Below are 144,179 nucleotides of genomic sequence, written 5' to 3'. Positions count from 1 at the left end.
ACTGCTGAATACCCAAGACATGTTCTCACATTGAATACTTAGTACATAAACCAAACCACACAAGCACATGCAAGGCCTCTGCCCTCAGACGCATTCTAAGCCTCTACATACCAAAGCAGGGCGGGACGGTCAAGGCAAATATCAATGGGTAGTCCACCCACTCTGGGAGAGCATTGCAAAGGGATTATGCATTGAGTTAAAAAACATAACATTGCTGATATTGACCATTTTTTATGAAACACAAAGTGAAATGAAGAATTAGAATAAGATGATTTGCTGTAGATATCAAGTAACTTTTGATTAGTACATTGTCTTTCATGATTGACACATTTACTCATTAAGTAAGTTAAAACCTCCATATCTGCAAGTGGGTTATAGTATAGGCACTACATGATATATTGATAAATATCCCCAGAACCAGTGTTTAATAACCAAATCTCAGCTGGGACTTTTAATAGGGACAATGTTAAATCTAATGATTACTTTGGGGAACGCCATTCTCTGAACATGGTGTCTTCAGATGTACTAGCATGGCTGCACCTCTGTGTAGCTGCATCTTACTGCAATTTCAGGAGCCGGACCTGTTCTAGCCTTGTTAGCTGTAATCCAACCTGTTTTATACTTTATTATAAATGGGAGCGTCTTCTGAAATCAGTTTGGGGTTGCTCCTTATTACTGTGGAAAAACTAACATTTTTCTCCACATTGATCCTGCACCTTGCTGAACTCTTTCTTGGCACCACAATTCTGTGTGTATACCTGAGGGCTGGATACCTACAAGACTGTACTGGATACATACAAGACCGTACTGCATACATATAAGGGAGTACTGGATACATACAAGACTGTACTGGATACATACAAGACCGTACTGCATACATACAAGACCGTACTGCATACATACAAGACTGTATTGGATACATACAAGACCGTACTGCATACCTACAAGACCGTACTGCATACATACAAGACCGTACTGCATACATACAAGGCAGTACTGCAAACATACAAGGCAGTACTGGATACATACAAAACAATATTGGATACATACAAGACCGTACTGCATACATACAAGGCAGTACTGGATACATACAAGACTGTATTGGATACATACAAGACAATATTGGATACATACAAGACCGTACTGCATACATACAAGGCAGTACTGGATACATACAAGACTGTACTGGATACATACAAGACAATATTGGATACATACAAGACCGTACTGCATACATACAAGGCAGTACTGGATACATACAAGACTGTACTGGATACATACAAGACAATATTGGATACATACAAGACCGTACTGCATACATACAAGGCAGTACTGGATACATACAAGACTGTACTGGATACATACAAGACAATATTGAATACATACAAGACCTTACTGGATACATTTGACTAATTGCCCCCACTAAGACTTCCAGAACAATGACGACAAAGAAGCAGCGAGAGTAGATACATTTGTTTTGCTTTGTGTTTTAAATCAAACACAAGGTTAGATTTGAGAAAGATAGTTTTTTATCAGGTTAGAGAAGGGCCCATCTACTTGTACGGGAAGAGGACTTTAATCATGGAGGGGTAGGGATGACCTCTTAAAGGTTACAGTACACATCTCTGCTGTGATGTACAAGGGGCTGGTGAGGAAGAGAATTACTCCCACTTTCATCTCGACTTGGGGGAGCTTCATGCCCCTGTGTGGCTTTCATATCCACCGTGGCTAGTAGTTACCTTTCTGAAGTAAGGTCATAACCTTGTTTTTTCAATCTGGAGAAAATGCTTAGGTGAAAAAGAACACGCAAAGACTGAAAATCTCAACTATTGCCAAGCTAGCCTGTTCTTGGCAAGCTCCGTCAACTGCTCTTCCCACCAGAAGTCCTTGACCTGAAACACTGGCTACTCTGTAATTGTCCAGGCTAATTAATTTTCTTCAAATCTAATAGCAACTGGAGACTCTTATAACGAGTTGATCCATCCAAATACATCTTTTCTTTCGTACAAATGAAGCAAGAAAAAAAATTGGGAAAAAAATTTAGAAAGGTAATTACAGAAAACAGCAAAAAATCCATATATTGTACATTTCATCTTTTTCCTGGGTCTGAACTGCAATTACAAGCTAACAACAACAACAACAGAAACTCCCATAAAAAAAGACTCCCAAAATCTTCTGTCTTTCACCCTTTGCTTTTTGTCTTCTAACTCAGCATTTGTTTTCTAGTGTCCTGGCATTTTGTTGTTGGTGGTGATGATGTTTCAATGTGTATGTGTGTGTGTGTGTCTTTCTGTTTGACTGTCTTTTCTAGGTCCAAAGAAGTATCTATTTCATGGACAGAATTTGTCTTCCAACCCCTAAACCCTCTAACAGAAAATATACCCTCTGTAATTGCAAAGCACACATAAAGTATTTAGAAACAAATACCATAAGGATACAGTGTTTTAGCTTTATGGGCTGTAAATATCTTTTTAAACTCCAGTGATTGCTATGCATTTACTCCCTAGATCCACATGTAAACGCATAGGTAAACAGCCGGGCAGTTGTGATGCATGCCTTTAATCCCAGCACTCAGGGAGGCAGAGGCAGGCGGATCTCTGTGAGTTAGAGGCCAGCCTGGTCTACAAAGCGAGTTCCAGGACAGCCAGAGATACACAGAGAAACCCTGCCTTGAAAAACCAAAAGAATAAACAAAAAATAAAATGTAAACACCGAGAATATTTAAAGCAGATGCATTAGAAAAATTGCAAACATGTAGGAACTAACAGAGCCTTTTCATGTTTCCCTGTCGTCTTTTTGTTGGGTTTAGTTTCCTGAGGCCCAGATTATCACATTAGACAAACCCATGCTTGAGAAACTTCAGCTTTGACAGGCAAATCCTAAGAGCGCTGTCTCCTGGCACAGCAGACAAGCAGTTAAGACTCTGGCAGACTGGAGAGGAAAAGAGCAAGGCAGAAAGAGAACCGCTGTTTCATTTGCTCAGGATCTCTCTTTTATTGAATTCCCTGTCCCCTTTGTTCCTGCCCCCCCCTCCCCAGCTTTTACTATTGTCTCACACAAGTTGGGGGAAGGAAGAGGCTCATTTTTCAGCAAGGCTCTTCAATGCCAATGACGTGACAGATGGATTTGGAGGTTCAGAAATCACCGTTTTCTTAATCTTGCTGGCTACCACACGGGGCATGGACACAATTGGAAATGAAGCTTCATCCAGGAGAAATGTTTGCACGGAGCCTTATCTAGTCACCAGCTATGGAAAGTACAGCTGCTTTACTGAACTGTAGAGCCCTGCTTGGAAATGCTATTGCTCTCTCTCTCTCTTTCCTCTCCCTCCCCTTCTCCCTCTCTGTGACTCTGTCTCTCCTCTCCCTTCTTCTTCTTTTCTTCTCCCTTCCCCCCCCCCACACAGAGACACACACTCACTCACACACACGCGCACGCACACGCTTCTAGTCGAGCAATTGTCTCATAAAGATTCTCTCTAAAGGAAAACGCATCTTTATCTGAAATAAGAAAAGAACCCTTGTACCACCCACCAATCTCCGGCGCTGGCGTTCAGCTCACAGATAGACTCCTCTCTTTTAATTTTTAAATCACCTTATCAATCAACGTCCTGCACTATTCTCAGTCTCCTTTTAGCTATTCTGAGTCGATCCTATCTCCTGGCTTTTGGCTTGCTTCTTGGGCTTTCTCCTATTGTCTGCGTCTTACAGAAATCCTCCGGAGGCTTCAGAGACATCGGCTTAAAATAAGGCATTCATTTTTCTTTAATAAACACGCCCACTGACTTCCTCGGCAAACTGTCAGCGTTGGCTCGGTGAAGTTCAGACCATCAATCTCTAACTTTGGGTCACGGAGGCACCAAGGCCAGGTGCTGGCCATGAACATTAGCAGAGGAAGAGAACTCAAGTTGAAGCTGTGAGAAACAGATCTGGGAGGCATTTCCCTTAGCCCTGAGCTCTAACGCATTTCAGCGAGCACCTAGGGAAATAAACTTCACGGTGGCTCCGCCTTCGTCTTTCCTGGAAGGAAGGAAATGGATGAGCATCTAACTTTTAGTTAAACATCTCAGGCCTTCTTTGAGTCCCAGGAGGTCCACTCCCTCTGCTCTTCATTTCAGTTATCCAGGGTGGAGCGACATAGCTCAGTTACCCATTTATACTGAAAGAAAGCAGGGCAGTAAAGCACAATTATTCTCCTTGGTGACATTAGAGAGAAAACGACGCCCTTCCCACAGGTTAGAACATGTGTGAGCTGAAACGTGTTAGAGCAACTGCCTTTCTTTTCAACATTTTGAGGGCAGCCAAAGCGAAGGTGGGCGGTGCTTCCCTTCTTTGTTTGAAACTGGAGAAATTTGAGGTCATATTTTGAACATAGTTTATGAACGTCATTGTCCTTTTTCTGAGAGAAAGTAGACATCTTCACACTAGTAAGGCCCTTGTCATGTTCAGGATGCTAAGAAGAAGGCGGGGCGAGCAGGTGGAGCCAGGATGTGGTGTGAGAGATTCTGTGGTCTCCTACCGCGCACAGGGCAGAGCTACAGTGGTTCTCCTGGGTCACCTGCCTGTGTGACATTCACTCTCAAGAAGCAGCTGCACAGGAAGGGTAGCACTTTTTATTCCAATGCGGCACTCAGAAAGGAGCTAAAGTGTTCCTAGTGCCATGTGCATTGCTGCACCACGTCTTCTCTCATAGCGTGCAGAAGCGTCGGGAAGATTATTTGGCATCTGCCACACTTCCAAGCCCTTCTCAATTAATTGACAGGAATCAACCAGGCATTAATATCCTACTAGATCATTATTGAAAGATGCTGAGAAGAATTCAACAGTTAAGAATATGTAACTTCTGCTCTCAAGGTTCTTAAAATGTTGTATTGTGTATGTGTGTGCACGCACACATGTGTAGAGACCAGAGGTGACAAAGAGTGTCTTTCTCATTCACTCTTCATCTTACTTTTTGAGACAGGGTCTCCCACTAAACCTGGAGCTTGCTGATTAGGGTCAGACTGGCTAACCAGCACGCCCTAAGGATCTCCTATCCCCACTGTCCCAGCACTGGGATTCTGTGTGTGTGTGTGTGTGTGTGTGTGTGTGTGTGTGTGTATTATCATGCCTGGCTTCTTTTTATTTAGATACTGGGGATCTAACTTGTGTCCTCATCCTGACATGGAAAACACTACTGATGGAGCCAACTCCTTGGGCTTCTGGTGTGCAATTTTAAGATTTGCGATGAAGCAGTTTCAAGTGTAAGTGTCCCATATTTCAATATTCATATTAGGAACTGGAGCATTCAAATGTGGATTTGAAGTTGGGGAATCAATGCATACACATCTTTCTGGGAATACATTCTTGCATACATCATGTTCAAATGTACCTCAAAATAATAGGCATGCTAGGTTGTTAAAGAATTGAGCCTTGGTCATTCTCTCTAGCTCTTTTCTCTGCCTTCTGCCCCACAATTCCAACAGTAGAAAGATAAATTGTGAGTAACTGCACACAGGAACCGTGTGGGCAGCTGGTGGCTGTGCCTTTAGATTTTCTTCTCTCCTCCACTCTTCCTGTCCCTGAGACCTGAGTGCTCCAGGTTGGTCTTGGCATAGTTGAAGGTGCATGAGAAATTACTAAATTAAAATGCTGGGAAGCCTCCTGAAGATGCTCAGAATGAAATGAATGGCTTCTCGGGTTTTGTTACTGTTTGCTAAGTGCATAAGCACCAGAGGCAAGCCCCAAGTCCCCGCCCTTCACCAACCCCCAAGCCCTCCGTGTCTTCTTCTTACTAACAGTCCAGACCTCACACCCTCCACACAGGGTGTTGGAGAAGGCCGCTCAGACCCCAAATAGCCACACAGAAACTGTATTAATTAAATCACTGTTTGGCCCATTAGCTCTGGCTTCTTATCGGCTAAATCTTATATTAATTTACATAATCATGTAGTTGTGGCTTATGGGGTAAAGTTTCCAGCATCTATCTCCTGCGGCTCCATGGCTTCTCTCTAACTCCACCTTCCTCCTCCCATGCTATAGGCCAAGCCAGTTTCTTTATTCATTAGCCAATAAAAGCAACACATAGACAGAAGGAATTCTCACACCAACAGGGTCCAAGAAAACCTTTAAAAGTCTCATTCTTTCCCTCTTACTTTTTTACAAAGTTCACTTTTGGCATTTCTTATTTTTAAACAGTTATTTATGCATTCATCAATGCTTTAATTATTTATTTATGTTCACGCATGTAGGGCTTTGTGCGTGGATGCGTATCACACACGGGCTTTGGTTTACTCTGTAGAGTATGTTGGTTCTAGTGATAAGACTCAGGTCATCAGGTTTGGCTGGTAGCAGGTGCCTTTGCCCACTGAATCAACTTGGCGGCCTCAATCTTAGTGATTCTGCAACTATTAGTAACCTCATTTTGTTCACAGAAGCCACAGACTCATCTAGGACAACTCATGCATCATGAAATCAGACTTTCCTACCGTCCCCCGGCTCTAGGGTCTGCTGTCATTATGATCATCCTGGAGGGACCTGCCGGCTACGTGAAGAAATCACTTCCCGAGCTCCTTGTTAAAGACGCCTATGGACCGTGTTCCGTTTATTTCAATCCCAAGATGTAAGTACTGGAGTAAGTTTGTGAGAAAAAGCCCTTGAAAAGATTGATGAGACATCACAGCATAAGAGGATGGCGGAGATGCTTCCTGGGGTGAGAGGCCATGTGGGGGGAGGGGAAGAGAGGAAGTAGAGGATGGAGAGGAGGCTGTGCCCCTGCCCATGCTGCACGGCCAAGGTTAAGATGTATCCTCCCAGGAGCCGGAAAGATGGCTTAGGATATAAAATTGCACACTGTTTTCACAGAGAATCAGAGCTTGGCTTCTGGCACCCAGGATCAGTGGCTTTTAACCTCCTCTCATTTCATCTACAGGGGATTCAATTAATTCTCTTCTGGACTCTGTAGACAACTGCTCTCATGGGCGCATAGCAACACAGAAACACACACATATAAATATACATAAGATAATAAGAATAAATCTTTTTTTTTAAAAAAAAGGTGTGCTCTTCCATTACAAGCCTATGGCTTTGACCAGAGGAACACCTTCTCTCCATCTCTCCTCCTGCTCATTAATGCCCCCAAAATCTGTAACGACCAGTGGATGATTCCATCGATTAGGGTAGACTCTTTGTGATCAGTGACTCCTGAAAAATTGCACAGAAAAATATACTCAGGGCCAAGCCCTAAGCGGGTGGAGCTTTCTGGCAGATGCTTGTCAAAAGATAATGGAACTGTAGAATTCCGTTTTACATATGGCACAGGGGATGGGGAGCCAGGGAGAAAGCTGTCATGGCCACGCTGATGCTGAGTCCCAGACTTCAGAACCATCATCTTTTACATCGTCTCCTTTCCCCCTCCTGTTTATAGCTAAGAGGGAAGTTGAATATGAAGTTGGAAAAACAAGTCAACGTAGGCTATATTTTCCGGGAAAATAGGAAGCGAAACAGGGCTGCATTTTTCCCCAAGTTTCCCAAACAATGCTTTTTAAAACCTCATTTATTCTTGCCTGGGCATTATAATATAACATTTTAGCATTTTCCATTAAAATAAGAAATTGCCAGGTAGCCAAGTAAACTATAGAACACTGTAATTGCTCATGTTTCAGAAATGTCATTGGATCTGAACACAAAGAGGCTTGGTAACCATTACTGCGTGAGTGCATACACATATTCTTAAAAGTCCCGATCAATGTTTTCCAGCACTCGGGTCCTGAGCAACCGTGGCAGCTTCTCTAAGTATTTTGGTTGCTCCCTCTAAGGACTGAAGCAACACATATGCTTCATTCTGGACATACCACAGGTATCTGACAAGCATGTTCCTTTGTGCCGAGTCTGAAGCAGAACACTGTCATTGCATATAATTTAGCGTATTAGACATGAAAGAGTTACCTTAATTACATACCATAGATTATATTTTGTTCTTAGTAGAATTTGAAAAAAAAACACCCCTAAACAGGCTTATCAATGATTTTGTAACAAGATGTTTGACCAAGTGGAAAACCCACAGAAAACCAATAGCCTTGAGTAAGGTAAAATCAAATCTTGGTAATTTCAGGGAGTTTTGGATTTTAAATTGTAAACAAAACATTACGAACCTACATTTTGAGCTAATGTACCCACTTAGGGGTGAGAGCTCTGTTGTCTTGTGTGTAAAACTAGGGTTGGTTTGGGTTCTCTGGGAAGCACACATTAAAACAGGGTTGAAAGTGTAAATAATTTGGGGCAGGGGATGCCTGTCCAAGATGTGGGGAAGCATGGAGTGGGGGGAAAGCCCCCAGGCTAGGAGGTAGACCTAGATACTCATGAAAGGGAATGAGAAAGCGAGGGTGTGTTTGACATAGTCTCAGACCAGGGATTACAGCGTCATCCACTGGGGGCTGGTCTTCCCTGCCTAATGAAGACAGTGTCCATGAGCACGCTGAGAGATCAGTCTCCCAGGGGAGTCTAGATTCCATCATGCTGACAACTAAGATTAGCCACCGTTGCTATCAAAAACTCATTGGTCACTACATGTTCTACAAGCGCCAAACACTAAGTCTGTAAGATTAAGTATATATAATAAATATATATATAATTAAATATATAATATATTAATATATATATATGATTAAATATATAATATATTAATATATATAATTAAATAGTCTTTTCTTTATGTGTTGCAGGAGCTGGGCACTATGAAGGGTACAGAAAAGATGCCTGCAATAACCGTCACCAAATGCCAGGCAGCCTTTCCAGGGTGTGAGCCTACAGCTGTCCTCTGAGGAGGGTCAGCCACGCGGAATGGACAGGCTCACCGAAGACTGAGTGTGCTCTTGCCAAGGTCAGCTAATATACCCGTGGTAATTAACCATCAATGAATACAATTCCCATCAAGGCTCATGATTAGATAGGAAATTCCTCTAGGAGTGGCCAAAAAAAAAAAAAAAAAAAAAAAAAAAAAAAAAAAAAGGACAGGGAGTCTAGAAAATGCTTAATATATTAATCTTTTCTCAAAAAAGAAAATTCTCTCAGGAAACTGCAACCAAAGTCCACTATGTGCCACAATTCTGTGTAAATCAGTGTGGAATAATACTTTTTCTTCTAGCTGCTTCTGTGGGGCTATAGTGAGGAGACGGAAAGGGAGAAACACTTTGCAAGGCTCCTTGGCAGCTGAGGAAGAAATTCTACCACCACAATAGAAAGGGAGAGATACTCGGAATATGGGAAAAAGTGACTAAAATGAGCATTTTCTTTCAATAGGTTAAGCCTCATATCTACCCGCTATCTTTCCTAATCCTCCAGCTGAGGCCTATCTACGTCAGCGCTGATTCGTCCTTGATAGTATGAGCCCCTAGGGAGCTGGCTTTGGCTCGTAGCACGTAGTTCGTCACGGTGGACGGAATGTGAGGCAGCGGTCATTTCTGCTGCCAGGAAACAGACGGATGCTCGCACTCAGAACCGCTTAACTCTTCTCAGTCCAGGGACTCATCCCATAGGATGAGGCTGTCCACGCTCGGGATATATCTTCCTTGTTCCGTTAAACCTTTCTGGAGATGCCCTCACAGACCTGCCAAGTTGACGATAGAGTTTCTCTCAAGCTTGCAAAGAAGATAACCATTACATCTTGCTCGCGGAGATCAAAATCCACTTGGCAGGCATTCAGTGATCCCCTGACTGTCATGTGGTGGTCAGGCTGGGGCTGAAGATAAGAACAGGATTCTTGTTCTCAAGCAGCTCCCTAGGGTTAGAGAAAGCCACAAAGGTGCATGGTAGAGACTACACGACCCATACGCGGGAGGCGAGCCTGATTCTTCCCGGCCAGTTAGCATCTTCAAAATGGAAAGGCGATGATAAGGCTTCTGTGCTGATGGAAGCATTGAGGGTGTGATAACTGCTCCAGAGCAAAATCAAAACTGGTGTGGGGAGGAGTGGGAGACGAAGCCCGGCAGCAGCCGTTCTGGCAAAGCTCAGGGGGTCTGGGGTGCTTTTGTGGTCCACCGGTAACCCGGGACTGTGTACCAACCTGGTCACTTAGGGCTGGCTGCTCTGGCTTGGGCTCCGGTGCCCAAATCTCAAAGGAGCCTTTTCTGTGAGCTCCTTACACAGAGCCAGCTGTTGGCTTTCCCTCCTCTTTCTACTTGCTTTACACCCTGACTGCTGCAGCCGCTGCAGCCAGCTGGAGGAGGAGGAGTCAACGCAAACAACCCCGGGTGCCAGCAGTCTGCTTTCCAGCCCACCAGTTCCCAGGCAAGGGCTTCCAGCAGCTGCTACTGCTTGCCCAGGGAGCCAGGCAGTTGTCTGTTTTGGCATGGGGTGAGGGAGTTAGTGGAGCTCCACCATGCCAACCCACCGGGCTTAACCAACGCAGAGACTTCCTAGAGGCAATCAAATTGAACTGGAGAACTAATTGAGAGGACTCGGGGCTGAGAATCAAGACCTATGTCTGAGTTTAGTGAGAAAACCCTGCTCTACACTTCTATCCACACACTCGGGATCCTTTTGGGTCATTCAAACCTTCCACTCTCAGAGATAAAAGGCTGAATGTGCAGGAGCCTGGAGCAACCAACCTGGAAAAGAACGAGCGTCCGCATTGCTGAATAATGCCCTTTTCTTTAACGTGAAGTCAGTGGGAAAGGCAACTTGCAGATATATGGCAGACATTGTGCTAAGGGAGTTGAAGATGATGTAAACCAATTCTGGTCACAAAGCCTTTGGGTTGGTGTGGATGCCCCTGTCTTTTCAAAGAAAGACTTGGAGAAGCTGAGTCCACTGTGGAGAGTGAGGCATAAGATCCCAGGGCTGTCTACCTGGATGGCCCTGGGGGTCATAAAGAAGCAACGCTTCAGCTGATGTGAATACTGCCAACTTGATAAGGTCTAGAGTCGCCTAGGGGCACACATCTGGACCTGCTTCTTAGGGGTTATCTGGTGAACTTCTGGGAATATCCAGAGAGGGTAATCTTGAGGTGGGAAGACCTTTTTTAAATGTGGGACACAGCATCCTATGGGCTGGGACTCTGAACAAAATAAAAAGGAGAAAGATAGCCAAGCAGGAGTAATTCCTGTGCTTCCTGAGTGTGGATTAGACAGGACCAGTGCTTCAAACTCCTGTTACTTTGGCTCCCCTGTGGTGGTCTGCACCCTGGAATTGCTAAGCAAAATAAATTCTTGTTTCCTGAGTCTTGTTTCTCTTTTTCCATTCCCAGCATTTTTAATTGTTTTTAATTTAATTTAATTGAGCGTTTTCTCTGTTCCCCTCCTTCCCTCCCCTCTCCCCTTCTTCCCTCTCCTGTGATCCCCACATTCCCAATTTACTCAGGAGATCTTGTCTTTTTCTCCTTCCTATGGAGATCCATGTGTGTCTCTCTTAGGGCCCTCTTTGTGGTCTAGGTTCTCTGGGGATGAGACTGTGGGCTGATTTGTCTTTGCTTTATGTTGAAAAGCCGCTTATGAGTAAGTACATATTATATTTGTCTTTCTGGGTCTGGGTTACCTCACTCAATATGATGTTTTCTAGCTCCATCCATTTGGCTGCAAATTTCAAGATTTTATTATTTTTTTCTGCTGTGTAGTACTCCATTGTGTAAATGTACAGTGTGGTTGGTTTTGTGTTGAGGTCTTTGATCCGTTTGGATTTGAGTTTTGTGCATGGTGATAGATATGGATCTATCATCTCTGTCTCTGTCTCTGTCTCTCTCTCTCTCTCTCTCTCTCTCTCTCTCTGTGTGTGTGTGTGTGTGTGTGTGTGTTAAGGAGCAGACACAGATGCTTAGCACTGGAGAATCTGCCTCTCAAATGAACTGATCCACTCCTCATCTTGCCAACGAGGAGACAGGCTGGATAAAGGAAGCTTTTTATCAGCAAGTCTCCCTTCTCCTCCCTGCCTCTTCCGTTGATGTTCTGCCTCTCGGTGCCGGGTAATTTTCATTCCGTGTCTTCCCTTGAAGCAAACCTATTGACAGACTCAGGGCCCGTCAGAAAGATGGATGGATCTCAAATGAGTGGCAAGGTGAAGAGAATCCACGAAATTAGGACCAAGAACGATTTGCCATGCCCAAACAGCATTAACTATCTATTGAAAATTGTTCAAACCACCCTCCTCACCCAAAATTCTAATCTCCAAAGAAGGTCAGCTGAGGATTTTTGCCTCCGTCTGCACTGTCTCAGAAGCTGGAGCACTCAGTGGGAAACGAGGAGAGAGTTACAGAATATATACTGAGGGAACGCTTCTGCCTGCGCTTAGATCTACTGATCACGTAAGCTACGCACGGTGGTGGCGCTGATCACGTAAGCCACGCATGGTGGTGGCGCTAATCATGTAAGCACCCACGATAGAGGCAGGTAAGGTTATCCTCCTCGTTGCCAATAGTCTCATGTTGTTTCCTCCACGTCTGGGGAAATTTCTCAGAAGAAGACATAAAACTCACACATTCTAATGTGTAAACAGCTAACGATGCTGAAAGCGATATTTCTCTTAGGAGTATATTCACATTAAAATTTTAAGCAAGATAAATGAAGCTTTATCAGAGAAACAGCAGGCTTTGTTTCAAGGTAGAACACCTTTAAGGATAGACAGAACATTAAAAGTGTTCCTTAAGTCACACTATACAAGTAATCCTTTAGTTCCTCAAATAGATAAGTCCTTTATTGTTTTTAAAAATAATGAGCCCATCGATTGGGAGGCAGAGGCAGGTGGAACTCAGTGAGTTTGAGCCCAGCCTGGTCTACAGAGAGAGAGTTCCGGGACAGCTAGGGATACACAGAGAAACCCTGGCTCTAAACACCAAACCAACCAAACAAACAACCAAACAATAACAAAAAGCCCAACCCCTTCTAATGGTTTATTAGTTCATTAAGTTATATAGACTTTGGGTCTGGCTAGTTTTAGTGTGTGGTGTTTTATTTGAAAAGCTTCTGTTTTAAATAATAAAGTTTATTTAAAAAAAAAAAACAGAAACCAACCAAGAGGCCCTTTAATAGAACTATACAGAAAATGGAATCGTTTTCAGCACTGGGAAGAGATAGGAGAAGAGGAGACTTGAATAAATAGTATGACATTGGAAAAATAGGCTTCATATTACTTGCTGAAATGGTAAAAAAAATATGGAGAAAGTAAACATTTTAAAAAATCAGTGGTTTCCAGGCTTTGGGGGACAGTAAGAATAGATGGAGCAAAGGAGATTGTTGTTTTTGTTTGTTCGTTTGGTTGGTTTTTTTACTTCAGCGAAACTGCCCTATACAGAACTAGAGTGGAGGCTACATCGTTTTAAGTTTGTCCAAAGTAAAAAGCATACAAGGTACCATTCTGATAAAGGATATTGACAATATCAAGGCTGGCCTGTGCAGGGAAAAGGGTATATGCAAAATATTTGAAAATTCAATTCAGTCATGCTATGAGTCTATAACGTCTCTAAAATATTGGCTTTTCTTTTCTTTTTTTTTTTCAAAAAAGCTGCAATTAGTTAAAGTAAATCGAATTTTCTGTGTGGATGACAATAATGAGTTAAAATGTATCAAATGTTCGCTAAACACTAGGCACTCACATCTGAAAGCAATTTCATACTCCGTCTCCTTTATGAGCTGGGTATTATTATCATGTCAAGCACTTGTACGAGATTTCAGGTTTATAGATTCCCAGCTAGTTGCCAAGGAAGCTCAGTTTTACAGCTAAGAAAACCGAGGTGTAGAGACAGACGTGGCAGGCCTTAAGTTCTCATTGTCCGTCCCCCTGGTACGGTTCTCCTTGTAGTTCACACACACACACACACACACACACACACACACACACACACACACAGAGAGAGAGAGAGAGAGAGAGAGAGAGAGATTCTCTTATTTAAAACTCATTTTGCTATGGGCTTCTGCGTTCTGTATGATGTCTAGCAACACGCTAAGCCGTTACATCTGAAACCAGTATAAACAACTCCAATCTGGCTCACATCACAGAACAAGGCTGATAAGGGCAGTCCTCTGAGAGACTCATTTATGGACACGCATGATTCTATCATTTCTTGAGTGGACATGGGAACCCCAGTGATTAGGATCTTTTGAAAAATTCAGGATTGAAACAGACCCAACTCAATTATGGGATTGCCCCATGAGGTTGTGTGCACGGTTTGTCAAGGGAGGAAGGAACAGGGGTCATGGGATTCACATTCATGCATGGTAAGGATCAGCGTGTCTCTCACAGGCATGGCCTCACATCTGGCTTGATTCAGTATCAGGGGATTCAAAGTTAGCATGCAAACCAGTTTTATGTGTGTAGACCATTGTGGGAGCAGCCAAGGGACGCTCAGTAAAGAGCTAAATGATGACTTGCCTGAGCCTCGTGTGCAATCAAGATCCCACATCTTCCTTTTTTCTATGGGACAAGGACCTTCGGTGGAGAGATCACAGAGGGCTGGGCCGCAAGCTCTCTCTGAGTAATGCCTAAAAGGAAATGAAAAACTATTGTTTTAACATGATTATGAGACATACCTTTTTTTTTTAGATTAACCACATATATAGCTTGTGTGTGTTTGTTGTGTTGTGTGTGCACATACAGGGAACACTGTGCACACACCTATGCATGTAGAAAGCAAGGGAGGACATTGGGTGTCCTCGGCAGTCACCCAATATCAGTCCTCTGATACAGGTTTCTTGATGAAGCCTGTCACATACCTGGTGTGATGGTTTGAATAAGAATGCATCCCCCCCCCCCATAGACTCATACATTTGAATGCTTGGCTCCCAGTTTAGTGGAACTGTTTGGAAAGGATTAGGAGGTGTGGCCTTGCTAGAGGAGGTGTGCTACTGAGGTTGGTTGTGAGGCTTTAAAAGCCCACCCCAGGCCCAGTCTCTCTCTCTGTCTCTCTCTGTCTCTCTCTCTCTCTCTCTCTCTCTCTCTCTCTCTCTCTCTCTGCCTGCAACTCGAGGCTCAGATGTGAGCTCTCAGCAGCTGCTCTGGTGACATATCTGTCAGGACCTGCCACCGTGCTCCCCACCATGATGGTCATGGGCCCACTCTTTGAAACTCTCAGCAGGCCCACAATGAAATACTTTCTTCGATAAGTTGCCTTGGTCATGGTGTTTGTGATGCCAATAGAAAAACAGCTAAGATACTTGGCCCCGATGGCTTTCCTTCACTGCAGAGGAGGAGTCCAAAGATCCTTCACTAACCTCACAGTCCACAGTTCCTCTCAGGACTGCTACCTTCCCAGTTCCTGCTAGGATGGTCCATTGAGTCATATTTGACGATGCTCAACTACTTTTCTAGTTCAAATACCAAAGTCTTCTAAATTCTAATGTGGAAGTCCCCTCTGTGTGCTGTGATTACCATTAATGAACAAAGAGACTGCTTTGGACCTATAGCAAGGCAGAACTTAGGTAGACAGGGAAAGCGAGGCTGAATCCTGGGAGAAAGAAGGGCAGAGTCAGAGAGACACCATGGATCCACTGCTGGAGATAAATGCTGAAACTTTGTTGGTAGGCCACGACCTCGTGGTGATATACAGATGAATAGAAATGGGTTAAATTAATATGTAAGAGTTAGCCAATAAGAAGCTAGAGCTAATGGGCCAAGCAGTGACTTAATTAATACAGTTTCTGTGTGATTATTTCGGGGCTAAGCAGCTGGGAACAACTAGAGGCTTCCTCGCCACAAAATCCCTCCATAAACAAGTGTGGTCAGGCCTGCAATATCCCACTCCCTGGTACCAGCTTCCGCCTCAGTTACTTTTCTATTGCTGCTAAGAGACACCCTGTCTCATGGAAGAGTTTATTAGGTGTCAGGGCTCCAGAGATTTAGAGTCCATGACTGTCATGTCTGGGAGCATGTCGGAAGACAAGCAGGCAAGGTGCTGGAGCAGCAGCTGAGGATTTGCATCCATGAGGAGGAGACAGAGAGAGCTAAGTGAGAATGGCAGGGGTTTTGGAAACTCATGGAGAGCAAGGCCTCTGGGCTCCAGGACACCCAGCAATTAGGATGCCCCACAAGGTCTATCTTTCAGATATGCTTGATTTAATCACATGAGCATTCTTTTAATATCATACTAATATAAAGGTTAAACGGACATCTCACAAAGTAGGGATTTTCCTGAACAAACACTGTGTACAAGAGACAGAGGAGACGCTTGTCAGTCAGACATGGGAGAACAGGCTGAGTAGGGAGTACAGGTCGAAGCCCAAGACTGTCCAGTTAAGAGTGCTCAGCCTCAGGATTGGCTGGCATTAGCCAAGGAGAGAACTGAAGAAATGAAGAGAGAGACTTCCAGCCAGGTTAAGTCAGAGAGGGTCAAGGAACCAGCCTTAGGGTAGGGCAAAGAGCAGTGAGCTGTGATTTCTCACAGGTGATTAAAAAGAGTATTTCAAGACAGAGGAAGGGACGGACAGTTGAGGGGGTCGAACAAGAGGCACGCTGAGAAAGGTCATTAGCATTGGCAAAGAGAGGGTCTTAGCTAAGTTTGCACAAGCCCCTGTGTGGCGTGGTAGAAGCGGGCAGTGTGCAGGAACAAATGAAAGAATGCTCCAATTTCCTGTGTGTATCTCTTAAAGAATCTGGAGTATTTCCCTCTCACAATATAAAACAAATGGCCTGGAAATCACCCCCATACAGCCGTGGCATGGGCTGAGGCGTGTGCGGAGAGAGATTCAAGTTCTGATTTTTCACAGAGAGGAGATTCAAAGAGTTCAGCTTCTCCAGGGCTGGACTGTGGAGACCATCATAAAGTCCCATTAAGGCACTACCTTTGTTTATTACAGGTAATATATCTTACTTATGGTTAGAGACAGCCTCCGCAGTCAGTTTGCTGGCATGAGAAATCTTGATTCCACCACTTATACCTACATGTAGCATAGAAATTGGGTTATACTGAATATTTTTTCCCATCCTTACATACCCCCAGATCACTCTCAGATCCTATTTTGTTTCTTCTTCCCGGGTCCATGCATCCTTTCCAGAACCTTCCTTGATACTCAGCCTTTCTGGGTCTGTGGATTGATGCTTGATTATTGTTTACTTTAATAGCTAATATCCACATAACAAACCACATTTGTCTTTCTGGATCTCGGCTACCTCTCTTAGGGTGATTGTTTCTAGTTTCATTTATTCTTGCCAATTTTATAATATTACCGTTTTTTATTGTTTTTATTGAGCTATACATTTCCCCATTCCCTTCCTTCCTCCCCTCTCCCCTTTAACACTCCCTCTGCCCCCATTAAGCTCACAATTTGCTTAGGAGATTGTATATTGAATATTAATGTATATAATCATGGTAAATTTTCACTGTTAATGTGTGTGTGTGTGTGTGTGTGTGTGTGTGTGTTTTGCAGGATATTGAACCTTGGCCCTTGCAGATGCTATACAAATACTCTGCCACTGAGCTATAACTACAGATCAAATATTAGCTCTTATTACTATTAATTATTGTCTGGGGAGGAGAGAGGCTTCCCGTGCTGGCCCAGGGTAAATCAGTATGGAATCATCATGTATGGTCTTACTAGAGGGAATTCTCTGTGTTCTCTTGGATGCTGTGTTATACAGGTTGCCTAGGTGTGTAGGATTTCACCATTCTCCCATGACTCTAAACATGAATTGTTAACGCTTCAACTAAACACAGTGCAGCTGTGTTTAGCTGTTATGCTTCCCTCTTTTGGCTCAACGCACACAAAGAACTTTTCAAACAGTAAAGAATGGTGCCGTTAAATTCTTCACAGACTTTGAAAGAACTGTACTCAAACTCCATATGGAAAAGCAAAAACCCCAGGATAGCTGAAACAATCCCGTACGATAAAGGAACTTCTGGAGGCAATACCATCCCTGACTTCAAACTCTACTACCAAGTTACAGTACTGAAAACAGCCTGGTATTGGCATAAAAACAAACAGGAGGACCAATGGAACCGAATCGAAGACCCAGATATTAATCCACACACCTATGAACACCTGAGTTTTGACAAAGAAGCAAAAAATATAAAATGGAAAAAAGAAAGCATATTTAACAAATGGTGCTGGCATAACTGGATATTAACATGTCGAAGAATGAAAAAAGACCAATATCTATCCCCATGCACAAAACTCAAGTCCAAATGGATCAAAGACCTCAACATAAAGCCAGCCACACTGAACCTCATAGAAGAGAAAGTGGTAAGTACACTTGAACGTATTGGCACAGGAGACCACTTCCTAAATATAACCCCAGCAGCACAGACACTGAAGAAACAATTAATACATGGGGGCTCCTGAAACCGAAAAGCTTCTGTACAGAATGCTTCACCAACCCAGTGTAGGACAGAGATCTGATCTCCAAAATTGACAAAGAACTCAAGAAATTGGACATCAAAAGAACAAATAATTCAATAAAAAAATGGAGTACAGACCTAAACAGAGAATTCTCAACAGAGGAATCTAAAATAGCTGAAAGACACTTTAGGAAATGCTCAACATCCTTAGCCATCAGAGAAATGCAAATCAAAACAACTCTGAGATTCCATCTTACACCTGTAAGAATGACCAAGATCAAAAACACTGATGACAACTTATGCTGGAGAGGTTGTGGGGAAAAGGGAACACTCCTGCATTTCTGGTTGTAGTGCAAGCTGGTATTATAGCTCCTTTGGATATCAGTGGGGTGAGTTCTCAGAAAATTAGGAAATAACCTTCCTCAAGACCCAGTAATACCACTTTTGGTTATATATCCAAAGGATGCTCAATCGTGCCAAAAGGACATGTGCTCAACTATGTTCATAGCAGCTTTGTGTGTCATAGCCAGAACCTGGAAACAACCTAAAAGCCCTTTGACTGAAGAATGGATAAGGAAAACGTGGTACATTCACACAATGGAGTACTACACAGAAAAAAAAAATGACATCTTGAAATTTGTAGCCAAATAGCTGGAGCTAGAAAACATCACATTGAGTGAGGTAACCCAGACCCAGAAAGATAAATATCACATGTACTCACTCATAGGTGGCTTTTAGATATAAAGCAAAGAAAAACCAACCTACAGTTACACTCCCAGAGAACCTAGACAACAAAGAGGACTGACCCTAAGAGATACATACATGGATCTAATCTACATGGGAAGAAGAAAAAGACAAGATCTCCTGTGTCAATTGGGAGCATGAGTTCAATGGGAGAGGGTTGAAGTGGAGGGGGGAGAAAGGGAGGGGAGCAGAGAAAAATGTATAACTCAGTCAAATCAATTTTTTTTTTAAAAAAGAGTTGACCGAAAGGAAAAATGGTGTAATTCTAAGTCAGTTTGAGTTTACCAATTTGATCTTACAACTTTAATGTTGATTCTTTAGAGCCCCATTGTCCTAGGCTTTGACCACAGCTGTCCTTCCCCCAATCCATCATTACAATCTATCATTAATATGCGTGCACACACATAGTATGAGCTGTTCGGCTGGTAGAAGCTCACGTAGTACCAGACTTCAAATGGAGCTGACGGAAAATGCTCAAAATGTCTAGGAAGGACCACCTAGAAAGCACAAAAATGTCCCACAAAGATTACAGATGTGGGAGCTTTTCAAATTTAGTATCTCCAACAAATCCATGTGGTAAAATCCTGGCCTACATGAAAGCATGCATCACCCTATTGAAATAATGACTGTGATAAATTAAAAAGAGAAAGACCTCACTTAGCTTGCACACAGGGAAAAAAACTGTTCAAATTCAGACAAATCCAGTGATTCCACATCAGCCTTGTCATTCACTGGAGAACAAAAAACATAGAACACAAGGCTCTGGTGTGTTCAGGCTGCAGATGTATTGGCATGTTGCTTCCTGGCATGTGCAGACGTCCTGGGTTTTTTTCCTAAGTTCTAGGTAAATAGGATGTAGTGGACCTTGTATTCAGTCCCAGCACTCACAAGGTGGACTCTGGAGGATCAGAATTTCTAATTGCTCTTAATAATAAAAGTCCAGATTCAGATATCGGGGCAAATGCTGAAAGATCAGAGAAGTCAAGGCGCCAGCCACTAAATTTTTTGCCTCTACCAAATCCTCAGAGCAAGTGGGTGATCCTGTCTCTAGGAACCCGGAGAATGAATACCTAGGATACCTCAGACTGAAAGCTGAGCTCCTGTCTCCTCCAGCCTTATCTCTCTCTCCACCCAGCCATTCCCTTCCCGTCTCCGCCTCCCTAGTACTGGGATTAAAGATGAGAGCCACAGCTGCTTGGCTCTGTTTCTCTTTGACTCCTGCTTGCATAGCCCAGGGTGGCCTTGAACTCACAGAGATCCCTCTGCCGCTATCTCTTGAGTGCTGGGAATAAGGGGGTGTGCCCCCACTGCCTGGCCTCTATAGCTAACTAGTGTGGCTAACTCCACGCTCTGATCTTCTGTCAAGCTTTATTTGTTAAAGCACAAACAAAATATCACCACACAGAAGTTCAACGTCATCAACGGAGCCAGAGCAGCTGGACTCATCTCAACCCGAGCAACAGAGAGAAAACCTCTGAAAGACGTCTCCACGGCTGACATGTTTGGATTGAAAGGATGGTGCGGTGTGCAAAGATCCTTGCCACCAAATCTGACTGGGTGGAGTGTAGAACTGACCCTATATGCTGTCCTCCGATTCCCACGTGCATTCGCATGCTGTGGCACATACTCACCCCCCAATACATTAATAAAATGTAATGAAAATAGAATCCGTACCTTATCCACTGGCTTCCAAATCAAGCTTCTAAAACTAAAGTCAACTGTGAGACCATGTCAGAAATTTAAATGCATTCTTTGAATTCCTGCCTCTGCTTCCTCACGGTTTCTGGGTATCCGGCTGTGCCAGGAAACCAAGGGCAAACATGGATGATGAGGCTGACCAGTATCAGCACCCACATGGCAGGTGCATTGCGTACACTTGATGTCCTAGCCCTTATTCCTATGTAAGAGCCTGGAAACCCTGTCCTCTGAGTACTTGCTACTCTAGATATTGGGCCTCAAGCATTACAATTGGAAACCAGCGAGAAACAACAGACCTTCCCGTCTTCCCACATCTGGTCAGCCAGAATCTTCAGCCTCCCCAGCCGAGCTGCACACGTCTGAAAGTTGGAAAAATGGTCTCTTCAGTTCAGACTTAAGGGAACTCCCGAACTGCTGGCTCAGCGTGGGGATTGTGAGCCTGCGTTTGCAGCCATGTAAGTGACAGACAGCTCTGGGGACAGCTAGCTGTACAAGGAGCCTGCGTACATGTTCCTCCTGATTCATTGAAAGGGTTCAAAAGATGCAGGGCCGGAGAGAGTCCATGTGACGACCCTCCGGATTCCTCTCGGCATCAATTGTCTTCTCGGAGACTTCCATATTAAGTTGAAGCCTCCTTCTGCAGCTTGTCGGTTCTTTGCTGCTGAGTTTTAAGCGGCACCCCAGACATGAGGTTATTAGAGAAAAATCTACCAGGTACGCTGTGAACAAAACGCAGGCGGGTACTTAATGAAGCAAGCTGAAAGTGCCTTCGAGAAACTGGCGCAATGTCAACGGGGGTGCGGCTTCTGAGTCCCTGAAATTCTGTGTTTTCTATGTCCTGACAGGGGAGGGAAGGGACAGGGCTGGGCATCTCTGAGACTGTGTTCGCAAGCACACAGCTGCTGCCTTAATGGGGAGGTCACACGTCCTGGAGCTCGGCTTGTTTTGTCTTCCAGGTGTTTCTGAAGAGGCATTAAGGAGAATTTCAATGAGCCGGAGCTCCGTCCGGTGTATAAATTAGGCTTAGAGCTTTCCCAAGCAAGCTCAAGCCAAATGGCTCCGCCCCGCTTATTAGAGGTGGCGTCTAGGAAGGAAGGTGATGGAAATGACATTCTTCAAGCCAGGCGCCCATAAATCAGGTGTTTTCACACTTTTTGGAAGTGACAATAGAAAGCCAGTTGGAAAACGTAACAGCCGAAGACACTGCTTCCAAACTGTTGGCAGGCTTTAGGGCGAGTCGAATGCTTGACAGGAGAGATTGTGTGTGAACAGCATTCATTTTACCAGGAGCTATTCAAAGGCGCCTTCGGAGCAGAGGCTAATGAAAGCGAACCCTCAGGAAGAAACACAATGCCCCGGTTTCCTTTCCTTCCCCTGCCTCGCCTTCGGGGACGTCCAGATTTAGCTTGGGACGAGATTTATGATTCTGAAGGTGTAATGAATGGTCCACCGAGCTGCTGCGGCGTGAGGGTGTCACCGCAGACATCAGCTTGACGCTTCTTTATCCGACTCCGAGACGTCTTTGGTGTTTAGGAGGCCAGGTAGACAGCAGCGAAGAAGGAAAAGACGGGATGTCCGGTGTCGGGCTGCATGAGAAACTCACAACGGCTGCTTGAAGGATCCCTGACTTTGCTGGAGTCTGAGGCTCTCCTGGTGCCACTCCCAATTCGTCAACAGTTCGAGGTCTGAGCCCACCTTCCTGACACTCTTGCTAATAGTCTTTGCCCTTCGGGATTGATCACGTGACGAGCAATCATTCTACAAAGAGCCAGCGTGGCCTTATTGTTCAAGAAGAAAACATGTCAGACTGACTTCTTTTGTCAATCTATACTTACATGCAACTGAGATTTAAAAAAAAAAAAGAGATTTTTCTTCGAAATGGAAAACTTTTATTTTTTTTTTTTTCTGGAGTCTGTGGCTGAGACCACATATCTCTAGGCATTCCAGGGACATACCCCCTTGATCTAAGAAGGAAAAGCTTCAATTTTCAGTAACTGAGTGCTACCCAATTGCTAGCTAACGTGAGCCGGATTTTATTTTAATCAACAGTGACCATTATCAGCATCCACTGGATTAGTGTATTAAACTAATCACATTTTTTAGCGTGTAGTTTTCAACCCTCTTAAACATTAGTGTTCTATTGTTAAATAAAATTTTTGCTTTCATTTATTTATTTGTGCATGTTTACTTATTTCTTTGTTTTGTGGGGGGAGAAGGAGGGGTGTGCATTGTGACATCACATGTGTAAAGGGCAGAGAACAGCTTGTAGGAGTTGCTTATCTTCTTCCACCAATGGAGGTTCGGGTCGAAGGGGGGTCCCTTTCTGTAACGCAATTCTTATTTCTCGGGTAAGACCTAGACTAGGCTAAGCTGTTGCATTTGCTTGTCACATCTCTCAATTTAGAACGCTTTACCAACTATTTTTTTGAATTTTGTGACATTCCCATATTGGAAGAATGCATTGCCTGCTGCCATCTTTAATGGAATGTTTCTTATTTTTGGTTTGTCGGAGTAGATTCAAGTTGGGCAGCCATGCCTGGACTGAAGCGCAGCACAGAGGGGGTCCTGTTAGGATTGCTTTTAAAATCAAAGGCAATCGCCAACTCTGACCTCATCTGAGTTTTTTTCCCCCCCTTTATTCCACAGGTACTGCTGTGGATAAGCTTACCCAACAGTTAAACCCCAAGGGGCCATGCTGAACACTTTACTCACAATACCTAGCGCTATACCAATCTGACCACTTCCAAGAGTCCAGGGAGGCAGAGTTTTTTGCACTAAAGTTAAGCAAAGTGACGTCATTGCAGACAAGCAGTGAGGGACAGTGGAAGCCCAGGATTGATGGCAAGGCAGTTCCTGGAGCCTGAGGAAGACTGTACACGGGACAGGGAGTGTTTTCTATGCACGCCTCACTTATGTCTCAGCTGAGGGGTACGGCTAAGAGGCCATGAGACTCCCCTGTGAGGAAGCCTGTAGGTTCTCTGGGCTGAGAAGAGCAAGCACAGGGTCCTGCCTTTCCAACCAACCCCTCTGGGTCTCTAGATGCTGTGTTCCTAGCACAGTCTGCAGCTGTTCTTGAGAAATACCAGTAGACAGGGAAAAGGCTTGACTGGGTCCCCAGCTCCTCAGACAACTACCCTGAACGAGTTTAACGTGTATTTGAGAATACATTGAAAGTCCCACGTCAGTGGCCCCTTGACCGTTGATTTTCCTTATTTTGGACTCCACTCTCTTCTGTCTGGATCCTGCTGTCTTTGCTCCTCACAAGGGCCTTTTCAGCGTGTGGATGTGGAATGTTCATTTGAAGAACGCCTTCGTACATTTTCCATACCTGTGACAGACGACGCTGCACACCGTGTTCCCTCGGGGCCTCCCTTAAGAGGAGCCAGGAGCATTTATTTCTAGTGCAAAGCTTGCTTATGTGGACTGACTTCGAGGCTCCTTTTTGTTGAATAATTAGGAGGTTAATGGTTCAATGAAAATTCTCTTTTCTCCTTGGATATGTAGAACGTTCGGAGCTATGTTTAATTATTCTAATTCAAATGGATGGAATACAAGCAATCTTTCTAAAGTGGTTCTAAATTTTTAAAGTTTTTCTATCACATTGCCTCGTTGTGAATGCATTTGAACATCACAGGACTCGTGGCTTGGAACGCAGAATGTGGGCTTCACACAGGAACTTGGTGTGGGCGTGACCTGAGCTGGAGACCTAGCCAGTCCACCTCTTCATCTCTGGCTCCTTTCCCATCTTTGGCAGGTCCTGGTCCTCCTTGCCAGTCCCTTTCCTACCATAGGCTCGGCGATGTGAATATAGGTTTCCCTTTCCGGGCGGCTGAGAAGCCTCGTCCCCTCATTTTCTGTCACTCTTACATGGTCTTCACACGGGGGCTCTTAGGTCGTCTGTTCTGACATTTTCCCCTCTGACTGCCTCTCAGTGCCTCTGTTAATTCAAACACAAGCACCTGCTTCTAGATTTGCACAGCACTTTTAACAAATTTTCTCCCTACCACAAACATTTGTTGATCCCAGTAATTGAAACAGTGGTTCTACACCCTACGCCAAACTTTCTTCTTGTTACTTGTGCAGTGGGATAACTTACAGAGACATTTACCTGGTGTTTGTTTTGGCTCCTAAAGCAAACACACCGAGAACAAGTACCATCTTGGTGTCCTCCCCCACCTTTCCTAGAAGGCTCTAGCACTGCTTGAATTAGGTATTTGGGTGAGACAGGGTCTCAGCATGTCACTCTGATTGGCCTAGGACTCTCTATGGAGACCAGGCTAGACTCGAACTCACAGAGATCCCCTTGTCTCTGTCTCCAAAATGCTAGGATTAAAGTTTTCACCACCACCACCTGGCTTTGCATCAGGTATTTGAAGAGCTGAAAGAAGAACAATCCCTTCCTGCCTCAAAGTTTTGAGAATTCCAAGCAAGCATGTTCTCTGGCAGGGAAGAGCCTGGAGAGGAGGGGTTAGAAGAGTGTAGTTCACAAACTCAGCTGGGTCCAGTATTGTGTGTGTGTGAGGGGTGGTCTCAGGTTCTTTAGGAGGAGGCCCTCTTGGCCTAGAAAGCTTGGATCCCAGCACTGGAGTTCTAGAATGTGCAGGACTTTGAACACAAGCATGTCATCCAAAGAGTGAGCACTTTGAATGATTTTTAACTTTAACTGTGTGTGTTCTTGTGGGTAAATATATGTATGCAGGTGTGCATGCATGTGTATATATGTGTATATGTGTGTGTGTGTATGTGTGTGTGTGAGTGTATGTGTGTGTATGTGTGTGTGTATGTGTGTGTGTATGTGTGTGTGTATGTGTGTGTATGTGTGTGTATGTGTGTGTGTGTATGTGTGTGTATGTGTGATGTGTGTGTGTATGTGTGTATGTGTGTGTATGTGTGTGTGTATGTGTGTATATGTGTGTGTGTATGTGTGTGTATGAGTGTGTATGTGTGTGTGTGTATGTGTGTGTGTATGAGTGTGTATGTGTGTGTGTATGTGTATGTGTGTGTATGTGTGTGTATGTATGTGTGTGTATGTGTGTGTGTATGTGTGTGTGTATGTGTGTGTGTGTATGTGTGTGTGTGTGTGTGTGTGTGTGTGTGCATGTGGAAGCCAGAGTCAACCTCAGGTGTTGTTCCTCAGAAGCTGCCTGACTTGTTTTCTGAGTCAGGCCCTCTCATTGGTTAGCCTGGAGCCCCCTGGTTAGATGAGGCCAGCTGGCCAGCAAGCTCCAGAGATCCAACTGTCTTGGCCTCCCAGGGCTGAAGCCCAAGCCCACATCACCACCACTGGTGTCTTATGTGGGCACTGGGGAATCATACCCCGGGTTTCACACTTAACATGTTTTACCACCTTGAGCTATCTCCCCAGTGCCTTAATTCTAATATATTAATTATGTATTAATAATATTATCGTTAATTAATTAATAATATTATTAATGTTAATGTATTATATTAATACACTAATATGTTTTTATAGACTTTCCAGAAAGGAACTCACACCTATCCATGTTATCACGATGTAGAGAGAGATTCCATCACCCTCCAGAGTTCCCCCATTTTCCCATCAACTGTTACAGATATTTGCATTGGTATGGATCTTGGTTTATTGATACAAATTTAAGGTCAATTTTGTTAGATGCATATTTCTGCTTTTGATTAAGGTATTGTGTTTGTGCAGCTCATTTAAAAATATAATGTATAATTAAGAAATATAGGTTAGTAGATAATCATCTATGATAGTCAAGCTTGTAGTCATGTTTGTTAAGTTTTCCAGATATATAGAGGTATATTTCAGTTAATTAGGTATTCTTCAAATCTTTCAGAGACCTTCAGAATATGGTATTTAAATGTTTTAAGAACTTAGAACTTTTAATGACAATGAGACACGTCTGCTCCTGGCAGCATCAATCTACTTCAAGAGGAAGATGGGCATCAAAGAGGCTCCTCATGGAGTTGGTTAGCCATTGGGCAGGAAACTGCTCTTGCCCCAGACTGCTTGATGTTGTGCTGTGTGGACTGAGCATGCAGGACCCACAGAAAAATGGCTGCTGAAGTTTTCTAGAGAAGGTGAGATGATCCTTCTGGGTTCAGGCTTCATGGAAGAATCTTGCCAGACATTTTGCAGGACACAGAAGAAAGTGACTGTCAAATTGCCAATATCCGTGGAACTGTCTTTGAAATTTCCTGCTTCATGGAAAAGTCTGCTGAATACTATGGGCCTGTAGGCTGAAGACTGGATGCCCCAACAGCACAAAATAACTTTGGGCAACTGTCCAGGCAGCAAGGTGTCTCTGTCAATTCTAGAGTTTTGGAAGTTGCTTACAATGTACTTCCTGTTTACTTAGGTAGTATTATATCTTTCTGGAGTCTTTGATGGAGTTGAAGAATAAATAGCTATAGTTTTCCTTAGATATGATAAAAGATAAAGTAGATATCTTTGTGTGTGGGTGGGTGGGTGTATGTATGTATTACATTTAATTTCTGTAGAATTATGTAAGGTTTCTTATCCAGACATGAGATTTCTGGGTCATATGGTAAAAACATGCTCAACTCTGCACAAAAAAAAAAAAATGTCACACACTTTTGAGAATACCTGCACAGCCGCCAGTCACGCGTGAGAAGTCTGGCCACTCTGAATTTCTCCAGCGTTTGTTATCATCGGTATTTGTTTTATTGCAGTCTTTATGCTAGCATAAAGCGCTATCTCCTAGAGGTTTTCATTGTAGAGCCTCAATAAAGCCCTGAGATATAACGTCTATCGATGCCTCTTCTGGTGACTTTGTCATTGGAAGCTAGTGTCTAACAGCAGAAACAGGTCACATGTTTGTTTTCTCAGATGTTTTGTTGTCATGACTACTGCGATGGAGAGTGTAAAGAAAAGGCCTGTGATGACAAGGAATGAAATTCTTTTATAACGGAATAATACATTAGCATACAAGATGTCTGAGTTCGATTTCTTTTTTTTTTTTTTTCGTTTTTTTCGAGACAGGGTTTCTCTGTAGCTTTGGAGCCTGTCGTGGAAGTAGCTCTTGTAGACCAGGCTGGCCTCAAACTCACAGAGATCCGCCTGCCTCTGCCTCCCGAGTGCTGGGATTAAAGGCGTGCGCCACCACTGCCTGGCTGTGAGTCCAATTTCAAAAGAAGCAACTCGGCAATTCTTACAGTTTCCAAGTGTAGAAGGCCACGCCCCTTCCTTTTCCGGTACAGAGGCTTCAAGTCCATGCTATCTGGTACCCTTCCGTAATGCTCCTCACAGAGCGCTTCTGTCTTCTACAGTGAAACAGAATCATAACTGTTGTTCTTTCCTGAGTTCGAGTCGTCACTGTATTAAGTGGCTGAACTAAAGGCCGTCATGAGGAGCCCCTGGAAGGGCAGTGTGTCCGTCAGGTGGGAACTCTGCTTGTCTGGGAGGGGACGAAGTCGGTTACTTGTGGAGATGTACAGGAAGTTACTGTGGGTGTTCAGCACTGGCACTGAATCGCCGTCTACCTGGGGTTGGTACAGGCGACACTACGGACCCCTGGCTGTGGTGCCAGGATACAGGTTGCAGTTCCTCTTCTGCCATGCCTTCTCCGCTGCTACACTACTCCGAGTTATCAGTGCAGAGTCTTGTGACTGTACAAGAACCTGTCTGGATGTGTTTGTGTGACGTCCGAGGAAGGGGGAACCCTGGCTGGCTTGCTGGGGGACACAGGTGATAAGGCTTTACCCCTTGGTTCCGTTTGCTTTGCCTTGTCTTTCTCGGTAGCACCCAGGCCTAGGCAAGCTTCCTCCTCCACTGAACAGAGGCGCTGACATTTCTTCCTGCTCTTTCATCCTTCGGGAAACAAAGAGGGCTGCGTTTTACAGTAGCTCGGTTGTGGAACCAACCTAGGTGTCTCTGATGAGTGTGGCCTGCTTGTTAGATGTGTAAAAACAGTGTCTTCAGGATCCTTATTACACAGAGGCTGTAACTGATAATCAGAACCCAGTGACACCACTTACTCAGGACCACCAGACACAGGTCTAGACTCCCGTGACATCGCTGGGCAGTCTATACAGAGACCAAGAGCAGTGCTCTGCTCTGCACATCTGCAGAGACGCCCCCTTGATCTGCTCCACGGCTGGAGAGGTCCTCCCCCACCCCCCATCCTGACCCTCAAATCGGAGGCTTGGACCTGACCTTCAGCTAAGATTCGTGCTGTCTCTGATTGAGGCTGGACCTGACCTTCAGCTAAGATTCGTCGCACAGGTGAGCAGCCTTGGGGAGATAGGCTTAGGGCCATAGTTAGGAATTTAGAGTATGAACCTTATGTGATGACTATCAGCATAACAAAATATAACTTCTGTTATATCAAGTGACATATCTGCCTTCTCGCTAGCAACAGCATCCAGCAACAGAGGAACAGGCAGTGAAAATGTGATTAATACATTAAAAAAAATGAATGTATCCATTGTCAAGGAAAGAAAACTGGACTGAACAAGAGATAGTATTAAGAAAGACCGATGTCACACTTATGACTCATTGGTGGGTCCCCAGTTTCATAAGAAACAGGAAGGATGTAGGTTGTAGAAAAAGTACTGTATTTATCAAAGCAGATCCTATACATAGGGACGATGTTAAAATCACAATGAAACTGTTAGATTTGGGGAAAAGCTTGGCCCAAGCCACCTTAGTTTTTGAGGGCAGAGACTGTAGATAGTTTCGGGCCTTCATGTTGATGATACAATTAAGGTCCTCCTGGGATGGGGAGCCCAAGATACCTAGAATGTGGTTGAGCTGGTCCAGGTAATGCTTGCCAGGGAAGATGGGCTGGAGAGCATCTCAGCCAGAATGCAGCCCACAGACCAGATGTCAATGGATTTGTTGAAGCCCTTGGAGTTAAGCAAAGGGGACTCATGGAAGGGAGAGGTAAAAAGGAGGAGAGGAGTGTGGTGTGGGGGATGGTACTCAGAGTATGCTTGTATACACACTTGAAATGATGCTACAGAACCTGGTATGATGGTGTTGGGGATGTACTCAGAGTACACTGGTATACACGCTTGAAATGATGCTACAGAACCTGGTGCAATACCACAATCATTCTTAAAAGAAAGAACAGTCCCTGGGGCCAGTGTCTTCATGTGGATCCTGTTTTGCTTTGCAGAGAAAGCCTGATCGGGCTGCTGGACCTCCACTTCAGGTCGCCTCTGGCCATGGGAAGCCCCTCACTGCGGACTTTTTGAGGGTGAGTTCACTGCCTGCTTGCTCCCCTCTGCTTCTCCTCTTTGCCCTTGGCCTGTTGTTCCAGGTAGGGTGACCACAACACTAGGTTCCTTTAGGAAAACGGGTGGGTGATCAAGGAGTGCTCCCTAATATGCCGCGTGCATCCCGGGTGAGGCTGTCAGTGTTAAAGGTTCCATATTTCTGAGCCGTGAAGACTAAGGTGCCCAGCAGAAGCCTTATGCATAGGCAAAGCTTCTCCAGGCACTGAAAAGCCATTTAAATGTCTGGGAACTTATCTCTGCGGTGAAGGCTGCACCTTCTTATGTCTGTTGAACCTAAGGAAAGTACTCCAAATCCTCCCTGGCATTTGCCTTGCAGGCTCTTGGGGGGGGGGGGGGGTGATGGGCCATGGCGTGCTCAGAGCTCCTTGGAGCCGAGGGTAACACTTGTGTAAATCTATTATTATTGCCATTAGGAGTGTGTGTGTGGCGGGGGGGGGGGGGGGGAGAGAATTAAATGCTAAACACCAAAATCACTGGAATCCGTAAGGAGAACGTAAAAGTGGGCCCAGGAAGTCCCCCACTTCAATTAAATTAAATGACCACATAACGCTGCGTTCTAATCCTGTGTGCATAAATTAACATAAAAACAAAATGACATAAAACTGCCGGCGTCAGCAGGAAATTGAGGGGCCATTAGTCACTACCCTGTGGAAGCCCCTCTCATTGTGATTCAGTGCCCAAGATCTTGACAACCGCAGAATGCTTAGCGGTTTGTGGGTAAAACTGTGGCTCCCACGCTGCCTTTTAGACTCTCTATCCAACTCCAGGCTCAGTTTTCCCTCTACTGGGATGCTGGTGCCTGGGACCTGTCCTCTCCGTGGTCTCTCTACTTAGGAGGTTCCCAGGATGCTGCAAAGCTCTAGTCCTTAGTTGGTCTTTGACTGAGAAGGAGACTGGTCATGACTAGCCTGTGCTGCCTCCTGGCTCCCAGTTCCTGGGTGACTGGTTCCCCTTGGGTCTGGTGGGCGACACACACGGGAGCTATTTCAGGTGGGATTCTGAACTACAGTGTTCTGTGACATGTGTGAACAGATGTGTTTTGGATCGTGTAGTAGTGTGCCCTTTCATGCAGTCTCCTGAAGAGAAATCTTGGGTTTCTTATTAAGACACTCTCATGGAGAGAGAACAAAATGGACCGTGTCTAGGCTTGCCAGTATCGCAGAGGAAGGTAGTAGCATCCTGATTTTCAAACTAGCATTTAGCAACATAGCGAGAGTTATAACCGGAGCACTACAGAAGTTCAGGCATGCCCTTTGTGTTCGGGTAACCATGGCAACAGCAGTGTGCTCACCTGTTTTCAGAAGTGGCCAGGAGGCCTCCTGGTGACTCATCCTCAGGGAGGAGCAGACAGGGATGCGCAGGGCCTGCTCTACACAGGGCCTGCTCTAAGGAAGGCAGATGGTTCTAAATGGGGCACCAGGTTGTTTCTCTGCAGCATCTCTGGTGAGCCTCATGCTAGCGTCTGTGACCTCCGTGCCTGTGGGAGTTTGAGAATGACCTTTATCAGCTAATATACTCAAATGTTTGGTCCCTCCTTGGTGGAACTGTTTGGGAAGGATTTGGAGGCATGGCCTTGTTGGAGGAGGTTTAGCACTGAGGTGGGCTTCGAGGTTTCCGAAGCCCTACCATTCCCGGTTAATTCTCTCAGTGTTTCTTGTGGTTGTTGTCTCAGCACGTAAGCTCTCAGCTACTGCTCCGAGCATGCCTGCTGTCTGCTGCAATGCTTCACACCATGTTGGTCATGGGCTCCACTGTCCTTTGGAACCGCGAGACCTAAATTAAATGCTTTCTTTAATAAATCACCTTAGCCACAGTGCTTGGTCCCAGCAGCTGGAAAGTAACTAAGATAGTTTCCAAACTGTTGAGAGGTCCTCTAAGGGATCAGCGCCACACGGACAGAGGCACCCTCATGTCCCTTTGGCACCAACTGCTGCTGTGGACCCAGCTAGATGATGCTGTGCAGGCGTCCACTGGGCCCCAATCTGTGTGCCCAGCTGTAACTGAACCTTGCAGACTCACAGAAATGTTCGTGAAGCCAATGCTCAGAGACGAAGGGTCCGTGGACCACTGTCTAAGAGCTCCGAATTATTCAGCACTCATCGACCTGGTAGTGCTTGAGACATCTGGAGTGCACAGATGTGTAGTTTATACGCTCGGTTTTACCTCTGGATTCTTCAGTGAGTTATCATGAAGCATCTGTGATGCCTGGTACTCAGCCAGGCTCTGATATTATAGGTCTCCAAGCATAATAGCCATTAGACAGTTGTCTCTAATAAAGGATTATCAGTACCCAACTCTGACAGTGATACTAGGAGGAAGAGGAGTCTGGTGACAGCTGTCATTGGTGGATATCACTTTCTGTGTATGCAGTGTGTTAGGTATAAAGAATATATCATTACTAATCTATAACCACTAATCTATGAGACAGTGTGAAATACCCACCCCAAAGACATATCAGGTTACACAGTGGAGCCGCAGGAATCCAGATTTGAGTTCCCTGTTACACAGTGGGTTGTTTGATAGAAACACCTAGAATGCAGTGGGAAATGATGAGAAAAATCAATACGAACCTTTCAGACAAGTGCTCTGAGTGTGTGATCATTCAGGTCACACCAGAAGCCTGGACATGGGTTCCCCGTAGCAGCCCTCACTCTTTCTTTCACTGGCAAGCAGAATTCTGAACACTTCAAAATATTGAACCGTTTCAGCAGCTTAAAAATGATGGTGATGAAACAGCCGTGATTCCATCTTGGTCTTTTGCCCAGTAGTGGGCAATGACAGATCAGCTGCAACCAGACTAACATACTTGTTACCTCTGATACGTAAGTCAGAGGTCATGTATATATGGCTTACGAGAGAGAGAGAGAGAGAGAGAGAGAGAGAGAGAGAAGAGAGAAATCATTTGGGTGAATAAAAATTGTCTAAATTGTGAGATTTCCTGCCTATTTTGTGTGTGTGTGTGTGTGTGTCTGTGTCTATGTGTGTGTTTAAGATGACCAAGATTAACATGCAAAACATTTCAGAGGAAGTAACAGGACTAGGAAGAAACTGCATGTTTACTCGTTAGACGTCAAAGTTCAGTCTACAGAGACGACAGCATCTTTGTTGCGATGACGTAAGTCAGTGCCAAGACAACTCAGCTTGCAACCCACATCTCAGGAGCACACTTATCTTCTCACGTGAAGCACACCTTTGCACAGACTGGCAGCACCCACCCAGCCCTGTCAGGAGAAATAACGGTGCTACCAATAGACACCTCCGAATTATCTCCAGCAGCGTAAGACATACTCAGGTGAAAACCCGAAAGTAAGAGGTACAGAGTCACTTACGATTTGCAGAGTGGAGGGAAACGTGCCCCATCCCTGAATGAACCACTCAGTGGCATCCCGTCCCCAGAATGACAAGACGTTTTCCGACACAAGTTTATTGCGACAGTGGTATCCTGTTTATGAGCTGTGTCTCCAAATTACTTGCTCTCTGAGAAACAAACATCTATCCCTCTAATGAAAGCTCTGGAAAAAGACATGCACTCTCATGTCATTTTGTTTAGGCAAATCAGCTGAGTGGTTTGCTGTCATTTCCCCTAGATGAAGCCTGTGTCATTATGGAACGTTTCCACCTCACGCTTTTGTAGCTCTCTCGGGCTCCTCACAGATTCTCCCCTCTCCTGCGCCTCCCCCAAATCAGGGTGGTTGAAATTCCACAGGAACAACACGTAAAGGAGCAGGTCTGTGACACCCCTACCTTCACCCCTTCCCTCCCCAAACCAAGTCAGGCTTACCAGAGAAATTCCAGGTATTCCTGCCAGTAACTTAGAGATATCTGACTTAAGTGCCTAATTTTAGGGTTCTGAGTGGAGCAGAGCCCTTGCGCTGTGAAAGACAGCCGTGTACTTTTATTGCGGGCCCCCCGCCATACCGTGCTATTAATTCATGCTTGATTATACATCACGCCTGCAATTCCGCTTCTCAGCACAAATGTGGGCCTCGACAAAAGCCCAGCGAGGGCTCCGTTCCTTCCCCCTCAATACATGTGCGCGGCTGCCATTAATTCTAATGCAACTTACCAGGCAGCAGAAATAGCCATACGTTCAAAAGATCACTACAACGACGACTTCTCGCGCTTTCTCATTTCAAAACATTAATTTTTTATAAAATGGGATTGTCTGCAGACAAAAATTCTCTTCATAATTTTCTCCCTAAGTAGACAAGCGAGAATGTGTCGCATCGTCGTTTCAGTCACTCCAAAGCCCGACTTCTCCTTGCAGATGAATTTACTTTTCATGTCTTGATTTATAAAGCAGCATAATCAACTTGCTCCAATAACTCCTGGCTTCATCTATGTGGACTATTAAATCAAAACAGCAAACACCAGCCGCTGATCGACCACAGAATTTCAGTCCTCACAGTTTGGGGGCTGACGTTTGAGATGGGGGCACAAAGGGGTGGTAGACTGCTCGCCTCTTGACTACATATGTGTGCGAGGCGTGCATGGCCCCCGCTTTTGCCCCTGCCATAATTCGAATGCGCACTGGGAAGGGTCATAGGTGGAACGCTCCGTGAAGGGGTAGAGCGCTGTTTGCTTCTCTTAGAGGGGCACAGAAAACCCGTGTCTCTAGCTATGCCTTTTTTCCCTGTTTTTTCAAGTCAGGGTTTCTCTGTGGCTTTGGAGCCTGTCCTGGAACTTGCTCTTGTAGACCAGACTGACCTCGAACTTACAGAGATCTGCCTGCCTCTGCCTCCCTAGTGCTGGGATTAAAGGCATGCGCCACCACCACCAGGCTCTAGCTATACCGTTTACAGCTGCGCATTAACAACTGATTTTAAACATTCCAGCTGTGATGGGGCAGAAGCAAGGCCCGTGCCTGTTTCATCCACCCCTGTTGCTTGGTAGACCCTGTGGGAAACCCTGCACCTGTCTGCCTCTTGATCTGTTCCTTGCTCTGCTGTGTCATGTGCACGGCATGCATGTATGCGTGACGCTAGAAGCATGTTCAGAGAAACCGAAGGGGTCTCTCTTTCCCTTTCTTCCTGCCCAGGGCAACATAGCCTGAGGCAGCTGCATCTCCCCCCACTAGCTCCCATCTAGACAGTCCCCAACTAGTCCCAGCCTCCCCGGGCTCCCTGTCCTGGATTCCCGATAGCACCGTTTGCGGTCACTTCCCACCCTTCCTTACCGTCTCCATTTGTCTTCACAGCTTTTGTCCTACATAATCAATTCCCAGTAATTGAATCATTTCTAGTCTGTTTTCCTGGTCAGACTTTGACAAAAATGCTTGTTGAGTGACGTGCCTTGTGAGATCCATAGCTCTCGTACATCGCGGCAGGCAGCCCAGCGGCTTTCAGGGCGTTGACTCTCTGCGGCTCACGCCCGGACGCTGATATGAGGCCCTCACACCCAGCCATGGCCCAGCATTGGGGACTTGGTCAGAAATATCAAGATGAAGACGTTGCTTCCGTGCCACAGCTTCTAAATCAGAATCCCTGAGTGATCTGAAGGCCCCGGTCCTCTGGTCGCTTTGATGCAAGCTGGATTTGAGAACCACGGCTCCCCGGAGCACAAGACCCTCCCCAGCGGTGGGAATGCTGAGCCCAGGTCTCTCTGTGCTTTTGGAGGAGGCCAAAGTGTCTCCTAATGAGACCATCCCGGCTTCTTAGCTACGCCAATTAATAAGATAAGTAAAGCGCTGCTCCGTATTGATGGGACTCATTAAGTCAGAATTCTTTACTAACTTCAATTAATTCTTCCCAATTATCAGCCGAACTTCAATGGAATAGCTTCCCAGTTTAACCTGAAAGCACCCTTTACAGACAAGCTAATTTACCGAGGTTGACAATGTTTGAAGTTTAAGAACCTTCGCCTTGATTAATTATAGTTCCACATCCTAAATCCGTGATTAAAAGTGAAAAGGCCCCAGCGTGTGGTGTCGTACTGTTATCCCTGTAGCCCTAGAACTTGGGAGGCAGACACAGGAGGCTCACTGCCTTTAAGTGTTGGTTGCATACGAACTTCTGCGCCAGTCTGTGTTATAGAGGAAAACCTGCCTTAAAAAAAATAGGGTTGGTGCAGCTGAAAGTGGTTTCAAAGTTATCTGAATGAGAATGAGCCGGGATTAATATCCACGGACTCAATACCAACATATACTTTCTGTTATTTATGAATTAGTCGTAATTCATTTGTTCTCATGCGTGATTGGACATTTGATCCTCACAATGAAGCTGGGATGTGGCCAGTTGTGTCCCCTTTTGACATATAAGGAAACGGACTCATGGAAGTTAAGCAGTAACCTGAGGTTGTACGGCTGGAAGCAGACCTTAGCAGACAGTGCAAAAACCGGTACCACTTGAATGGTCCTGGAAAGGGGGGGGGGGGGCGTATATTCTTCAGCCTCGGATGTGGATCATTATAACCTTGATGGACACCGTCCCTCCTGATTTCTCTTCTCCCCCACGTGAAAATTTTAATCAGTGGTAAGCAGACCCAGCAACCTGAGCAACAAAGAGATGAACGCAGTTTTTGCGAGTGCCGGTGACTGCTGTGGAGAACGCAATGGTAGCGCTGTGAAGCTGCTTGCGGGAAGAGTGACCTCTACCCACGGGAGGCAGAAGGGGCTGGTCCGCACCAAGGGGAAGGGCAAAGGCCGAGTTTAAGAAGCAGCAGTGAGCTGCCCTGCAGAACAAAGGGAAGGGGTGTAAACAGACAGGAATGCCTGGGAGGTGATGGTCGCCAATGAAGAACTGGGAACTCTGGAGAAATTAAGAGAGAGCCGGAGGCCGGCTGTCAGAAGGGACTGATTAAGAAGAGAGAGGTCAGGGACGGGCAGGACCCGACCAAGTAACTCGTGAATCCAGGTGAAGAACCTAAAAATGCTTCTTAGCTCAGGTGATGTATGTGGAAGACTTTAGAATGGAATATGGCAGGCTAATGGAGCCATGCGCTTCTTATGTTTTATTATCGGAAGATTTTTTTATTAAATTAATTTTTTTTGAATTTCATTTATATATACGATATTTACAGGATTTCCACCCCTTCCTCTTCTCCCTCCAACCGCTTCCACGGCATCCCCCTCAGACTCAATCTCTTTTTCTTTCATGATTATTGTTTTATGTATATGCTCTATGTAAACACGTAAGTGTATAGCTCCAACCTGCTGAGTAAGTTCAGTGTGGCTTGTAAGTACGTTTTTAGGGCTGACTGCTTGGTATTAGAAAACCAGTTGGGTGCTCTTTTCTGGGGTAAACCAATTCTCCCTCTCAACAGCCCTTAATTGCCTGAGCCTCTTCATCTGGGGGTGGGAACCAAGCAATCAAGAGAAGAGCAAGCTCCAGGGTGGGAGGGGATTTTTGTCAGTTTTCCATTCAGACATAGGATTAATATCTAGAATATATAATGATCTCAAAAAACAAAGAGGCAAGAAAACAAACAACCCAACTGAGAAATGGGCTATGGATCTGAACAGAGAGATCTCCACAGAAAAAATAGAAGTTGTTAAGAAATATTGCAAAAAAAAAAACATCATTTTTAGCAATTAGGGAAATGCAAAACTGAAATGGCTTTGAGATTTCATCTCAGTCCAGTCAGAATGGGTATGACCAAGAAAACAACCTACAACGAAAGCTGGAGAGGCTGTGGGGAAAATGGGACGCTCTCACTGTTGGTGAGATTGGAAGCTGGTGCGGGCACTCTGGAAATCAGCATGGAACATCCTCAAGAAGCTGAACATTTATCTACCATCTGACCCAGCGGTAGCACTCCTTGGCACATGCCTCAAAGACACGATATCCTATTGTTGTGAGATATTTGTACAGGGTGTGAAGATGTGTTGCTGTGATTGGCTTAATAAACTAACGAATGACCAATAGCTATGCAGGAGGTATAGGCGGGACTTCTGGACACAGAGAGAGGAAGTGGGAGGAGATAATTGAGGTGCAGGGAGACACCAGTGAGACCTGGAGGAAGTTGGATGCACAGAATGGAAGGAAGGTAAAAAGCCAATGAGATTAAAATGTAGATTAAAACAAATAGGTTAATTTAACTTATAAGAGCTTGTGAGACAAACCTAAGCTAAGGCTGAGCTTTCATAATTAATAAGAAGTCTCCGTGTCTTTATTTGTGAGCTGGTGGCCCAAAGAAAAATCTATCTCCTTCTCCGTAGATACTTTCTTCTCTATTCAGAATAGTTATGGAACGGACACAGACTGTCCTTCAACCCCTGATAAAAATGTATGCACATGCCCAGCTATGAAGAACAATAAAATCGTTAGCTTTGTAGGTAAATGCATTGTGAGAGAGAAGGCGTTAAGTGTTACTGTTTCCTTTCATAGTTCCTGTTCCTGTTCCATTATTGCAGGTCTTCTCTCATTCGAAGATAACAGTTACACAGCTATGCAACTTTTACTTCATTCCCTGTATGCTGTGCTTTCTTCCGATCTTCTGATTTGGGTTCTGTCAATCCTTTGCCACCATCTCCTCGTGTTGGTGGCTCCCCTGGTGTTCTCCAGCTGCCTTGGACTTTAGGTGAAGTGCTCTTAACACTCTCCGAAGCTTTGAGTTGTAGGGGGAGATTTTCAATGACTGGACTGTTTGGAAGAGGAGTGTGTCATTAGAATTTCACTGCTACCAGCATCCATGGGAAATAGTCTTTAAATGTTTATTCTAAAGAAGAAACATAGTATCCTACACAGATGTAAGTTGGTTGCCTGGGAGCTGCGTGGATAAGACCCTGACTGCCTAATTGTCATTATGTAGACTTTGTGGTGATCCTCCAGGAATCTGAAAGATGTCTCATATTCTTCTTGACTGTGCACAGTATCCTTAGGTCTCTGCTTCATTCCATCCAGAGACTAAACACCTAAACTTTCATGCCTCTCATAGGAAAGAACAATTATCTGGGTGTGTGGCCTTGGTGTGTGTTCTAATTGATTCTTTGTAGGGCCATGCAGCCAATGTCTCGTCTTCGCCACCGCAGCTCCCACAGTGCTGTCTGTTAAGGCGATCCCGTTACATTGTTTCCTGATATGGGGCATGGATCAAGTTACTTTGCGTGTCTGTGGGTTGTGAATCTATGGATTCATCCAACTGTAGACAGAAAGTATTAGAAAATAATGTTAGATCATGCTGAAAAAAATGTGAGTTTTTTTGTCTTGATATTTTTCCTTAAGTTTGTATTGTATTAACTATTTATGTAGCATTCACACAATAATCAAGAGGTGATTGAATATTTGGAAGGTTCTGAGTAGAATCTTGCAAATACTATGCTATCTTTTAATCAATTGCCGTTGCCTACATATAGGTATGTGTATACACACACACATGCCTATGCAACGGAATCTGTAGAATGTTGCTTGCATGGATGTTTTCTGTGCTGACCACTTGGCTCTGGACGATAATCAGTGTGCTCTTTTCTGAGAAAAGCCGCCTCCCCTGCTCCCATCTTTTCTCCTTGTCTGTAGTTCTTGGTGTAGGGTTTGAGGCCTTGCATTTTTTCTTCATCAATTTGGCATGCGCATTGGTGCCATCCCTGTGCAGATCAGTTCTGCATGGGCATGTTGGTGAGACTTTGGGGGTACACCTTCTGATGCTGCCAGGAGACTTGAGCTCAGAGCAAGTCCCTGATTTTCTAGCTCTTCCAATCTTTCTGCCCCATCTTCTGCTAGGTCCCCGACTGTGCTGTTTTGCATAAGGGGTTCAAGGATTTGCAGATTTTTGCATTCGTGCTTTTTGACGAATATACCCTGTAACGATGAGGCACTCAAGTCTGCTCACGGTGCTTGCTCAGAGGGAAATAAAATCTTTCAGACCAAGCAAGCTGGCTGGGATTCTGATGAAGGATGTTCTGAGTCATGGCAGGGGTATGCAGAAGCCTGTACCAGCTGGATGGGGGGCATGGCTGGACAGCTGCTTCCTACTCCAAAGCTCAACACAAAGGTCTCTTTGCCATCAATTTCACAGGGTTTTAGGCAAAGCCTTACAGTAAACCACAGTCCTTGCAGTGCAGGTCACCATGATAGACTTCCTTCAACTTAGGCACCACGGTCCCTGCCCTGAAAGCCTCTGCTATACCAAAGCTGCTATTAGATAAACAAATAGCAACAGCAGTAATCAGGACCTACATTTAAACAGAGTCACATAAACTAGGCTAACTGCACTTGCCACTCGAATTTTGGTTTGTTGCATGGAAAAATTTGATCTCTAGATCCCTCATTTCCTACAACAAGTCTTCCCAGTCTCTGAGATGATGAACTAGAGAATTTGCGCCAGTGCTGTCTCTCTGACACCATCCTATTAACATAGTTTTGGATTTCTAGAAACAAGCATTCACCGAGGAGAAATATTTTACATATTTCCAGAAATGTCTTAAGGGTTTCCTTTGTGTTGCATCCATTAGTGCCTTTGAGCCTGTTCTACACAAGCCTAGAAACAGAGCTGAGAATAAAATCACTACAATTGCTACAATTTCTACCCCAGTGCTCAGCACTTCTTGTAAACAGAATGTGCTCCATTGTTCCAGCACCGAGGGAAAAAAAGAAATCTAAGAGCCTTGAGATCCAATTTCAACAAATTCCAATTCTCGCCCTCTAAAGTGAAGGAAAACATCTCTATTGATTTCTGACATCAACAGCTGGATCAAAAGCACTTGCAGGCTTCTGTTCAAGGTCCCCTCTCCCTCTTTTCTTCTTAGCCCATTGCTTTACCTGCCTTTGATTGGCTTATTATAGAGAGAACTTAGCCGCCCTCTGTTCTGAGTTAGCCCCCCCCCCCCCCCCCCAAGCACAGAATTGCAGGGCTGTAAGGATCTGTAATCAGGTGATGTCCAAGTGCTGTCTGAACTGGCATGGCCTCCTCTGTTGTGCTTGTGAGTTCTCAGCCTCAGAGGCTGACTTTGTGGCCAGGACTCAGGGCTTCAGGGCCTGATGTGCTGGCTGGCTCCTTTCATCAGGGAGGATGCCCCAGGCAGCCTCTAGAGCAAGTAAGGGAAAAACTGGGGACGAAATAGTAACATTTTATCCTTTCACCTGGGATACAAAAGATAAATGTTTTCATTTTACAAAGTTTTTTTTTTTTTTTTTTGCTGTCTTTTAGGCTTTTTTTGTTTATTTGTTCATTTTTTTTTGTTTCTAAATCAAGATTCAGCTGGGTGTGGTGGCAAGTGCCTTTAATCTCAGCAGTGGGGAGGCAGAGACAGGCAAATCTCTGGGTTCAAGGCCAGCCTAGTCTACAGAATGAGTTCCAGGACAGCCAGGACTACACAGAGAAACCCTGTCTCAAAATAACAAAAACAACAACAAAAAAAAATTTAAGATTCAATTCACATACTAAAAATTCACTACTTTGCAGTGTACAGTTGAGTGCTGTTTTTGTTTTGGTTTTACCAACTATCATTTTCTAATTCCAGAGTGTTCTCACGATCCCAATTAGAAACTCATATCTGTCAGGTCCGTCAGAGAGTAGTCACTACTCTTCTTCCGACCCCAAATCCCGCCCGACAACCACTTATCTGCGTTCTGCCTCTGTGGATTTGTGTATTCTGGGCACTTCTTATAAATGGAGTCATAGACTATGTAACCTTTTGCATCTGGCTTTTTTTCCCACCTGCCATTTAGTGTTTTCAAGGGTCGCCCTTGCCGCAGCACACACCACCTCTTCGCGTCTTTTTTATGGCTGACTGACATTTCATTGTACAGATAGAAGACATTTTCATGACATTTTCTTTATCCATTCATCAGCGTGTGGACGTTTTAGTTGTTTATACTTATTGTCTGCCATAAATAATATTGCTCTGAGTGTCCAGTGTTTGTGTACTCGTGTGTGTGTGTGTGGTAATTTTTGAGGAACTTCCAAATTGTTTCTCAAGACCACTGTAATCCCATTTTCCATACCTGTGCCAACATTTGCAGCTGTCTTTGTGACTGTAGTCATCTCTGGGATTGTGAAGTATATCGTTATGGTTTTTAGTCACACTTTCCTGATAGCAATGTTTTTGAGACTTTTTCACATCTTTATTGGCTAGTGTGTGCGCGCACGCACCCATGCACACGTAAGTATGTGTTTGGAGACCTATAAATTCAAACCTTTGTCCATTTAAAATATTAGATTGTCTTTTTGTTAGTTTTGTATGAATTCTCCAGACATCTGAGATCTGTCAGGTGTATGACTTGCAAATGTGCTCCCATTCTGTGCCTTTTGTGTCCCTTCCCCAATTGTGCCCTTTGTAATGCAGAAAGTTTCGAATTCCAATGAAGCCAAATTTCTTTATGTCTCCTCTTTTGACTTCCGTCACTTACACACTCACACGCCTATATTCTTTACAATGATACAAGGCTAAATGCTAGAAATGAAAGACACTGGTTTAAAAACAATGCAGAAATACAAGGTGCCTTGGGGAGTCTCGCTTCCACATAGATCCAGCAGCTCTTATCTAACAGGTCTTTGCTCAGATGCCACCCCTCAGAGGGACGCACATTGACAGCTGATCTAAACAGCATGCCTCTAGTGGCTGCTCCTCACCCTCATTTTCGTGACTTGTTGGTTCTTTTTTTTTTTTTTAATTTTTTGAGACAGGGTTTCTCTGTAGTTTTTGGTTCCTGTCCTGAAACTAGCTCTTGTAGAGCAGGCTGGCCTCGAACTCCCAGAGATCCGCCTGCCTCTGCCTCCCGAGTGCTGGGATTAAATACGTGCGCCACCACCGCCCGGCTGACTTGTTGGTTCTTAACTCTCTTCCTCTTCCATCCAAGTGTAGGTTCCAAAGAGACAAGTGCTCTGTGTGTCTTCCTTGCTGAAGACCAAGTATCTGGTCCGTGCTGATACTTAACGCAGATGGATGCAAAAAGCAAGGATGACGTCACAGAGGGAGGAGTCAGGTCTCCAGAGGAAAGGAGAGAAATCCATGTCAGAACTGGAAAAACTTCAGCAATGTTTTGAAAGCCAAGTTGATGGGAGAGTGTTCTAGCTTCATTTCTGCTGGCGTGATTATGTATCGTGATGAAAAGCCACAGACAGGAGGAGATTTCCATGTGGCTTACAGGTCTAGGTGAATCTAACACGAAAGGGAAGACAAGTCGAGAATCCACACAGCTGGTCACATCCTACTCACAGGGAAGCGTAGAGGAAAATAACACACACACACACACACACACACACACACACACACACTGCTTGCTTGCTTGCTTTCACTAGCTTCCTTTGGGCTTCTACAGTTGAGGACCCACGCCTTGGGCATTGGGCTGCATCCAGCACAATGGGTTGAATCTTCTGGCATTAGTCAGCCATCAAGACAGTCTCCCAAGGACAAGCCACAGGCCAACCTGACCTAGATGCGTGGTTCCTCAGCAGGGACTCTCTCAGCATAAGGACACATAGAGCAATTCTACAAACATTTTACTAGGATGGAGGAGTTGACTGAAGGCCCAGCTAGGGGTGCTTTAGGAAAATGGAGTATAAGGTTGCCCTGGTGTCTGCCCTAAGGCTTTGGAAATACCAAGCTTTAGGGTGACTATAGACGGAAATGCCCGGTCTCTAGAATATTCTGAAATACCAAGAGTACAGAATTCTACTTCAGCAAGGAGGGCTTGAGATAGAGCAAGTGTCCAGTGTTGTCCTTGTGTGCAAGAGTTCTCGGCACAAAAAGGAAGAGTATCTTTGTTTTTTTTTAATTTATTTATTATGTATATATAGTGTTCTACATGCATATCTGCCTGCACTCCAGAAGGGGACCCCAGATCACATTACAGGTGGTGGTGAGCCACCATGTAGTTGCTTGGACTTGAACTCAGGACCTCTGGAAGACCAACCAGTGCTCTTAACCGCTGAGCCATCTCTCCAGCCCGGAGATATCTCCAGCATCTTTGATATTTCTAAAGTAAAACACTAATTTTTTTTTCCTTTTGAAGTGAAATATAACATGCAGTCATGAATCCATCTTAACTGAGTCCTTAATGAAATACACACACACAAACACCAAACATTGTGATAGTCATCCAGACAAAAGTATAGGCTGTTTTGTTTACTGGAGAAGCCTACCTTATCTATTTTTCCAGCCAACAATCCTTAGAGGTAAACCTAATTTCATTAAACAGAGACTAGTTTTTTTTTGTTTGTTTTTGTATTTCATTTGAATGAACCCATGCATCATCCACCGTGTCTAGGATTTTTTCTTTTCCAGGTATAATGACTGCGAGCTTCGTCTAAATTGTTGCCCATACCAGCAGTCATAGCTGGCTGATGGGTAATATTATATATTACCGGATATGTCACGATTTGCTTCTCCAGTCTGGTATTATAGAACATTGGGTGTTTAGAGTCAGTAGTGGTTGTGAATAATGCGCCAAGCTCTCTGTCTTTGTTTGGTTTGTAAACACCACCGCATTCTGCTTTGGAATGCACCAAGGAGCAAAACCACTGGTTCCCAGACAGGGCTCCCCTTCTCATGGTAACATCCAGAGGCTTCAGTAATTCCACAGTCTTTCCAACAGCCGCTGTGACGCGGTAGATGAACGTACTTGATGTTCTCTGCGTGCTTACGTTGGAACATACGTACGTACGTGCATGCGTGCGTGAAGTTGGACGTGCTGAGCAAGTACTCTGCTTCTGAGCTAATCCTTGACGCTCTATTCTGAGAAAGCGCTTTTCCTAGAGGCCTTCACCTTGTGACCCTCCGGCCTCAGCCTTGCAAGCAGTAGTGTGTTAGAAGTATGTATAACCACACATGGCTTCTGTATATATTCTTAATGTTAGCTACAGTGTATTAGTCATATAATCATGAATAATTGTTTGTGTTGTGTGTGTGTATATATATGTGTAAAGTATGTAAAGTATATAAATATAGCATGTATAACTTATTTGTACATTAACAGATTTTACAAAAATCCCATTTATTGGGTTTTTTTCCTTGATTTTTTTTTTCAAGACAGGGTTTCTCTTTGTATCCCTGGCTGTCCTGGAATTCCCTCTGTTGATAAGACTGGCCTGGAACTCACAGAGATCCTCTTCCCTCTGCCAGCTGAGTGCTGGGATTAAAGGTGTGTATCACCACTGCCTGGCCTTACTGCTTTTTGTATGCTGTTTCATAAACACTATTTTTAAAGTCAGGGTCTCACTGTGCAGTCCTGGCTGTCTTGGAACTCACTACACAGACTGGGCTGGCCTCAAACTCACAGAGATCACTGACTCTGCCTCCTGAGTGCTGGAACTAAAGCGTGTGCCACCATGCCCAGCTTAAACATCTCTTATTCCAAGTTTGTAAAAACATTCCTCCCTTTTCTTCAGGAGGATCATCTTTTAGGTTTTACATTTAGGTCTCTGATCCACTTTTTACAAAATTACAGTTTTGAGTTATCATATAAAAAATTTTGCTGTGATATCCTCAGATATACGTATGTATCATTGTTCTTTGTTCCTTTGTCTTCCCTTACCCGCTGCTTTCTCCCAGACCCCTTCAGCTAAGTGCCCCTCTGCTTCTACTTTCCTGTCATCCTGAATCACGTGACTTTATATATGTATATTTGCCTTTTGAGCCCGCTCTGATTCACTCTGTTATCTCCCGTTACATCCGATTTCCTGCCAACAAACGCTCCAGGCTCTTTCTGACTGCAGAAATCCCATTTGTTTACTTACACCCCATTTTCTTTATCTGGTCATCGGTCCTTGGACATCTCGGTTGCGCCCGTAACTTCGCTGTTGTGGACATTGATGTGCAAATATCTCTGTAGCATGTTGACTCAGAGACCTCTGAGTAAATAGCCAGAAATGCTTCAGCTAGATCCCGTGGTAGATCTCACTGTCTTTTGAGACATGGCCAGACTGATTTCCTAGCGTCTAGACTGGTTTATCGTCTCACCGACAGTGTACACGGGTTCTAGTTTGGCCACATCCTCCTGGCATTTGCTGTTGTTTTCTCAATGATTGTGATTCCGAAAGGAGTGAGACCTTTATGTTTTTAACCAATGTTATTCCTCAAAACACTGTTGTTATTATGCGCACATGGGGTACGTACAGAAATCCCTTGAGTCTAGCGGAGCGAGTAGACTCGGCTTTATAGGGGCCGAAACCAAAGTCCACCCAAGCCCACGCCGCCCGTGAGGGGAACATATAGACCACCAGTGGTTCTGTTCACACAGCTTCAAGCAATGGTTCATTTTTGTTGTTGCTCCTAAAATAGAGCAGAGAGCGGGATAATTGCCTCAGAACTGCGCTTCAGTTTGAAACCCCTCGCCTAATTTGGGACTGACTGCAGAAGTGTGGAAAATGAGGTCTTGAAAGGAAGATGGGTGGTTGCGAGGCGTCAGTTCTTCCTATTGGTATAATTAATGAGATAAAACTACTCTAAGACTTCTCTGAGCCGCAATGAAAGTCAAGTAACTGAAATTCGTTCTTAGGCTTATCTGAAAGTGAAACAAGAACACCCCCCACCCCACCCCCGCTGACAGGTCCTAGAGAAATTGTTGCGCTGTGCCTGGTAGCTGGCTGGTCCATGGCCACTGTCATCGAGGAACGCAGTAGGGCGCCAAGAACCAAATTAGCCTGCAAGGGGTTCATACCTGTTAGCTCAGTGATCCCATCCCCAGAGAATTTATCCTGCATGTTCTGCTAAGATTGATTTTTTTAATAGTGAAAGCAGAATCTAATCTGGGAATATGGGTTGAGTATTTCACACACACACACACACACACAGAGGGAGGGAGGGAGAGACAGAGAGGGAGAGAGACAGAGAGCAAGGGAGGGAGGGAGGAAGGGAGGGAGAGAGACAGAAAGAGAGATATAGAGATCAGAATCTTTATTAAAGTACTATAATTAAAGTTGCTAGACATCAGGGTTGTGTACTTGGATTCACACGAATCCATCCCTCTCAGACATCAGGGGTGTGTACTTGGATTCACACGAATCCATCCCTCTCAGACATCAGGGGTGTGTACTTGGATTCACACGAATGCATCCCTCTCAGCATCTTCCCTGGGTGGCTTTGCTTGCTAGACTCACCCGGAGGACTGCGATGCTGCCTCTGCACATAGGCTGGGGCTTTGAGAAGTGGCAGGGGCAGCTCGGTGTGCCTGGGAGTTAAGCTGTGACCATTCTTTCCCTTTTACAGGTCTTTAATTTACTGCTCCCTCTAGTCCACCGCCCTTTTACCTAATTATAGGGAACCCCAAGGGTATTAGCTTGACAGCATGAGGCTAGCACCTCAATCCCAAACTGTAAAGTGACAGCAAAGGTCACCAGCAGCAGCAGCCCCCTCGTGGTGTGTGTGTGTGTGTGGGGGGGGGGTTGTTTCTCTCCTCATTTCCAGCCACATGTCCAGTGTCCCAACCTGCAACAGAAATGGAAAGCCTTGATGCTTCGGGAGGAGTCTGTCGAGACCTCCACTAACCAAACAGCCTGTATATATCTCTGAGTTTTTTAGCACCACAGGGCAAAAGGGAAAAAGAACTCTTTCGAGGTCTTTCTTTATTACAGACTTGGCTTGACTTGTAGAAATGTCTTACCGGGCAGGGGGTGGCGTGGGGATGGAATTAAAGGTTGAGTTTTTTAAAAAATAGAGCTGATTCGAGTTACTGAACTGTTCTTACACGAGGAAGGGAGGCTATTGCAGCCTTTCCCTCCAGACCCCATGCTGAGTGTGCATGTGTGCACTGATGCTTAGCCTGCCCAGACATCTCAGAACTGGGCGAGTACGTGCAGAGGGCTTGAGGAGGGAGCATTCGGGGTTTGCACGGTCTTCGCTGGCCTGCATCTTTCATGATTCTTCGATGCAAACGCTAGGTCGCAGCTTTCGCTTCTCTACTCTCTGCTTGCCTTTGTCTGCTGCTTTTCTCTCTTCCTCTAGCTCCCTCTCGGAATTTAGTCTCACTTGGAGGATTAAGGAAGGGGAAGCATAACTCTGGGCTGAGCTCATTTTTCCCATCTTACATTATCCCAGGAGCCAGAGAGCTTTTCCTACAGAGACCTGTGCTCTGTTGGGCTACAGACTATGACAGAGGCAGTCAGAGGTAGGCGACGCACACACCACGGATTTTAAGCCTTAATCAATCATATTTTACTCTCCAGAGTTACCACCTTATTAGATTCTGTTTTACGACGACTCTCAGGGGGCATAGCTATTCCTCAGACGTTAGAGAACCCCATTGTTTCCCAAGGGCTTAATAACCACGCTGTGGCAACCGGCCTCTCGGAGTATTATATGGTTTTTCTTGAAGCGTTCGTCTCCATTTCTGAGGGAATGAAAGTGATCCAAGAAGGATTTTTTTCCAGGAACAAGCCCTGAGAAATAAGGAGCTCCGTTCGTGCTTGGCGCCTCACCCCTTTCTATAGGCATGAGATGTTATTCATACCTCTGAGCCCCACAACGCCTTGCTGTATCTTGTCTGCAGTGTCAAAGGAAGACAGCTTCAAGGAATTCTTCTGATTCAGCTGGGCCTTGAGTGGGCAGCACAGGGAGGGAAGATAACTTGGTCCATTGCAACAAGCATTATTTCCTAAGGACTTATGAAGCAATCTAATTGTACTAGTTACTCGGGGATTCAAGAAAAATCTAGAAGCCTGCAGCGTGATGGATTAACACCGAAATTTGTGCTTGCATTTTTGCGAGATCTGTGTTGGCATACTTCTTCATCAGCACGCCTTACATGGTCACAGCCCTGAGCCCCAAATCAGAACATACACAGTGTGATGTGTCTCTCTTAAAATACTCAAAAAGAAAAAGGCAGCTTGGCAGAGAAAAGCAAACAATGTGTATGTAGTTCATGTAAGATAGCTACCCAACTCGGTGGCTACCGGAAGCGATATTGGTGTGGGGTGGAAGGGGTTACCTATAGGGTTTGGGGGGTGAAATGAGCAGACAGGAGAAGCTCAGACATCAGAGAACAGTCCCCCATCATCCACCACTTTGGTTGAAGCGCAGTTCATCGACCTGTGGTAGACATGGAGAGAAGACAGGCCTGGAGACCAAGGGAACCTCCCCCAGCTCACTGGAGTCTCCATCAGGTATAGACAACCAACCGCTCATGCTCAGAATGAGACTTGTCCTGGACACGCAAGCTGCTTCTGTTCAACACATTTAGAACCCACGAGTGCCTGGGCCTCCAGGGCCTCCAGGGCCTCCAACCCTTTCTATTTGCTGTCTTCCTGCACCTACCTTTCTGTCTGGTCTCAGGCTCTGAGGTAGGGTGATGCTGTGATAGACCAAATAAAGATTGATCCCTGTTCCCAGACACTGGCACAGCGTGGAGCTCCCAAAACCCTTATCGTTTCCCGAGAAGCCAGAGTAAAGAGCATCCTTCATTATCCCTCAGCCCCTTTCAATCACACCTGAGTCTGTGCTAGTGAGCCACTCCTGGTGGCTCCGCGTGAGGTTCAAAATGGCCCACGTGTGCAGTCGGAGGGTAAGAGCTTTCCTCTCAACACCAGCTCAACTCACAAGGATGGGAGAGGAGCTAGAGTCTGAGTTCAGGCAGTAATGACGAATGAGTTATCAACTACACTGCATAATATTGCGGCATAGATAAGGGATAGCTTGCGGAGAGCCCAATCCAGGCTGTCGCATACCCTGAGCTCCGGGGAGGAAGTGGTATCTGAGGGCCCGTAAGCTCTACAGCCCTCCCTCATGGCATGCCCCGGGCCTCTTTTCCACTTGACATTACTGAGTTGTGGCTTTTATAACAATCTAGCGATGCCACCGGAATTCTAAAGCAAAAGGTTCAGTTCTGGAAGCCGGACGATAAACTGGTTTCTGTCAGCTCGCCCCATGTGCCAGCAAGCCAAATGCGGCACAACGCAGAGACGGCTTTAATCGATGTGGCCCCACTGGAAAGAATAGATAGAGATGTTTGGTGACCTCCAGCTCTGCCTCTGGGAGGGTAACAACAATGCTAACACGTGTAGATGTATGTGAAGTGGAGGAGAGAGAAAAGGGCCAAGTCTGCGCAGTGGACCGAACAGGTAATCCTGGCAGCCTGCGTCTGGCGTGTCGTTTTCTCCGTGCGGATTTCACTACGGGGTCTAAAGAAGTCACAGTTGCTATTCTCACCTGAGAGGGCGGTCCGGCTCCCTGGACTGATTCCCTGAGATGATTGTCCTGATTAGGGGGTGTCCTGGCTTCACACTGTCGCTCTGATAAAACTCTCCAACCAAAAGCAACTTCAGGAGAAAAGCTGGATTGTAGCATCCGGTTCCAGGTTGCCCAGTTCATCGCTGAAGGCAGGCAAGGCAGTAACTCAAGCAGGACCCCGTAGCATTAGCGAACATGCGGCCAAAGACGTACTGCAGTTGATGGCTTCTGCACAGGCTCATGCTTTCCTATACAACCTGTGGCCCAGAGAATGGTGTCACCATAGTGAGTTGGGCCCTCTTACAACAATCAATAAAAGACAATCCCCTGCAGACATGCCCCAGACCAATTAAATCTAGCAAGTTCCTCAACAGGTTCTTAGCTGATTTCTGTGGTGGTAAGCTGTCAGTTAAGCAAGCTAGGACAGACGGATCACCTCTGGTTCTGTGAGGGGACAACGGTCCCGCTTAGGGGAGCCATCACGTCACGTGGTGACAATGGTCACCATTGTTTGTGAATACTTTTCATCAGTTCTTTTGATTCGTTACTGGAATCCAAGGTAGCTGAAGAGGTGAGGGCGTTGGGGAGAGAGAAAAGCTAAAGAGACAAAAAGACCCGGAGAGGAACAAAATGAACGTGTTTTTGTCATCGACTGGGCTCTTCTTCGAGGACAGCAATGACAGTGTCTCCCTGAGTTCTGTAAGATATTTAACAAATTATTGAACTTGAGGAGAGGTAATGGGCACCCCGATTTATAGCCGGCCAGTCAGACAAACAGGAAACACAAGACTCTTAGCAAATGTCTGACGTTAGATCATCAACCTTGGGGGTCTGTGCCATCTTAGAGCAGGCACTTAGAAGTTGCTTTCTCTAGAAGCAATGGCTTTCTCATTTGGGCCCACAAGGCAAGTACAGGATGAAACTCTGGCGCCTTGATCTTCATTTCGTGTCTGTTTCGTTTACTAATTTTTAAAAGACGGTTTCTCACGTACCTCAGGCTGACCTTGAACTATACCACACAGCTGAGGATCTGTTGGCCTGAAACTTTTGAGCCTTTTAAAAAAAAAATTTAAATTTTTTGCTTTTGTTTTTTCAAGATAGAGTTTTTCTCTGTGTATTCTTGGCTGTTCTGTAGACTACACTGGCCTCGATCTCAGACTCTGAGATTCATCTACCTCTACAGGGCTGGGATTAAGGGCATGTGTGACCACTGCTCAGGGAAAGATAATACCTTGCTCCTGCCCCCCAAGTGCTGAGTTCACAGGCTTGCACCACCACCACATCTGGTTCTGTGGTCCTGGGGCTCAGCTTCAGGTCTGATGGACCTCAGCCCAGCTTTCCCTCCTGAGATACAAACACTGTCCTGTTTTCTTTATTTTGGGTCAGATTTCAGCTTGTGTCTACATTAGGCATGTTACTACACAGGAAGGAATGCCATCCCTCTGAAAGACTGAAGGGACAAAGATAAGGCATTGTCTTAAACCGGTGATCACCTTGGATTCCTGAAAGGATGAACTCTCACACGACGGACCAATCCCCAGACAGAGACAGTTGTTCCCAAGGGTAGTGTTGGGGTGCAGTCTGGAACACATTGATTTCCTTCAAGCATATTGGCATAGGTGGCTGAACCTAGCCTGCTGCGGATGCTGGACCCCAGGTTTCGCCTGAAACTTTCCTTACACCTCCTAGGGGGTCCGTACCAGAACTGAGCTCATTACGGGATGCTCAGCTGCTGTTGAGGGAGTTGAAGAGTGGACTCTTGGTGTAGGAAAGCTCCTGGACCTCATATCTGAAGCATGAGGTCTGGTCTCTCAGCTCCCTGGTACTTGGGATCTTGTTGAAAGAAGTCGGATGAGAAGCAGAGAAAATAGGGTAGATGAGGAGGTGGAGTTTGTTGCAAGGTAAAGTGGGCTTCTCCAGGAGTAAGAGTGGCCAGTGGGAGGACCATGGTTGGAAAATACTCCTAAGTAGCCAGAGTGGACCGTGGTTGAAGGGACCGCCATGCCTGCCAAGCAAGAGTGACGAGCTAGCCGGGATGCTAGGGAGCTAGGCGCAAAGCCGTACCTGCAGGAAGAGTCCGTCCTCAACGACCTTCATGATTGCTAATGTCTAAGAAGCTCCCGAACAACTCAGGCAACAACAGCAATCTGTGGCTCCAGCAGTGTCCGTCTTGCAACGAGGTAACCCAGGCCTGCATGAGTCGAAGGTCAGCCTTTGCTTTGCGGTCAGCTGCCGCTTAGTCAGCAATAGGACCATCTCCCCCAATCCCTACCCTCCCCGCCAAAAACGCTGCCTTTTATTTTCTGCTAAGCATTGTGTACAAAAAGCTTTCCTGTATCTCATTGTGCTTAATTTTCACAACCATCTTATGAGGCAGGTCCTGATAACTGAGTCGTATGGACTGGGAAAGAAAACGCAGACAAGGGAAGGGAATTACCCATGGTCCTTTGCGGTGGAAACTCCAGGCAGAGCGGCATCTCCTTCCCGATGTAGCTGATTAGAATATGCCGGTGGTTTTGTGACTGGATCTTAGAAGACGGGGTTGAAGAGGCCGATTAAACCAAGGCCTTCTGGTCAACAGATAAAGTGTTTCCTTGAAATGAAAATTTTAGCGATGTTGATATCATTGTCCAAATCAAAACAAAGCCACGGAACAGAAAAGCTGCCTGATAGTTTAAGTGGCTCGTGCGCCTTAAGTGGGAACATTTAGAGAAGGTGCTATTGTCGCTTACAGTTTAGAACACTTAAATCCGTTACGGTGGTGATCTTGACTGCCACGTAAGACTCCAGTGTAACTTTTAGGCATTGAAATATCTGGGGGATATTTTCTATATTCCTATTTTTGTGTCCTTGGTGACAGGAGAGGCTGGTTTTAGATTTCAAAGAGGAGCGTGATGGGATCATTTCTTGAGTACTTTCCATGAAAGCTATGCTGAATTCGTCATCCAAACGAGTGTCAGATACTTCTCTCTCTAACAAGAGATGGGGCCAGAAACGCTGTGACACCATCATGTTCAGAAAGTACTGAATCCTACCTCACAGCTCTGGGTGGGAGCAAGAAGGCGAACTGTGACCAACGCCCGCTTGTGAGGACAAAGAAGGGTCGTGCGACACACGTGATAATCTGCCAGCACATCTGCTCAGCCGGTTACGATTTTTGCACCTGGCGTTAGTGTTCAAAATCAAGCCCAAAACATTAATATTAAAAATATTCCTAAATGAGGTCAGACTACACACGAAAAAATGTCTCAATATTAGCGTGTGACATTTACGAGCCACTGAAGCAGAGAGAGAAGTGTGTGTCCAGGATTGGTTTTCCAAACTGAGAGACAATAGCAAGGAGTATTGATTTCTGCTTGTCTGTTTCTCTTCCTTTCCTCCAACACATGCTTCAAAGGGGTCAGCGCGCCGAGCCGTTTACTCTTCCACACCAGAAGCCGCTGTGTCTGTGAAACGCAGGGGAAACTGGGCCTTTCTCCCTTTCCTCTGAGCTAGAACAATGAAGGGCTGAAACCTTTGTGAGTCTGAGGGTCCTTTGTTTCTTGCAAGCTTGCAAAGGTCACAGCCCAGGGAGGTGTGGGGAGCAATTTACTGAGCCGCTTCATTAGATTGAACTAAAATCCAGAAAGGATTGGAATTTGAGATTTTTTTTTTCTGTCGTGTAGTACTTTAATAGAAAAATCCCTCAGAGGAAGCTGGGCTATTAGTGGATCCAGCTACTGTGCGGAGCTGCTCACACGTGGGTGTAGGGTGTGGCCCTCACACTCTGGTGATGTGTGGCGCTTCGAGGTGGGCTTTATTAAAGCGGATGCATCATCAGGGCCCTCCAGAGCTGGGTGACCCTGGGTGACTCCTTGGAGTCTGTTTTCTAGGCGTGAACAACAACGTCTGCCCTGCCCACATCTGTAGGCTGTTGGAAGTGGCATTTGGAAACGCACACGGAGAGCTTTAATGGAAACACTGTTTGTTGCTGGCGCCTCCATGCTTGGGATAGACCCGACTCCCCATGAGTCAGGGCAGGGCGCTCTCAGCAGAGGTCAGGGGAGCCTTACAGCGTGAGTAATAGGGAAATAGGCTGCTCTTCCTTCATCTTTGCTCCTGTCACCCAGGAGACACCCACGTAATGCTCCGAACTCAGGACTGATAGAATAAATGCTACATCCCAAAGATGCCACCAATGAGCTTGCTCTCTCTAGCCCCCAACACAATCAGCCACATTTTATATGATATGGATACAGTTTATCCAGCTAAAGTCCATATGCTAGAAGCTTGGTTCTCCATGAGGCAGTGTTTAGGTGTTGAAACCTTTAGGGAATGGAGCCTACGGGACAGTAATTGGGTCAGAGGAGGTTCACCCCCATCTCCCAAATATCTCTTTCTTCCATCTCCTTCAACATGGTTTTTTTGCCAGGGGTGTCTTAGTCTATGTTCTAGTGCTGTGAAGAGACACTGTGACCACAGCAATCTTATAAAGGAAAACATTTAATTGGGGCTGGCTTACAGGTTCAGAGGTTCAGTCCATTATCATCATGGCAGGAAGCATGGCAGCAGGCAGACAGATGTGGTGCTGGAGAGGAGCTGAAGATTCCACATCTGGAGAGGCCGGCAGCAGGGAGAGAGAGACACTGGGCCTGGCTTGAGCTTCTGAAAGCCAAAGCCCACTAGTGACACACTTCCTCCAACCAGGCCACACCTCCCAATAGTGCCACTCCCTCTGGTCCTGTGGGGCCATTTCATTTAAACTATCATTAAGGGGGAAAATGTCTTGAAAGGAAACAAGCAAGCCAGCTGTTGTCAGTCCTGGTTTGTCAGTGCTGGGATCCGACCCAGACCCCTGGGCACACTGAGCAGCGTTCTGTCCCTGACCTTCATCTTCAGCCCTTCTCTCTGAGTTTTGAAACAGGGGTTTGCCATGTGGCCAGCATTGGCCTTGAACTCACCACCTCTTGCCTCAACTTTCCAGATGCTAGATTGCAGGCATGTGTTACTGCAGCTGCAGAAGATGGCCATCGACCGGAGACAATAGAGAGAGTGTGTGCCTTGTCATTTAATCAGATCTGACACACTTGTCCTAGCTGCGCGTGCGAAACAAGCTGTATGTGAGTAGAAGCCATAAATTGAGAGACCGAATCCCCAGAGTGCCTGGGTCCATTTCTGAGCAGCAGGGGTTTGCTCTGAGGGGGTGGGATAAGAACAGGAAGCCAGCCTATGTAAGGCTCTGCAAGGGGATCCTAGCCCATTGGAGCACCAAAGATTTCTGCGCATCTCTGGAGTGCGCTGCTTGCTTCCAAGTGAGGACCAGTGGCCCAGACAGGATCATCTCGAGCTTCCCTGCTTACAATGCCCTGTTAACTGGGCCTGCCTGTGTGAATGCCTTGTTCACGTGTGTGTGTGTGCGTGTGTGTGTGCGTGTGCGTGCGTGTGTGTGTGTGTGTGTGCGTGTGTGTGTGTATGTGTGTGTGTGTGTATGTGTGTGTGTGTGTGTGTGTATGTGTGTGTGTGTGTGTGTGCGTGTGTGTGTGTGTGTGTGCGCGCGTGCGTGCGTGCTGGCACAGCTGAACACAGGGACCAGGGGTGGCCTGCTCAGAATGCTACTTGTCAGCCTCTGTGACATTCCCGATCTTTGTCACACAATTAGGAAGAAGTCACATAGAAAGAATGAATGATTCAGACAAACGCAAGCACTCTTGAGTTCTCCCAATGTGTTCTGAAGCTCTTATTGAGATTCGTATTTGGTTCCGAAGATACACTGTCCAGCCATCTGAACCCCAGGGAGAACGACTGAACTCGGCTCTTACGGGAAGCATGCCCGGGACACGCCAGGGGCTCCTTAGTTTTAGTGGCGCTGCCCTGGGCGCATTTAGACAGGGCGATAATCAAGACGTGGCTCCGGTTACCTGCTGGCTGTGACATTAGGTGGACTGTTGTGCTAATTACTCCAATTGAGTGCTACCTACTTGACTTTTTGAGTTCCCTGATTTAGACTGTCTGAGATGGAGTGTTTTCTCTTCTAGGCTGTACCCTCTGTCCTGCAGCAAATAGAGGAAGAAGTCACAGCCTAGAAACAGGCATAATGAGATACTCTTCTCGCCCACAGGGTACCAACAATGGATACGAATAAATGTTTAAAGAAACAAGCATTATTATAAGGCTTCATTCTTTAACTCAGTATACTTCTGTTTGGCAGACGGTTAGCAAAAGCCAATTAAGCACAGTACAAATGTCTCAATAAGGCCAGTGAGTCATACTAATATAATTATATATAATGATGAACAGGTAACCAAACTGCATTCAAGAAAACTTTTAAAACAACTGCACTGATGGAGGAGGGTCATCTTTCTATCTGTTGTTTCATTGGTTAAGTAATAAAGAAACTGCTTGGCCTCTGATAGGGTAGAATTTAGATAGGCGGAGTAAACAGAACAGAATGCTGGGAGAAAGAAGCTGAGTCAGAGAGTCGCCATGATTCTCCCATTCCAGACAGATGCAGGTTAAGATCTTCCCTGGTAAGCCACCTCGTGGGCTACACAGATTATTAGAAATGGGTTAGATTAATATGTAAGAGCTAGCCAATAAGAGGCTGGAACTAATGGGCCAAGCAGTGTTTAAAAGAATACAGTTTCCATGTAATTATTTCGGGGCATAAGCTAGCCATGTGGGCGGCCGGATGCCGGGGACACAGCCCGCCACTTCATATTGCAACACTGCACCTCCTATGTTTCGTTCCATAGTGGGTTTAGCATTCTTACGTTAAATCTCAGTGGCTGGGTTCCTGTCTTCCTTCTTTGGACATCTCTCTGTGGTCCCTGCATGGCAGTCCTGCCAACACCCCCAGTGCAGGTTGCAGCAAACAGACCAGGACACTCTTTCTGTTCTAGGGCTCCCTTTCACTAATACCACTCCATGGATACCCTGACCCTGCATTCGTGGGACCCTCCACTCGCTGAGATCACCTTGCAATGGGCATGCTTCTCTGTAAGCCAGTTGGAATTCTGCCTGGAATAAAAAAGACATATGGGTCTGCATGAGGTTATAAAACCTGGCTTGGAAATCCACAGCTTCTTATAAAAACACTATTTTTTTTTTTACATAGAGAACCAGTTTAAAGCAGATGGTTACTAGGCAACCTGATTTAAATTATTATGAGAAACGGGAAGAATTTCTTCCATTAGGCCTTTACTTAAGTCAAAAAGTTTTCTCTTGTGTTGGTTTCCAGTCTGTTTTTCCAACCTTTTTTTTAATACACAGATTCTGTGCGCCCATTAAATGTGGGATATTTGACCAGTTGGGTCCTATGGACACAGAATGGGTATGGGTTCCTCTGTCTACTGTGCCCTCAAGGGACAAAGGCAGGAGTCTGAGGGATGTGTGGACACAGTCACAGAAAGCGATTTCAGGTAAAAAAGGAGGAATTTTAAAAAGAAAGGTGGTGTGGCCATCTGCTTGTTTGTTCCTGGCTGCTCAGCCCCGAAATAATCACACAGAAACTTTGATTTGCCATAGTGTTTTGCCCATCGCTCAAGCACATAGCTAGCTATCTTCTACGTCTAGAATTAACCCATTTTCATTATTTTATATTTTGTCATGAGGCTCGTGGCCTACCAGCAAGGTTCCAGCTGGAAGCTCACCTCTTACCCCTCTGGTGGCTCCATGGCATCGCCCTGACTCTGCCTACTCTCTCTCTCTCCATCTATCTTTTCCAGCCCGGCTATATTCTGTTAAGCCATTGGCCAAAAGCAGCCTCTTTATTCATTAACCAATGAAAGCAACACATATACAGAAGGACCTCCCACACCAAAAAGGGGTGCAAGAAGGAAGAAGGGAAGGAAGAGGGTTTGGTGGGTCTAGAGAGATGGCTCGGCACTGAAAAGCATTTTCTGCTATTACAGAGACATGGATTTAGTTCCCAGAATCTATCTACATGGCAGCTTCTGAGTCCCTGCACTCCAGGGATACTTCAGGATGCCCTCCTTCTTCTGAGTCCCTGCACTCCAGGGATACTTCAGGATGCCCTCCTTCTTCTGGACCCTGCAGGCACCTGCACCCACATGGGCACTTGTCACACGTGTGTACACATAATTAAAAATAAAATACATCTTGTTTTCAAAGAGATAGTGGAGGGTGAGTGAGGTTCCAAGCTTGAGAGCCTGAGTCTAATCCCTGGGCAGTGTGGGATCCTTCTGTCTGTGTGTTGCTTTCATTGGTTAATGAATAAAGAACTGCTTTGAGCCTATGGCAGGGAAGAACAGAACTAGGCAGGGAAAGCTAGGCTGTATGTGGGGAGGAAGAGGGGCGGAGTCAGAGAGATGGATCCTCCACCTAAGACAGAAGCTGGGAACTTAACCCGGTAAGCCACAGCCACGTAGTGATACACAGATTACTAGAAATGGGTTAAATTAATATGTAAGAGTTAGCTAATAAGAAGCTAGAACGAATGGGCCAAGCAGTGATTTAATTAATATGGTTTCTGCGTGATTATTTCAGGTCTAAGCTAGCTGGGTGGCGGGGAACCAACAAGCGGCCTCCCTCTCCATCACCCAGGTCTCACGCGGCAGAAGGAGGAAGCAGATTGCTACATGTTCTCTTTTGACTCCACAACTTAGAGGTGGCATGCAAGTTGTTATGACAAGCAGGTGCACATGGGTGATGACATGTGCTCGCACACACATGCAATACATTAAAATACAATTTAAAATTAAAAAGAGGGAATTGAATGTAAGTGTGGAAAAATCAAAGGTTGGAATGCATACAAACCTCATGACTGGAGCCCACTTTTGAAGGACAGGAGAAACGAGGCGGCCTCTTTTCCAGTTCTTTTGACTATATACCAAGCATGGAATTGCTGGGTCATACGGTGATTCTATGTATCATTTTCTGAGGAACAAATTGCTGTACGTAGCAACTGTATCTTTTTACATTCCCACCATCAATGTACAGGGTGCTCATTTTTCTATGGGAAATATTTTTGCCTTGGGAAATAACCCCATTCTATTCCAGTCATCCTAGAGAATGAGTTAGTACTCCTGTGTTGGTTTTGAGATTTGTTCCTTTTTATTTTGTATGTGTGGGTGTTTTGCCTATGTGTACGCCTGTGTTCCACATGCATGCAGTGCCTGAGGATGCCAGAGTGGGCATTGGGAACCCCTGGGACTGGAATTACAGATGGTTGTGAGCTACCATGTAGGTGCTGGGAACCAAGCCCCTGGGCCTGGAGTTGTGAGCCACCTTGAAGGTGCTGAAAACCAAACCTGAGTCCTCAGGAAGAGCAGCCAGGGCTCTTAACTGATGAGCCGTCAGTCCAGCCCCTCACTGAGGTTTTGATGTCTATTTTCCAAGTGACTAATGACATAGAGGGTATTTTCATATGCTTGCGGGCTATTTGTTTTCTCTGTAGAAATACCTAGTCCAAGTCCTCTCTTCAATTGGGTTGTCTTTTATTTTTGAGTTGTAAGAATGGTTTGTATATGGTACATACAAGACCTTCCTAAGACATACAGTTTGAAAAACTTTCATCCCGTGTTTTATCTTTTTGCTCTTCTTGACAGTGTACCTTGACTCTAAATATCGAATACTCTAATCTGAGAAACAAAAGAAATGCATTTACTTCTCTAGATCCCAATTAGATGTCTGGAATAGAAAATTGGTTTTGCTCACTTAGAAAAAAAAAATCCATCAATTGCTGAGAGTGTCAGCAAATCTGCTTCATCTCCGCCGCCGGTGGCCTGCCGAGCTTGTTCTCCGTTGCACTGACACAGGGATGGGGAAGTGCGGAGCAAACAACACTGACCCAGGATTGCAGCGAGTTGTAAATGGTTCTGGTGCTCTGAGACTTCAAGGAGGGGCTTCCTGGAGCAGGCGTGTAGAGGGCCTGCGTAGACAAAAGATTTGGTCAACCCTGGATGGAAGAAGGGCGGTTCTGGCAGGAGGCAGGGTGGGATTCACCGTCCACGTGGTGAGATGCTGACCCACTGGAGACTCATGTGGGAAAGTCTGTCTGAATCACAGTGACTGAGGCCGTGAAAGTTAGTGATGTTATAAAGAAGAAACAGAAGGAAGAATCAAGTCAGGCTAGGCGCGGTGAGACTCCGTGGGGTGTGGGAGGAGCATATGAGACGGAGATGAAATCCCAGAAATGCCAATGTAACAAATCCAGCTTTGGCCAAGGGGTTTTTCATGTTCATTTAAAATCTTTTTTGCTCAGAAATTATGCCCAGATCTCATATTGTCTTTTCCTCCAGCGCTCATAGAGTTTCTTTCCTTAGGATTTACCTGGCGCCTAGTCTCGCGTTGCTAGTGCGAGCGGGGCCTCGCGTCCTTCTGTATTGATTCTTTCCTCTCTCCCAAAGGCCCAGTGACTTTGTGCTCCCCAAACTAGGGCTGCCTACAGTTCAAGTGATCAATAATACTTGATTTTTTTTATGAATATGAGATTCTAATAAGCATCTCAACAACTTGGTAAGCTGCTCCCGGTCATGATTCTTTAAGCTTTTCTGTTCCACGTCATTAATTTTGTCTATTTATGTCTTGTACGAAGCAATCCTGGCTTCAGTATTGACGAGGACAAGTTATCTGTGGCATAATTTCTTTCCACAAGGCCATTCATTCATTATCATTAGTGATCCCCCCCCCCCCAATTATGAAGGGACAGGAGAGCTATGACAATGGGTGTCAATGCTGTTTAAAAAAGAAAGCATCATTTTCAATCTAAAAGATCATCAGCAACACAGGGATGAAAGTAACACTTGAAACTGGAAATAATGTATCATTACTGCTCTGAGAGGCCTAAGATAACGAGTTGGAGAATTTGTCTAAAATAATTGCAGGAGAAAGAGCGTTATTACCTGCTTTTGTCAGAGAAACAAAGGAAATTACTATTTTTCTTGAGGAAGATACAATTTGTGTGCGTCTGGAAATTAGAGACATTATAAGATAGAGTTGCAGAATGTCTTAATTTCATCAAGTAATTACCTTCTCCCAGCAATATAGTATGTATTAGCGCGGTAAAAAAATGAATCTATGGAGCTCAAAATCGACAAAAGATTTATTAAGACTTTTTCCCTGATGAGAAAAATGAGCAGTCAGATAGAGTAAAATGCATGCAACAGCTTTTGTCACAAAACAGAAGACTGGGGACAAAAGGAGTCAATCATGGACCCTCAGAACTCTCTTTTGTTTCTGTATTCATCTCTTCTGTTCACTCTCTCTACTTTCAAAACAAGGTCTCACTACACAACCCTGTCTGGGCTGAAACTCACTCTGTAGACCAGGCTAGCCTCAACCTCACAGAGATCCGCCTGCTTCTTCCTGCCAAGTGCTGGGGTTAAAGGTGCCTGCCACTGAGTGTGATTTCTCTTTTGTTTCCCTCCCTGTTGTAAGAGGCCCCTTGTGTGTTCCCAGCTGCTCAGCCCGGAAATAAACACGCAGAAACTATGTTATTTGTGATACTGTTTGGCCAATAGCTGAAGCATATTTCTGGCTAACTCTTATATGCTAAACTAGCCCATCTCCATTAATCTGTGTATCACTACATGGCTGTGGCTTACCCAATAAAGTGCATCTGTCTCTGGAGGCTACATAGCTTCTCACTGACTCTGCCTCCTTCCTCCCAGCATTCAGTTTAGTTTTCCCCACCTAGCTCTGCTCTGCCTTATCAACAGGCCAAGGCAGTTTCTTTATTCACCAGTGGTAGTCACAGCATACAGAGGGGAATCCCACATCACCTCCCTCCTTTCCTTCCTTCCTTCCATTCTTCCTTTCTTCTTTCCTTCCTTCCTTCCTTCCTTCCTCCCTCCCTCCTTCCCTCTTTACTTCCTTCTTTTCTTTTTAAGACAGGTTTTTCTATATAGTCCAGATTGACCTCAAACTCATGATCCTCCTTGCCTCAGCCTCCCAAGTGCTGGATTTATAGATGAAACCACTATACCAGGCCTATCATTTGCCACTTCTTTGGCCATTCAGGCTCCATTACTGTGTTCTCCTAGAGAAGCCATGAGTGTCTTGCAGACAGGAAGTTGAGAGAGATTAAGAATTGTGCTGAAGTTCATATATTGCCTATAGCTCTCTTTAAGCCCATCCACGTATTACGAGGCCTTGTGGGCCCTACTTTCTCTTGCCTGGGAAGATGCCAGACAGCCATCCTATGACATCATCTGAACCATCACACTGGAGAAGCTCTTAGGTTGTTGAAAAAAGTAGGCATTTGAGGGCCAGAGGTAGTTTACCAGAAAAAGTAGAGGGTGAAGTCGAAAGTAGAGGGTGTACTTGATCTCTGGCACCAAATACCTAAGTGGAGTGGAGAATTCAGTGAACTTCCCCAGGCTGTTTCCTCCTCTGCGTCCAGAGGGAGACTGCGGGGCCACTTCCGGGGCTAACCTCCCTATCTGGTGTAGCCTTGTGAAGAAAGGTTTCGCACCAGTTCACGGGCTCAGTGGGCAATGCCTGGTTGGCAACATTGTCCATGATACCTGGGACACAGAAAGTGGCTGCATGTGTGCCCTGTGCTTGCCCCTCTGGAACCCCAAGGCTTGGGGAATGAGTGTGACAAGGTCTGCATGAATGCGTGGAAACGCTTATCTCTGACTCTGTCTTATGATGTCATCCTGTCTCCGTTCCCAATGAGTCTGAACTGCGGGACCTCCGGTGTTTGCTAGAAGCCTGCGTTTGCCCTCGTCCATGGGAACACGCTCCAGGGTGTTTTTAATGTAATCCTCTGCCTGCTTCCTTTCAGTAACTTAATTCAACAACTTTTCTTTGTGCTGGGCAGTTGGCTAAGAGTCTATGGCTGCCCTGCAGCTGTCTGCGGCTCTATTCAAAAGAGCTGGAGTCTGTTTCCTATGCTGTGAGGCCAGGCGGGCTGCAGGGTGGTTTATCGATAATCAGCACAGTCAGGCTCTTTTGAGAACAAGAAACAGAGGTCCTCTCAAGGTCGCTCTCAGAAGCACTGGGGATTAAAAAAAAAAACAAAAAAAAAAAAAAAAACAAAAAAACCACAATAAGAATGCTTACAAAGTTGAAAACGAAACCTGAAAGAGGCCTGGGTATTCACATCTAGACTGTGAAGGCTTGTGGAAGAACTGGGGTCCTCCCTCCCTCTGCCCTGTACCTGCCCAGCTTCCCATCTGGCAAGGATGATGTACAGCTGAAAAGAGTCATGTTGACTTCTGTCCCTGGTCAGCACAGACAGCAGACCCTCCTGTCACCCCAGGATGGGTGTGGCGCCATTCTGGGAGTGGCCAGCAGTCTCAGGAAACTCCCCTCACCCTCAGTCATCATGGGGAAGTCACCTACACTACTGGTCTCTCCTCATATTGAGGGAGGTCAGTCAGTTGTCCTTGGTCCTAGCTGGCTTCTAGTTGTCCCGTCTGGTGGGCTCGACTCATCCTCACTGGTCACTGAAAAGGGAAGACAGATTTAGGAGGGGGCTGGAGAGGTGAGGGCCCGCCTGAAGGAGAACAGTGAGACTTGGGAAGAAGGGACAGTTTTGAAGACGTCTCACAGAAAAACTACTTGGTATTTTCTGTTGATCATGAATGACAGAAGGCACGCTTTAAAGAACGCAGAATGTCTTGGCGGCACAAGAGTGGCTGAGACACAAAACGTTGAGACAAAGAATAAATGGACCCTCGGCAAAGGCTTTATTTTCTGGCCATTACACCAGGTATACACAGATTATATATAGTAAGACCGTACTTCCTGAAAAGCTTGTATTTGTTCAATTGTTAGGACATCTAAATGTATTGTTTCTTTAAGACAGCCCCAGGCTGGAGCCCAGGGTTCATCTGAGGTCCATTTTGATACCAAGTGATCCTCCTCACATCCAGCAGTCTGAGATGGAGAGGTCAAAGAGAGGGTCTGAAGTCAGATCACGTTTATTGATGAGCTAGGCTGATGCTCCACGTCATCTCATTGGGCCTGATTCCCTGGAGGTAAGACAGAGTAATGCCAACTTTACAGATTGGCCGTGAGGATTTAAGTCAGGTGATACTGCGTAGTTGGAAAAGCTGAGTTGCCTCTCGCTCCCACCAGCTTATCACCGTGCACACACCAAAGCAGAGAAACCTGGATCAGAGGTTGAAAGACACTCAAGGTTTTCCTGGGTCACTCTGAGAGTGAAGAGTTCCATGCATCGGTATTCACGCAACTCCAGAAAGCCCGCGGTTTCGGACTAAACCATGAAGAAAGTAAACGACACAAGGCTGACCCAGGGGAAATTTCTTAGTCCAATCTCAGGAATATTGTTTAGTGTAACTTGTTCTTGTTGCGTGTTCAGAAACAAAACGACAGGGAGGGAAGCGATGAGGCCAAATGCCCCGCCAGTGTGGCAGAACGGGAGCCAGAACTCCCAACTGTGTCCACTTGCCTGTCACAGGGAGAGAACTGGGGGAAACTTCTCTAGTGGGACTCCCAGGGGATACCCAGGCTCAGCCTAGAGACCGCTTCTAGACACAGCGACTTATAGAGGACATGGACTGAGGCCATCTGGGACAGGTGAGGATTGGCGACACTGGCTTACAGGAGACACGGAAGTAGGAGGGGCCCAGGAAGCCTTTCTTACAGAGAGTGACAAGGAGCGGGGACCTGGAAGGACTTGGCACCGCTGCTACTGGCATTTCCAACAGGATGTTCCCAATGAGAATTCTTACTAGTAGAAACACAACGGTTTATTGTGAAAATGATGTCATAGCTGAATTAATCCTGGTTACAAAAGTGGGCATGATGGTGCATGTAATGAACGTTCTGTGACACTTCGCTAAGTGTTGGATACTTGTATTTATGTTTTCCTCATGAGCTGATTAGAAGGGACAAGGAAGTCACTGAGTGACTGAGGGGAGACCCAAAGCCAAGGGAGCCAAGCCCACTCAGCCGGGGCCCAGCACCTCTCCTTCCTCCAAGCTGGCTCACAGATAATTGAGAACTTGCTGATTTGACTCAGGCTCTGAAAAGATGAGATTCGCGTGTGGCATTTCCTGCTGAGAAAAACTGAACTATACTTGCCCTCTTCAATATATTCTCCAACAGACTCGCAAGTCTCACAGGTACAGGTCCCAGTGAAAGACAGGCCTGTAGCGCAGGCATTTCCGCGGCTTCCCTTGGTTGGAGAAGCTTTTGTTTTCCTCTCCTTTACCAAGAGCCAAGTTACCATTGGAGTGAGAACTATCCACCCCAACTCCTCATGTCCTGCCTCTCACAAAGGCAGTCTTCATTATGCCCGGATAGAAGAGAATACTAAGTATCAGAAAGGTTACTAAGATGTTCCTTTCTCCCAAGCCATTGTTTTATGACTTTTTTAAAACCCAGGAAAGAGTCATGGTTATATGGACCTCAATAGCAATATAAAATATTTTAAAATTTAAGTGTAAACCAATAAATTAGAACAGTATCCAATATATGGTTTTGTTAAATGAAAATGGTAGATTGTTCATGGGTGCTAGCAAACACTCGTATATTAATTTATTAACTTTAATTTTCACGTCATTTTTATGCACAGAAAGGCTGAGCAGAAGGTCAAAGGTCCCACATACCCCCACCACTACAACCTCCATACTATCAACATCCCACAAAGCAGTGTTCCACCTGTTATAATGGGTGAACTTAGTTGACACGTGAATGTCACCACAGGTCTGTGGCTTGATTTGGATTCACTGCTGGCGTTGTAAATCCCATGACTTTGACAATATGTAACCACATGGACTGTAAAACAATCCATATTTAAAGCTGTAAAACTTCCTTAAGATGTTAATATTTAAAGGCTGGTGGGGAGGTGGGTATGAGGAAAGTGCAATGACAACCATGTATAAAGAAACTAAAAAAACTTTTACTTTGTATTCCAATGGAAACATTCATTAAAAAGAACTAAATAGAAGTCTCTCCCAGAAGTTTGTGAAAGGAAACTGTTGCTATTTATACTTAGATAGCAGAATGGCTGAACAATATGTTCTGGAAACTTCTTGGCTGTAAAGGATACAGCTTGCCTTCAACCTTTGAAGTTTCTAATTCTGATACAACTGACAGTGGGCTTCACTGTATTTAATAACTTTACAGTCCTTTTGCAACTGGGAGGCTGCAAATTTGCATGCAAGATCACACAAGGGGCCAACTCAGGAGGGCACTGTCTATGATCCAGGGTTAACGTCCTCTCCTCCCCATCACCTGCTTTGTCTCTGGAGGGGGGCTGGTAGTGTGGAAATAGGTTTTCACTTTTGCATTTAGTGTTTCCTTAAAGAAGAAGTGCAAGCATACAGATGTTGGTAGTGCTAATGAGAGCAGGCCCCTACTCTGTCTTGTGAAATGGAGATAAAGGTGAATATTTTTAATTAAATTTTTAACCTCATTTGGAAAACCACTGGGCACATTATTGGACTGAATTCATACGTAAATGAAAAAAACACTAAAATTAAGGAATAGCAAACAAAGCAATTAACAGCCCAAATTGGAGAAGTTGGGGTCAAACTATATTTGTTGACAATATGATCATCTCTTTATAAACAATAAGACAGTCAGATAAAGTTACAAGTTAAAAAAGCTAACATATAACATATATACAAAAAATAACCAACTCAAAGATATCATGAAACCAAAGATGCTATTTTACAAGGGCAAAAACAAAATAAAACAACTTTGAGCAGAGATAAGAAGAAATATCTAAGTTATATGGGAAATAATACAGACAAACATAGAGATATCTGCTTACAGTTCTTCCCCACTATATCTTCTTGAACAAGTCTGGTGGCATTCTAGAGTCATGATGGCAAAGGTCCAAGTGACACACAAGGTTTCTGGTGAGCAGGTCTGATTTCAACCCCAACAAGGTGGTTTTTGAGGCGACCAATGTCCCTTCATGAACCTCAACCACACGGTCTATTTTAACTACCATCCATATCGAGTTCCATAGCACAGAAGGCTGAGCACAGGAGCCTTGTCATCAATGTATGCATTAATTCTTTGTTTTACTTATATAAATGTCAAGAATTAATGCATGCATACCTATAGTTCCTCATAGGAAAAATAGCACGCGGGGACAGTCACCCTCAACGTCATGAAAATGACGACTTACACGTTGAGGGAGAAAATGGGGTTGGTGGACAAGACTGGAAGGTAGACTCCTTTGCATCAACTCTGATTTTACAGTTTTGATATTGGAACCACTGCAGGCACTTTTCTAAATTAAATAAAATAACACAAGGAATTATGAATCAGAAAGGCACCCTCTGTATTTCTAGTTGGTGGCATAATTAAATGAGAGTATTTAATAACATTTGAATGGAAATATTTTGATGAGATATGAACATATAACATAATTCCATAGAGGATATAAGTATGAGCAAAATACAGCAAAATATAATTATATTCTTAATCTGCAAGTTAATAATTGGATACTTTAATAATATTGCTGTGATTGTATTGAAGCAGACATACAGACTCAAAGTTTGGCCGTATGTTAAGTAAAAGTCTACCTGCAAAAATGTTCCAGACAATTTTTATCAGCTATTTAACAACTGAATGATTCCAATCACATATATAATCTCCCCAAGAGCAGGAGCTTAGAGAACACTCTCTCCTGTAGCAATGGTGGAAGAGCGATCCTGAAAGGGACCAAGCCATAACCTCTGGGGCCAGTGAACCTTGCTTCAGCAAACATTGCATGCAGGTGCTGGCTAAGAACCTGAGCTAGCAGGTTATCCTATGTAGAGTGGCTTCCTGGTAATCACGTGTGTCCTCATAGATAGAAAAGGAAGACAGGAGAGTGACGTGATTGCCGGCAGGAAGGGGAACATGAAGAAGAAATGAAGACAACCGCTAATGGACAGAAACATCAAAACAAATACATACCAAGGGATTGTCTCCCCGAGCCACGGGGGGGAGCATGACTCTGGTGATATTTTAATCGCAGCCAGAGAGACTCATTTTGGACTTTTGTCTCCAGAACTTTGAGATAATTGGTGTCATTTTTTATGTCACCAAATTTGGAATAAATCTCCACAGCAGAAATAAAAGGTTACCTACCCTTGCATCTTTTAAGAGATTAACATAAAGGGTAGAGAGATGACTCAGCAGTTAGAAGCACTTGGTGCTCTTACAGAGGACCTGGTTTGGTTCCCAGGACCTACAAGGAGACACACAACCATTTAAAACTCCAGCTTTAGGGAATCGATGCCCTCTTTTGATCTCCATGGGCACCAGGCACACATGTGGTGCATCTTGGTAGGTACAGGCCAAATACTCATACAGATAAAATAAACACCTCTCACCCAAGGCTCAGGGATCTCTGTGGAGTAGAAAACAGAAAGGGTGTCAGGGCCAACAGTGGTGGATGACTTCAAGGAAGCCATGTTTTCTGGACACAACAGGGCAGTTGCATCCATGAATTCCTAGCAGTTATGACATTATACATAGACCTGTGTGAACTCCAGCCAGACAAAATCCCAATATAGAAGGGTAAGGGAGATACTTGATCTCACCACCAGCTGAGGAGCCGTTAGATCACACACCAGGAAAGGTTCCAATCCTAAGACTCACTGAACAATGCTCAGAGGGGATTGTCTGTGTGACTTCATACTTGGACTCGTGAACATGTTCTGATCTTTGGAAGAAAGCCAAGTCTTCAGGATGAGCATCCTCTCATGGTGTGTGCCTCAAGTCACCTTCCTAACTCCATCTGCCATCTACGCCGTGGAAACAAGCCAGGCACCTGACTGGACTGCCTTGAGTCCTTTTAATTATTATCTTTAATTTGAAAAAGTCATAGGAAATTGTATATCTCGATCAGCTTGAATGCTTGTTTTGTGCAAGCCAGCGGAAGGGCAAGTAGACAGGGCCACAAAGCTGGAAATGCAGTTGCCCTTAGAATGTGAAGTTTTTTTTGTTTAAGTGTGTGTGGGGGGAGCTTTCCTCTTGGTGTCAGTAGAACCTTCAGTTTGGACTTCCACTTGGCAGCATGACCATCACTGCATTGTCCTGGAGAGAAATTCTTGATGGTGTTTCTTAGCTTCCCAAATTGACTTTCTTATTAAAACGTGGCACTCTGAAAGAGTTCAATAAGTGAGTTAGCAGTACTTCAATTAAAATTACAAAAGAAACAAACAAAAAAAACCTCATTATCAAGCTAGGTTTTTGAAGGCATATGAAGACATTTTATCATTAGGAAAGTTATTAAAGTAATTCACCACAGTTGCAGACTGAAGAAAAGCCATGGGATAATCTTAATAGGTAAAAAAAGGTGCATTCAATAACATTTAAAATGCATTTATGGTTACAACAAACAAACAAAATCAACCTCTTGGGCCATAATGAAGTAATTAGCTCTTACATTACAAATAACTATAAGACTAGACAGAATACATTACTGACTATTCTCAAAGGGCAGGCAAAAGTAAGATAGGATTGTTGTGACTGGAGGGGTCTTGGGGTGTCCCTGAGTCAATGTCCAGGTGCTTGGTATGGAGAACCATGAACTGAACAAGATATACACTGAAAATATAGGTTTGTTACAAGTGAGAGTGTACACCAAGAATGGCAGTGGCCCGGCCATCATACGACTCCATAGAGCCAGGTTCTTTGGCGGAGAGTGTGGGGGGGGGTGCGGGGGGTGTCTTTTGAGTTTAGGGATGGGAGGAGCCATCCCCAGGAGTGAGAATAAAGTGGATCTTTACTTTGATGGATAGAAGGACTATTCCATAATTTTTGGGTGGTCTATATAGATCTGTACTTGCGCAGGCTGTACATCTCATGATTGTGAGCATATGTATACCCTGTCATGAATCCTCTGAGATGGTACACAAGGTTTTTCTCCTAACATTCATATCAAGGACGTATTTGCCCTCACTGTCTTTGCTCCCAGTACTAGTTTAAGTCTACCTCTCTTCCTACCAGGAAGTTCCTGACCCTAAATTACCCACAAGAGGGGAGATATTGAGTCCCACCTAATGGGAAAGGACAGATACGATTTTCCCAAAGAAATTGCTAGAAGGATCTGGCCTGTCTCTGTCTGGCTTTCCTCACCATGACATCATGAAGGAAGGCAATGAAATGGAGCTGCATTGTCTCCCGCCTGTGAACACTTCCCAGACAACCCAAGAGGACCACAGTCCTGTGGTGTGAAGGAGATAGGTATGGTTTGGCTCCTCAGGTGGAATTTGAAGAACAGAAAGCTAGGAGAGATGCTACAGGAAAGGGGACACAGTTATTGACACTGGGGACTCACCCGTCTCTGATGGAATGCTAAGCTATGTTTATGTGCAGTTGGATTCCACCAGCCCTGGAACAAATAAAAGGCCACTGGGGCCACTGGGGAAGGGAGGATAGAGGTGCAACTGGGTGAGCTGAATCATGCGCTTGTAGAGATCACGGTGTCAGAATAGCTAAGCCATCAGCTTGGCAGGAATTCCTTCTTTGGACTATGAGCTTTTGGTACAGACCGGAGAAACAGATTCAGCTACATCACAGTGTGGCTACATGGTGACCCTTAGTGGCATCACCATCTTTACAGAGCTTGCAGGAAATCCTTCCAAAGAGCAGGTAGTGAATGCAAAACAAATCTGATACCCTACCTTTGGTACTGCAATGTTTTGAGTGTCCAGTATGTGATAGATCTGGCTAAGGATTAGACATCATTATGGACTACTAAGGATGTTACTATAGGATTAGAGTGATGTCCGGTGGTTAAGAGCTGAGGGTTAAGAGGGTTGTTCCCAGCATCAACGTGGTGACTCACAATCCCCTGTTATCCCAGGTCCAGGGACTCTGATGTCCTTTTCTGGCCTCCATGGGCACCAGATGTAGACATGCATGCGGGCAAAGCAGCCATATACATAAGACAAAAAACATCACTGCCGTGAAGGGTTTGTGTTGTGAATGACTTTAGCTGTAAGTATCTGTTATTGCTTCATTTTTCTAAGGCTAGCGCTTAGGAAGGAGTCACTTTGTAGTTGATCGGCTGCTGTCAGATCTTTTGCTTGGGCCTGGCTGCCCTAGGCTGGGTGCAATCAGTCTGGCGCTACTGTCTTCTGAGCACTGTGCTGTCACTTTAAAGGAATTCCACTCCAGCCACAAGGACCACTGTGACCACAGCAGGCGTTTAAAACTGCGGTGGTACACACCTTTCATCCCAGCCAAGGCAGACAGATCTTTGTGAGTATGAGGCCAACCAGGACAGCCAGAGCCATATAGTGATACCCTGTAAACCTCAGTAATGTCCATTGGCTTTGGAAGTTTCCTCTCTAGACAAGCCAAGCCATAGCAAACTCTCTGTGACACTGCTTATACTCAGGGTGGAGTAAGGATGGAGACCTCCTCAGTGACTAGGGGAAAAGCCTGGGCTTGAGTTTGCTTAGTCCAAGCCCAAGATTGCTTTGTGTGTGTGACGTCTGTGATCAGCAGAGCTGGGAGCTGTGCCCGTACCCTGTGATTGGTGGAATTCAACTCAGGCACTAGTTATGCCAACCGCTTTTCCTAGCTCTGTAAACAAGCTGCCTCTGGGTCGGCCCTTGAAACTTTTCTTCTGTGCACCATATTCCTGCATTGCAACATAGCAAAGACTCCTTCCAATTGTTTGTGTGTGGTCTTCGTCATCAGTATCCTGGGCTGTCCTGGTCGTACAGAGAGCAGGAGAGCAGCTGCTGGAGCGTTTGCTCCTCCCACAACAGCAGCAGCGAGAAACAGTAGGGATCTGGGGTTAACAGGGATCAAGAGGCTATGAAGAGCCAAGGGTAGGAGCTGCAAGCACAGGTTACTGAAATGCTGAGTTCTGAACAAAGGGAGAGGTAACACCAATGGCTGGGGGCTGAGCTGATGATGCTCAAACCCCCAGCAAGAAACCACCTAAGCATCAAGAGCTGCCTAACTCACTGGCTTTGACGTTTCGGACCAATAAATTCAAGTTCTCAGGGCTGTGAACCATAAACCTCTGGCTTTGAATGCCCAGAGCCTCTAGATCTGAAAGTTTAGAGACAAAAGCCTCCAGGTTTACAAATCTGATCCATACATCTATGGCACAAGAGCTCAAAATTGCTGACCTGATCGGAGCTATTTCATTTCTGCTTGAGGTTCCCATTTGGTAGAGCGAAAGAATCCTCATCCAACCACAGGAATGGCATCCCTAGCGAAGTTTGTGGGCTGTGAGAAGGAAAGACAGTAAGACACTGGAAACCAAAGAGAAGCAGGACCTGAAGCCACAGGGATGACGGAACTAGTAGATAGGACTGTGGAATACGTTTAAAGATGCAAGGGAGAGAATAACATAAGCAAATTAAAGAAGAGGAAGAGGAAGAGTCACAAAACAGAGAGGGAACCCACAGGAGCGTAGAAGTGAGTTGGCTGCAGGTTCAGCAGCAAAAGGTACCTGTCACCAAGTCTCCCAGGGACTGACAGGGAATATCAAAGCAGCTCTTGCAAGGTGTTTTCTAACCTACACACACACACACACACACACACGCCACGTGGCATGCATCCTCATCTACATACACACAAAGATAAATGAATGAAGAAAATGCAATAAATTTTTGAAAAAAGAATTATAGATATGAACTGTCCATTATCCCAAACAAAATATTAATTGTATAGAATTACCAGGTTAGATGTTCCTGAAAAGAATCCCCTGAAAAGAGACAAATGGGAAACTCTAAAGCAAGAGTCAGAAATCCAAACAAAAGGGCTTTGGAAGTGAACAAAGAGAAAAGAAGAAAGGAAATGAGCAGGAAGGAAAAGACGTGGAAGAGAATCAGAAAGCTCTTTTTAGCTGAACGATGGCGAAGGCATAATTTGTGAACGTTTGCAGGCTGCAGGGGCAGCCTTAGCCAGAGGTCAGGGCTAGGACCCACGCTGAATGATTGTCTAAGTTGCCAATACCAAAACTAAGACCACTAAGGAAAATACAGAACTATAGCATGCATACCTGTCTGACATGGACACAGGATTCTTAGACAAAGCTCTCAGAAGCATCATAGCTAAAACAAATTGGAAAAGGCAGCCACAGAAATTCTGCATCTCAAAAGTTAATATTCAAAAAAGGAATGGTAAAAGGCACGTAAGAGAATGAGTATTCCTAACACACTTGTTTGGGGGTCTAGGTCACTAAAACTCCAACCACAGGACAAGATGGGCAATCGAACTTCTAAAACCAAACAAACTATTCAAGCAGCTATTTCACAGGATACACAGTTGCCAAGAAGCAAATGAAATGGGCTTGATATCATAAACCACTGGGGGACGATTCAAATGGAAACCCCCGTGAGGGTTGCTGCTGTGCACCTGCAATCATGGGAAATATTATAGAATGACCACACTTTAATATGAAGTCCAAGTGAAGTCTTGCACCTCTTTCTCTACATAGCAAGTTCTAGGGCAACTGAGACCTCGTCTCAACCAAGCAAGCACGCAAGCAAACAAACAAATAAACAACCAAATGTGCCTGCGGATTAATACGGAAAAAAAACAAACCGGAGGAAAGAAATAGAGGTTATCTGTTGTAGCATAGACATACAACCCTAACACTGGGAACCGCGCAGGGGGATTGTGGGTTTGAAGCCAGCATGAAGTACGCAAAAGGACCCTGTCTTGTGCCGAGAGGGTGGGGGCTGTAAAATTTATGGACAGGCAGTGCCCAGAAGTGCTGACTTGAAAGTTTTCTTTTTTTAACCTAACTAGTAATCAAGAAGTCATAAGTTAAAATGAGTCAGCGAGCATTTTTTTTTAAAAGAAGTCTGAAAGTGCACAGTATATTAGAACTTCCCAGAACAGAACCAATGTGTGGGTGCATAGCATGACAAAGAAGTATTCGATTGACTTAAATACTAAGGCCTGGTGGTTCAACAGTGGCCATCTCACGTTGGAGGGATGAGAAGCCATCAGCTCAGTCCACAAAGCGAGAGGCCTCGGGACTAGCAACCTGTTGCCGAAGGTATGGAAGATCCCTAGAGAGCTGCTGTCGGCTAGTGCCCTTGGAAGGCCAAACGTGCTGGATTCCAGCGTCAGCTAAGATGGCAACAGCGCCAGAAGGGGTGCACCCACAAGTGAGGAGTGGCGGCAAGCCACATCTCCTCTTCCCTTTCTTCTTTATATCTAGGCTGCTCTGGGGAATGCCACTCAGTCTGGGAGAGGGGCTCCGCACCTTAGTCATTCCTGCAAATGCCTTCCCAGACCTACTCGTGGTTGATAAAACAGACTAACCAGCACACCCAGTTAGGAAAATAACTGTTGTAGAAGTGTGAATTAGCACACTTTGGGAAGATAATGTGTGATAATGTTTGAAAATAAGAAGACTATTTGGTTCAACAATTCTACACTTAGCCCATACCCCAAGCTTAAAAGTATACATGTGCACAGAAATTATGTACAAGAATGTTCATTACAGCAACGCAGGTGATAGGAAAATATTTTGGAAGCCCATAATGTTCCTCAGTATTAAGATAGGTAATCTCATTCTCATGCCATGATTCAATAGCCAGCCATGAAAGAAAGGAATGATCCAGAACTAATTGCAGCGATGTGGACAGATCTCATGAAATAATGTTGAGAGAAAAAGCAAATAGCAAAGGGAAGCATACTGTAGGAAGATGACTTCGACCTGGTGTCTGTTAGAGCCTGTTCTGTTTCAGGCTGGACAGACAGAAGACAGCTAAGGAGGTGGCCAGAGATCCAGACTCCTGCATGTTTTGTATTCTAGCTTTGTCATGATTCACCAACTACAACTTTAGACAACTTGCTTACCTTTGATGGGCCACGGTCTTATCGTTTGCTGATGGGGATAAATGCAGTGTCTAGCTCCTTGTGCTCTCATAGGGATCAGCACAGAATTAATTTTTGTAAAGTATTTGTAAAGTAGTACAGGACCATGTGTTAATCCCGAAGATTTGTGGAGAAACACCACTGGGCCAAATCATCATCACGGCCAAATTAACTAAAGTAAGCCTTTTATACTTAGCCACACCAGTTCTCTCTCTCCCTAAAGCCAGGGTCCCAGAGAGCAACCCTGGTAATGGATGGTGAAGGAGTTCTTATAGGTCAGGAGTGAGGGTTTCCAAATGGGGGTTGCAGAAGCAGAACAAAGCAGAACAAGGTGATCATAACATCCTCTTGTGAAATAAAGACATGACTGTAAGGTGGTCATAACAAAATGGTCATAACAACAGACAGTCCTAACAACCATTGGAAACAGAGACACGGTTGCCGTTTTCTGGAACAGGCAGTACAGCCTCACTTGTAGAAAGGTGGAGCATATCCAGTCCTCCAGAAGCAGGTTTAATTGTGCGTGGGAATGAAGCTAGCCTGTCATCACCAGGAGAGAGCTTTCAGGTGGAAGGCGGAGGCAGGCTGGTTCATCATGCGGTCTTCTGAACAGCTGAATCTACTACACGTCCGAGAACAAGATCCTGGAGAACGGCTCTTGGTGTAGCAGAGTTTGTCGGACTGGAGATATTGGCTAGAAACACTATGTCTCTCATGTGCAAGACTTGGGGTGTGTTACCAATTCGCACAGCAAATCAAACCACCTTAAACAAACAAGAAATATACCAGAACAGAGATATTAGGGGTCTCCTACTAAATTTCAGATATAAGCAATGTAATGATTTCAGCCACATCTGGCTCATACTTCTGGGTTCTAGGGATCAGGCAGGTGCAGACAAACCCTCAGGCAGAAGTGCCTAATGGCTCCCGGGGATGTTAAAGGGCCCCGCGTGATCCACGTATGACTCAGCTAAGCCCTTGCGTGCATGCGTGAACCCAGTCATCTGTGTGTGACGTAACACATCAACCCCTGTGCGCATGCGCTAGGCAGCTTTAAAAGCTGGACGCGCCATCTACCTATCTTCCTCCCTCTCTCTGCACACTGACTTCCCAGGCCTGTGCACGCCCCCTCTGACAAACTTCTAAGTGGGTTTATTGCATGTTCCGTGGTTCCTTCTCACTCGCGCCTGGTAATTTCAAGCATTTAAGTCAGATACTGAGCAGTGCAGATATTTTTATGTGGGTTTCTGTTTGGGCTTATTTTGGTTTTTCAAGAGGGCCTCAACTCTGTAACCCAGATTGACGTGGAAGTCATTTAACACCTTAGGCTGTGCTCGGTCCCAGAGTTTCTCCTGCTTCAGCTTGCTGGGAATATCGCTGTGAGAGCGTCCATTGTTGGACTCTAGCGTCCAGACACCGAGAAGGAGTCGCCCTCAGAGACCATCTCACACACCACAGCCGATGCAAAAGCATGAGGATTTTATTAATTCTGTCATGACAGGGTCCCCCAGCATTCGGGAAGCCAGGGACTTCGAATAGCGGGTACGGTCTACTTTTAAAGGGGCCACAGAAGCAAGGGGGGTTGTTCTTTGACTATTCTGATTGGCTTAAAGGGGCTATTACGAATAATTGACTGGAGAGCTGTTGCCAGATCAGATGAGGTAAGAGGTCATTTTGACCCCGTTTCCCAGGGGACCGAACCAAAGCATACGTATACGGGTAATTGTTCAGGAACTGAGTACGTGCGAGTGTAGCTGTTAGGTCCTTGGTTCCCAGGGGAGGAGGGGAAGCACTGTGGCACAGAGGCTGAGAGGATTCAGAATTGTCAAAAATGGCTTCAGGATTGTCTTAAAGTCTTACACATGTAACTTTTATGTTATTGTAGGAAGAGGTGCACGCCGTTTCTAATATGTGATCAAATGGGTGACGTGTGTCAGTAGGGGGTGGGGCGGTGACAATCAGAGATTTCTGTGGTGGTGTTGTTTCAGATATTTGGGGAGGGAAACTGCCTGGAGCTTGTACTTTCAAGTTTGGTAACATCTTCTTGGGGATGTGTTGTGCATAAACAGGAAACCACTAACCCCTGGCCCCAAATTTGACAGCATTGCAAAACCCAGGGGCCAGAACATTGGAATATTGGAATTAAAAAAAAAACCACACCAAACCTTAATTCTGTTTTCACTTCTGCTGATTCGTTTAGAATCTCCAGGCTAAAGCCACCGACACAGTCTTATTTTTTGTGTCTTTAGAACAGATTTGTTGTCCCTGTCCTCTTTCAAAAGGCAGGCTGGAAACCATCTCCCCTTATCTCCTGCCCAGGAGGGAAAGTTTGGAATTCCTTCACCACCCTCCCCCACTGCCTTTCACTAACTGGCAAAGTTTATTTTCCTTTAATGAAGCCTGTGCGGATGATTCATGCTTGAGAGCGGCCTCTTCCCTTTACTTAACGACAGCTTTCGCTTCTGAAAGTAAGCTAAGAAGTCAAAAAAAAAAAAAAATCCCATGTGGCCTTCGGAACGCACAGATGAGCATATGTGCTGTGCTTTCAGAATTTTCTTACTTAGCGGGTCTATTGTACAGAGAAGCAGGAGCGGTCTAGACCCTCTGAAGGGGAGGATGGTAAAGGAAAGCCATCGGTAATTTCCCAATTGTTTGCTTCGCAATTCTTCACGTTAGGGGGAAGCCGTAGCATCACAATGGGGCCAGTCACCTGCAGCCCGAGGAGCAGAAGGAACAGGGCAGCTGTTCTCCTTTTGCTCTGCATGATTTCAGACTCTGAAGCTAACACGCATTTACAAATAAGACAATAGCAATAAAGTCCTTACCGATAGAGTTGTGTATTGGTAAGGCGAGTCCAGGTATTTAGGGCCATTTGTTTGAAAGATAGCAATGACCGTTTAGGGCTGGGGTGTAACAAAAACTGGAGGTTTTGCCTATCTTACATGAACTAAATGGGGTGTGGTGGTGCACATCTATAATTCCAGCCCTGCAGGATAAAGGGGTATCTGGAGTTCAAGACCATCCTTGACTACAGAGAGAATATGGTGTTAGGCTGGGCTACACGAGACCATCTGAAAAGAAAGAACAAAGCAACCAAACACAAGACAAAAAAGAACGGATGTCTAGCGTGTCTGGTGTGCTGTTGGCATTTCCTGTTTTCTGTTTGTTTGCTTTTTAATTCTTTGAAGTATTGGTCTTGAATGACTTCCCTGACTCGTCCCTCCCACGGTCCCTTGCAGGCAGCAAGGTGGGCGTGTCTTCGGTTGAGTGGCATCCTGAGTACCCATGGAAACAGGTTCTGCCCAGCTTGGAGCTTTTCTCGCCAAGCATGGCTGCCCTCTCTTCTCAAACCCACACATGTTTGAAGTGGAATTTAATCCCCACATTTCCGATTTGTTTACATTAAAGAGCTGTGTTTTGAGAGCGATTTGATGTCTGCGAGACTATTTGAACATTTTAATAAAGCTCCGTGGAAAACATTTCCTCTCAAAACAGAAAAATCAGATTCTGCCAAGTGTAAATAAACACGAAATATCAATGAGCTGAAAGCTCTCAACCCGGTCACTCCAGACAAAGGCCCCACTGAACCATTCCTGGATTCTCATCTTCATCTGAGCATAACGTCTCCTTATAAAGATGTTTTTCCTTTTGCACATGATTACCATAATTCTGAAGTCATACTGGGGCCGTGTGGGTACCCAGCTTTCAGGGTTCACTCATTCAGATACTCGTTCTGTCTTGTGAGTGATGGTTGGGCACAGATAATCAATGCAAGGGAAGTTTTACACTCAAGGAACCGACCCGTGGTACAAAGTCTGGCTTAGATAGATAGACCGACAGAGGCGGATATCCTGACTCAAGGTGGGGGAGGTGCAGCAGCTATGACATCACAGGTCTAATTGGATCCCAGAAGCTAAATGCTGCTGCTGGTTGACTAAAGTCAGAGGGACTTGAGGATGCTTTGCTACTCTCAGCAGGGTGGGGTGTTTTGTCTAAGAAATGCCTGTTAAGGGATTAATTAGGGCATAGCTCAGTTCTGCAAGGTTCACCCAGCATGCAAAAGGCCCTAGGTTCAATCCCCAGCACTGCAAGAAAGAAATACATCTCTGTGTGTGTGTGTGTGTGTGTGTGTGTTTGTGTGTGTGTGTGTGTATGTGTGTGTGTGTGTGTGTGTGTGTGAGGGTGTGTGAGTGGGGGGGCAATACGTGTTCTTCAGTGCTCGCTTGCCTGTTTTGGAGGTCAAAAGGATGGATAAAAACCAAACAGGTCAGTCTTACTTGGCAGTGAAGCGTAGGGGAGCTAAGCCTTAAAAGACAATGGGCGTGAGCCCAGATGACAAGCACAGGGTTTCATCGGACATGGTGGTGTTTGCTTATAGATTCATCTCACTGGCAGCTCAGTGAAGATGGATCAAGGACAAATGGGATTGGAGGTCTGCTTATCTTTAGGGGTCACCTTAATCTCTGTTCTCAGGTGTCTTTGGTGTGTTGGAATGGGAACTCCTCTGCTAATCAAACAAACCAACGCTCTTGGGACCAGAGCAGCTGCTCAAGCCTCTCTCTCCAAATTCCCACTGGGTTCTACCTCAGCCTTGGCCTTGATGCTTCTCCACTTCTAACACTGAGATCTGGGGTAAGGGGTGACAGATTTCCTTTTCATTTCTGCTCCACAGGGCTGAGACAGGCTGTGGTTTCAAAAGGAACTTCTCAGTGAAAAGCACCACCTTGGAAAACTTAGATGGAGAGAGGAAGGGAGGCAACATTGGAAATGTAGAACCTATAGAGCGATTTTGCTTCCAGAGTGGAGACACCTGTGTGCTATGAAAGTCAACGTCCTCCCCAGACGTGTAAGCTGCGTCTGTTCCACCGATAGCCACTTCTCGAAGCTCTTTGCTCCCATCTCTTCCTTGCCCCTTGAGGTTCCTAGCTCGTGAATGTGGGGAACCCAGTGTTACAGATGGGGTCACTTTGGTCTCTCCTGGATGTCAACATTTCTCCAAGAAATGTTCTTGGAGACACTTCCTAGCTCCCTGTAGGGACTGTGACTTAACATTAGAGTTGTCCCATCGAGAAAACGCACAGTGTTCTATTTTTCACTATTTCCTGGCTCTCCCCTCCACCCTTCTGGACTCACCTCACGCCTCTGATGCCACACGTGAAAATTAACGGGCTAGATAACTGGTCACTACAATAACAGGAACTGGTGGGTGGTGACTGAATTCACCCCTTTGACAAGAACAGGAAAAGCAGTGTATTGAATGTGCTTTGGGAAGAAAGCAGACTGGTCAATTAGTAGACTACCACCTACAGGGAAGACAATGGCCTGGGGAGGCAGGTGTCCATCTAGGAAAAGCACTTTAAGGGTAAATGTCGTTGTGTGCAGTTTCCTGGCATGTAATTTATGCTACACGAAGGAGGATAGCCCAGACCTGCCTGGGTTGTTCCTGGGGGTTAGCGTGAGCTGCTGTGCAGATAATGCTCCTGTTATGCAGTCTCTTCCTGCACTGGGGGACTGTGAAAAGAGTCCCTATCAAATAGGAACTGTCCAGGGGTTAAGGTGTCAGTCACAGGGTGCTGGGTTGCAGCTCAGCGGTGACAGTTTGATTCAGCCTCCTGATGGTGGCAGACTTGGAGTCGTGGCTCATGCCGCTGAGCATCCCCTGCTAGGGGAATACATATAGGTTTTGTTTTTCTGGTCCCTCCTTGATCTTTCCCCCACAAGAACTGCAGCATTAGTCCTTCCCCCACGTGTGGCATCTTCTTTCTCAAGCTTGGCTTCTCTTTCGTCATTTTCTCTACCATCTAAAGATTAATTCAGAAATTTTCAATCTGGCACTTAACGTACACACAAATGTCCAACCGAAACCAAATCTCGCCTATGTTCCAACCAAACCACAGTGACAGTTTTTCTCCTAGAGGTAAGTTCTGCTGTATTCCAGCCTGACCAAGACCTCACTGTAGCTGAGGATGACCTTAAACTCCTGCTTTTATCTCCCAGGCAGAGGGATTAGAGTTGCATTCTACCACGCCTGGCTTGTGTGGTGCTGAAATAGAAAGAGAGACCGCTCATATGTTTCCTGGCCACCCAGACCTGAATAATCACAGAAACTATATTGATTACATCACTGCTTGACCAATGACTTAGGTTATTCCTAGCTAGCTCCTTTCTTAAATTAACCCATTTCTATTAATCTGCGTATTGCCATGGGAGTGTGTCTTACTGGTGCAGGTTCTGGGCATCTTTCTCCTTCAGCAGCTACATGGCATCTTTTTGACTTTGCCTACTTTCTATCTCTATCTTTGTTCGGATTTCCCGCCTGGCTTTACTCTGCCAAGCCATTGGCCCATACTGCTTTATTCATCAACCAATAAACACAGCACATATGCAGAAGCACATCCCACATCATCAAGAATCAAACCCAGAGCTTCCTGGGTTCTAGGCAAGGGCTCTAACAACTGAGCTACATCCTCTGCCCATCCAAACTGTCTTAAAACCTCATCCCTGAGCCTCTGAGTTGAGGTAGTGATTTAAATGAACTTTCCCCCATAGGCCCATGGATTTGGACACTGGTTCCCAGCTGGTGGCCCTGAGGGGAGGTTATGGAAAGATGCAGCCTTGTGAAGGAAATACGTCACTGGGGCAGGTCTTGAGGGACTGAAGCTTTTCTCTTCTTCCTGCTTATTCTCCCAGCTTCCTGTTCCTGTTCCTGCTACCATGACTACCTTTATAGACATCTAGCCTTCTGGCAAGATCACCCAAAATGAACCCTTCCTTGAGCTGCTTTTGGTTACTGTGGGAAACAATGAAAGAGAACATTTGTTGGATTCTTTGTCCTCATTTCTGTGCTCCCTTTACTCTGACCTGTACCGGAAGATGAAACAATCAATCAATCAGACAAAAAAAACCCATAAATCTCCTCTCTTTTATCCCATTCCTAGACAAAAATATAGAATCATCGGAAGATAGAAGCGAAACATCTCACAATGTGGAGGTCAAATAAAAGGTGGTGTAAAAGTTGCTGGCAAGAGGATGAACTCATGACAGATGCTTCATTGATTTATTGGAGGTTCCATTCCCTCATCAGTTAAAAAAAAAGAGTTGCCTACTGTGCTTGGCCTTCACAGTGATGTTATAAGGATAAACAGATACTAGATTAAATTAAAACATGGGTCTCAGTACACTTAACCCAGTGCTTGGTACCTAGCCGTCCCTTCGTGAATGTGCCATTGGCGTTGGACCCACAAGAGTGTGTTCTGCCGGAGAGCAGAGAGGAGAGGCTGGAGCGGAGGGTCCGAGCCTCCCTGGTAGTAGCCATCCTCTGAAAGACATGGCACTTTGCTAGTGTGCCCCGTGTGCTTTTCTTGGGAATTCTGATTGAGTTCTCTCCGTTCTGAGGACATCAGCCACCAGCACACACTTGTAGGTGCTCAGCATGTAAGGCTTTGTGTGCATGCATCTGTTCTAAATGACTAACTGCAAATAAAATATCGAATCACATTTCCCTAGGAAGGGGAAGAAAATAGGAGTCTGGTTCTCTTGTTTTCCTGGGAGTATCTGTGCCCCCAGGAGAACTCTAGAAGGTACCCCACCCAGCTGCCTTGCAGGCTGGCTGCAACTTCCATTCTGGAAGCCGTGGGTGCCCAAGGACTATGGCTATTAACCCAGCCATCCAATTGACAGTCTTGGTTGCCATCCCTGTTCCGTGTTGAGAGCACGCAGTGCCTTGTGGGAAGCCAATCAGTTATTTGAAAGAGGGACAGGAGATACCATCTCCAGCACGCCAGCCGCAGCTGAAATCCGATTCTGGCAGCTGGCTTGGATCTGGAGGGGAAGTCAAAGTCACAGTTTTGGAAAAGTGGGATTGATTCTCCCCATTACAACGCTGAAAACCGAAACGAAATGAAAAAGCAGCTACGGCGACACCTCACCCTAGTGTTCCCCGAGTTATCAGTCCCGGGGAATCACAGTTAAGCCCACTGGTTGAACACATTTTGATTTCTTTATTTTATTTTATTTTTTTTATTTATTTAATTTTTTTTTTGGTTTTTCGAGACAGGGTTTCTCTGTGGCTTTGGAGCCTGTCCTGGAACTCACTCTGTAGACCAGGCTGGTCTCGAACTCACAGAGATCCGCCTGCCTCTGCCTCCCGAGTGCTGGGATTAAAGGCGTGCGCCACCACCGCCCGGCTGATTTCTTTATTTTAAATAAAATTTGACTACTCTTATAGGACTTCATTGTTTTTAGTTGTAAGTGGAATTAATTGTGTTCCTCATGATGTTGTTTCCAGTATTTACTTGTATAGTCGAAGCAGATCACCGCGAAGATAATGAGCTCCTTGTATTCCTGAGTTCCTCTCAGAACCTTCTACATAACTTTTTTAAAGTTTGGATGCCTTTTGAAAAGAGGAACCAGAAACCACCCAGGCTTCCACCCCTAGGAACCTGGATGAACTCCAAGGTAAACAGGCCAGCTACACAGAGGACCCACGGACAGGGCGGCACCACAGGGAACCTGGAGAGGTGGGAATGTCTCAGAAAACTATGACTTAATTACGCATTTGCTAAATGCCAGAGCGCCCAGGCCTCAACGAACTGCCAAGAGCTGGAAGGGATCTGAGTACACCAGCCTCCAAAAATAGCGGGAGATTGTGGCTTAGGTTGTTAGCGCGGTTAGCCAACCCTTTGGGATGATGGGATCTACCTCTAATAGCAGAATCTTAGACTCGTGGTAGGAGAGAGCCTAGGGCAAGCGTCTCTCCAATCCCATGCTGCCAGGAGCTGCCGTTTTCCTGGCTTTACAGAGTGTCGAGGTCTGGAACGGACCAGGCTGCCTTGCAGTAAGAGAGCTGTGTTCATCAACCCACAGCCCTGAGCCAGCAGTCCTTCAGGCCTACACACCAGGTACCAGTTTCCCTCTCTGCCTCCTCCCCCTCTGCCTGCTTTTCCCCTCCCCTCCCCCACCTTCTTATCCTCCGCTTTTCTAAGTCTACTTCCCCTCTTCCGTTTCATGAAGCATGATACAAATTTCAATCCGAGATTTTAAAAAAAAAAAAAAGTACTTTATTTCACCCTTTTGGCTGTGATTAAGTTCTGTCCGCAGCAAGGACATCGCTGTTTCCATGGCGACCGGTACACACTAAAGCCGAGGAGGACGGCAGTGGAGAAGAAAAGTATAAAGAAGGCGAAGAGGCTTGTATAGTTGCTTTTCATGTGCTAACAGAGGAAACAGAATTACGGAATTCGGGGGCTGGAGTAGAATTTCTGAGGCCACCCAAATCAAATGCCCACCTCCAGAAGAGCCGTACGTAATAAAATCAGGTTAAAGAGAAGCAAATGTCTTTTGTTTAAGGGAAAGCCATTCAGTGGTTGATCCAGATGTTGCCTGGGTTCCTGAGGAAGCTCTACTGGCCCAGCCAGAACCCAGAGAGGTAGCCGATAAGAAGGACAAACGTCCTTGTTTGTCCTTCCTTGCCTCCTCTCAGGCACAGACCTCTAATCCCCCAAGACAATCAGGCTTCTCTGTCTCTGACCCCACTAAAGCACTCCACCCAGGTACCAGAAACCATGAAAGAAAAGTAGAATAATTCTCCTCCCCCCTTTTAGAAGTGTTTTTCCAGACTTCTAGTTTTTATTACTGACCCCGTTTCCCCCAGCTTTAACCATATAAAAGCGTTGTAGTGGTATAGACGGAGGGGGTATTAATGCTAGCTCTTACTTCCGAAGAAGGGCACGCAGAATTCTCCTCTGGTAGTTGACAGTAAAGTTGAGACGGTTCAAGCTTTTCCACCTTCGGCACGATGGCACTCAGTGTGTAGGGAATGAGCAGAGGCCAGGGTGCACTTGGGGTGCTCAGCACATCATTCAGGTAAGGACAATCATTTTGACCTTAGACAGGTAGGGAGCTTCCTATGCACAGCCATTGAGTTATGAGTGCACTCACACCCACAGTGAGGGTAATCAGCAGCCAGGAGCCTGACATGAGTCCCTAACGTTAGCGCTTTAACTCCAGATGGGCTTTACGGCTTTGGTTCTTCCGATCAAGACTTTAAGCGGTTGACTATAAGTATATACAAGGTTGGCCTGCTTCAGCTCAGTTCTGCCTTGCCACTTGCTAGATGGACTTGCTTTAGCAAGCGACACATCCCGGCCTCGGTTTAAAACAGGGAGATGATAGCCATCACCAGAGGTTGGCCAAGGAGGAGTGTGGTTTGTGTCGTGTGCCCCTGACATGTGACAGATGAAAACCGCTTAATAACTATTGGTTATTTTTATTCGGTCACTTCGTCCGCTTAATGAAGTCCCTGGAGGAGTTGGCGGCCTCTCGCTTACAGCTTCTGACTGTAATCTTAAACTGAGATTATGGTCCATCCTATGCAGACATGCCTATTGTTCCTGATTTTTCTGTTTCTAGGGGAAGGGATGGCCGGACTAGATTTTATAGTCACCTGTAAAAAGGCCTCTAGCTGCTGCTTCTTGTGAGCAGTCATTCCGCTGCCGATTCAAGCCACGCCTAGGTACCTGAGACAGCTGCACACGCTCAGGCAGAAGCAATGGAGCACCAACACAGCCAGAGTAAGATTGACTTGGGCCTGTGCACCCAGAGCTGGCATCTGCCTTGACCTCTGCCTGGTAGTGCTTTGCTGACAGACAGTGCTTTCTGCCCCCGTGGCTTTGGTTGGTCAAGGGCAAAAGACAGCTTAGGGTTGCAGTGGAGAGAAATGGGCCAGGGGTATGGATCCTCCTTGGGCTTGCTAGCTCCCCTTTTCCTGTCTGGAATGTTTATATGGTGTCCAGAGGAGGAATATCAGCCCTGACAGTGTTCATCTCTCAGCAGACTTACAAGGGAGGAAATCCCCCCAATTGCCCACTGGATTTTCTTCCAGAGGAAACACTTCCTACAGGCCAGCCACCTTAGTATTCACTGTAGTCAGGAGCAGGACAGGACTGTGTCCACGTGGCTTCCAGACACCTCCCCTTTCCTGCAACCTCCATCTCTCACGCCCTTGAACTGCAGGCCGTGCCATCTTTCTAAATTTCCCTGCCTCAGTATCTTCCCCCACGTCATGATCTATACCACTTCCAGGCCGACATCTCTAAGAACAATATGATCAAGTGCCTGTACCCTCATACCGCCAATGGCTCCCTCTGTCCGGGCCTAAAACCCAGATTCCTCACCACGCTCTGCAATGCCGACCTGTCCTCCCCTTAGCATCATCCCGTTTTGCGTTCCTTCCTACATCTCAGTTGCTCAGAACCAGCATACAGTTCAGATACTCAGTGTCCGTTCCATCTGCTCTCCCATGGCTCGGTGGCCTAACTGCGCTGTCCCTTTGCCCCACGCCATCCCCGAGCATGGGGACCTTCCCCTCTCATCCCTCAGAGATTATTTTTAAAGTATTTGTTTAACTACTAGAACTGCTCAACGTAGAAATTGCCAGCGTCCTCTCTGTGCTCAGCCGGTGCCCCGCGCATGCCTATCGATGGCGCCTACTTAATATGGCATCTCTCTGCTCATCCATATGTCTCTTCGTGACACCAAATTGCTCCCAGATGGTACGGAGGGCTTCTTATTTATTTCTGTGAACAGTACGCCGATCCCATTTCTCAGGACACAGCAAGAACCGAGGTGATACTTTTGTTAAATGAATTGCCAAAAAAACTTTTTAGATTTCCAAAATCCAAATCAAGTGTATATAATGAGACATAGAATCAAACTAAGACAAAGTTCATGAAGACAACAGGAACAGGTATCGGTCTGAAGATGGGGAAGAAAAATGAGTTCAGAGAGCGAGCCACAGGGAACACTTTCCAGCAACTCTGAGCAGAGTTGAAGTAATCACCATATTGAGCAAATTTGGAGAGAGTTAAAACTATGTATCTATGTATCTATCTATGTATCTATCTATGTATCTATCTATGTATCTATGTATCTATCTATGTATCTATGTATGTATGTATCTATCTATCTATCTATCTATCTATCTATTTCAGCATCATGAACAGATATAGGAGCAATTCCTGTAATTTTTTTCTTTTTGTGGTGCCCATGTCTATACACTTTGATTCTAAAAATACATTCTAAAGCAGCTGGGCTCATGCAGAGCACCTTAGTGACCAGGGTTCAGAGCAGTGTGTCGAGAAGAGGCACTTATACTTCCCCACAGTCCCACCCTGCACACAAGGCTCTTGGCAGTGTCTCCCCTGTGTTTTCATGACCAAGGACGGGAGCCTTCTCATCAGGTTCTTCAGGTCAAAGGTGCGGTCAATGCTAAATTTTAAAATCTATCTCTTAAAAAGAAAAGGTAAAAATTCTGTCATTACTCACAATGCCATGACTTCTTACAACCTTTTATATTAAAGCAATACATATCTTTTGGCCTCTGCAGCTCCCAGTTACCAATAACTGAGAGCCAGTGGCAGCCATGCTCATGATACAACCTATGTCCTGTGAAGACCCCAGGGGCACTCTCAAATGCTGGCACCATGCTCAATCTATAATACCAAAACCCCCAAGTCTTCCCCACTGTGAGAAAAAAAGAATTCCGGTCATAGAATGTTTTCCTTTTGTGGTCTCGCAGCACAGATGTGGGCCCTGCGGTAGGTGTGTTTCTAGGGTAGGATCTCTGCATCCCTGTAAACCATCACCAGGGGGGCAGAGAACACAGGGGCCGTGAAAACGCAGCCCTGTGCCTTGGAGAAGAGCAATATGTCACCAGCATTAAAACACAGTAAGTGAGGTAGAGGGCCCAAAGAGTTCCCAGAAAACTCCACCACAAAATCCCTATAGTTAGAAAACAGCATGATTTTCTTCAAAGATTTTAGAATTTTGTTCTTACTATTAAATCACATTAGAAACCAGTGAGCAATGACTTAAGCATTCACGGATGTTTAGGGAGGATACAAGCACTAAATAAGAAATAAACGAGCAAGACAACAAGCAAGGAAATACAGATCCAGCTCTGGTGTCAGAGGGCAGCTGGCCATCACTCCAGTGGCCTGTCCTGTGCTGTCTGGGAGGATGTGCTGCAGTGTCTGTGTTTAAACCTGCCCTCTACCCTGTCTTTGTGAGGTTTTCCCCAGAGACACTCTATTACGGTGGCCTTACAGTGCTCCATGCCAACGCCACGGAATCCTGCAGAGGAGGCTGCACAGTGCCTTTGCATACCATATACAGACACAGGGGTTGCCGCCCAGCCCAGAGAGCAATCCAAGCGGTGATTGATGACATTGACAGTGATAATTGGCAGCCAAAAACGAGGCATGGTCTTTCTGGATTTGCCATTTTGAAGAAAGCGCAACGCCTTGCTAGTAGGGTGGCTTCACTCTGAAAACAGCCATGGCTGTTTTATTATATATACAATAAAATCAGAGTTTGGAACCTACTGAAAAATGGAAGAATTCATGGAATAGAAGGGTTTGAGCTGACTGCTGTAGAGCTGCCAAGGGAGGGGCATTGCCCATGGCCACACGTTCACAACTGTTGTTCTGAAACGGTAGAACTGCCTGCAAGTCCCGAGTGTTCATCCTACCTTAGAGCACAGAGCTTCTCCCTTCTGACCCTTGTCTACCCAGACATTGTGAACTGATCCTTTAGAACCGAGCTTAATGGGTGCAGATAGGTTAGGACGCAGCGAGACCAACATAATAGCTCAGGTGTATGGGCTTATGTATTTTAGGGAATCCTAAGGCTAACTGTTTGGAGTTCTCTGGGGAGCACTGAGGTCATCCATAGGTCTGAGCCCGCCAGCTGCTCTCGCTCTCTCTTCCTCACTTCCCGCATCCTAGGATCACCTAGCCGTCCAAATGGCTGCAGAGAACAAGGACGAGAGGAAGGAAAAGAAACCCCGCTAGATCTACTTGCAATGTTCTCCATTTCAAAGAGAAATATCCCTGGAAAAGCCGTCACCATGTCCCGTCATGTATCAATGGTCAGATCGCAGTCACCGGTGACTTGGGGCAACCGAAAAAACGCAGCCTACCAGTGGGGTTTATTACACACGCTCTTAGTTTCATTTCCTGTGGGGGTGATAAAATGCCCCGACAAAAGCAACTTCAGAGCGAGAGGGTTTATGTGGCCCACAATTCAAGGTTGTAGCCCATTTGGGGAGACAAGGTGGCTGCGACTTCAAGCTGTTAGTTACATTCCATCCACGGTCAAGAGCAAAGAGTTAACCCTTGTGTGCTCTGTAGTGCTCAGTCACCTCCCTGTACTGGTATAGATGCCAGGATCCTCCGCCTAGGTAATGGCCCCACCCACGGTTAAAATGAGGGTTTCCTACCACAGTTAATGCTCTCAAGACAACTCTCCACAGGGCAGCCTAATCTAGACAGCCTCTCTTGAGACCCCCAGGACGTTCTAGAATGTGCCAAGTGGGCAACTGAAATTTATAGCTTATAAATAGGGCAGGGAGGGAAGTGGGTACCAGATGAATAGTTGACAGTCCGTGTGATGTTTGCTTTCTCTGGGAAACTGTCACCAGTCCCTCACTTCCTGTCTTTCTTACCTGCCCCTCCCACAGTTGTATCTGTGTTCCCATGTGTCCTGGGCTCATCTGAGCAGTGATGTGGATTACAGCCCATTGCGGCCTTCCAAGCTCTCTGCAGACTTTGGTGGGTGTCTTGGGGACAGGCCTCATCTCCCTCCTGTTTGAATTCCCAGTACAGGGTCTGGGGAATTTGTCCCTGAGTAATTGTTCCATTTATTGCACGTCTACGAACATTTCCAGGGTCTGCGTTTTCTACTCTTGTGCCCCCCCCCCTCTTTTTTTCTGAAACACTGGTATTCTCACAGAGGAAACACTAAAAATATCTGGGAGGTTATTTCAAAGTACTACAAGCTACCACTGGGATTGGTGCCAATTTTAGAAGAAGGAGCATGTGACTTCAACACCAAACCGAAAATAATTTTAAAATGCTGATTTCAGTTCCCACCAAACGGGTCCTCTCCTCTGGTATTTGTTACTAGGGAACTAGCTGTCCGGACCGGTCAGGATGTTTAGACCTGGCTGGGGTGACTTAAAAGTCCAGAACACGAATGCCAGCCAGTCTCCTTTCACCTTTTACAAATGCAGAGAGTCAGGGGGAGGGGGTAGGATGGCTGTGAGGAGCGAGATGGGGACATGGTCGCAGCTCCACGGAAGGTGCGTTTTAATTATCCTTATGAACCCATCCCTCACCGCCACTTTGTGGGAATAAGAAATAAAGAGAGAGCATTTGAAATGAAATATTAAAGGCCAGCCCACGAGGAAATCATACTAATGTGACATAAAACCTTTTAAGAACTATACGGTTAGATGGTGCGTGGTGCCTCACAACGTCAGCGGCTTCGTTCTTGCTCCTTTTCTTTTGTGAACTCTCTCTTTCTGAACCGTGTCTCTTGCCACTATAACTCAGGCCCTTGGACTTTAACTTGAACATGGTGGCAACTTCCACACGCTAAAGTCTCTGCACCACTTCTCGGGTGCCCTGTCCTTCCCTCCACTCACTGGCTTCTTCTTCTTTTTTTTTGTTTTGTTTTGTTTTGTTTTGTTTTTCGAGACAGGGTTTCTCTGAGGCTTTGGAGCCTGTCCTGGAACTAGCTCTGTAGACCAGGCTGGTCTCGAACTCACAGAGATCCGCCTGCCTCTGCCTCCCGAGTGCTGGGATTAAAGGCGTGCGCCACCATCGCCCGGCTCTAAGACTCAGGTCTCAGTTTCTTGGAGCTCTGTGAATACCGAGTCCCATCTATCATTTCTTCCTGCCTCCCCGGGCCTCGTTCCCATCCTTCCTCACCATGTTGGGCTGAGTATTTGTTGGCTAACTGATTTGGGGGCCCATATGCCTGTTAGATGCTGGAGACATGGATTTATGACCCACAGAAGTTCTAGGGTCCCAGGACATTTCCTTTTGAAGTCAGAAGACATAACTGCCTTCAATGATAATGAATATGTAACATATTCAGTCTAGAGTATATTGAGTGCTTTACCAAATATCATTATATTGAGCGCTATACCAAACAATAAAATATTTCTTTTAATATTTTTCAGTAATGGAATGGGTCCATGAAAATAAAGTCTCCTGAGGCACAAAAGTCATACTGATAATTTTATATTAACATTTCAAAATATAAGTAAATAAAGGTAAAAATGTGTATGGAAATAAGTTAAAATACTTATTTTTTAATGATTTTTTTTCTTGAAATTTCTCCATTTCTTAGGTTTTTCTCTTGGTCTGGGGATGATCAGTAGTCTGTGAAGTGTGAAGACTTCTTCCTGGGTTACATAGGTTGATGGGTATGGAATGGGACATAACTGTGTTATCGTGGTCCCACAATTGCCTCTTTGATCACTGGGTGAAAGGTAGCAGGGAGAAGCTTCACACGATTTCTGTAAAATGCACATCACGTTCACTCTGATATACTTAAAGACATAACGTTCCCTTTTCGGTCCCAAGGACTCCAATTTCTGTGTCAGGGCCAAATGAAATGTGTTTTAGTCAGCTCCTGGGGAAACACAGAAATGCAGTCTTCCTCTCTTAAGAGCATTCTGCCCCACACTCTGGTCTGTGTGTGGAATTCTGTCTGAGCACCCGTCCATTAGGACTGGAACCCAGCTCGAAGCACTGGTCGGCGTTCTTCTTGGGATTTTAAGTCTAATGACTTGAGAGTCTGCGACATTCAGAACCTTTCTAGATAATTTTTCCTTCTGGATAATTTATGCTAATTTGAGTTTTAAATGAAAAGAATTATAACTATACATTTTTTTTCCTATTGGGGAGAAAAAGGAGGCGCACAATATGGTCCCTAAAGAGCTGGCATTATCTTGCAATTAGGAGTCTCTTAAAACACATAAACATAATTACTGCTTACCCAAATAAAGTTGAGAGGATGCATCAAGCCTTTTCTCTGTACTACAAATTGGAGCCAGTACCATCAACTGCGACTTCATCCTAACTATTTTTTTTCACAAGCATCACTGGTCCCTCTCTAACAGGGTAGTCAGCTGACACAGGCTTAAGTTACTCAGTGAATTTCCCTGAGTGGTCAGTTTTGTGCCTTTATAAGTGCTACGTGGCTGTTCTTCTGCCCACGGCATGTAAGTGGTTTTGAGACGCTGCCTAGCTTTGGGGTGGTGAATGTCTACAAATCTCCTTCTGGAGAGAAGCATGCCTTACTCTTCTTGAAGGGCAGGGTTCTGGTGGCCTGAGTCCCTGGATGGTACCTCCAAACTCTAACTTCCTTCTTCAAGGAGATCTCCCATGAGCTCAGCCAAAACCTGTCTTCCACGTCACCTGGAGAAACAGCTCTTTGGTGTCCTCCCTAAGCACACTTCTCAAAGACAGAGGTCCAAAGTCAGTCAGGCTTTAGGTTCCTGCGCCCCAGTCCACCTCAGTTCCTACCGAGACCCACTTTCTTTTTAAAAAGTGTTACAGGGTCTAACCATACAGTAGAATTGGAAATGAAGGATTACGGTTCACAACATGGACGAGTCTCAAAAGCGTTCTGCTCTGTGAAAGAAGCCCTGTATTTTGTGAGTCTGTTTATGAAATTACCCAGAAGAGGCCAAGCCATAGACACAGCAGTAGATTAGTGGTTGCCAGGGGCTGATTGGTTTTCTCTCTGGGATGATGTAGTATAATGGAATTAGATTGTGGCAAGGGTTGTATAACATGGCAAATAGACTAAATGCTATTGAATCATACCGTTTACATGGTGAACTGTGTATTTTGACACACGTATGCACATTGCTAGAATGGTTCCCTGAAGGTTCTCCATCTTTGCATGCCATCTCTTGAAGCAAGGTGACAATGAAGATAGACTTCCAAAGGCCTGACTGGGTAGTACAATGCAATGGCATTTCAGATGAGGACAGAGGTCAAAGGTAGACTATACGAGAAAGTGTGCAGTGCTGGAATCCATCCATCCATCCACCCATCCATCTATCCATCCTCCCATCCACCCATCCATCCATCCATCCACCCTCCCATCCATCCATCCATCCATCCACCCGTCCGTCCATCCATCCACCCTCCCATCCATCCATCCATCCATCCATCCATCCATCCATCCATCCTCCCATCCATCCATCCTCCCATCCATCCATCCTCCCATCCATCCATCCATCCGTCCGTCCATCCATCCACCCTCCCATCCATCCATCCATCCATCCATCCATCCATCCTCCCATCCATCTATCCATCCTCCCATCCATCTATCCATCCTCCCATCCACCCACCCATCCATCCATCCATCCACCCTCCCATCCATCCATCCATCCATCCTCCCATCCATCCATCCTCCCATCCATCCTCCCATCCATCCATCCATCCGTCCGTCCGTCCGTCCGTCCGTCCATCCATCCACCCTCCCATCCATCCATCCATCCATCCGTCCGTCCATCCATCCACCCTCCCATCCATCCATCCATCCATCCATCCTCCCATCCATCCATCCACCCATCCATCTATCCATCCTCCCATCCATCCATCCATCCATCCATCTACCCATCCATCCATCCATCCACCCTCCCATCCATCCATCCATCCATCCATCCATCCACCCACCCATCCACCCACCCATCCATCCATCTACCCACCCACACATCTATTCATCCATCCACCCACCCATCTACCCATCCACCCACCTATCCATCCATTCATCCATCCTTCCATCCATCCATCCATCCATCTATCTATCCATCCATCCACCCACCTATCCATGCATTCATCCACCCTCCCATCCACCCACCTATCCACCCACCTATCCATCCATTCATCCATCCATCCATCCATCCACCCATCCACCCACCTATCCATGCATTCATCCACCCTCCCATCCATCCATCCACCCATCCACCCACCTATCCATCCATTCATCCACCTTCCCATCCATCCATCCATCCACCCATCCATCCAGCATTTTCTCGGCATCTGCTGCACAATGAGTTCCGTGGTAGGGGCTGGACTAGAACTCTGCCCACATTTCAGATGTGTCCCCAGCCTCAGAAAAGCATGAAGACTAGCAAGTCATTACATGACTGGACACAGTCGATTTGTTCTCTGACTTTCACTTCACAGGTCAACAAGGAGGATAATACTTCCATTAGAGTGGCCCTATCTAGCATACAGAGTTACTATGTAGGCTAGAGAAGACAACACAGCCATGGTTTATCTCTCATAAGGCATTACAGGAACCATTGGCAAGAGCAGTACATTATTCTGGTTTCATATTGAGTTTTTTAAACATCACTGCATTTTTAGTTAGTTATGAGATTGGCACGATTGTCTCTATAATATTTATTGGTGGGAGAGGGGGTTGGGCTTCCTACTACAGATGTACGCTTTGGTCATTGTAAAAACAATTAACATCCCCCCCCAAATGTATTTGAATCAAGGTATTGTCCTTCTGATCATGTCACTATTACCATTGCAGTATGTGCTCTCAGGCGGAGATAACTATTGGCTTAAGTGTAAGGACACTTCTTGGGACAGGTTTTATTGATTACTGCTCACCCAGCCTTAGGGCAGATTTCACATCTGTGCCTGAAGTCCTTATTTGTGGAATTGGAGGAGTGTCAATAGTTAAATCATAGTTCTGAGGGTTACGTGAGGTATTTGATATACAGCATTTGGGAAAATACTAATAGATGTTCTTAATGGCAAACATACAGGACAATTATATACATATACACTAAATGCATACTTGTGTAATATGTACAGTAGCACTCTAGTAGACATACTATAGGTGAATATGGTGTGTGCATACATACTAATTAAATATGTGAATATATTTAGTCATATATATGCCATAAGCATGTCATGTTCACAGAGACATAGATAGAACATTTTTACTTGTTTTCTACTAATGAGGCATCAATAAACTCACCCATCTTAATCAGTGCCTTAGCTCACTTAGTAACTACTTCAATGAGGCTCCCAAGTGTATTAGGGTGAAACTTATTTGAAGCGAAAACGTTCACTTCGTCACTTCAAAGAGTGGACGCCTTTCCAGTCCCCATATGAAAGTTTCCAAGTGCGTGCTGTTGATCGTTCTCTGCCGTACAGGAGTCTGAAACGGCTCGCACTTTGAGAGATGCTCTCTCAGCCTTTTTCCAGGAAGCTGTGTTTGCATATCCACTCTTTGACATGCATAAGAGATGAGGTCTGGAGGGCAGGGTCGGAAAGAACAGAAGCAGCCATTCAAACCCGCGTCACCGGGAATCATCAGCAGTAGGGAGAGGCAGAAGTGGGGAGTCCAGGGCAGAAATGACGGGACCGAGCAGATCTGGGCTCGAGGGTCTGATGGAAGTCGGCAGGAGAGAACTTTCCACAGACAGCCTGACCACGTACATGTTCCAGGTTTCACATACATGTTCCATGTTTAGGTGTCTGTTGCTGACACGCGTGTCACATGGTTTGCTCCAAGGTGTCACGGAACTCACTTGTCCCCACCGTCACCCTGCTGAGTAGATTTAAGCCACAGCTAGGGAAAGGACTGGGTTTTGCTTCTGGACTGAAGTGCAGTAAAGGAAATAATTTATCCATGGAAAATAAGATAGGAAATTACAATATGAAGATTAACCCGGACTCAGTCAACACTACCCGTGCCTCTTTGAGTTCTTAGAGCACGGTGAAGAGTGTTCTCCAAACTTGATGTTCGCCTAGAACTGCCGAACCTGGCCCTCTTTATTTTTTTTTAAATATTTATTTATTATGTATACAATATTCTGTCTGTGTATATATCTGCAGGCCAGAAGAGGGCACCAGACCTCATTACAGATGGTTGTGAGCCACCATGTGGTTGCTGGGAATTGAACTCAGGACCTCTGGAAGAGCAGGCAATGCTCTTAACCACTGAGCCATCTCTCCAGCGAACCTGGCCCTCTTGAGAATAAGGTCTTTGGAAAGACAGCTGAGGGTCTCAGATTCAGTCATTTTGGGTTTAGGGAGAGTCTTAGATGCAGTGGCTGACGTCCTTATGAGGAGGGAACACAGGGGAAAGAGGCCATGAAGATGAAGGCTAAAACAGGAGGCATGTCACCATAAGCCGTGGGATGCCTGGGCCTCCAGAACCCCGGGATGCAAGGATGAATTTTTGCTGAGCGACCCTGTTGGTTTTGATTTCAGGCTTCTGGTCTCTGAAACTGTGAGACCACAACGCGGTTTAAAGATACCAAGCTTTTTACGTCTCTGTTCCCGCAGCCAGAATGCAGTGCCAGAAAACACCAAAATCTTAGGGTGGGCATCACAATTCCCACTGAACAGAGATGATTTAAAGGCGAATCTGAATTAAACTAATTTTGAAAGGATGTGACCTCAGCTTTCCAAAAAGGTCACTTTATGCAAATGCAGAAGAATTGCCCTTGAGATCTGTCTAATCATCTTCCCCAAATTGCATCTTGACATTCATTGAACAAATGAGGCAAGATTTTGTTTTGTTTACCTTTTTGTCTCCCTTCTCCTACAAAAGTCATGCAACTTCTCTTTTGTTCATCTCATCATACGCTTCCTGCATGTTAGATTTATTTATTTTATTTTTAATTATGTGTAGGTGTGTGTGTGTGTTGGGGGGGGGGTCAGTATGTGGGTTGTGTACACCAGTGCAGATGTTCAAGAAGGCCAAAGGTATAGGATGTCCTGGAGCTAGGATTACAGATAGTTGTGAGCTGCCTGACATGGATCCTGGGAACCAAACCCTGGTCCTCTGAAAAATCAGTAAGTCCTCTTAAATTCTCAGCCATCTCTCCTGCACCTCTTTAAATTTTATTTATGTATTTTATGTTCACCAGTGTTTTGTCTACATGTATGTCTGTGCACCGGTTGTGTGGCTGGTGCCTGTGGAGTCTAGAAAAGAGTGTCAGGTTCTCTGAAACCTGAGTTACAGGTGGTTGTGAGCATCCATGTAGGTGCTGGGAATCAAACCTGCGTCCTCTGGGAGAGCAACGGATGCTATTGACTGTGGGACCATCTCCAGCTCCACTTCCTGTATTTTAAACTTCAAATAAACAATGTTGTAATGAGTTCTGAAAGTGCCACCCTTGCTTGATTCTCTACCTTTAAAAAATCCTCTTCTCACTGCACTCCCTTGCCGTGGGACAATGGTTTGTACCCAGATATGAAGTGTAGGCGAGGTGACCAGGCAGGAAGTAGAGGCGGGGCAACAAGAACAGATGAATTCTGGGAAGAGGAAAGACTCAGTCTACAGTCATCATCCAGACACAGAGGAAGTAAGATATGACTGTTTCACCGAAAAAGGTACCAAGCCACATGGCTAACACAGACAAGTATTATGGGTTAATATAAGTTCTAAGAGTTAATAAGAAGCCTGAGCTAATAGGCCAATCAGTTTATATTTAATGTAGATCTCTGTGTGTTTCTTTGGGATCGAATGGTTGCAGGACTGGGCGGGACAGAAACCTCTGTCAACACCTCGCCTACTGTTGGAGAAGCCTACCTACACCAGTTCACTATTCTACTTCTGCCTCCTACAGGAGGCTCAACTCCCCCAGCCCAACTTTTCCCAGGCACCCAGTGCTTATTGATGTGTTTCTATGCATGTATGTAAATACATATGTGTAACTATGCTTAATAGTTTATATGTGTGGTGTGGCACATGATTTTATTTGCCTGCATCTGCTCTTTTCTTGGCAGATGCTAAATTCTTGAGGTCTGGGAATATAAGGTTCGCTCTTGTGTCCGGATACCAGCAGTGTCACGTGTTTTGTGTGATTCAAGTCTTTTAAGATCTTCTACTTAGCTTTTTTTTAATGACTCAGAATTCCTATGTAAATAAATATTCTGCGTGCATTTCAAAAGAATGCAGTGCTGTGATGCTGACGGTGTAGAGCTCAATAAATAGCAACCAAGTGATACATCGTCTTCAGCCTCCTTAAACACTTACTGAGATACTCATTCGCAATTGATACAAAGTATCAATTACCAATACAAGACTTACATTTCTCACATAGCTGCCAAGGATCTCATTCCCTCTGCAGTTCTAGGAGGCTTCTTTCATTTGTTTGATCCATTTGGAAGCTTGGTGATTAAGCACAGAAACATTTAGGATTATTAGGACCGCTTGAATCGATTCCTCCAGCATTGTGAAATAACCTTTACTCTCCACAGCCATAGGTCCGCGATGAAATCGACTCAGTTTGTGGTTGGCTCCATCACACCAGCTGTCTTCGGGTCACTGTGAGCCCGGGGATGTCTTCCGCACTTACACTTTGACCTACGTATATCTTTAGAAAGCATGTTTGTCACCGGCGGCAAATAGTTGGATCTTGCTTTTTAATCCAGTAGTAGTATCTCTGCCTTTTTATTGGCATGTTTAATAGTTCCCAATGGCTACATAATGACTTATGCTAATTGTGCCCTGCTCGCAGGAAATTCTTATCCATTTCACGGCTTCTGTGGGTCAGGAATCCAGGTTCCGCTCCAGCAGTACCGTGGCCTCAGGACTAGTGGTTCTTCTTCTAAAGAGAAGAATGGCAATCCATTGTTTTGCTTTATATTCTATCCGGGCTTGTTTGTTATTTGGAATTCTATCATCTATTATATGCAATCCTTTCCATAATCCTCACTTCTGACTCATTCCTGACCCTCGCCAATCGTTTCCATTTTTGAAAATTATAGGCATCGTTTTCCAGAGTCTCCCAGATGCACAGAAATCTGCACTGCTGAACTCAACCCTTGCACTACTGCAGCTGATCTGCAGACCACACTCTGGCACCCTAAGGGGCTGCTGAGCAAACACGAGAGCCTGACTGATGCCTGGGCTGAGGATATGAATGACGTGGGACTTGTTGCTTTGTTGACGGGGGTAGAAAGCATGTTCATCACTCAAAGACAGCTCGAGGCCACTGCAGCACTCGGTGAAGACTGATGGCCTCAGTGTGGTCCTCGCCTTGGGTCAATCTTGGCCATGGTTTGAGCTTCTCCTCCTCTTGTCGTGTTGTAATATGAGCAGCGGGGCTGTGTCCCGCCACCCAGCCGCCCGCATGGCTAGCTTATGCCCCAAAATAATTACACGGAAACTGTATTCTTTTAAACACCACTTGGCCCATTACATCTAGCCTTTTCTCAGCTAACTCTTGCACCTGGACTAGCCCATTAGTAATAATAATCTGTGTAGCCCCCGAGGTGGCTTACCAGAGAAGATCTTAACCTGCATCTGTCTGGAGTGGGAGAATCATGGCGACTCACTGACTCAGCTTATTTCTCCCAGCATTCTGTTCTGTTTTCTCCGCCTACCTAATTTTCTGTCCTCTTAAAGGGCCAAGGCAGTCTCTTTATTTAACCAATGAAATTAACACAAAACAGAAGACTCTCCCCCAACACTGTCGGGCCACGCCAAAATGTTAGCGCTCTGTTTTCTCCTAAGTCTCGTTTTCTTTTATAACACATCTTGCTACCAGTTTTTTAAAAATAAGAATCCCTTGGTTGTAAGCCCCCATCCCTCCTCCTGTGTACCAAGCAGGACATTCAGTGTATTGAAGGAGTAGTAGGACCTTTTAAACTGGAGGAGCAGCCGGGGAACAGGCTGGGTAGGAGACAATCAAAGTACAGGAGAGAGCAAGAACGGATGTCTGGATCCTAACCGGAGCTTGTCTCATCGGGATCCCAGCCCAGGGACGGGGCAGTGCCAACCATCTCCAACCCTGGCCTCACCAACTCATAGGCACCCTAGAGAAGGGCAGTGTGTTTTATGGATGTCCTACCAGAGGCCCGTGAAGTAAGAGAAATCATTCATTGAAAGGACGTTGGGTGCCATTGTTTGAAAATACAACGGTAGGCCATGGAATAGGTTCTAGGTAGGAAGGTAAACTAAACAAAACAGAAACTTTTAACCAAATGTTTAGAAGTGGCGATACATAGATGTGGCATTTAAAGAGAATTGTGTATGATCCTTGGTAGCTATTTTTGTATTTACAATGATGAAACCCCAAGAAACAAAGTCCATTTTCCTCTTGGTTAAGAAAAAAAAAAAGCCGTTGAGTGACGTTTTAAAGGGCAAGCCACCTAGGGCTGGCTTAGGAATGGCGGAAGTCAGTGTCTCAGACGTCTGGGTCAGCTCAAAGCCTGTCTGTCAGTCTGGCTCAGTAAGAGCTTCATGCACTCTGACTCAGCACGGAACCCCCAGCTGGAGCCCACGGGAGAGCCTTTCTGGTGGGTTAGCCGAACTTATATTTTTCAGGTGCTCACCTGAGGCTATAAAGGGATCTTTAGGTTTTCAAGGGTTCCATCAGTTTTCTGAAAGCACTCTGGCCCCATTTGGAAGGAAAAACGCAGCCTGGGAATATTTTGGTCACAGTTGTGGAACATGAGACCTGATTTAATACCAAAGGTCACGGCGCCGTGCAGTGGAAGCAACATTTCACTTAACGTTGAGACGTTGCAGGCGACGATGAAGCGCCATTGACTTGGGTCTGTATTGTCGGAGGTCTGCTATTCAGGCCGTCTGTCCTCCGTCATATTGTTTGTTCCGTCCTGACGGGTTCTGGAATGAAACCACGCGACAGCTGTTCCCCCCGCTCCCCGAATCTTCTCTGGAAGTAAGATATACATCTCATGTGGCTTTCCCCAGCACAAAAACGTTTGAGATAAATAAATACTCCATCTGTTGCCGCCCATCGGTGTTCTCCAATCTCTGCTGATTTCTCTGCACCGGTCTCAAACAGTGAGAGACTTGGCAGCAGGCAGCTGGTGTTTGTTGGAGGGCCCTGGCAGCTCTTCTCGGACACGGTAGACTCTCCAGTTCTTGCTAGTTGAGTGTTATGGTAACACGTCTCTTCTGTGTACTGCTTTGAGGGAAGTTATGAAACCTGCTGATTCAGGGATGTTGGCAGCCCAGATCCCGGATGAAAGCTTTCAGGAGGAAGTGACATTTAGGTTGACTTGTAAGGACTAGTAGGGTTCATTGTGGAGAGAGGGAACAGCGGAGATGGAAAGGGGAGAACTCGGTAGTGGGGTTGCAGCTTGCATGGAGGACTGAAGTGGGGGACCTGTTCTATAGTGTTCTGTGCTGTGCACATGTAACGGTGGGGGGTGTGAATGTGAGTGTATATACGTAAAGGTGTGAACATGGATGGGTGTTTGAACATACACTCGATGGTGCATATGTGTTTGTATGTATGTATGTGTAGGAGAGAAAGAGAAAGAGAGAGAGAACGAACACATATTTGGGGGGGTCTTTCTTGGGTCAGGAAGTGATGTGGGATTCCCCTCTGGATGCTGTGAAAATGTTTTATTACCAATGATTAATAAAGAAGCTGCTTAGGACTAAGACAGTGTAGAATAGAACAAATAGGAATTCCAAGCAGAGAAAGAGGCAGAAAGAAGGCAGAGTCAGGGAGATGCCACGTAGCTCCCGAAGGAGACAGGCACCTGAAACCTTGCCAATAAACCACGAGCCTCATGGTAAAATACAGAATAACAGGAATGGGTTAATTTAAGCTGTAAGAGTTAGCTAAAACTATGCCTAAGCTGTTGGCCAAGCACTGTTGTAATTCATACAGTTTCTGTGTGATTATTTAGGGTCTGGGTGGCTGGGAAATGAACCAGCAGCCCCCGCCTACAAAGAAGCGTAGCAAACCATGGGGCTGGAGTGATAAGAGAGATCTTGTCTGGATCCTGGAGTGACATGCATGGTTTCAGGTCCTGGCAAACAGAACACTTTCTATTAACCACTCCCTTCCTCACTGGACAAATGAGGTGTGTGACTAGCTTCAAATATTGGTTTGTTTGGAAATCAGTCTTTAAGTCTAATAGCCTGGATCAGAATCAGGCCAGGCTCTTCACTCATTCTGGAGCCAGAAGCTTGAGTCTCAAGGTGGCAACTGAGTGACACTTTCCTTCCCGGCAGTGTGCTCCCGAACCCCATCTCACCCCTGATTCCTCCCCTTGCTTAGCTGACTACATCAGGGAACTGGAATAGATTGATTCCTGCTTGTTTTGATTTATTGAATTTTTTAATATTTTATATGTTAGCGTGCTTGTTCTTAATTTACAGAGACTATGCATGGGATGATTATATCTATCCATCTTTAAGTAACAAAGCACACAGTAAATTAAGTTGTCCTTGACTTATACAACACCCTTGATTAAATTTTGGGCAAGTCAGTGGTCTTCAGGAATACGAAGGAATTGTGCTGCTCACCAGAAGAGTTATGCCCCTCCCCCCCTCTCTCCCCTCCCTAAACCATATCTTGATGCAAAACCAATCAGCAGTCTCTTTTTCTGAGCTGAGAGGGCAAGGCTCAGAGAGACGCCTGGATGTTCCAGCAACATCCTGGCTCCATTTATGTCCTTTCTTTGCTTTCCTCTTTGTCTTTTCATGTATTTCTAAATTATGCTACCTTGCTATTTTTCCCACATATCCTTGTAAAGCCCCTCGAATCCTTTTCAGGGACAATGAAGGTTATAAGTTTTCAAAAATAAATAGTATGAAGAAAGCATACGGTGAATTATGCACTATCTACTTAAGAACAACTGACTGTTTTCCAGCATTGTCGGACTTTAACTTATTTTAAGGTTGAACGGCTTGAGATGGAAAGAGGAGACACGCTGCTAGGCTCCCGGGTGCTGGTCCTGTGTTTCTATCACACTCTTCAGCATAGATGATTTGCTCCTAGGATGTGGGGAAGCGTGTTCAAGGACCCCAAAGAGACAGCATCCAAAGAAAGGGCTTCTCTCCAGTGCAGTCTAGTTCTACAAGGGGCCATCGGTGCTTTGTTGAACTCTGCATCCAGATAGGAGATGGGCCAACACAGCACAGCGATCCCCAAGGAGGGCTAGGCCCTAATTCTCCTCAGGAGTGAGGAGACCCCAGACAGCCCAGTAGCCTGGGCTACTCCACTGTGGAAAAAAGGCTCTTTGCTTTTCCAGTCAGACTGGGTCAGAGAGGAGTTTGGCTTGGAGTCTGGGGGATTAAGCAACCTCTTAGAGGGCGGCAGAGTGGCTGGGAAACAGCCATTAGGAGATGGATGTTCATTTGGATTACAGGGTAGTGCTTGGGGCGAGGAGGTAGCAATGCAATCGTATAAAATAGTGCTGCTGCAGGACTGGCTGGATTGAAGAGTTACAAGGAATTAGGCAAAGGGTTTTACTTCCTATGCATTTAAACTAGGACTTCTAAATTTAAACCCTTTTTTGCAGCGGGGGGGGATGCTTTCTATGAAAGAAAGAAAAGTATATTCATGGATCTTGGTTTGAGAAACAGCGATTTATGTCATGCGTTTTCTGAGAATCCATGCTCTCTGTAGGGAGCCAGTCATGTGCATCTGTGCATATAGCAATGTGTTTACTGCCTATGTGTGTGCTGGGGTGTGGTAAGTGTGTGTGCACAGCATGTGTGTGGGTGTGAAGAATGTGTGTGGTGACATCCCTCCTGTGATGGTATCTGTATTGAGTGTGGTATGCAGGCTACACACATGTATATGGCATGAAGTGGTATATGTGTTTGTGTTAGTGTAACATATGTATGGTATGTGCCATGCATATGATACAACATGACATTGATGCTGTCAAACACTATGACTCCCTTGGATCAGGAGCTAGCATGCTAGTACCGTTTTGTTCACGCCTTCCGTGGAGGCGGTGATAGAGGACATCCAGGCGTGTTCTGGTAACCGCTATGTGTTCTGTTTCAATCTGAAAGTGGAATGAGAAGAGAATATGATGACCATACTTTGGGTGGGGTGGTATGCAAACAGGTGGGTGATTCAAGGCAGATGGGGGCAGCTTGCCTCTTTTCTAGATACCTTAGAAAGAGCTGGTCTCTCATAAGAGAAGACTGGGTGTTGAGGAGCAGAAACACATCTCCCCTTTTATGAGACAAAGCGGTGCGAGAAAGGAAGCCCTGTGAACTGAGTGTGGAGGGGAGGAGGTCTGAAGCACGGTTGACGGAGAGCAGTGCTGTGGCCCTTTGTTCTGGTAACAGTGAGGGACATCCAGCTCACAGTTGGTCTGCTTATATGTCACCCTTCCTACAAAATGTCGAGAGACTAGTCAAGAAACATGCATGCTTCCAAAGTCAAATTTTAATATATATAAATAAATATAAAATATATAAATCTAAAATAAATAAAATGCAACATTTTAACATAGCACGCAACATATTAACATAGCACGCAACATATTAACATTGCATGCAATACTCTAGCCTGGAGACAAAGCCCTCTTGCAAGCAAATGAGACTTGGAAGAGTGTGCTGTGTCTGAAGGATGACCTGGGCACCTTGGTCAGATGCAGGGCCTCCCTGGGTAAATTTGGGCTGAAACTTGATCATCCGCATTTCTTACGAGTTTCCAGCGCAGAAAGAAGCTGCTGGACCACGGACTGCACATCCTTGAGCAGAAAAGTTTTACTTATATTTTTAAAAACTATGTTCTTTTCATGGATGATCTAGCAGATTCATAAAGCATAGTTCGTCTGGTAATTCGTATCTTTATCTGTTACTGTGCAATGTTGTTTATTTTGTTTGCAATTATTAAAACTATTATAATATGCAACCTTTGTGGGGTTGCTACTGCCTGCCAGGAACTGTTCTACATCCCTTATTTGTACTAAATCACGTAATTCTTACAACCACCCTCTGGGGTAGATATTATTATTATCCCCATTTTACAGAAAAGAATAATAAAAGGAAATAAAAAATATATTTCTATAAATTCTGTTAGTCTTTACTGTGATTCAAATATAATATATAAATCTATTAATAATAACTTTGAAATAAAATCCAAGGCTTTTGTTTTTTGGGGAAAGTCTAGTAAGCTATAACTATTTATATTATGAAGGTCAAATACCAACAGCTCCGCAGGATTCAGTCAGAGAACTTAGGGAAACTGTCCAGTCTTACTTCAGCCCACAAGTACATCACACGAGCTAAGGAGAGTGTCTTTCAAAAAACAATCTTTACATTTTCTTGTTGTGTGGGATGGGGCGTTAATGCCATGGCATGAATGTGGCAGCCAGAGGGGGATTCTCTGGTGGTCAGAGTTAATTCTCTTCTTCCACCGCACAGGCTCTGATGGTGAAATCCAGATCACCAACCTCTGCCGCCAGCTCCTTTACCTCCTGAGCCATGTTGCTGGCCCTAGGCAGTGGTATTTCTAATTGATCATGGGGTACTATGCTTTCTTGCTTAGAAACCAACCAACCAACAAACGCAGACTCAAGAGTGACTTTCCTACATTATGCTCCCACAAAATTCATCGCGTGTGCTGAGTGGAGCAGCTTTGCATTCTAACTACGATAATACAAACAAATGTTGACAAATGGGCCCAAGCATGAGCTCACGGCTTCACTGGGACAGGAGAGCAGCCCGGAAACAGCCTGATTCGAACTTTTATCCAAAGGCAGGTTGCTGTGATCAAAGTAGATATTCCCCATTGTATCTTTTCTTTGGGGATCCTATTATGCAGATGAGGTAGGTCACATGGCCAGACTATGTTTTGAAACCAGCAACCATATACCTCTTATCCAGTATCTTTTTCCATCAGAATGATTGGGAGCGAAGAGTATTGGTTTGGTGAGTGAAGATGATCATATTCGTATTTTTTTTTAAATCATGAATCCTTATGAATGAGTGACATTGATGTACATTTGAAACAATCTTCAACAAACTGATTTGGTGTAGCAATAGGACTTTTTGGGTTGTATCTACTGTCTACTTACCTATTGTATCTACCTCGCACTGTCCTTTAGAATGAACCACGCTGGAAAACATGCACATCCAAGTGACACAACTCTATTTGGGATTGCTTTCTGTGCCAAATGTCTCCACACGTTTGTCCAGAACAGGTGAGCATTTCTTCATATCAGTGGGCTTAACTTCGTTAAAAAGGTAAGGTGCTTATTAGGTCACATGACCCCCCCCATAATGCCGACTATGGAAGACGAGACATGAGTATCCTGTTATCCAAGACTTCACCCTCTTCTGCCTCTTTCTTTCTCTTTTCTTTTGAGGCTGGGTTCAGTCTCGTGTAGCCCAGGTTGGCCTGGAACTCAACACAAACTGAAAAGGTCGCTCAAACCCAGGATTCTAGGGCCACCTACACCATGAGAGTGCAGGGACCTTTGCTGGGGTAGACCTTCATCACGACACTGAGGACGGCACACCAATCAGAATCTCTGATAGACAATTATGTACTTTTGATGATCCTTAACGGGACAGAGCAGTCTCTTGAGTGAGATAATAGACAAAAGTTTCTTTAAACATGGTGTTTCAGAAGAGAGATGTTTCTTATGGTCTTTGTAGGTAGAAAAAAATGTTTCTGAAGGAGTACTCCAATAAGGTTAATACGAATTATTTTTAGAAGAAGACTTTTCTAAACAGAGAAAAATTGAAAAGAAGTTCAAGGGAAGAAGCGATCAAGGCAACCCGTGGAGATAAAAACACAGACAAGTTTAAAAGATGGAGAGGTAAATTAAAGTGAGGGAGACAGAGACCAGAAGTGGGAAGGGCTGCACACGGCTTTCGTCCTCTCGCGCTGCCTTGGCAGGCGTGGACTCTTGGCCGACCCTCTCTATATGGTGCTTTTCTGGAGCTGGGAAGACCTGTGCAGTCAAAACAGATGCAAAACCTCGTCAATACTCGTCATTTGGCTTGGACGTCCTCCCAGAAAAGGTTTTCCAGGAGCCTCAGCAGCTCAGCGGGGTAACAGCAAACATGATGATGGTCCTTACCTGCTCAAGATTCCTCCAGCCTTCCTCTCCGAATCAACAAAATAGCAGAGGAGCCTGGCAGTGCCAGGACCCTCTGGTTGAGGCAGGACAGGGAAGACGATTCCATGTGTGGATGATCAGTCTTTCATCATGTGGTTCACCTTGGCCAAGTGTGAGTGTGGAGTCTCCACAGCAACAGACCTGTGAGCTCAGGGAGAGCCATTTCAACGCTCTGGTGGCTAGAACTCATTTGTGCCCGTCTGTCCTGTGCACATGTGGTCCTAATGAGGAAAACGAGCGGCCGTCTTCAGTGTATTATAGTCAGTGTCTCGCGTTTAGCCAAATAGCTGTCATTCATCCGTCCCATTCACTCAGCAAACATGTTCTAAATGCCTGCAAAGCGCCAGCTGCTGTTCCAGGAAGTAGGGATTCGGTCGTCAACAAGAACGACAAAGTCCCTGATTATGAAGTATTTACTATGCAGAAACCCAATGGGAAGATTGCCTTTTTAGCTGGGTGCAATCTAATCGATTTAATGTCAGAGTTACTTCACAAGCCTTTGCGCTTTTCAGAGGGTTTCAAAACTCTTCAATCAGGGACGCTAGTAGGGGGAAAGAGATGATCTTGGAACAGGGCTCAACCGAACAAACACGACATAAAGCATGATCCTCCAGGCCAGCCGTACCTAGGAGCATAATTCCTTCTGTGCAAGGCCGGGTGACTGTCGACGGGGACAGGTTCCTAGCTCATGGCCATTTCAAAGGACACAGAAGACCATCTCATAGGATTATACTGAAACCTGTTTTAGATTAAATTCTTTGGCCATTTGACACCCTAGTAGCCCGGCCAGATTTGTATTTATGAGAGAGAGAGAGAGAGAGAGAGAGAGAGAGAGAGACCTTCCTAATAAAAACAAGGAGACAGAAGATCATATCTCTTCTACTGAGATAGAAATGAGAAAAATGAGAAGAAATGGGGAACAAACCCCTGCCTCTGATGTATTGTCTGCAAAGTTCGGGTGCACCAGGAGCATTCACAGAGTCTCCTGTGCCCTCCAGTGCAAAACCCCACTAGCCACTGCTTCCTAAGGCCGAGGATCAAATCTCATATTTCTGCTTAAACAACAGCAGCAATGAATATTCATCTCCGGGTGACGATGGTCAAGCATTTGACAGAACTAAGCACAGGAAGTACCAAAGAACTCTGCCTCCAGCTTCCAGGGGCTAATCTAATGTTCCTTCCGAGTTTGAGGAAGGCTGCCGAGGAGGGAAATAAAAAAGAAATGCAAATTTGGGGTTTCCACCTGGAGACGGGTGGCATTAGAAACGGATGCAGAACAGATAAAGCGAGAACACAGAGGCAATGTTCTTTCAGAAATTGGTGGCATAAATCACTCAGCTGTGTTTGTCTCCAGGCTAGCTAACACTCAGTCACACCCGTCACTCTCACGCTAGGCTTTCACAGATACCAGCTCTACGAGCCAGGAGCCTGGCGAGCGGCTCCTCTTGACACCTACAAGAGGTCTTCGAACTTATTTCTGTACCGACGCGTACCATCTGAGGGAACATCCTGTAGCTAATGAAGCAGTTCTTAAAAATGGCTTCCTAATGAGCTCGAGCTCGTTTTTCAGGGCTTAAAACAAACACACTGTCTGCTAGCTGGCTGCTGGGAAGCAGAAGACACCTCAAGGGTTAATCTGCTGGGGTCTGAGACTGCTGATTCATTCCAGATGGCTTCTGCTTGCAGGTCCAGGAGCTGATTGTCACTTGCGGTGATTCTTGAATTTGACTTTATACTTGTTATTAGGAAGCACTTCTACATCAAATTATTTACTACTAAATTAATCCTGGGAGCTGGGACTGCTGAAGTACAGACTTTAAACCACAGCGGAATGACCCCTGAAATGGAAGGTGGCGCCTGGTGTTTAGGGCTCTGTGGTAGAGAGATGAATGAACTATGACCCACCACTCCCGCTGACATGCGACCGAATCTGTGCATCCGACGGCACTTTGTCTGGTAGACGTACGCCCACAAACATACCTGCTGCCTCCTTTATGTGGTGGGTCATAGCACAGACTCAGAAATTCTGGTTCTGTCGGTGATTAACCCTCTGTCTGCCTTGGAGACAGAGGCTAATCATGCTCTACCTGCAGAGCTGCTGTAGATGCCACCCGAGGTGGTGCTGGTAGGCGAGGAGATGCTCGCAAAGTTGGTGGTGCCTAGGAAGAATTGGCGAGTCCGTAAAGGAAGGGTGGGGCTATCATATCTAGTTCTCCCACGCCAGCATGCCAGGGATCGCGAGATGCTCCACGGTTGAATACACAGCTGTAGAAGAAGAAACAAGTCCTCAAGTCCCGTCTGAGCATCCGTGGGGTCTTTCTCATGCTACTGCATACTTAGCTTTTTTATTTTACACGCAGGAAGAGAAGTTTGGGAGGAAGCAGATTCTTACCATAGCATAGACATACATGTCCTTAGACATACAAAGGACGCAACCAGTGAGGGTATAAGAACTTAGAGACTAAATTTCTAAACTTGAATCCATCATCTGACCCCTCATTGACTCTGTGTGCACAGGAGTGTGAATGTGTGTGTGTGTGTGTGTGTGTGTACATACATGTGTGTAGTTGCGTATGCCTGTGTGTAGAGATCAGAGGTTGCCCTGGATGTCTTCCTCAATCACTCTCTATCCTATTGTTTGAATGTGTGTGTGTGTGTGTGTGTGTACATACATGTGTGTAGTTGCGTATGCCTGTGTGTAGAGGTCAGAGGTTGCCCTGGATGTCTTCCTCAATCGCTCTCATCCTATTGTTTGAAACAAGGTTATTGTGGAGCGCAGAGCTAGCTGGATCGCGTGGCTGGATGACCAGAAAGCCCAGGGACCCTCCTTTCTCTGTCTTGCCAGCTCTAGGTTTACAGCACCGAGGCCGCTCTCGGCTTTCTCCTGTGGATGCTGAGGTTCCGAACTCAAGTCCTAATATTTTCGTACGGCAAGCCCTTTGACAATAGAACCACCTCCCTGACCCTGTAAATGACTTTTGACCCATCATAGCTGGTGGGTTTTTCATAGATGCTGGCTCATCTTTGAAGCCGCTGACACCCATTTTGTAAATCTTCCTGCCTGTCCTCCTCAGATCTTATGAAATGATGGATCAGTGAGGTGTTTATCCAGCAGCTGGAGGAACATTCTTTCTCCACAGTGAATCGTGGAAACTGAACCCAAGAGATGCCACCTGGGTGGTGTCATGCTGTAGGGACATGTGTATAAAAGTAACACCCCAAGTTGATATGTCACAACTGACAGAATACAGAATTTTTCTCTGTCGGTTTTTTTGTTTTCTCATATGAATAAAATGATGTGTGTCAATCAATATCACTAGTCAAAACAAGACAGAGAGTTAGACACTTTTCCTCAGAATCTAAGTATTGACTTTAACAGTGTCCGTGACAGTCTAGCACGTACTTGCTATCCACTCACCGAGCATCTATTGAAAGTCTGCTCTACGGATGTATTCTAGGGAAGGTTTAGAATACAAAAGAGTAAGTTTCAGACACCCACAAAAAGCAATAGACCCGGCCTCGGGTGAGCTTGGGAAAGCCAATACTGAAGGCGGTAACTCAAGGGACATAGAACGTGTGTGATGTGTAGCATGAAGGGGATTTCCATGGGGTATGCTTGAGTATGAGACAGAAATATCAGATATTAGTGCTTCAGGCCTGCAAAGGAGGATAAAGCATTGCCAACAAAGGCAAATTTTTCAAAGAAAAAGCTACATTTTCCAATATTTTCCCCAATTTTACTTTAAGGTCCCAGCCTTGTTCCTTGCACTGAGAGATTAGAATCATTTCTCTGTCTCTCTCTGTCTGTCTCTTTCCCCCCTCTCTCTGTCTCTCTCTGTCTCTCTCTTTCTCTCCTCTCTCTCTCTCCTCTCTCCCCCGCCTCTTTCTCATTGCTCATTTATAACTTTTATCTCTTTTCCTCCTGGGGGTTATTTGCTTATTTAGAGAAACTTTTTATGTACTCTAGATGATAATCTATAATAATTAAACGTTTTGCAAACAGATTCTCCCATCCCATTGCTTTTTTTTAACTTGCTAGTAGAAGCGTGCATCTCCTGACAGTTTTCAATATTCCCCTAGGCAAATCTGCCAATATTTTTCTTTAGTTTTGGGGTCGATTTGCTTTAAAAGCTTGCTCCACCCAGAGTTTATATTCTGAAACCTTTGGACGAAATTTTTTCTGAGTCTTTTTTCTTTACATTTAAGTTTAGGGTCCAGATTTGGTTTTGAATATAGCATGGTGCTAGTATAATGTTTTCTGCCCCCTCCCACCATGTGCTGAATTAGGACGCATCCTTGGTTTTAACTTATAAATGGAGTTAACCCCAATGACTACAAGCAGACAATTCTTAATGATCCCAGCTAACGAAGAAAGGTAGTGTCACCAATACAACCAAACTTCTCTTTCAGCTTTGACATCTAGATATTTGCTTCCGAACAACTTTAGTAAGTTGCAACAATTTTTGGCTCTCAGAAAAAAAGAAGCAAAATGGGTCGCTTCTCAGAATGGGAAGAACTTGGGATATGAGAAATCCAAAGACCATGCCTGTTATCTTTCCTCCTGTTTCTCTATCACACACCCACTCCTTCTCTTTCTCTCTTCTTCCCTTTCTTATTAGTATGTTTTTCCACAACTGAAAATATAGACTTCATAGACCCCCCCATTTGATAAAAAGTATTGCTAAAAAACATGGCATGTATGCCGGCTAGTTTTAAGTCAACTTGACACGAGCCAGAGTTGTCTGAAAGGAAGGAACCTCTGTAAGATCTTTCTGCAGGCATTTTCTTAATTAGTGATTGATGGGGGAGAGCCCAGCCCATTGTGGGTGGGGCCATCCCTGGAGTGGTACTGAGTTCTATAAACAGTAGCCTCCCTGACTTCAGCTCCAGCCTCCAGGATCCTGCCCTGTTTCAATTGCTGCCCTGGCTTCCTTCAGTGATGGATTACACAATGAGGAAGCATAAACTAAATAAACCCTTCTTCTCCAACTTGCTTCTTGGTCATTTTGGTCATGGCATTTCATGGCAATAGAAACCACAAGTAAGACAGCACTGCAGGCACAAATCCTCTCAGTTCCATAATGAGGGAAGCCAAAGCGTTCCTCGCCACATCTGACAGCAGCAAATCTCAGCAAAGCACCTAATTCATTGCCGGGCCATCTCTGGTTAGTCCTTTACAAGGCCACGAGCCACTCACTCCTGGATCCATCTCTATGACTGGGAAGACTGGCTCCTAGTCTCAGCCTAGTGACCCGTGCTTCAGAAAGTGACAGGGAAGAAAGATGACCAGGGTTGTGACTGCCAAGACAGTCATGGAGACAGTCTTTCCAGTCTGTGATTTGCTACAATCAATAATCATAAAAGCAATACAAGCATTTACATTCCCCTATTGACTAGATTAGGTTTTTTGACATAAAACATTGTCTTCCTCATTTTTTTTTAGTATCTTGTACTTGCATTAAATTAATTTCCCTAACGTCAATATATAATAATTGATTCAAAGCCTGGGTTTATGCCATATGATTTAAAACAAGTTGCTCAACTCCTTCTTGTTGACAGTTTTCATTTATAAAATGAGGCCTTTGACTTTAAGATCTTGGAAAGTACAGAGAAGATAACCCAAGACCAGAGAGACAAGAAGCGAAGTTCTCATTTGCCAAAATGATTTCCCAGTGAGCGAGTAGATAAACGGTGTTCATAGGATCCTAAAAACCCTCCTGATCCGACGCATGTCCCTTAAGGAAACAGCAAACCCTGGCACCAGAGCCCTCTGAGTGTGGCAAGGGACAGGAAACCAGCTCAAGTTAGCTTGATGAATTGGAAAGGAAGACCGGGCCAGTTCCCTCCCATGCGGGGTGGATACTGCGTTGCACAGAGGCTAAAGGAACCAGGGTCTCAGAAACTCTAAATGGGGACTTGAAGCTGCTGTGGTCTGTGTCCCTTCTGTTCATTGCTATTTCTTCTTCCCTTTGCCTCGGGGACCTCATTATCTTGTGATAAGGAATGTGGCTTCGAGAAACTCCCAGTTAGCAATCAAAACCCAAAGGTTAAACTTTCATCTGGAAGTCCTGGCTGCACTGTATGTATGTATGTGTATATATATGGGAACAGTGTATTAGAATGAGAGAACTGGGCACATGTACACTCCTGTGGACAAGGAGATATCTTTTAAGAAGAAGAAAGTGGGATGGCTGGAGAGGAAGGATTCCAGACACAGGAGATCGAAAGGCAACCTGTATTTAATCTGGCGACCACTATGTGGTAGAGCTTTCTATGGGGCAAAATTGACAGCCACTGTGGCTTGCTACATAGTTTCCTCACAAACACGCTCTGTGTTCACTGCCTTGTTTGCTTACTACAGTGAGCAGATCGACTCTAGCCATCCTCACAGAAATTCGGCAAAGCTTAGAAGGGTGGAGGAGTCACGATATATATATGTTTTTTTGAGTTTTCAAGACAGGGTTTCTCTGCAGCTTTGGAGCCTGTCCTGGAACTAGCTCTTGTAGACCAGGCTGGCCTCGAACTCACAGAGATCCGCCTGCCTCTGCCTCCCGAGTGCTGGGATTAAAGGCGTGCACCACCACCACCCAACTTATTTTTCACATTCTATTTGAGGAGCTCCTTCACAGCTTTTCTCCTGGGCGCTATACCTATTTCATAAGCTCCTGAAACTTTAGAGCTTGGTGTATCTTGTGGGTGCAAACGATGGGTTTCGTGGATATCACTCGGAACCCGTGTGAGGCTTGGAAGTCTTGCCTAATCTTCTCATAGAATTTGTGACTGCAGACAAACCGCCAAGAGTTCCATGCATGGTCGTGTCCAGATGATGAGTCCTCGTGAACTTAGCATTTGGGAAATTAAAGGAGAAATATAGAGAGGAAGGAGATGAGGAAGAAGAATTGGAGAGGGTGGAGCAAAGGAGCATTCATCTCTGAGGAGCCCACACGGGTCTCCAGGGGAAGAACGGGCAACTTGGACGGAGCTTTGTAGAGGTGTAAAGGATGCTGTAAGTAAGGTACAAGACCAGAGGGAATAGCCTAATGGCCACGCAGTGGCTTGGTCCCACAACGTAATGCTGGGAGCTTTCAAAGCAATAGTGAAGGGAGGAAGGGTGGGGAGGATGGAAAGGGATGGAGAGCAGGGGAGACTCATTTAAATAGTTCAGAGAGGCTGGTCGGCAGGCGTTGGAGATTGATCGCTCGTGTTTAGCGTCACCCATGACTCTTACCTCAAACCTTACCCAGTGCTGTATCATCAGTTTCTCTGCTGTCAGGAACCTGCCGGCAGCACACGGATTGATGTTTTTAATGCTGTATTCAAATATTCCGAAGACATCACACAATTAGTAAGTGCATCATGTTCTCGCCATCCTAATGATGTTTTTGAGTGAAAAGTGCCTCTCACACATCTGTCCTCTTAATGTCTATTTTTACTGTGGGAGTCATAGACACGAGGATAATTCCTCCACGGTGCCAGTTTAAGTGATTTTTAGAAACTCTGCAATGATCCAAAATTCATTATTTCAGCTCATTTGGTTCCCGTTTTGATTACATCTCCGCGATAACGTCAGGAAAGTGCTGGGCTGGTGTTAGCTGGCACGCCCGAGGTCCCTGGCTGCCTGGGTCTCACTTCGACCAGCCAGTGGAAGGACCATGGGCATGGGGCAGAACCGAACCCGCAGCCTGCACAGAGTGATCATTTGGGCCCCTTCGAGATTGAGTATCAGCAGATTCTGCGGCTGAGGGAATTACAACTAAGATCACAAAAAGATGAGACTCTCACACTGAGCGTGATTATTGCTGAGCAACTTCCAGGTTGTGAATTGAGGGCAGAAGCCTGTGGCTTGAATCCTGGTTCTTCCACCCCTTTGTGTCTTCCTCCCTGAGCCTCAGTCTCTATATATTGGAGGCGGAAAATACACTGCTTTTCATGGTGCTGACCTACAGAAGAGGCAAGGGGACACTTAACACAGGGCTAAGCCCCTAAAGGGAGCTCCGTGCCACGGAGCCAGGAGTGCTAACTACTGCAGCTTGCAACTCAAACCTAGTCAACACAGAACTGTAAAAAGTTCCAGTCTTTCATTCACGTGTGTAGGCTCTCAGTTACTCATTCAGCACAGGCGAATTCTAATCAACGAACATTTGCCTGAGGACTCATTAAAAACAGGTGGCCCTCTCACCAGGGATGTCCCTGGGTTCTTTTTCTATTCTTCCTCCCTGGCTTCCCCCCAGTAGGCTACTTTTGCTAGAATGGGAACCATTTTGGACCAGTTTAACATTCTGTAATCTTTCAAAGTAACCAGCTCCTGGTTTTGATTCATCTCAGCCCCCGACTTCTGCTTGGAAGGAAGAGTCAGTGAAGCCCAAGCCTGCTGTATCTATTTCCAGAGCCGATGTGTTTGGTTGCTCGTGTGTGAAAGTGCCAAAAGCAGCCTGGGTGACTGTCCTGGGGAACATCTGCGCGGTGTTTGTCATCTCTGCGTTTGAGAACTATGTCAGTACGTGCAGACCCGTGACAACCTCGGGACTTTATCTCCAAATGTGCCATCAATGACTAAGGGCGCAGACGAACACAATCAACCAGACAACAATTTCAGTAGAGGGTAAGACTGGGAATTATGATGTGCGGCTGAGGCCTCTGGGGTAGAAATCCATTCCTGTCAGAGAACAACAGAGCTTCTGGAAGCCCGGCAATGTGTGAGATCGCTTCAGAACCAGACAGCGTGTTTTGTTTGGGAAGTCCAGATTCAAGTCCTGCCTAGGGTAATGAGTGGCAGAAGCAGCTTTCCTGATAAAGTCGAAGGAGGAGATGTGTCTAGGGCCGAGCATTCTCCAATGCTCCTCATCAGCACCAGGGGCTAAGCTCAGCCCTCTGCAGAGCTCAAAGGTTCCTCAAGGCAGAAATCAGCCCCTCCATCCCAACCGCTGGGAACTCGAGACGAATTCAACTCATATTGTTTCTATGAACGCCCCAGTGGCTCTGTCTCCTTCCAACGATTCAATCTTTTGTCTTCAACTGCTATCTGAGAGACGTGCCCCAGTGATTATTTTGGACTCTCTCCTAGAACCCAGAAATTCCGTCTTCGAAGGTTGAAAACATGCCTGGTCATTTAGTCTGACTAGACTTTTTATAAAGGCACCGAATACAAATAGATTCTGGGGGAATAAATCAACTTCAGGCCTTTTTACTGCTGAAGGCTTAAAATAATTCCCAAAAAGGCTAATTATGTCTTTCTTTGCTCAGTAGTTGGGCTCAATAATAAGCACCAAACATATGGCGGAGCTTGGGCTGCTTAATCCATCACGGCCTTCTGCTGAGCAGCGGGGCCACCAGGCTTAAAGGAAATTACATGCAGAAAGCTCACGCGTATTAATAGCTGTAGAACCTACCGTTGCCAGAAGTGATAGCCGCTAACCTGGCTCCCGAAAAATTCTTCAATTTGCTAGTAATCAAAGGACCATAATGGAAAATAATAGTGACACTTTATTTTTCATCTATGAGGTTAAGAGAATGAAATTTTAACTGTGTGCATTTATTGGGGGGATGGAGGGTGCACCTGCCACTGTGTGTCAGTCGGGGGAGGTCAGGGGACAATTTGTGGGAGCTGATTTTTCTCTTTTTACTGTGTGGGTCTTGGGCATGTAACCCAGATCATGAGGCCTGGAGATGAATGCTCATACCTGCTGAGCTTTCTTGCTGGCCCTAAGATAAGAGATTCCTTTAACATTGAGTAAGGGCTGATGAAGCAAGCACATTTCTGCCTTAGGTTGATGTGGGATTTCCCTCTGTATGCTGTGATTACCATAGATAGATAAAGGAACTGCTTTGGGCCTATAGCAGAGCGATAGGGGAACAGAGCTAGGCAGGGAAAACTAAGCTGAATGCTGGGAAAAGGGAGGCAGAGTCAGGAGAAGCCTTGGAGCCACTGCCAGAGACAGACATGCTAAAACTTTGCTGGTAGACCATGACCTAGTGGTGATGCACAGATTAATGGAGATGGGTTGAATTAATATGTAAGAGTTAGCCAATAAGAAGCTAGAGCTAATGGACCAAGCAATGATTTAAATAACATGGTTTCTGTGTGATTATTTCAGGGCTGAGCAGCCAGGAACCAACAAGCGGCCTCCTCAAACATTAGGTTGAGGAAACAGATCTGCACAACCGTTCTGGGTGGCTATTTGGCCAGAGGTTCAAGAGCCACAGAAATAGTCACGTATTTCAAGCCGGTCATTTTGTAGTCAACTGAGCCCTCGTCCAAAAATCTATCTGAGGCTAAACTGAAGAGTTGTAGATTAACAGCTTTGGAGAGGAGATGTCCAAACAGTCTTGGTAGCTACACTTGGGCAAATCAATAATGAAAAGGAGCAAGTCAAGGAAGGAAAAATACAGAATCTACAGTCTGAGTCATGAAGGGTAACAGGAAGTGTGAACAAATGGGAGAAAAGCCTGAAGCTAAGTCAGATAAAGGGAGTGGTGACCTCGGAGCAAGATCCCACCCAGCTAAGCTTCCGATTTATAAAAAGGAATGAAATAAAAGCTTAGGGCCAGGCACGGTGCCGCACACCTTTAATCTCAGCACTCAGAAGTAAGAGGCTCTCAGGTCTCTGAGTTTGAGGCCAGTCCAGTCCACAAACTGGATTCCTGGATGGTCAAGTTTAGGCAGTGAAGGAAACCATCAAACACAGAAAGTCGGTGAAGATGTCATTGAATGAGGGGACCATGTTTCAGCCCAAGAAGGCAACAGAACTCGGCGGCTTCAGCTATGTGGTTCTGGCTTTAGAGTCAAGAATAGAAGAAAGGGGTTGTGGGATCTCTTTCCGTGACGAAGGGGAGAAGTGTGCTGTAGTCAACAAGGAAAAAAGGAATTGGAGATCTGAAGAGAATTCGACATCAGACATGGAGATGCAAGTTTGGAGTTTGCCCTGATGATTTGGGGTCTTGCTTTGGTCCAGTGTTTCCTCTCTTGCTCCCTTTTCTTCCTCTTGGAACGGTAACATATATCCTGTGCCACTGTATGTTGGAAGTATGTCATCTGCTTTTTAATTTGGATTTTATAGGAGATTACAGTTGAGAGATGGTCATGTATCCCAGAAGAGACTTTGGACTTTTAAACAGGATTGATACTATTAAAGATTATGAGGACTTTTGAAGTTGGACTAAATGCATTTTGCGTTATGATATAGCTACAAGCCTATTTGTGGAACGTGGTGATTTGAATGCAAATGGCCTCATAGACTCAAGGGAGTGACATTATTGCAGATGTGGCCTCGTGGGAGTAGGTGTGGCCTTGTCGGAAGAAGTGGATCTGGGGCGTGGGGGGAGGGGGGTGTCAGTGGCTTTGCGGTTTCAGTAGCTCGGGTTAGTCCCAGTGTTCCTCTCTCTTCCTGTCATCTGCAGATCTGGATGTAGCACTCTTGGCTCCTTCCCCAACACCATGTCTGTCTGGGCACCCGCCATGCTTCCTGCCTTCATGACAATGGACTGAACCTCTGAGCTGTAAGCCAGGCCCAATTAAATGCTTTCTTTTCTCAGAGTTGCTGTGGCCATGGAATCTCTTTACAGCAGTAACTGAGACACTGGGTCAGTAGTTTTAGAGAAACCATGAATCAGCAGAATAACCCACATTCAGTAGCTAACGGTGTTCTGTTCAATATTAGAATTAGAATTCATTGTGAGCATTGCTGACCCTTACAAACACCCTCAGTGCATTTATGGAGCCCCACTGTGTGCTGAAGCGCTGTCACGGGTGAAGAAGGGACAGGTGAAACCCCACTGTGTGCTGAAGCGCTGTCACGGGTGAAGAAGGGACAGTAATGAGTACCACAGATACAGTGCTGCCTTCCCAGAGCTCACAATGTTTTCACCGTGCTGACTTTGGCCACTTTTGCCTTTGTCACAGCAGCTTGTTAGGGTTTCAGGACAGAGGCACTGAATGGATGGATCCTGGGCATAGCATTGTCAGGCACGTGGTCGCAGCATCCCCTTTTCACACGGAAATTCTCTTGCATGACCCTAAGCATTTTAGTGTGTTAGACACAGCTGCCTTGGACCTTGTGGACCACGGGGAATGACAGCGGTGTCTAGTTGGTTCCTACACCCTGCAGCAGAGTATCACAGACGAGCCACAGGAGCCCAAGGAAGCACTAAGGGAGTCTGAGTGGGAAGCCCGAGCACCCCAGAGCAGGAGAGCAAGAGGACAGCCTGAAAGCACTGGAGGCGCCGCGGGTCTTTCCTGGGGCACTTGGAAGTCGTAAAACAAAACAGGTCTCCCTTCGCTGATCTTGGGTGAAGTTTGAAGGATTATTATTTCAGCACTTACAGAGAACGCTGGGAGACACATGCCATGTCTCCAAAACACACGGGAGGAAAAAAGATAGATGCGAAATGACAGGGAGTGGGAAGCTAAATTTGCTTTGTGATAAATGGGATTATGAGAACAGCCATTCTTTCTTTAACCTGTATATAGTATCTCCAAGCCCTGCTCTGAAGCAGGGGAATGGCTCCATTGGTAATGTGCTTGCTGTACAAGTGTGAGGACTTGAGTTCAATCCTTAGCACACATATGAAATACTAGAAATAATGACACATACTTGTAATCGCAGAAGTGGAAGGGCAGAGACAAGAGGATTCCTGGGGCTCTCTGGCCAACCAGCATCGCTTACTGGGCAGGCTCAAAACCAGTGAGAGACCTTGTCTCAAAAAGACAATGTGGATGGGTGCTGATGAACAACCTCCAGCACTGACCTCTGGCCTCTGTATGTACACATACACATGTGTGCATGCACCTGAACACACATGAGTACATACAGCCACACACAAAGCACTGCCTTTACCACGTTCTTGTCATTCATTTATGGTCTACATATTATCTCCTTGATCAACTTCCCTGCTAGTATTCCTGTTCTCTTCCCTTCTTCCTCCCTCTTGTTCTCTCAGAATACAGGTCTTGTCAGTCACCACATGCATGAGGCACCTCTTTTGTCCAGGATGCCCCTTTTGTTTTGGAACAGCAACAGACATCATACACTGGTCTAGCATTTCACATACTCTGCACACCGCTTTATGGGGTAGTAAAATCATCATGCTTGTTTAGCAGATGTGATGTGGTCCAGAGACCAGTCTGGATGCTGTGGCAAACAGCAGGACTGAGGTCCGGATGCAGGCTCCGGGAGACTGTGCACACCCACGCCTCAACACCGAGGAAGACATAAAGAACGCCAGGAGTCGTGAGCACTAGGTTGCCTAAGCGACTCTCCATAGATGCCACTTAGAGCAGCGACTCTCAACCTTCCTAATGCTGTGACCCTTTAATACAGTTCCTCCTGTTGTGTGGCCCCCAATCATGTAAAATCATTCTCATTGCTACTTGGTAGCTGAGATCTTGCTACTGTTAATGAATCGTGATGTAAACATCTGGGTTTTTTGATAGGCTTAGGCAACCCTGAGAAAGGGTTGTTTGACCCTAGGGGGTCATGACCCCCAAGTTGAGAACCACTGACCTGCAGTGCTGGGTTGCAGCACACTGCAACTCTCTGGAAAAAAGACGCTGGGCTCTGTTAACTTTGTTCTGTGCTCTTCAGTAAGTTACTTAAGGTTTCTGAGTCTAGCTTCTCAAGCCACAAAACAGGGACCTAATTAGACAGTAGACAATTAGACAATGCTTGCTAGCTTTAGCCCAAAACCTAGCAGGTATTGTGTTCTGTATTTCCTCTAATCATAAGCAAATGGTTTGTGTTCAAGAATTCATTTGTCCATTCTTAGACTGTAAATGCATCTGTCCACAGCTTAGATTGTAAATACTTTATACCGGGGAAGGCAAACCATAGCCCATAGACTGAATCTGGCCCACTGTTTGCTTTTACAAATAAAGTTTAATTTGAACACAACCATGCTCATTAATTTACACGCTCCTCATGTTTCATGTTATAATAGCAGAGCTGATGAATAGCAACAAAAAATATGCCCTAAAAGCCTATTCTTTGGATTTTTATCAAATGGTTAATTCCTAAGATAGACACACTTACTTGATGAAGTAACAAAACAAAACACAATTCACAGGTGTTTTTGTTTTGCCAGATGTTAGATAAACAACTCTTTTGTTTACCAGAAATTAAAGTCAGAAGGTCTGTTTTCTTGGTTATATATAACATAGAAGTAAAAACGGGGTAGGCGTTCAAAATATCCACAGATAGACAAGAGCTTGCACGGTGTGTACGACTTTGCAATTTTCCAGACACTTGTTCTTTTGAACGTTATTCCAGCTTTGTTCTCAAGGTTTCCATCCTAGACAGGAACCCTTTTTTATTGGCGAGGCAGTAATACGTCTACTTTGTCTGGAGATGAATTAACATGAGGCGTCGTGGGGGTCTCAGATGGCGGAAGTTGCAGCATCTAGACCGAAACAGCAGCCTGGAGATCTCAGAAGGATCCTAAATTCATCAACCAAGGATTACTGCACGCTTCCCTGACCACCTGCAGGCTCTCTCTTTAGCATGTTTTGGATGGAGTTTCTCTTGTGGGATTATAGCTGGGGAAACAGGGTTATTCTCACACAGACGGCGTGTGGACACTGACTCTGGCTGGCCCCCGGAAGTGTAGCAGATTCTATGGATACAAGACGGCTCAGATCAGAGAGCCTATGTCTTGTGTGATGAAAGCCTTGGGTGACAGGAACAGAACTTTTGTCCTCCATGTTGGCTTCTGTGAGACTCAAATAACAGTCTGGACCTGAGGAGAAAAGAAGATCTCTCTTTAGAAAGATCGCTGAGGAGGAGAAAGATGGCTGCTCTGCATAGCTGCCTGCCAAAGTAAGGGACTCCTCCCAACAAAGGTTTCCATTGGGCAAAAGGGATCGCAGATCCTGTCCACACAGGACCTCCAGGGCGCAGCCAGGAAGCAGAGAGACGATTGCAGAAAAGTGGAAACAATCTAATTTATTGTAAAAAGCTGGCGTGTCTCTGGCATCCATCACGTTAATTATGACAAACATTTCTTTTCAAGGGGTCACTTAACAGAAAGATAGTCGGGGTTTCATCAGACAATGCGGCGGAGGGAAAGAGGAGGAACGCTGACTCCGGAGCCACAGAAAGTCCGGACTTTGGACTGAGAAAGACCTCAGCGCGATCCCAGACAGGCAACTCACTACAGCGGATGCCTGAGGAATCTTTTCTGCTCCCCAGACTCCCCCTCTCGCTCCCCAAATCATCAACAGGCCTGATGGTCGACTTGGTTGAGAAAAAAACGGTAACCGTCAGGAGTGGACTGAGACTTCTGCGTCTTTGCTAAAGCTAGACTTCGCTCATTCACGTCTTTCTTTGCTTGCTTGCTTCTGTCTGCTCTTTTGTTCCCTTTAAAGTTCCCAGTGTCCTTCCCATGCGCCAGTAACATGAACAAATACGGTATTTCTCCTTCACAGTGTCTTCACCCTCGGCTTTGCTCCTGATTGTGGGCACACTGCTCTGCGTGGTCTCTGGATGTTGTCTTAAATACAGTAACTTACTCTTTTTCATATCTTCCCAACATGGTTCAGTATATTTTTGCAGTCATAAAAACCAGGCAGATGTGTGCTCAATCCTAAGTCTACCACCCTCAGGCCGCATGAGTATTAACCCTTTCTATCCCTCCATGGCAGTTTCTTTTATTTATTTATTTTTGTTTGTTTGCTTGCTTGCTTGGGAGTCTGAGAAAATCATATCTACTTTGATTTCAAGGCTAATGAGAAAGCATAGAAAACCAGACAAATTCAACCCAGATATTTTATGAAAAAAAAAAGAAGAAAAACAAGATATTTCTGGCACGAGCATTAATAACAGACCTTCTGAAGCTTGTTTATAATGTCCATGTAAATTTTGTCCACTTGTTCACGTGGGATGTGGGATTCCCCTCTGTGTGCTGTGAATACCATTGGTTAATAAAGAAACTGATTTGGACTGATAGGGTAGGTAGGCGGGGAAAACCAAATTGAATGCTGGGAGAAAGGAGGTGGAGTTAAGGAGAAGCCATGTAGCCCCACCAGAAACAGATGCTCAGGATGGAACTTTATCTGGTAAGCCACAGCCACATGGTGATACACAGATTAAAGGAGATGGGCTAGTTTTTGATATATGAGTTAGCCAGAAATACGCTTAAGCTATTGTCTAAACAGTATTGCAAATAATAGGGTTTCTGTGTGATTATTTCAGAAGTCTGAGTGGGACAGAAACCTACAACAGACCTGACTTGACTTCTTCCTTATAAACGATTCTCTCCCTTGGCCTATTCTTATAACCCTTTCTCCTTGGATATCAGTGCATCATAAAGAAAATCAGTTCTCCACTGGGGTGAGGAAGGGGCACACTGGGCACGTTAGAACTGTCTGGGGTCCCGCAGTCATTCTCAATCCCATCCCCAGAAATTCCGATTTACTAAGCTAGAGTGGGCCCCGGGGAAAATGCGCTGTGGAAACATTCTCCAGGCGGTTCAAAGGCTCACACTTTCCACAGCATCTTGCCTCCCAGATGAAGCCACTATGAACTTATGTGGGTTCCTCAGGTCTGCTTTGAAGTCATTCCCAAGAAACCTGTCCGTCGTCTTAGCCTGACACCCCTATGGAAACTTCTGTGGATTCAGGACAAATGTTGTGGATTTAGTAAAGGATAATTGGCACTATCCTTTGAACAATCATTTACATTTTCTATGCCAACTAAACATTTTCATATCCAACTTCCCACTCTGTTTGCAGGTTTGACTCTCGTATTTCAAGAAAATCTGTACTAGGTGTTCCTGAGAAGTCTCAAGGGGCTCATTAGTGGCTCTGATTTGTCTTTCTTCTTATCTTCTGCCGTCTTTCCTCCCTGGGTGATGCCATGTTCATTAAACTCTATCAAGCCTGTCGGGCCTCACCAGGGCTTGCCAGGGAGCTGCTGCTTCTGTCCCTTAGGCTGGGCACCTGGCTCAGAATCCACCATCACTTTAATGCTCTCATCCATTCAAAGAGCTCTAAGGTGTCACCTCCTCCTTCGGCAAATCCCAGCTGTCCAGTGTTTGCTCAAAGGGGTCTTGTTTCCACACTGCTCTTGGGAAGTGAGAAAGATCACCTTTTGGGATCAGGCTCACTCAGGGGAATGCTAAAACAATGTGGGCCTTTTTCATTGGCAAACAAAACTCCGGACGTAGATTTTCAGGAGTAAAATGAGTGGTTTTGCAAGGTATGTGCTTGGTTAGATTGTAAGAAGGGTGTCTGAAAATCTTCCCTGTCCCCTTCCAGATTGTGGAGTGAAGACTGTGGAATTTTGACTGCTAAGCAGCTAATATAGTAAGCTTTAGATGTAGGTTAAACTCCGGCTCTGTGCACACATACCACACCCAACTATTTCAAAGCCAAATATCACAGTGATGTGGAAAACTTAGGCACACATCTCAGGGACAAACCTTGGTGGTCAAACATCCCACTGTAATCAGAACCATCCTCTGGTCCGTGTATAAGAATGTACAAGCAGATTGAAAAGAAAAGCCTTGAGTCCTCTCTCTAGCATGAATCTTCCCTCATGGCATTCCTGAGTCATTTACATAGCCGTAAGTAGATAGTAGCCCATCCAGTATGATCCAATATGACTAACTGTGGTGTTCCATCCACATAGAGTTCTTGAAATTTAGTGACCACACTAGTGCATGTAGGCTCTCCTTTTTTATTTTTTTAGCCAGATTGATTTCCTCCCTAAATTGGGCTGCCCATTTCTCTTCTAAGAATGGATTATTAAATTTGGGGTTCAGTGGCACTACCATTGAAAGCTGAGGGGGTGCTAATCACTCACTATTTGTCTGTTCTCATCAGTTTACCAATAGATGCAGAGTATCAAAAGGGAAACAAAGTTACTGGCGAAGCTGGTGTACAGAGACACTGTATCTCCTCCTCCTGTTTAATCTTACCTACCATGAATTAGCCAGTTGGGCAAAGGCTCTCTTTGAAGATGAAATCTAAGGCAGTGACTCCATGTGAAGCCAGGCTAATTCCAAAGGAGAACAAGTGAGCCACTGAAGAAGAATGATCGGGGCATAAGCTGTGTTACTAGAGGCCCAGTGAGCATCCCATTCTGACTGTGGTCCTGCTTCTGAGTGTTGAGATACAGCAAGGGCATGGGGAGACTTTCCCTCCCCAAACACACTTTATCAAATTCTGCATCCTAGGATTTTCTGACTTCCCTCCCCACATACCCATTGTTCTTGGATAAACATAAAACTGTTTGCAAGAAAACATGAGTTCATCTGTTCGGAGAGAATCTTTAAAAGGCCCAAAGGAGAACAAAGTCTAGTCCAACCTTCCCTTTGGTTCTCTCCAGCCTTCTCTGCCCTGAGCATCTTTAAATGGACATAAGGTTGGCCGACGACCTTCTCCCCATCCCGAAGGCCCAGTGGAGAAGATGCTGAGATCTGGAAAAGGAAATGTGGAGCTAAGTCAGTCTTGTGCATCAAGACCAGTGGTACCCAACCTTCCTAACGCTGTGACCCTTTAAGACAGATCCTTATGTTGGGGTGACCCCCAACCTTAAAACTATTTCATTGCAACTTCATAACTGTAATTTTGCTACCGTTATGAATTGTGATATAAATAGCTGATATTCAGGATATTGGATATGCAACCCCTGTGAAGGGTCTTTTGACCCCCTAAAGGATTGCAAGCTTGAATACTGCTGATCTAGACTTTGAGTAATAAAGACAGACAGAGGTAACTTTCCAGTGTCGGCCACTACCCCACCGTGAGATGTGAGAGAATCTTGGACCTAAACTAGGTAACCTTTGGAAAGTTGCCTGACACGGTTCTTGCATAAACGAGCCTGAGGACCCGTGGCTGCATCCCAGCAACCGTTTGGAGAACGAGCTGGCTCATCTCTTTGTGCCCCTGGTGGTGGTGGTGGGGGGGGGGGACCAGCGTTTCATCAAAGGGCAGACTTTCCTAAGACACCTGCTTCAGCTTCCAAATATATCCGTGTTAATTAGCGTTGACCTCAACCTCATTATTACAGGGAGATGATCTGTCCTTTCGCCCAAACGGTGGGTGCCATTTCGGTCTCCGTGGGCTCGTGCGAAGATGGGTTTGGACACATGTTTGATTGCTTCCAGTGTAAATACTGGTGGCTATTTTGGAAACCTGACAGTTGCTCACCAGACTCTTTTCCAGTGGCCTAATGTTACAATCTTAGAGGACCTTATTACGGAATGATTATCTCATTTACATCTTTAATAGTCTTTGACCTCTTTCTTAGCGATCAACACAGGGTTTCCTCGGAACTAACGTCAAATGATCGTATTCCTTAAATCCAACGGCTCTTTATAACTAACTGTAGAGAAAACAGGCCCAGAGAGCTGGAGAAGGCTCAGCGGAAATGTCGGATTCGTCACACATTCCTCCAAGCTAAAAATGTAATCCTGCCATCTTCCTACTGCTTGTACTGTGCACTTTCTCATTAGACGTATGAAACTCTTTTTAGCCACTTCTTCGAGGGCTTAGGAGCCAAAACAAAGATGGAAAAGCAAATAATTGCATATTAAAACCTGGGTCCTAGGGCTGGTAGATACCTCAGCAGGAAGACTTACTTGCATTCAAATCCCCAGGATTTCAGAGAAAGCCAGTATGGCCACACCCATGCCTGTAATCCCAGGGCTGTGGGCGCAGAGACAGGGGAATCACTGGGGCTTCCTGGCTACTAGTCTAATTCCAGTTTTTGTGAAAGATCCTGTTTCAAGGGAATATGGCATAAAGCACTCAAAGACTTCCCCTGCCATGTGCACATGCACTCGTGAGCACACACGTGCACGCGTGTACACACACACACACACACACGTAAGCGTGAGACGCAAGCATGTGCACACACACATAAATAAATACGGAGGAAAATAAAGTTGACCCTCATAGGGATCTGAATGACAACTTTACCTAACCAAATTCACATTAGAAATTAGTTGAGTCCTTTGAATTTTATCTTTACTTTTGCATATTTGGTTTATTTCAGAGTTTTCCCATAAAGTGATGTAAAGCTGCTCTGGGGGAACCATGCGGTACCGAAACTCCCAGAGCTTGACCTCTACTTTTTTTATCTTTATTTTAATTTCTTATTAATTTATTGGAAATTTCAGATCATGCACCCCAATCCTACTCACCTCCCAGGCCCTCCGTAGCCACCGCTCACCCCTGCAGTATGCCCCCACTCCAAATTAATTAAAAACAAAACGGCCAAAAAAAAAAAAAAGAAAGAAAGAAAGAAAAAAGAAAAGAAAACCCACATTGATCTTCTATCTTTCCAACACCTCGTCATTCATCCCTGTGGCTTCGGGAGCTGGGGTGTGTTGTGGCAGTATACCCTTCTGTCCAATCAGCCCTGCCCCCAAAATGTTCATACCAATGAATTATTGGTCTGGTTCAAGGCCCCTGGTTTCTGGTACACCATCCTCACTGAACTGAACAAAACTCCTCCCAGATATTCTGTTTCCTTGAGTCACGGAGATTCTGCGGCTATCGCTCCCCAGGACCAGTCCCTTTGGGCACTCGAACAGGTCATATATGGGGCAGCTGTTAGAGTGGGCCAGCCCAAGGTCCAGAATGGAGGTCTGGGTGGTAGTTGAGCTGGTCGGTCAGTCCAGGCCATTGGGACCACATCAGGTGAGGAGCAGAGCTGTGTTGGTGTATTAGGGTCTCATTATCGGGAGTCAGATCAATCTGAGTGGCCTGCGCAGCCACACAGGGCCAGGCCCAGGCTGCCGCTGTGGGCTATGTCTGGGTCTGTGACCCAACAGCAGCCAGGGTCTGGGCTGATGTCCATGGCTCATGTTGCCGCAGGGGGTCATAGGAACCATGTGTATTGAAATCCAAGGGCCTTGTGGTGCCAGCCCTGTCCCTCACTGGCCCCGAGATAGCTGATGAACCCCTCACTGGAGTGGGTGAGCTGGTGCCGCCTGTCCTCCCTATGGGAGAGCTGACTCCCGCACTCAGGAGAGAGTGAGGGAGAGCCCGGGCTCAGCAGAGTTCCGCTTTTAAGCTTACTATAATTCACTTGCAAGGCATCCCAGGTGCGTGTACCAAACCTCCGATGCATACACACCGGACTATTCATCCATTGTTCTCCAAGGGCGAGCTGGGACCGTTCCAGTGTTTGAACATTACAAATAAACCCACTGCGGGCATTGGTGTAGATATCTTTGTAAGAATGTAAGATTTTGTTTCTCTGGGATAAATGCCCAGGTTTGTTTTTTATTCAATCTCTAAAATTCCAAGCACAATGGAATGAAATGACGTGTCTGATCCAGTTCGTCCAGCTAGCCTGGGATTCTGGCTTGAGCCATTATCCTCATGTTACAGACGAAGAAATGGGAACTGTCACCAGTGATTAGTTATTCTAATGTAAGCTTGGGAGCTGTAATTCTCCCTCCGTGGAGGCCTTACTTTCTCTTGAAGGTGGCCCTTTAGAAGTGGTTTCTCTAGACCTGGAAACTGCACTGTCTGTTCTGATGTTTACCCCTGATATTTGGCCATCAGGATTGTCTTATTTTCGCTTAGGTGTTTTTGATTTAAAATAGCTAAATTCTGAACACATTTAGATGTCCATGACTTTGGAAATTGATCCAGATGTCTAGTCTCCTAATGGAGACAGCCGTGCAATGACCACAGACAATGAGGAATGCATTAACGCCAACTGGAGCTGAGCAGAAAGTCTGCAAAGCCTGAAGCTGACACTAACTAGTGGCCAGAAATCCTTCCTCCCCACAAGCTGCAAAACAGCTGCCCCGGAGATTGTTGCTCTGGTCCATTTCTGAACGGACACGCTTAGCCCCTGGCCAAGTGCAAGGCCACTCCAGGTGTCTGTTCATTTGCGAAGGGCAAATTCCAAATTTGGCACCCTCGATATCCAGTTGGCTGCAACCTGAAAGACCAAACCAAACCGAGAAATACTCCCTTTGCTGACTGTTTCATTTTATTCAAATGAGACACTCGCTGCTTTTCTTCTGCCAATGTTTATCCGTAGATGAGAAGATGAAACGGCTTTAATGACTTAAACTTGGGGCGGAAAAAAAAAACTTGAAAAAAAATTCTAAATCCATCAATCCCAAAAATGTGCATTTCAGAAGACAGGGAGCCAGGCCAATTTAACAATATGCTAAATAGGTTAAACATTTCATCTTAGAATCAAATTCTTCAAGAGGGAAGCATGAAGCTCCTCGACTCTGGAGAAGACAGGAAGTTCTCTGGGTTCATTGTGAAGGGCTGGGAGCAGAGTCCAGGGCAGGCAGAGATCCCCATGACCTGGATCTGCCACTTTGTCCAGCTGATGCGAGAGTTTCCACCTTTCCGGGATACTGCGTCGCCTCTCTCTAACGATATGTAGCAAAACAAGTAGCATAAACGAATGTAGCAAGAACAGCTAACAGTTACTAGTGCTGGAACAGGGCTGTACATTGCATGGGGTTATTCCGTTGTTGCTCGGCATGATAGCCCTGTAGGGTAGGCAATGCCCTCTGTTTTGTAGATGAGACAGGGGAAATAGCTTGCTTAAGATCTCACAGCTTTTCAGCTATGGGTCCTGGATATAAACCAGCGTGCATAATTACAGATTCCAAGTTCTAAACCATATGCTCAACCCTGAGCGCTACTTTACCACCAGAGGCATCGTTTTGAAGAGAACACCGTCTCTTGTTGAATATGTGTCTCCTTAGGAAAGTGCGGCGTGTTATGACCAGACACCAGTTCCAATGCCAGTAAGTTCTTCAGACCCTTTATACCTTGCCAAGAAAGGGAGAAGAAGGGTTTTATAACAATAGGGGAGTGGAGATGGGAGAGTTGAAGGACGACTGTGAGGTTGAGGAGAAGCATCGGGGCTTTACAAAGAGGCTGCAGCCGAGATCCCGGCATCTGACCACAAGCCTGCGTGAGGAGATGTGGAGAAAGCCCACTCTGCCATGCCCTCTGCCAGGCATCTATACCCCCATGGGACATGCTATTTGCTGTCTGATTCTTTTATATTGTAATTCCCACCGCTGGTAGTTCTAGAAGTTTCTTGCCCACCCACCCACATTCTTCTCAGGGTCTAGCATGCCATCAATAGCCAGCCCTCTCACCCACCTTCAGTCAATTATTCTTGATGAGTAAACAGCCTGTTTGCAAACTAAAGGGATGAATTGTTGGAGAGTAACTCGAGGTAGGGACCACTATGCAGCAGACACTGGCCAAGTTCGCTATACAGGAGCTCATTAGGTTTCCCCATCAGCCTTCCTAGGGAAACTTATGGTCCCCAGGTTATAGGAGAGAAAGTCAGTGCCCTAAGCCTCCCGAACCCAGCTGGGTTCTACCACTGAGACACAGACCACACCAGCCACAGCTGCCCACGTCTGTCAACAAGCAGAACTCCAGCAGACGCCATAGGCCCATGCAGACTCCACAACAGTTGAAAGAGCTGCCCCAGAACCTCCACCAGAGGCTAGGTTGGTCCTAGGTACCTCCGGAAGATGACTTTGGCTTTGTCAGAGGCCAGACTTGATTAAGGAACACAAGGCCCAAAATCCCCAGCAGAGACACCAACCGTATTGGACCTGAAGACTCAACAGTCACGAGAACCCTGGGCCGCTTAGACCAGAAGACCACAAAGGAAAGAGAAACCGAGGAAGGAAGAAAATATTGTCCAAACAAAGACAAACACAGGATTCAACACATAGACCTATAATCATCTAAAACCCAAATCCAGATGTCTAAAGACCATTGTAAGAACACAATCAATAACAGAATGGGCAAGAAGTCACCACCAGAACCCAGCTATCGTACGACAACAAGACCTGAACATTCCAGCACACCCGAAACACAAGAAAAAAAAAAAAAACTAAGACAAAAACAGTTGACAGAAACAAATAAAACTGTGCAGACCTGAAAATGGAAATAGGGACAAAACAGAAAACACAAATGGAGGGAATTCTGGAAATAGAAAACTGGAAATAGAATTCTGGAAATAGAAAACAGGAACTACAGATGCCATGCATCACCAACAGAATAAAAGAGATGGAAAAGAGAATCTCAGGTGTTGAAGATATGATAAAGGAAATAGATTCATCTGTCAAAGAAAACGCTAAATCTAACAAAATTCCTAACACAAAACATCCAGGAAATCTGGGACACTATGAAAAGACAAAACCTAAAAATAAGAGGAATAGAGGAAGGAGAAGAATGCCAGATCAAAGGCCCAGAAATATTCAACAAAATCACAGAAGAAAAAATTTCCTAAACTAAAGAAAGACATGCCCACAAAGTACAAGAAGCTTACAGAACACCAAAGAGATTGGACCAGAAAAGAAAGTCCCCACACCATGCAATAATCAAAACACTAAACATGCAGACTAAAGAAAGAATATTAAGAGCTCGAAAGGAAAAGGCAAGTAACATATAAATATAAAGGCAGAGCTATCAGAATTGCTCCTGACTTCTCAATGGAGACTCTAAAGGCCAGAAGAGCATGGGTGGACCTCTTGCAGACCTTTAAGAGACCATGGATGCCAGCCCAGAATACTATATCCAGCAAAGCTTTCAATTATCATAAATGGAGAAAACAAGATATTTCATCATAAAGTCAAATTTATTCAATATCTGACCACAAAACGCTCTACAGAAGGTACTACAAGAAAAACTGCAAACCAAGGAAGTTAGATACACCCATAGAAACATAGACAATAGCTAATTCTACACCAGCAAAACCTGAAGAAAGGAAACACACACACACATGGAAACACACACACACCACCACCAGCACCACCAGCACCACCAACAAATAACAGAAATTAACAATCGCTGGTCATTGACATCTCTTACTGTCAATGGACTCAGTTATCCCATAAAAAGACACAGGCTAACAGAGTGGATACAAAAACAGGATCCATCCTTTTGGTGCACACAAGAAACAGACTTTGACATCAAAAACAGACATAACCTCAGAGTAAAGGGTTGGAAAAATATTTTCCAGTCAACTGGACCTAAGAAGCAAGCTAGGGTAGCTATCCTAATATCTAACAAAATAGACTTCAAACTAATATTAATCAAAAGAGATGGAGAAAGACATTTTATATTCATCACAGGAAAAATACATCAAGATGAAGTCTCAATTCTGAATACCGATGCCCCAAATACAAGAGCACCCACATTTGTAAAAGAAATATTACTACAGCTTAAGTCACATACTGAACCCCACACATTAAAAGTGGGAGACTTCAACGCCCCGCTCTCATCAATGGACAGGTCCTCTAGACAGAAACTAAACAGAGAAATGACAGAACTAACAGAGGTTATGACTCAAATGGACCTAGCAGATAGCTACAGAATGTTTCACCAAACACCAAAGAATGCACCTTCTTCTCAGCACCTCATGGAACAGTCTTCAAAACTGGCCACATACTTGGTCACAAAGTAAGTCTTAACAGATACAAAAAAAAAAAAAAAGCTAGTATAACCTCCTTCATCCAATCAAACCACCACAAATTAAAGTTGGAGTTCAACAACACAAACTACAAATAGCCTACAAACTCATAGAAACCAAACAACTCTCAACTGAATTACCACTGGGGCTAGAAAGAAACAAAGAAAGAAATTAAAGACTTTCTAGAATTCACTGAAAATGAATCCACAACATACCCGCACTTACAGGACACAATGAAAGCTGTGTTAAGAGGAAAGTTCGTAGCACGCTAAGTGCCTTCATTAATAATTTAGAGAAATTTTATACTAGCAACTTAAGAGCACACCCAAAAGCTCTAGAACAAAAATAAGTAAACATTACCGAAGAGGAGTAGATGGCAGGAAATAATCAAACTGAGGGCTGAAATCACTAAAATAAAAACAAAATGAACAATACAGAGAATTAATGAAACAAAGAGTTGGTTCTTTGAGAAAATCAGCAAGATAAACCCTTATTCAAATGAACTAAAAGGCAAAGAAAGAGTATCTAAATGAACAAAATCAGAAACAGAAAGGGGGGACATAACAACAGGTTCCAAGGAAATCCAGAGAATCATGAGGTTGGAGACAGATACTGTGCTTAGTTTCCCAGATGCACAGATCGAATAATCACACAGAAATTAATTATAACGCTGTTTGGTCAATGACTCAAACCTATTTCTAGCTCGTTCCTATGTCTTAAATTAACCCATTTCTGTGAGGTTATATTTTCCCACGAGGCTCATGGTTTGTTACCTCTAGCTTCTTGGGTGGCTCCATGTCATCATTCTCCTTCAGCAGCTATGTAACATCTCCCCGACTCCGCCTTCTTTCCTCCTCTCTCTCTCCGCTTGGATTTTCCACCTCACTATATTCTGCCCTGCCATATGCCAAAGCACCTTCTTTATTAACCAATGGTAGTAAGACATATTTACAGCATACAGAGGGGAATCCCACATCATTAAATCATACTTCAGAAAACTGTACTCCATGAAATTGGAAAACCATAAAGAAATGGACATATTTCTTGATAGATACCACATAGTAAAATTAAATCAAGATCAGATAAATAATTCAAACAGACCTGTAACCCCTAAGGAAATAGAAACAGTCATTAAAAGTTTCCCAAACAAGAAAGCCCAGGGCCAGATGGTTTCAGTACAGAGTTCTTCCAGACTATCACAGAAGAGCTAATGTGAGGACTCTTCAAATTATTTCACAAAACAGAAACAGAAGGAACGTTGCCAATTTTTCTTATGACACCACAGTTACCCTGATGCCTAAGCCAAACAAAGACTCAACCAAGAAAGGGAATTGCGGATCAGTTTCCCTCATGAACACTGATGCAAAAATATTCAATAAAATACTGCCACACCAAATCCAAGAGTGCATAAAAAAGATAATCCACCACGATCAAGTAGACTTCATCCCAGAAATGCAGGGATGGTTCAACATGCAAAAATCTGTCAGTTTTAGCCGGCTGGTAAGCTTCCTGTAGGTAGGCTACTCCAACACCCCCATCCTATCAACTGGACCCTGTAAGCTACAAGTCCTACTCTGTCCCCAAACCCTCCTAACCCCCATGACCTCAGAGGGACTCTGAAACGCAAGCTGCAGCTATATAGAGAGGATTAAGAGATGAGGAATGACCACGCGGCGGGGCACCCCAGGCTCTAGGCCCTCCATACTGGGGCAAAACCCCAGGCTTCTTCCCCACCTGCCTCAGCTTCTCTAACCAGCCAGCAGGTAAGCTTCCTGAAGGTAGGCTGATCCAAAACCCTATCCAATCAGTAAGACCCAGTAAGCTACAAGTCCCACTCTACCCCAAACCCTCCTATCCCCCGTGACCTCAGAGGGACTCTAAAACACAGGCTGTGAGCGCACAGAGCAGACCAAGAGAGCAGGCCAAGAGAGACCTCAGTGGTTCCCTGAGGCACAGACAGCGACGGAACAGAGCAGACCAAGAACAGATCCCAAACACACAGACAGCAACTGCAAGGATTGGACCAAGAGGCAAAGACACTGCCGACACCAGTTGGAGGAAGAGGTGGGTAGGTGCCAATACAAGAATTCCTTCAACAATTTAAAAAACAACATGGTAACACCAGTGGTCACACAACAGGAAGACTTGATCATCCTAACCCAGAAGAAGAAGAATAAAATGATTTTAAATGTAACTTTATGAAAATGATGGAAACCTTTAAAGAGGAAGTGAAAAATTCCCTTAAAGAAATGGAGAAAAAAGTCAAACAAAAAATTGAAGAAATCAATAATTCTCTTAAAGAAAACCAAGAAAAAAAACAATCAAACAGTGAAGCAAACAGTTCAAGACAAGAAGACTGAAATAGAGGCATTCATGAAAACACAAGCTGAGGCACTGGGAGCTGTGAGCCCCCAGATCCTGAATTTCTTGTAAACAACTTGTTTTCCCCTATCTGAGTGCCTACAGCTGCTCTGAGTACAAGGCCTTCAGGAGTTCCTGATGGCAGGGGAATGGTTTCTGGTGTGTTTAGCTGGGGTGTGGCTATCCCTATATAAGCTGCCCCGGACACAATAAAGGGGGCATTCTTGGGGCATTCCTGTTTCAAGGATTCTGGCATCAAGGATGGCCTGTGTCTCTGTCTTTGTGTGTTTCAATCTCCAGCCCCTTGCCCGCTCATGAACTGCATGGTGGCATATAGAGCTGGTTCTTTGAGAAAACGAACAAGATAGACAAACCCTTATCCAAACTAATCAAAAGGCAGAGAGAGAATCCAAATTAACAAAATCAGAAATGAAAAGCGGGGCATAACAAAACACACTGAGGAAATCCAAAGAATCATTAGGTTATACTACAAAAACCTGTACTCTGCAAAATTCGAAAATGTAAAAGAATTTTCTGGATAGGTACTGCACACCAAATCAAAACCAATTCAAATAGACCTATAACCTATAAAGTTTTAAAAAATTCTGTTAGTTTTCTCCACCATGTATACAAACTGAAAGTAAAAACAAAAACATACGATCATCTCATGAGATGCTGGAAAAGCATTTGACAAAATCCAACACTCCTTCATGATAAAAGTCTTGGAGAGATCAGGTATACAAGGAACATTCCTAAATATAATGAAGAATAAAGGCAATATACTGCAAGATAACAGTCTACATCAGATTAAATGGAGAGAAACTCAAAGAAATTCCACTAAAATCAGGAACGAAACAAGGCTGTCTAATCTCTCCATACCTATTCAATATAGTGCTCAAAGTTCTAGCTAGAGCAATGAGACAACAAAAGGAGATCGAGGGGATACAAATAAGAGAAGAAGAAATTGAAGTATTGCTACTTGTAGATGACATGCATGGTATACATAAGCAACCCAAAAATTCTATCAGAGAACTCTGGAAGCTGATATACACCTTTAGTGAAGTGGCTGGATACAAGATTAACTAAAATATATATTTTAGTTAATATAAATTAATAACATACACATAACTTTATTAATATTAATTAAAATATATAGTTATTTAATATATAATATATTAAGATATATTGTATATTTATATCAGTAGCCCTCTTAGATACAAATGATAAAAGGGCTGAGAAAGGGATCAAGAAAACAACACCCTTCATAATAGCCACAGAAAATATAAAACATCTTGGGGTAACTCTAACCAAACAAGCGAAAGACCTTTATGACTGTATCTCCCATGCCCATAGAACTATAGGATTAACATAGAAAAAAAAAAGTCAATTGTAACAAAAGTAATCCACAAATTCAAAACAATCTCCATCAAATTCCAACACAATTTTTCACAGACATTGAAAGGACAATACTCAACTTCATATGGAAAAACAAAAAACCCAGGAGAGCTAACAGAATCCTGTAACAATAAAAGAACATCCAGAGGTTTTACCCTCCCTGATCTCAAGCTCTACTACAAGAGCTATAGTAATAAAAACAGCATTATATTGGCATAAAAACTGACAGGTGGATCAATGGAATCTAATCAAAGATCTAGAAATAAATCCACACACCTGGACACTGGATATTTGACAAAGAAGCCGAAATTACACAGTGGAGAAAAGAAAGCATCTTCAACTAATGGTGCTGATGTAACTGAACGTCAGGTTGTGGAAGAATGTGAATAGATCCATATCTATTACCTGCACAAAATTGAAGTTCAAGTGAATCAAAGAACCTGACATGAAAACCAGACCTCCTGAACCTGACAGCAGAGAACGTGGGAAATAACCATGAATGTACTGGCACAGGAGACAACATCCTGAATATAATACCAGGAGCCCAGACACTGAGATAGACAATTAATAAACAGGACCTCCTGAAAGTGAAAAGGTCAAAGACACTGTCAATAGGACAAAATAGCAGCCTATTGAATGGGAAAAATATCTTCACTAATGCCCCCATCTGACAGAGTGCTGAATATATATATATATATATTCAAGAAACTAGGCATCAAAAGATAAAATAAAAAAGCAAATAATTCAATTTAAAAAATGGGTTACAGACCTAACCAGAGAATTCTCAAAAGATAAATCTCAAATAGCTGGGAAACACTTAAAGAAATGTTCAACATCCTTAGCCATCAGGGAGATGCCAATCAAAACAACTCTGTCATTTTACACCTGTCAGAATGGCTATGATCAAAACCACAAATGACAGCTCATGCTGAAGAAGATGTGGAGCAAAGGGAACACTCCTCCATTATTGCTGGGCCTGCAAACTCACACAGCCACTAGGGAAATCAATATGGCAGTCTCTCAGAAAGTTGGAAATCAATCTACCTCAACATCCAGTGATACCATTCTTGAGCATATACCCAAAGGATGCTCAATCATACCACAAGGATGCTTGCTCTATTATGTTTATCGTAGTGTTATTGTAATAGCCAGAACCTGGAAACAAAGTAGATGTCCCTCAACTGAAGAATGGGTAAAGAAAATGTGGCACATTTACACAATGGAGTATTACTCAATGGTTAAAAACAATGACATCAGGAAAATTGAAGGCAAATGGATGGAATTAGAAAAATATCAAGGGCTGGAGAGATGGCTCAGAGGTGAAGAACACTGACTGCTCTTCCAGAGGTCCTGAGTTCAATTCCCAGCACCCACATGGTGGCTCACAACCATCTGTAATGAGATCTGGTACCCTCTTCTCGCCTGCAGATATACATGCAGGCACAATGCTGAATACATAATAAATAAATTTAAAAAAATATGATCCTGAGTGAGGTAACCCAGACCCAGAAAGACGAACATGGTATGTACTCATTCATTTGTTAAGTAAAGGATGACCACAGGAAATAGCAGAGATTTCCGGGGTGGATTAGGGGCTGGTGGGGATGGAAACTCGATGAATTGGGGTCTGGGGTCAGTGGAGGAGGTAAGTACTGAGAGATGACTGGAAAGGGGACGCTTTTGGACTCGGGGAGAAAACCCTGATTTAAGGGAAACTCCACAAATCTACAAAGACAACCCTAGCTAAGACTCCTGGCAATAGTGGATGCATAGCCTGAACTGGCCCTTCCTGTGATCAGATTGGTGACTGCCCCAATTGTCATCAGAGAGCCTTCATGCAGTAACTGATGGAAGCAGATGCAGAGACCAAGAGCCAAACATTAGGCCGAGCTCAGGGAATCCTGCTGAAGAGAGGGAGGATGGATTGTGGGAGCCAGGGGGTCAGGGACATCACAGGAAACCCCACAGAAACAACTAACACGGCTCATGGGAACTCATAGAGTCTGAACCAAGAACCAGGGAACCTGCATGGGACTGACCTAAGCCCTCCTCATATATGTGACAGTTGTGTAGCTTGGTCTATTTGTGGGACTCCTAACAAGGGGAGCCGGGGTTGTCCCTAATGCTTTGGCTGGCTCTTGAGGACCTATTCCTCAGACTGGGTTGCCTTATCCAGTCTAAACACAAGGGGAGGGGCTTAGTCTACCACGACTTGATATGCCATGCTTCGTTGATACCCACGGGAGGCCTGTCCCTTTCTGAACAGAAACAGGAAGAGGAGTGGGTTCGGGGGGTGGAGGTGGAAGTGGGGATTGGGAGGAGAGGAGGGAGAGGAAACTGTGGTTGGTATGCACAATAAATAAACGATTAAAAAGGATGAAAACTCACAGAGGGCAGTAGTCAGGACAATATGCAGATTATAGCTCTAGCATTTAATGGGTACTCTACTGAGGGCTGCAGCTTAGAAGAAATAAGTTAACTTCCAATCCTGTATTTAGGGGGCTGAGACTCAAATTTCCAAAAGTATTTCTGACTCATGGTTTCAGTACTGGCCAAACAAAGATGGGTTCTGCTGATTGAATATCCCACTAATCCAGCAACAGATGACAAAGGGCTTATTTATCCAAATGGTTATTTCTTCTATGCTGCCCCCTTTCTAAACTGCTCAAAGAAAAGAAGGGATTTGGCGTGTGTGTGTGTGTGTGTGTGTGTGTGTGTAGATTTCATTGCCTTACAATACTTAGAATCAGTGATTATTAAACGCAGGTACATCATATTTTATCTGACTCATTTGTGTTTTCTCCTGTAAATGTTTGTACTTGTAACTTGTGCATATGTTTTACCATGTTGTTAATAGGAAGTCCTTTTGATGCCCTAACCCCCGGCTGCAGGGTGGATTTGTTAGGCGTCTAATAGTCAAACGAGTGAGGTGTCCTTAAGCCTTGACTTTCCTCCCAACATCGTATCTTAAAAGGATGGGTCTTTCTCATACAGTGGTGGAGGTGTAAATGGACCCATGACGAGTAAATACATCCAGCGGTTTACAGACCACTTATGGAAAGTGTGGGACCTGGACAGAGTTGTGCTGGATTTGTGGGCAGGAAACAGACAGAGACCGTCAAGAAATAACCCTTCCCACACCCGAGGAGCTCACGATGAACGCAGGCACCCACAGCCGACTGACGGTTCAGAGAACAAATATGTAACCCAGATGTTGTAGGGAGCGCCACCTTCCTCTCCCTCCTACAGTTTCCTGAAGGATCCCGGAGATGTCTATTCTCAGTGTCACTATTCAGCAGTAGATTCTGCTGCCCCTGGGGTTTTATTTTCACTTTTTCTTTCTTCCTAACAGTTGCTGTCTTTGCTTTGTCCCAAACTAGCAATACCCTCCCTGATAGAGACACAGGGACCCGCACTCAAAAAGGAGTTCCACATCAAAGAAAAGATAGCAGTTTTATTTAAAGTGTGGTTTCTTTGTTTGTTGTTTATTTATTATTCTTGCAGCTGTTCAGGCCCTAGCATACTTTTCTGCTCTCACTCTGAGCTGTTTAGTTTGCACCACGTGATCATACAAAGCCATCCAGCTCTCTTCAGTGTGGTTCCTGCCCCTGTTGGGCAATGCAAACACTCTCCAGCGTTAGATGCTGGGTCATCTACTACCATTGATCTCGAGCATTGAACCAATATAAATATTTTTTCTAAAAATATCAACCTTGTCACTTACACCAGAGGCTCACAAAGGGCAGACATCACTATGATCAGCTTACGTTTCAATATTGTTTTTCCTTCTGTTATCACTAAGTCGGGAGAGTTCACGAGCAGGTGAAGATCAGGGGCTCCACTGGTGAGAAAGATGTTGGGGGAAGGAGAAAGGTTTGAATCGTGGAGGTGACTTACATACAAGGGCAGAATGTAAATCCAAAACTTCAGATCAGGAATCTCTAACCAAATAAAAATGTTTCTGTTTTGTAAGCCTCCTAAAATGTCATGCATAATTTCTACATAAGAAAAAAAAAATCCATTGTAGTACTGAAAAACAAGCAAGTGTAGTCTCTCTAAGCAAGAAAGAAGTGCGGGGATACAGGCAGGCAGCCACCCCCGCACTACACCATCCAGCCTCATCATTTACACAGCTGAAACAGAGCAAATGCTCCCCCTCTGGCTTGTCCTCCCTTCTGCTGTTTCTCTACAAGTAAAAGAGGGGCCTAGAGAGATGGATTGAAGCCTCCTTCTCTCACAGAAAAGCCAAACTGGGTTCCCAGCACCAAAGTCCGCTGACACACACTGGCCTGTAACTTTATCCCCAGAGGACCTAGCGCTCCCTCTTCTGGCCTCCTAGGGCACTCATAGGGAGAGAGAGAGAGAGAGAGAGAGAGAGAGAGAGACAGAGAGAGAGACAGAGAGAGAGACAGAGAGAGAGACAGAGAGAGAGATACAGACACATACACACAAGTAAAAACCATTTTTTTTTTAGGAAGGGAGGGAGAGAGGGAGGAAAGGAGGAAGGGAAGGAGGAAGGGACCAGCAAGACTGGAAAGAGGATGGGGGCCTGGGGAGCTGGGGGAAGGCAGGAAAGGAGTGCCCTTCTGAGTAGCCGGCTCTAGGGTAGCAGCATCAGCAGGTCTGGCTGGATGTGAAGGGCAGCCCGCAAGCAGCTTCTCCAGCCCCGCTCTCAGAACTGCTGTCTGGCTGAAAGATCAGCCTTCCGTTTCCAAATCAGTGGAAACTTGAACACGAAGCATCTTCAGGATGAATGTGGGCATCATAAACATGGGGAACCCCAGACAATATGTAATCACTTTAAGATCCCAGTAAAAACAAGCATCTTGGGTAGCTACTGTGATATTGTGTCCTGCTTCATCGGCTGACCATAAAAAGTCCAAAACCTACTGTAGCCAAAAAAGCAGGACTAAAGACACACACTCAGCAACCCATCCTTTTCAATACAGGCCTTTGAAGTGTATGGCTATACAACCAGCAACCGCCAATCACTTTAAGAAAACCCAGGAAACAAACTCAGAAAGCAGAAGAACTAATTCTTGAAGAAATGGAGTTAATAGCCAAGAGTCAGGAGCTTTTGCATCATAAAAAGAACAGATGGTTGTGGGGACAATCTACTAGAATCCTTGCAAATCGGAAAAAAAAATTTCACTAAAATTAAATAACAGATGGCGTAAAGAACGAAATTTACATAACACAGGATTGAAGTAGTAAATTAAAATATGTGTCCAAAGAATTCTCCTAGGGTATAGTAAAAAATAATGAGCTGAAAATGTGTACAAAATCGAGATGGGAAGGACAGATGCAGGAGATCCCACATCCCCCTAATTGGAGTTCTAGAAGAGGAAGAAGAGGAAGCTCAGAATCACTAATTCTTAGGGAATCACCAAATCCCAGAGACACCGTTCCATACAGCATTGGGAAAGCTGGGATGGCTACCAGTTCTAAAAATAAGATCAAAAATAGGAAATAAGAAATGTTGGGGAGGGCATGAAGAAATTGATCCCTCTGGGCATGCCGGGAACATGAGTCTCACCATCGTGGAAAAATGTGTATTTCCATCTCGGTCACTGTTCTACTGCTGCAAAGAGACGCCATGACCAAGGCAGCTTTTAAAGCGTTTAATTGGGAGCCTGCTTGCAATTCTAGACTGTTAATCCATAATCAGCACGGTGCTAGAGCAGCAACTGAGAACTAGGCGTTCTAGACTGTTAATCCATAATCAGCACGGTGCTATAGCAACTAAGAGCTAGGCGTTCCTACCCACACACAGCAGCAAACAGGGGGTGGCAGTGGGAGAGCCTGGGCTTTAGAAACCTCAAAGTCCGTGTCCAGCGGCCCCCTCTTCCTACAAGGTCACCTCTTCTAACCCTTCCTACACAGTTCTACCAGCTAGGGACCAAGCATTCAAATATGTGAGTTTATGGAAGGTTAGTTACTCAGCCCGCCACAGTTACTCAAAAGTTCAACGTTATCACAGTACACATATATCTCATATATGTTACAGACATGAAGGTTTGAGAGGGCTACATGTATCTATGATGGTTGAATAGACACAAATAAAAGATTTCCTCCAAGTTCACATTTTGGCTCTTCCTCCGTACCCCTTGCACACACGCTTGTACAAGTTCTCTGTCTCTGAGCTCTAAGTGCAACCTCAGGTCATATTGTCTTAGCAGTGACTTTTGATAAAGAGCCATTAGGAAAATCTATTCCAGTTTATTAGTTTATCATTCCCCCCTAGACATGACAGTTTCCACATTCTAAGGCAATTCCTAAGGTCACAAGGGTTTGCCTCTGTAAATTTTTTTTTTTTTTTTTGGTTTTCCGACACAGGGTTTCTCTGTGGCTTTGGAGCCTGTCCTGGAACTAGCTCTTGTAGATCAGGCTGGCCTCAAACTCACAGAGATCCGCCTGCCTCTGCCTCCCGAGTGCTGGGATTAAAGGCGTGCGCCACCATCGCCCGGCTTGATTTTTTTTTTTATAGAAATTTTATAGTCTGGTTTTTTGCTTTTTCTCTCTGTCTCTGTCCCTCTCTTTTTCTCAGTTACACACACACACACACACACACACACACACACACACCCCAGTGTGCTTGCCTGTGTGGAAGCTCCAGGTTGACACTGGAGGTTGTTCTCCTATTGCTGTTTACCCACTTTTCCCAGAGTGTATTACTGAACCCAGAGCTCACTATTTTCAGTTAGACTGGCTGGTCAAGGAGTCCCAGGGATCCATCCATCAGCCTCTGCCCCTCAGGCTGGGTTTGTGGACACAAGCATGAATGAAGCCTGCCCCCCCCCCCTTTTAATGTGGGTTCTCCAGGTCACAACGCAGGCAGATCTTCATACTCCCACAGCAGATGCTCTCTCTTCTTCAGCATCTCTCCAGACCTCTATGGTTTTATTATTCATTTACTTATTTATTTATTTTTGGGTTTTTGAGACAGGGTTTCTCTGGGTTTTACTTTTAAGTATGCAACTCTTGTGTGAATTATGAGTATGTTGTGAGGTGTTCATCGTGGTTTGGTATGTTTCTACATACATGCATTCAGACATGGCTACACAGAGAAACCTTGAAGAAAGAAAAAAAGAAAGACAGAAGACAGACAGACTTGCAGTTGGCACCCAGGCTTTTTCTAATCCTACCCCACCCTCTCACAACCATCAGAAATGCCTTTGTTCTGTTTGTGTGCTCTGCCAGAACCAAAGTTTCTGCACTGATGAGAATAGACCAGTTCAGTTCCTGACCCAACACCACTGGAAGAAGTAAACAAGTAGAGATAGGTAGGTAGGTAGGTAGATAGACAGACAGACAGACAGACAGATAGATTGATAGATAGATGATAGATAGATAAGTAGATAGATAAAAGATAGATATAGATAGACAGACAGACAGACAGATAGATAGATGATAGATAGATGAGTAGATAGATAAAAGATAGATATAGATAGACAGACAGATAGATTGATTGATAGATAGATAAGTAGATAGATAAAAGATAGATATAGATAAATAAATAATGCACGCTGATAACTCTGACTTTACAATTTTACAACCAGATAGCATAAATTTACCAGATTAGAGTCTTTTGAAAGATTGTTTAGTCTATTATTCTAAAATGTCTAGCATTCTTTATATATTTGAGTATCAACTTGGCAATTTCTACACGAGGCACACTGATATCTTATTGAAATTGTATTGGATCTGTATATCATTTAAGGAAAGTGAATCCAATTTTTCTCTTTCCTCCTGCCAAAGCTATCCTTGTCCTAATTCTTGGAACATATAAATATGTTAGGATATAGAGAAAATTCAGCTTGTTGCTCGGCTGGCTTTAAAACATAGAGGTTGACCTGGCTCATCTGGTTGGGCTCAGGATTGACATTAGGTTCTTTACATGTAGAAAAAGGTGAGAGAAGAGGAAGCCATAGTGATGCTTGGCATGCTGACCTTGAAGATGGAGAGATATTTGTGCAAGAGAGTAGGTGACCTACTGGAGCTGGGAAAGGAAAGGAAGCTGATTCTTCTCTAAGCCCCAGAAGGAATGCAGCCCCAATCTGATGAGGCCCGGCTCAGAATTCCAACCCACAGAGCTATAAGGTCATAAATTTGTGTTATTCGAAACCTCTGCGTTTGTGGTAATTTGTCACAGCAGTCATGGGAACCGACATAACCGATATCTCCGTGGTATTGAAATTTCCAATCTATAACCATGGCGTGACTCTCCATTTATTTAGGTGTTCCCAATTCCTCTCCACTGTGTTTTATGACTGTCAGGCTAGCAGACTTGTGGGTCTTTATTAACTTCCTTCCTGGGAGTTTCAGATTTCTTGACGCCTAGCATAGGTCTGAGTGTTTGAAGCAGAAGTAGCTCAAGCTGTAAGTGGAAGAAACCACTTAAATAGCACTTTGATGAATTGTTAAGAGGCTGAGTGTGGTCTAGCATGGGCCACCCCTGGACACCATCGTCTGAGGGGGACCGTCCACCTTGGAAGATGCTGTCTCATGGACCAAAGTCAAGAAAGATCTTCTGGTCACTGTAGAGGGAGGAGAGAGAGACTAATCACTGTTTAATAAATCCAGAGGTTTCCCTAAAATAATGACCTACTAGCCAGGGAAGAGACT

At 45.0% G+C, this 144,179-nt stretch overlaps 1 long non-coding RNA gene across 1 annotated transcript; it reads left to right on the top strand.

Annotated features, from left to right (window-relative positions):
• Nucleotides 1–29,542: 29,542 nt before the first annotated feature.
• Nucleotides 29,543–116,536, top strand: LOC121444837. Its single transcript, XR_005973830.1, has 4 exons — nucleotides 29,543–29,563; nucleotides 29,799–29,879; nucleotides 105,358–105,453; nucleotides 116,472–116,536. It is a non-coding gene; the product is annotated as an uncharacterized LOC121444837 (long non-coding RNA).
• Nucleotides 116,537–144,179: the final 27,643 nt, after the last annotated feature.

The sequence above is a fragment of the Microtus oregoni genome, unplaced genomic scaffold, assembly GCF_018167655.1.
Source record: "Microtus oregoni isolate MIOR12 unplaced genomic scaffold, Mior012 000144F_ref0000341, whole genome shotgun sequence".
NCBI lineage: Eukaryota > Metazoa > Chordata > Mammalia > Rodentia > Cricetidae > Microtus > Microtus oregoni.
Note: the sequence above shows the minus strand (reverse complement) of the source record. Positions and strands in the feature narration are given on the sequence as shown.